Consider the following 123,766-nt stretch of genomic DNA (forward strand, 5'->3'; position numbering starts at 1 on the left):
TTGCAATTTGAAATATGGTCATCAAGTTCTGGAATGTCATTTGCCATCTCCTTGGATTTCAACTGCAGCAGACCTTGATGATGATAATGTCCGAGCCTTTTGTGCCATAAGTCTGTGACATTTTCTTTCATTTGAAAAGCAATTTGCTCCTCCTTCAATGGATTTAGAGCAAAACTTTTTCCTCTCATTTTTACTTTGAAAATGTCTTTGCCATCACTATCTTTAATCAAGCAGCTTTCATTTTCAAACAACACTTTATAACCTCTTTCAATTAATTGCCCAACACTTAACAAATTCTGATCAATTTCAGGGACGTACAACACATCAGAAATTAACTTTGTACCTGAATAGGTTGATATTGCTATTGTTCCTTTTCCTTTCACAGCAATGTAATTGCCATTTCCAACCCGAACTTTTGTTGAGTTTGCATTGTTTAGTTCCCTGAATAAATCTTTGTTATGTGTCATGTGGTTGGTACAACCACTATCAATCAGCCAATTCTCACTTGATTCGATGCTAGAGAAACATGTTGCAACGAATAAGTGATCCTCCTCTTCCTCTTGATCAACAACCTTTGCCTCATCATTATGTTGTTGATTCCTATTTTTACAAATAACAACTTCATGTCCCATTTGATTACACTTGGTACACTTAGCATCAGGTCTTCTCCAACATCTAAAGGGTGGATGGCCTTTCTTTCCACAATGTTGACATGGAGGATAAGATTTTCTTCGATTTACATTCTTTTCTGTCGCATTGGCTGATGTTGATCCCACATTATCCTGCTTGGCTGTTAATGCTCCTTCAAGTGTTGTTTCCTCTCTCATCAATCTTCTCTGTTCTTGTGCCTTCAATGCATTAAGCAATTCTGCCAAAGAAATTTTTGAGAAATCTTTGGTATTCTCCAAAGTAGTGATGGTTGCTTCATATCTTTCGGGTACTGTTACAAGAATTTTTTCAACAATTCTTGAGTCAGAGAATTCTGATCCCAAAAGTCTCACATTGTTTGCAATGTTGAGAAGTTTGTCAGAGTAATCTTGAATCGTCTCAGAATCCTTCATTCTTTGAAGTTCGAATTCCCGGATCAGGTTCAGGACTTGCATGCCTTTAATTCTTTCATCACCTTCATATTCTTTCTTGAGATAATCCCATATCTCCTTTGCTGATTTCAAGGACATGATTCTTGTGAAAATAGTGGTTGAGACAGCAGCAAACAAGCAGGCCTTTGCCTTTGCCTTCTTTGTCTTTTTTTCCTTTTGCATTTTTATTTGTGCCATGGTGGGATTGTTTGGAAGTACAGGAATTTCATAATCTTCTTCCACTGCTTCCCACAAATCCAAAGCTTCCAAATATGCCTCCATACGCACTGCCCAAAGTTGGTAGTTACTTCCGTCGAACACCGTCGGAGCGATGCCGGAGAGACTTGCTTCGGTTTCCATGACGTTAAACTCACACTGATCCCTTAGAATAGGGCTCTAGATACCAATTGTTGTTAATTGAACAAGAAAACAGTTGCAGGAAATGAACAAGACAAAGGAGAAATAACTGCTTTCATTCATATAATTTGTCTAATTAAAAAACAATCAGAACACACACTATGTTTTACATAGTTTGACAATACTAAAAACTTCCAATAACTACCACAATACAACACAATTAATTAAAGAAAACTGAACAGCAGTTACTAAAATAAAATAACCAACACATAATACATAAAAGTCTTCACATCAGCAGTCCTAAGCATGATATTTAACACATATGATGAGGGAAATACTTTGTAAAGAAGTGAGAATAGTATAGAAGTGGAACAAGGTTGCTACCGTTTACCGTACTACCAGAAAATCATTTTCAAACTAATCCTCAAGGTTACTTGTCCTTGAAATAATTAAGGTTACTTTGTTTGTTCGATAAAGAGGAAATACGACAACGGGATCTGCAGGTTCTTACTCCTTTTGTTTTTGTCTTGGTCTTAACATTTTATTATTATTGTACTTGCTAACATCATTTTCTTTTAATTTGATCACATGAGCCAGTAAATTTTTCCTTACCAAATTTTTTGGGAGAAGTGCAGGAGACAATAAAACCAGTGCTTAACTTACATCAAGGTTAGTGATATAGAACCCAGAAAAGGAATAGAAAAACTGAATTGTATTGATACTTGCATCAACTCAACTAGAGAAATAATCAGTGTTACAGAGTAGTTTTAGGGAAACTTAAATGAAAAATATAGCATCTGCACTTTATTTTCAGGATCAGGTATCTGCACAGAGTAGTCACACTCTAACTGAATTGTTTTAAGCTCTTCCAATTTGCGCAAACTGATTTTTCTGCATATCATGTACGACCTCTAGTGTTGAATTGCCAATGCCACAACCACTAGTTATTTGAGATTATTGCCAATTGTGTGTATTCTAATGTTATTTGAGATCATAACTCACCCAACCCCTGCCCCGACTTTCAATAGCAAACTCCTATATGAAGTCTGAAAAGGCTAGGACAGGAGCAACAATAATCCTCCCTTTGAGAAATTCAAAAGCCTCTTGTGCCTTTTGACTCCATTTGAGCCACTCCTCTGTGAGCTCGATTAATGGTTCAGGTATCTTGCCAGAGTCCTGATGATTTTCCTGTAATATATCAGGTTAAAATTGCAAATTCCCACAACTTAAGTATTTTTAGGCACGGGCACACACCTTTATTCGGATCCATTGCCACCTAGGGATATGGTACGTCCCAAATACTCCGCGACCAACTATTGGTTATTTTCTCTCAAAAAAAAAAAAACTATTGGTTATTTAATACATCCAACACCTCTGCTAAGTGCAGTAAATGCATGTCCCAATCTAGACTATACATCGAAGTATCACCAAAGAAGATCAACATAAATATTCTTAATGTGGTTCTTAAAATCTCATTAATTATTGCTTGAAAAGTAGAAGGTGCGTTCATTAACCCAAATGACATTACTAGATACTCATAATGACCCCTTATGTGTTCTAGATGTTGTTTTAGGCTTTGTTTGGGAGTTTGGAGGAGAATGGAGTGAAAGACTTGGGAAAAAAGGAATGAGCAAGTGGAAGAAATAGAGGAAAATGGGAGGGGAGGGTTTTGAGGGGTTAATTTTTCTTCATAATACTAAACCATTCTCATTTGGGGAACTAAAAAATTGTATTGGAGGAGGGTTTTGGGGGGTTTTGGAGGGTGTATATGAATTCTTCAAATTTAATCTATGTTGTTATATTATTTTTAAAATTAAAAATATAGTAATCATATGCATTAATTTATCATTCTCTAAAAAAAATACTCTTTTAAAAATTTTGAAAGATTTCTCCATTTTCCCTCGTATTTTCCACCCCTCAAAGCCTCTCCTTCCCCTTCCCTCCAAACTCGCAAACAAAGTCTTAAGAACAACCTTACTTCTGAGATATACTTGATGATAAATCCAATTTCAGGTCTAGTTAAGAAAAATTTGAGCTCCATACAATTCATCCAATAACTCATCTATCCATGCTCTTAGTGAGCAAGAGTAATGCCTTAGATTGCATCACCTAGAGAGCTGTTTTGAGGCTTACCACCTCCTTTTCCAGAATAGCTACCTTTGCATTCATCTTCTTCGGTGGCATCCATGTTCTTCATGTGCTGATCTGTCCGTCCATCCGTAAACGTGTACTTTCTCTGAATCAAGGAAGATACAGCGGAATGTTTTGAGTGAAAAAGAACATAAGCATTGTTATCCAATATCGCCTTAAAGAGGAAAAAAATGGCCTTATGCAGGTTAGATGTGGTGTCCATTAGCATGAAATCATAGTTAGTTAATGATGTGGAAGTTTTCAAAAATCTTACCACTTGTTAAATGCAAAACCTGATATCAACTATCAAGGAATAAAGCACTAAAATATTTTTTGTATTAGATTTATTTGTTGTTTATGAATTGGCTTTTACTTATAAACATACAGGGAGATGTTGAAACACTGAAGAAGGAATGCTCCCCTCAGCTGATTGAACGCTGTAAAGTAGAGCACAGTGGTTATAAAAGTCATGGTATCTATCTTCTTTGATAACAAGGTGTGATTATAATATATTTTTTTCTCTCAATCTTTCTTATTGCTCTCTGTTCAATTACATTTTGTTTTTTCATGATCATGCTGGCCGTGCAGCTGGTTTGAAGAGTACTTGTTTTGTGGTGTCAATCAATATTATAAGACTATAAGTTCATGAAAGCCTTGGCGCAACGGCAATGTTGTTGCCTTGTGACTCAGAGGTCACAGGTCCAAATCTTAGAAAAGAGTTTATCCGCTTAGGGCTTGTTGAGAGCCTCATGCACAGACCGGTTCTTTTTCTTCAATATACTAGGTCATGTGCAACTTAATTTGGGGTTTATACTATTATAGTTTCATGAAGTGAATACAACCTTTGCATGTATGGTTTAACAATTTATGAATTTTTTTTTTTTTTACTAGGATACAATCCACACTGAATTGTATATGGGCTTTGCAACAAATGCACCCAGAAGATAGTGGAGAGGATGCTATTAATCTAATGTGGAGACTGAGAGAGATGATGCAAACCTCTCATTTAGTTTTTCACTTTCTTCCCTTTTTTATATCCAGCTGATACATCCTTTTTAAATTATTATCATTATTGTTTTTGCTACTGATATTAACAAATTAACATGCCTGTATGTATTCACACATCATCTCAAGGTTATCTATCTATTTATTTATTTTTTAAACAGTAGGCTATCTATCTATAAATCTTTAAAAACTTCTTTCTTAATGATATGTAGCAAAGCTTTAAGTTACACTTTCATTACTCAATTGGGGAAAATAACAGTTGGTCTGTGAACATTTCTTCTTTAGAAATTGCGAACCATATTTTTATGTTACACTGCATCATTAACCCATTCTCCATCATCATTTCTAAGCATGATAGTTTTTACCGCCTTCCATGATAGTCTTAACGCATTCTCCACCATCATCACTCCTTGCATATATTATGCATTGTCCCTAAAAACGAATATTGTAGAATATTGTAAAAAAATTCCCCAAAAAAATATAAAAATTCATATTAAATTCATTTTTTTGGGAGAGATTCTTATAACATTATGATTTTTTCTGCAAAATTTTATTCAAAAATATGAATTCTACATATGAGTTTACTTTAAATGAGAGACCAAAAGTGAAGATGGAAAATTTGAAACTAAAAGTTGAAGGAAAATTTTAGAGGGACTAAAACAAAAAGTTGGTATATTTATAGGGACCAAAAACATATTTAACCCTATATTCTTTTATAAAAATTTAAAATAAACCCCCCCTACATTTTCTATTTTTAAATGACAATGGGACGATGTTGTTTGATACTCAAGCATGTTAATGGTATTGATCTGACTCTAAACCCTAAATCTCATGATCCCTAGTTAGTCTCCCTCTAACAAATTTCTATTTTTGGAGCACACGTTTTATCTTTCTTTCAATGAATCTTCCACTTTCTTTTTAAACATTTACGAAGTCTTTAATTTTTTTCATCAGAATTGTTTTTTAATTTGCAATAATTTTTTTAACAATGTTACTCATTTTATTTGCAAAATTTCAAATCTTAATGAAACCGATAATATAAGTAAGAAAACTTTGTTTCAATGAAGTTTAAATTTGAATATAACAAAAAAACATTCATTTTCCAACTAGATAGCATAATTAGTTTTATTAAAAAAGAGTATGACACTTAAATAAAAACGACATTAAAATAAAAACATAAAATCTCTAGTCAAATGACACTTTAAAAGAAAACAAGGCTCATTTCTCTAACCACACTCTTAAAATTTGCAGTACTGCAGAAATAGGTAGACAGCGGAATCAGACAAATCAGTGCACTACTCTCTTTAAATTCAGAATCGATTTCATGTATGTCGGTGAAAATCGCTTTTGACCACACTAAACACAAGTTGGGTTGGATGATCTTGAACGTGAAGCCAAACAAGCACTTATAGGATTTAGTAAAAATAGATAGATACAGAGGGGGTCATTTAGACTACACTAATTTAAGACTTTTTTTAATAAAAAAAAATGTGGTATAAATAAGGGTAGCCCATGGCCAGATCAGAGAAGTATTAAATTTACGATGATGCTAACAAGTGCCCTATAGACATTATTTAAGCAATCAAAAGTAATTATATTTACATATCAACAATAGCTGGTCTGAGTGCTAATTGGCTCCCTAATATATATTCATGTTTTCAACGATGTATAGAAACATTGCTAGAGATTTGAAGCTAGAAAGGAAGACATTATAAATGTAAAATAATATCCTCTCTATTTGGAGGGATGGGGCATATATATAACAACACTAATATTCATGAAACCATATAGTAAGTGCACTCGGTACATCAATACCCCTAAAAATCAATTGAAGGAAAAAATACAAAATATAAAACCACAAGGGTTTTCTGCACAAACCGCCAGAAGTTAGGTCACACCTAAAGAGTCATCATCACTCCGAAGGAGTCTTCCATTTTTGTTCAATACAAAGATGGCTACATGAATTCCTTAAAATGACCCAACATAATCCTCAATTAGTAAATCAATAATCTACACTCACCACATGAACAAGTCTATATCCCCTGGCTAGCTAAAACTCTGAAAATCAGGAACCATGGCCACATCAGTCCCAATATAAAATATTGGAAAGAGAGGAAAAACTAAACTTGGACGAAAAAGCTACATCTATTCTCAAAGTCACTGCTAATTGATTTTGAATGAAGGAGCCTGTGAAAAACACCAAAATGCCCACGGTATTAAAATTAACTTCTACACTGTTTAACCTACCTATGAGTCCACCATTTCATCTTGCAACTCGATAGGGGCAATCAGCCCTGGAATAGAAAGCATTCTTTGCCGTTCTCTTTCTCTCTGAGCCGCAGCCTCTTCAGCATAGAGATCTTTGTTATCCTGGAGTACAGAAGATGACAAACAAACATCAGATTTTTTTTTGACTGAAAAAACACCAGATTTGCGAAGTATTATGGGAAGCAAAGGAATACAATCAAACAATTTACAAGGTGAACATGAAAGAGCTCAGAAACATCAACTGTAGCAACGAGCTACTAAAATGATCATAAAAACATTCATGTGATTAAATTTATATTTCAATATGTACTGGTCAACATTATAGAAACGCCTGTACAAACTTCTCAATTTCTTGCTTTGGTCGAAAAAGAGAACGTCAATTTAGCACAAGTTGAGTAGCAATATTATATAAATAAAGCATTACCTGAGCTGAAAATTCTTTTGACTGTATCAGGAAATCTCGTATATGGGTTTTAAATGTAGAGAGATCATTTGTAGACTCAAATAGTCCATTAACAAATTGGGTAACCTGCAAATTCATGAAATTAGTCAGTTGTTCTAGCAAGAGGGAAATAAATGTAATCGATTTTCTCTTCAATTACCTCAGCTGTTGTCATGTTCGGAAAAGAAGCACTTAGAAGCTTTATAGTATACTCACGAACAAAAACTGCATTACTTGGGTATGACTGTGGACTTGTAGCAACATCCCAAAGGGGCTCAGTTAGCACACCAGTTTCCAGCTGAAAGGTCAAACCAATTATTTGTGCTCTTTCTTGCTAAATTGAGAAACAAAAAAACAAAACAAAGAATAACTATGACACAGTACCAGACAAAACAAATGCTGAAGCACCAGGACATGTAATTTGAACCCAGGCTTATGAAAAGTATCGGTCAAAACAGCAAATATCTCATTCTCAGTTGTCAAGAAGTATGTCCTGTAGAACTGATTACAGAACTCTGAGCCCTGTTGTAAATAAGACATTCAGTCAAAATATATAAAATGATATATGCAGGAGTGGAAAAAACTTTGTTATGAATGGAAAATAAAATTTATCATTAATAAAATTTATCATTAATAGAAAGACAGAAAGTGCATCAAAGATAAGAAACCCTCAAAAACAGTATGCTTCTTTCAAAACAAAAAGGAATTACAGTATGCAGAAACAAAACCCAAGGTTAGGAGCACAAAAACCACACCTGAAACTTCTTCAGCATCTCCAACAACAGGTTCAGGCCTGTTTCAGCAATATTCCTTTCTGTGTGCCGAAATGCCCACATGATTGAATCCATAACAAGCTTCAATTGCTGAAACAGATGACCAAAAATATCAGACACAGACTACAGAAATTGAAAAATTAGACAAGCAGATGCAGTTAACATCTCATACACGGAAAAACTGAAACACTGTTGATTCATGGAAAAGGAGAAAGCAAGAAACAAAACCTGGCTTGACAAACAGATCAGTGCAGGAAAACAATGAGTAGCTATGGCGCGGAGAAGAGAGAAGAACTTAAGCCGGTGCTCAGGGTAATCTTCAAAGTTTTTTGTAATCATCTATGTAACAGAAAAAAAGAGAAAATATAGTTCAGTTGATATTTTACAGGCTAAATACCCAATAATTATTTGTCATCAAGTTATTAAAAATTACAACTTTGAAATTATGAACTCAGAATATTGACTGTAAATATACATTTCCAGAAAAAACAAAACTAAATGCTAATATCAAAATACATTTAATTTTACATTTTGATTTGTAAATACAAAACCATACAAGACTGATATTATTTTTCAAAACTAAATATTCAAATCAAAGGGAATAGTGGATTCCGAGGTGGATATCAAACGCAAGGGCTACAACCACGTAACAACAACAACAAACAAGGACATTTACAACAAAGCTGAATATCGTACACAATTACCTCTAATGTGCACTGAAAAACGGCTTCAAATATGCGAGGCACATCTTCAATCATTGTAGCTTTATATCTGGAAGTAAGAGGGGGCCAGAGAAAACGAATGAAACATATGAATATCATATAACCCTTAGGAAGTAGCAGAACATAAGCATGTAGAATGCGGATGTCAAAGCAGCATACCAACCAAGGAAATAAATGAACATAAAAAATAAAAAAAGGAGAAAGAAGCATACTTGTTTACTATTGTAGCAAAAAGGGACAAAACCTCAGATTCCCTTGCATCAGGAGCATTCCTAGCATAATCTCCCAGAACAGGATCCATCATTGGTGGCACAAATTGTTTTCCAATCTGTGGTTGATCTTCAGCCTTATCCAAGAATGTCTCGATCAATTTAAGTGTCTCCCTCTTAACCGAACTGCATCGAAAAGAATAAATAAAAAGGGACTGAACATTAATCATATTTTCTAAAAGCAGCTATAATCTCAAATAATCTTACCGTAGAAGTTTCACATAAGATGTTTTAGATGCATAAGGCCCCCCTTCTAAAATACTTTTAGAAATAAGCTCACTGTACATTCTGTTGCAAAACAAAAAAGCTGATTTAGCATATGTCATACCAGAAATGAAGAATCAAATCAAACTACTTATATTGTATCAACTGTTACTAGCATAACTAATGAAAAAACTATCAGTTAACAGAACACACCTGTACACATTCAACATGTCCAAAAAGATCATTGTGATTTGAGGCAGGAAAAATGTCCCTAAAGAAGATGCAACACTTGTATTCGTCTGCAGTTAAGAGGAATTCAAATACAAACTTAACAGCATGAAGTAACAGAACAGCAAAATAAAACAAAAGACCTGGCATTGATTATAATCATAGTTATACATCGAACATAGAAAAACCAACAAAAAAATCAGAGGCTGTGATTGAATAAAGGCAGCTTTCCCTTAGATGTTTGAACAATTAACAATGGGTACCAAGATCACAAGATAGTAGTTTAAACTCCAAACAAGGAGAAGGCATCTCTACTCCTTTTACATGCTTATGACCAACTATGTAAATACAACAAAAGATTTCTAACAAGGAATGACACTGAAAAAAAAAATTCCCGAACAAGTCAACAATGGTAAACTTTGACCGTTCGCATAGCCAACATCAGCAACTGATTTGTCAAAAGCTCTCACTACTGACCATAAAACATTAAATGAAATTTCAAAATTCAAATGGCATCTTAGCATGCAGTGCCACGAAATTACATAAAAAATGAAAACTATACCTGCAATATATTAAGCACAGTCCGTATTACATCTTGATCCTTCAAAAAATCAACATTTTGATGTGCCTGGCCTATAATTTCCATCCATTTCTGCAGGGGGGAAAAAACCAAAGGTGCAGACATTAATTATAATACTTGGTTTCAAGAATTTTTTTACAAAATTCAAATGCATAAAATGAAAGTGATTCAGCAAATGACTTATCAAGCAAGCAAAAGACCTGATTTGGGAGCTCCATCAACCGCTGAAGAAATTCATCTCTCTTCTGTGAATCAGACTCTGCTTGAATCATATGAGCAACCTACAATTTTCAACAATATAACTTACAAGAACAAATATAGGACAAATGAAAAATACATAATTGAATATGAAATTTTTAATTAATGAGTTTAAGACTTCTATAAGGCATACAGATTCGTAGAAGGAGTGTATCTGATGGGGTTCAAGATCTGCAATAGTGATTGGAAGGCCTGATAGAAGTTCAGATACAAATGGCTCGTTTTCGCCAACCTGAAATAGCAATTGTGGGACACAAATTAGTTATTTTTATATGAATTCAAGAGGATAGGAAAAGGGAGGAAATTATGGCCCTTATTACCTGGGTGATCACAAACTTACGCTTGCACTTCTGAACTATTTTCAAAAAAGTGTCACACGCCATATCCTAAAACAAATGAAACAGGATCATATATAGACTTTCAATGCAATATTACAGTACTTGAAGTGTATTTCAGATGATTTCTGAATACTAACACAAAGAACCATGCAGATATTACAAGGTAAATATAGATTAGGATGGTATTCCACCAAACCATATGCTAGACTTCAGTGTTTAGTTTCATCACGTATAATACCCAATTGCCAGAAAAAAGAATTAAAAATTACAGCAAAAAAAAAAAATACTCCCTACGTCCGTAGTTATAGCCAAACCTTGCATATTTCACAAATATTAAAAAAAAAAGTTGGCAGTGTAATTAATGTGTACATTTTGTGTATAACTATTATTAAAGGGAAATGCTAACAAGTGCCCTTCAGAAGTCTAATGAGGAAACTTTATCTTGGGAATTGTACATTCATTATATTGATACTTTAAAATTTGATTTTTGCTTCATTAAACTCATCAATTATTTCCTTTTTTGTCTTCTGTGTATACATGTATTTAATGTAGACTTTTCATATTCCAAGAAAATTTGTAGTATTAATTAGAGCAATGTTTGAAAAAAATAATAACTGCATCTAGTAATTTGAAAGGGAGCTAATATTTAGAGACAATTTTTTTCAATAGGTGCTTAAATTAGAGGCGGAGGGAATACTAAAACAAAATAATTAGATGCTCATTCTTCAGCAGACTTATAAGTTAGCTTATTGAGATGGTAAAATAGGCTACAGTGCTACTATGAAGAATGTGACATATCTTGTCAAAATTTCTATATAGGTACTATTTAAGAAAAATAAGTCTGAACTCAAAAAGCCGTAATGAATAACAAGTCAAAATTCAGGTTAATCATATTCAAATTATGGAAGACAAGAAAATCAACCCAGCTATGGAGAAAATATACAAAGACTGTGTTTGTTATCAAATTTAATGATAAATAATATCATTAGAGGTAATGCACGAGTTGAAAATAAGTGAGCTTCAAAGGATAAAAAACAACCTGAACTCCAGGATGTGTCTCATGCATAAACTCAAACAACTTGTTCACAACAGTTTTAAGAAACTTCCAATGAGCTCTTAAAAATCGGGGATACTGGCCAACAACATACCTATCAAGCGAAGCAACTGGATATTATATCTAAAAAATAGCAATATGAAACAATAAAAAAAATTGCAAATAAAAACACTTCTTACATGATATTACTTGCAATAACTGCTTTGTTATCTTTTCCCTTCGTGATTTCACATAGATTTAATAAATCACGAATTACCATAACCAAAAATCTGTTTTCCTGTCACAAATCAAGGAAGTATAACCATAAATAGGGAAATAAAATACTAAAACTGATAAAACAATGGCATAAAGAGTTACAGAGATAGTTAAAAAATTTAATGAATCAGTTGAGAAAATGATTTACAAAACACATTCATCGCTCCTAGAAAAAACAAAAACAAGCCAATATAAAGCCATGCATGCATAGAGAGATTAGCAATTCATGAAAGAGTAGTTGAGACTCCAATAGAAGTTAAATTGGAGGATGTTGCTGCTAACTAAGACATTATATGACATCCAAGGTATACTCCAATGCCATCAAGATATTATTGAAGTCAACATGGTTGTCTCCAAAATTTACAATAACAAATCTTATAACAGCAGGATACCCAAATAGTGGAAATACCTCAACAGATCAAAAGCTCTACATATTCCTATTAGGAAAAGAGAAACTCAGAGATTTCAGAGAGCATTGTTTGAGTGAAGAAGATGAAAAGATTGATTCTGTTATTATGGACTGAATGCAGTTACAATAGATCTCTGTGATTGCTTATATACAGCAATGCTGAGTCATCAAGTTAGTTACAAGTTGTTAGGACTTGTTTGACTAACTCTAACTAATTCTGTTTTATATCTTTGTATAACTAGACTAGCTTATCTCTAATAACTCCTAATATTGAAAATGACCTGTGCATGTAGGGATATAAAGTCAATCAAGCAATACCATATGGTTTACAGTACCTGCTCTTCTATCATGGAACCAGATATAGATCCAATTGCCCAGCAGAGTGTATTCAAATTGTTCCAGGTCCAATCCTCACCACTGAGTTGTTTACTTAATTTCCTCAGCATCTGCAGATTACACGATTCGAGACGATTTAATAAAGGTGCAACAAATTTATGATAGGTAGCCTTTTGCATCATAACACTCTACACCGAAACAACATATTCGTTCATATAATATTACATTACATTTTTAGGTTATTCACTCCAACATTAGGTCATTAACACCATATTTAAAGAAAGTTGATATTGTGGTTTCATAATTTGACAAATAATAAATCGTCTCATATTTAAACAGTATAAAATTCCCGACAATAATTTTTTTTTGAACAAGCCTCCCAACAATAAATTTAAAACTGATTAAAAAAACACCATATAATGTGATTGTCTTTCCAGCAAAACAAAAGAGCAGTGTTTTCTGGTTCAAATACCTGCTTTTCAGTATCATCATGGTCAAGATGTGCCAAGTAAATAAGAGTCTCCCTCATAATCTGTCAAGTAAACATTGGAATGTTGAGTCTCAAATTTATCGCATTTGAATTTATTGAGAGCAAACAATAAAAGTAGAATATGCAAAAGGGAAGTAATTTTTTGAGATTTTATCTACATAGATATGAATATCAGACACTAAAATCTAGCAGAACTCATATCAATTTATAACCTTATATTGAACAAGAACATCATTGTCCTTCAAGGTTTCACGGACAATATTCCCATTTTCATCTTCAACTATGAGAACCTCTTCGGGTTTAGCCATTCGACAGATCATAAGCATTCTCAACTTTGACATGGGACCAGCATAAAGCTGACGACGTTGAAGAAGCTGAGAACCGTGCCCATCAACCATACCAGGAAGCATTGCCGATACCTGCTTACTCGATTAAGAAAAATACATCAGCAATATTTATACACTGCCACCTTTGTTAGAAATAAGAAAAGAATATATTATACTAGAAGCATACAAGAGATTCTGAGATGAAAATTATATATATGAAACAAAGCCAATTAATTAATTTAGTATAAATATTGGTCGTGGTAAAACCTGTATCTCGCCATGCACTTAATAAATTTGAAAATGGATCCTTCATATAGCATGAAGATATGTGGTAGGAACACCACAGAACATGCTTTAAAATTGATCAAATAAACCAAAAAAACAAAGATCAAGTCAAGGAAAAGCGAGTAAATAAGCAAAACTTAGAGACTAGGATGGTTGTGATCACAGCTAGTCAGATTATTGATTTTACTAATTTAATTAGTCACTTTCACAACCAAGTATTAATTCTTAATCCAATAATAACATGCTAAACAGATAGTGGCATTCTTGTGAACATTAAGGACAAAAGGAGCAGCGTCAAAAAATGAAGCATTCTATTAAGATGCTAGGTCATATCTTGTGAGACAAATGTTTTAATAGGGGGAAAGAGAATTGCCAATTCTTGATTTTAACATTCAGAGAGTCATATCGTAAGTTTCACAGCACCTGAAGTCCCATCAAGTTCGCAGAAGCTGCAGGATTATCCAAACTTCGATGTGGCTCAAACAGCTCCGACACCAAGGAATTCCAGTAGTCCAAACAGACCTATTATTTTCAACAAACCAGATACAGTATCAATCTGACTATTTAGAGCAGGAGAAAGTGGCACCCAAATGCAGTATGCACATACCTTAAAAACTTCAGTATCGTCAACGTATGAAATGCTGATAAGATATTCAAGGCCCAAAAGCAAAGTTGTTATATTCTCTTGAGTGGATTCCAGGATGCGGATGTGAACCTGCATTAATAGAAGGCTATCAGAATATTGTTGCCAGAGAGCAGAACACCCAACAAACAACCCAATAATGCAGGATCTAATATTGAATGAGCCACAAGTATGATATAGTCTATGCAGCTTAAAGGCATCAGCCTCAGCAATGCCACATTCTAACAAAGTTCAATCATGTCATTGGATTATTATACATTCGCGAAATAAAATGAAAGACAACTTTAAAAATCTAACCTTAAAAAATGAGGTGAAGAACAGCGCCAGGTTCTGTATAAATGCCTAAACAGAGGGAAAAACCACGGTAAGACAGATACTTAACAAATAATTAAGCAAATTAAGCATCCTGTTTCAGTAAAAACTTACTTGTTCTTCACTATTGCCATGTGCATATGCCTCAGGGATATTTGTGTTAGGCGGCAGTATGGTCTACATTGAACATTACATTATCACAAAGTATGTCAAAATGCTGAAGCCAAAATAAAATGAATAAAAATAAGAATAAGAATGCAGTGCATGTTACAAAAAGGAGAACGATCCAAACACACCTGCAATTGGCCCATGAATATACCATACATCTTGACATATTGCACATCATAAAAATTCCCAAATTGAAGGGATGCCACCTGCAAACATAAAAGTGAATATAGATATAAAAAAATTCAAGTAAATTATCAGAACTTAAAAGATGGAACATACCTCTGTTAAACATTGCAGCGTAAGATTTCGATATGCTGGAACTGGGAAAAACTTTAGGAGTGTCTCAAGCTGTGGTTTCGACAAAAGTTGTAAGATTTCAGTTAGTGAGTTCATCAACAACAAATTCATTTTGAGCAGAAAAATGAACCTACCAACGGTGATTCAAATATATAACCCAAGGGGATCCATGATAAGAAGGCATGCAATGTAGATAGTGTGGCACGTATCAGCTCAGCCCTTTGGGATGCCGATAGCACATATAAGCATAACTCATGTATGAGTTGAAATTCGCTGTAAACAACCAAGTACAATGCTTAGTGAAATATAGACACTTCGTAGAAAGTAAATGTAAATAGATAACAATAACAATAGCTGAACAAAAAAAATAACCATCCAAGTCATGCATGATAAAGAGAGTTAGACATAAAACTATTACCAAGCTTTTGCACAATAGCTTAGGCTTTCAGGAAAACTATAACAAGGAAGCCTTACAAGAATTCAGATTACATCTTCTGAGTCTTCTAAGGCTTCAAGTACATTACTACTGAGTCTTCTAAGGCTTTAAGTACATTACTATAATGCATCATATGCATGATATCAAAGACACATACAAAGGAGTCAGAGATGTGCAGGAAAAGGAAACTAAATGGTAAAATTTAACAACGGAATTGTGAGCAAAAATATTTGCAGATCATAAACATTAAGTAATAAGTAATTAAGCCAATAAGTAGATACAGGTACAAATCATACAACCAGCATCTCCGTTAGTGCCTGCCGGGGATAAGGCTGTGTGCGTCTACCCTACCAAGACCGCACCCCACCTGGTGGAAGCCTGGTGCAAGTGGCACCATTTTTTAGTGATAATTCCTAGATTAGAAAATGATTTTCCTCTATGTAACTTGCCAAAAATTATTTTTTTACGTAAAATGATCAAGCAATTGCCGATCATCTATAAGAGTATTTGATGTTAATCGCCCCAGTCTAACTTCGAGGCGATAAAAGCAATTACCAAATCACATCGAAAGCCATACTAATACCAACTACAATATATTTTCCAACTCGCTAGTTAAAACCAATTGTTCTAACTAGCCACCTAGATATGCAGTTATCACCACTTGCTAGTATTTCAATCTATAGAGCACATTTGAAGAATCAAAAGCGTACCCAAAAAATTATAGACCATCACATGTTAGGGTTTTAAGAATGCAACCTTATAAATCCATTACTGTACAACAAGTAACTAAAACTCAATCTTTCAGGAAAGAATACATAGACATTGAGCTATCAACAGCTACCTGTTCAATGATTGTTTAAGCTCTTTTATCTTCTGCTGTGTCATTTCTCCTCTTGAAAAATCAAAAACCTCTTCGCTCAAAAGCTGAACAGACATTTTTTAAGTCAATCATTGACGTAAGAAACATAATCTAATGAAAAATGGGATAAACTTACTTTCAATATAGCCATGCAATTCTCACAGATCGTTTCACTAGTTTTAGCCGCTGCGACAAGATCAGGAATAAAGCTTCGCCATCTTGCTGGCCACTCATGCTTCAAAATCTGCTTATAGAAAAGGTATAAAAGATCTTAAGAGGACTGAACTTGTTTATAGAAAAGGAAAGCATAATAATAAATCATTGAACTATAAGTTTCAGGACTACAAAAGCACCAGAACAATCAGTCAAAGTAATGTTAAGAAACTGCGGTGTTTACCTGAACTAATATAATGTTGAGCTTGTTGACATACAACCTTTCCGTTCGAAATGAGGCCTCGTTGCTAGAAAGCTATGCAAGAAAAACCAACAATGAGATCCAGGATGTAGAAAAACTATGAACTTATAGAAGAAAATCTATGTATGCCTGACTAGCACATATAACTGCTTTAACCAAATACAGCTAATACCTGAACAATGATGTCGGAGATGAAATTTTTCATTCCATCTCGCTGCTCAGCAGGTAAGGCATTCCATCTATATTTAATTACGCCTTCAAGAACCTGAGTGAAAGATACAAGCATAGTAAAAAACATGTACTAAGAAAGGTAGCTAATATAATGTTCTAATAAGAAATGAAAAACTTGTTCAACAGTCAATAAGCGTTGTTTCCGAAGGCAAAGGTCCAATAGTAAGTAGGATGCAGAGGTCAAAACTAAGTAATCCATATAAAACAAATACGAATACATAACCAAATGAGTATTGAGTCAACGGGTCTATCCAACAAAGCGATGTGGAAAGAACATTATTGTCGTAAGCCAGCCTCTAAAGGAAATTTCAGCAAAGCAAAAACACAATAACCAAATATCGAGTCAACGGATCTATCCAACAAAGCGATGTGGAAAGAACATTTTTGTCGTAAGCCAGCCTCTAAAGGAAATTTCAGCAAGCAAAAACACAATAACCAAATGAGTATTGAGTCAACGGGTCTATCCAACAAAGCTATGTGGAAAGAACATTTTTGGCGTAAGCCAGCCTCTAAAGGAAATTTCAGCAAGCAAAAGCACAATAACCAAATCAGTATTGAGTCGAAGGGTCTATCCAACAAAGCAATGTGGAAAGAACAATTTTGTCGTAAGCCAGCCTCTAAAGGAAATTTCAGCTAGCATAAGCTATCTTTTCAAGATATTGGACAACGCAGCAGATTCGCGACAGATACTTATCACGCATAATTACAAACTGAAACGCCTATCGTACGTTACTTTTAAGCTTAGAGTAAGCATGTTTTCAAATATAGTGCATTACTAATTGACCAACCTAGCGTGCACATCTTGATCATACAACAAATCAATAACAGCTTTCTCTTTCCACAACGACAAAAATTACTATCGGCATTGACTATGCATGGATATAGGCTTATAGACTATAATTGAAGCCGTAATATTTTGTAGGTAACCGTAAATCCAAAAATCCAACAACTGTTCAGTAAACAACAAACGAACCTGCAATGCAAAAAACTTGGTATTGAGATTTTGAGTGTTCTGCAAAATATGCATGACTTGAAGCCACATATCAGGATTGTTTTGCAAGTCCCGCAAAATCGAATCAGCAGCACTTCTCTGCACACAATCAAAACACACAAAAAAATATTAAAATCCAAACACACAAAAAACAGCAAAACAACCGTAAACAGCATCACATTATCTAAAACGATAACAAGTTAGTTCAATATCACAAGATTAAGAATCAATTATTATCAACAACATTGGAAATCGTGTAGATTGCAGGATAAATAATGAAACTCGTATAATTGAATTAAGTATGATAGCTTATTACACAACGAAGTGTGTGTTTGAAGAATTAAACCCTAAAATGCGTGTAATTCATTGCAGTGTTAGCGACATTGTTGAAGAGAGGGAGAGAATTGTAACTAACCTCTTGCTTAGATCCAGTGCCGTAGAAGGCGGCGACGGTGGCGTCGAGTAACGGAACATCGATCGGAGAGCTCAAATCTCTGAGCTTCTCAGCGGCCATCGGAGAAGAAGAAGAGTGATTAAACCCTAGAACGAGAGTAGAGTGAATGAACAGTGACAAAAACCCTAGACTCGCTCGGAGGAGATTCTAGAGAGAGAAGAGTTCGGGGTTTTTAGTTTTTTTTGTCTTTTTTTTAGTTAAGAATAATAGGTATTTATAGAGGTAAAAAATGAAGAGAAAAAAGGACAGCGTGAAAATGAAGCAGAGTGAGTGAGTTTGAAAGAAGAGGGGGGAACGCTCGCACTCGCACGGAATGAAGAAAAGGAAAACGTAATTGGATTTGATTTGACTTGACGCTACTAAGCTATATATAGGACTTGTACTATGCTTGCTTGTGCTGTGTGTGTAAAGTGTTGTTGTAACTCTGACCAAACTTAAGGGATATGGACCTATATAAATAAGGTGATGATGACTAGGAAAACGGGTTCAACGGAATCCAACTTGTGGAAAGAGAGAGGGACATTTTGGGGCATGTATGTCTTCTTTGAGAAGAAAATGGGTAGAATTGGATTGGTTTGTCAAGTTTGGGGAATCACTTTTTTTTTTAGAGGAAAATAAAAACATATTTAAATGTTTTTTTTTTGGTTACAAACATATTTAAATGTTTAAAGATCATATCGTAAATTTAATTAATTATATTAACACTCTTTTTTTCTAAATGGTTTTATATTTTTTCGAAATGGTTTTAATTTTTATCTAAATCTAACATAGTTAACGTCTTTGATCTCTGAGAATCGTTTGGGAAATCTCGGTCATCTACTAAAAAGGAGAGTGATTGATTATATTTTTTTCTAAATCTAACATAGTTAGCGTCTATGATCTCCGAGAATCGCTCGGGAAATCTCGGTCATCTACTAAAAATGAGAGAGATTGATTGTTTGAGAAAAAATAAATTAATTTCCATAGTCGCCCTCTATAATACTAACTTTTGAATTGGCAACGGAGCATCCGTATCTTTTTGTTGCACGTCAGAGTTATACTTATTTTTCAAATAGTAATCAAATGTCATATGAAGAGTTATGATACCAACTCTGTTGATATTGTGCTGGCAATGCAATAAAATATTTATGAACGTATAGCAAAGTATGATTAACAAATGTGCGAATATGATATCATGTGCACACAGTCGGAAAAATCGATCCCTTGTTTGGGTATGGCTACAATGGTTAAAAAAATACCACCTCATGGCATCATGCTCGCAAATGTCATACAACTCAAACCTGATTGACTCATTTATCTAACACCAATTGGATACCTCCACATGTGGGATTTTTAAATTCAATGTAGATGGATCCACGTTCCAACAACAGACTTGCTACGACATTAAAATGTGTGTTAGAGGTGATCAATGTCATTTTGTAATGGCAAAGACAATTTGAGGTTATATGAATCTTCAAACAGTGTTGCGTCAAGCTTGGGGATTGTATAATACACTCCAGTGGATTTTGGTAACAAGCATCACAAATGTTATTTTTGCATTAGATTGCAAAAAAAGAAAAGAAAAGTGGATGACATTCACTTTGGTAAATCAAATAGTTTAGAATAAAACTCCATTATAAATGATTGAATAGTTATTCTTATAAGCCACAATAATTTGCAGGTCGTGTTCGTTGGGCGACAAGCTGGTACTCATATTTTAGCAAGGATGTCTTTCTATTATGTTTATCACATCGACTTTCATGTGTTCCTCAAATTGTATCATGATTTTGCAGGATAAACATATGAGTTAACTTTGGTTTGGTTAAAAAACAGTAGTTATCGACTTTAATTAATTAGTTAAATTAGTGATTCATTCTTTAACGATCTAGTGATTTGATTAATATCGTTACAGAAAAGTCAAGTGGAAGCGTTATTGGGATTTCATGTAGCCACATTTAATAGCATGGACTTCCACATGTCATTCACATCATCCAACTGCCACACAAATTCCAACAAGCTTCATCATCTTCTATCATTTTCTTCTTCGTCAAACATAATCCAGATTCATACATTGATGAAGAAGCAACAACAATGAAAACTCCACCATAGCTTGCACTTTGGTACTCTCTCCGTTTCAAAATACATGTCCAAGTCAACCACTTCACATATGTCAATGCATAATTTTGATCGTTAATATCTTTAATTATCTAAAGTAAAAAATTATAAAAATTTAATATTTTGAAAATATTTGTCGAGACAAATCAAACAACATCTTACATGCTAATATTTGTATTTATACATTAGTTAAAAAGTATGGTCAAAGTAAGTCAAGTGAATAGCGCACATTGCAAAAATTGGACATGTAATTTGAAACAAGGAGTAGCAAATAACAAATCACAAAATATACATACGATCTACAAATCAATCCATTAATTATGCACCCACAATTCTATCTTCACATACTGACCCCCTTAAGATAAACAACAATCTCAATTTGTGAAACCTTACAGCTTTGCTACACCTCACAATTACCACCACCTCATATCTGTGTTATGGAGGAGAAATAGAAAAGGCGTTGCATTGAAGACAAGACGATTGAAACAGAGAAGGCGAGTTGAAAATACCAAAAACCTTGTTTTTCAACGTGAAAAAAAACTCACTATTTTATGGAAAAAAGACACAAGATCTTATTTTTTATCGTGATAGGACATAATCACTCCTTGTTTTTAACTGACACACATCTTATTTGCGAAATTAAAACACACTTGAGAACACAGTTGTAGTAATTACGAGTGGATCTATCTATCTTCCTTTTTTTAAATCTCAAAACAAATGCAAAAGTGCCGACAACCAAGAAAGAGCAGGAGCAATGACGATGGTGGTGATGAAATCTCCTCCTCCAAATCATCATGGTCAAATATTGTATTTGTTGTTGTCTAAAAAAGTAGGAGAGGTTTTACGACATGGATTGAAGTATGGATGTGGTTTTACGACATGGATTGAAGTATGGATGAGGTTGTTGCATGAATTGACGATTATATCTAAATCGATAAATTTTTGGGGAGGAAGGTGTTGAGAGTTAGGCATCTTTAAAATTATAATTTTTTCTTTAATACTGAATGAAATATACTAATCACCACTTCACCCATACCCTACATTCTCAAGTATCATTTATTTCAATTTTGTCATCTTAATAAATTAGAAAGGTACTATTTACAACGAATACTATGATCACAAACTCATCCCAAATGAATTATGAGCATTACTTAGCGGAAAACACGGGCAATGGAAGTATAAATGAAAAGATCAGCTACAGTTGCATCTGTCTATCGTAATGTTTTGCGAAACTTTTTTTTCTCTTCTTTTTGCAGGATCTAGCATTTTCTATTTACAAGTAGGGAGTTTTGTATCTAGCATTTTTCTATTTACAAGTAGGGAGTTTTGTAAAAGAATTGAAAGCCGATAACCCTTGATATAAGACAATTCGGGAGTTTTGTAAAACAATTATTCCAAATGTTTAAAAGTTTCAAAGGCAAATCCCGAACATCTAAAAACTTTCAGAAACTCTAAAAACAATTCATTCCAAAAGTTTCTTTTTTCAAAGGTTTACAATATAATTATTCCAAAAAATTGCCTTTCATAGGTTGGATATTTTACTACCAAGTAATTTTAGTTTTTTCAACTTGAATGATTACAGGAATATTTTAGGATTTTTAGAAGTTCTGGAGGGTGGTAGATATAGATGAGGGGGCTTCTAGTATTGAAATGAATTAGCTTTTTCAACTTAAATGGAACCCCCGTAGTAAAATGTAACCCCAACAACACAGGTATCAACTGTCAATACTCAATAATATAGGCTAGCTTACAAAGAAAAATCCGAAGTTCAAATTAAAATTTAATCAAGATGGTAACAAGTTGGCACTTGGCACCAGCTCGTCTAAAATATGCGATTAGAATGGGGAGCAAAAAGTAAGTCAAATTACACAATGTATGTAAATTCTACAATTATGGCAACATGAAAAACTGACAAATCTGATAGTCAGATTGTAAGGGCTAAAATATGCTTTCTTTTCCTTTTAAAATTGCATCTCTCTGAACACTAATATTTGATGTTTGTCTACCGTATCGTCCCATTGCCTATGGATGGAACCGTGCAAATGCCAGCTGATGTGGTCAGTGGAATGTCTTTGTAGCATGCCTCTAGCTTCTCATTCGTGTGCAGATCAGCTTGCAATGTCTCCCAAACTTTCTTCTTTGGATTCAAGAGTTCATCTGGATTGCCTTCATACCCCGGGAATGTGATTCTTTCTCCAACAAGAGCAGAACTGGGCGGTTCAACCAACTCAACCTAAAGGTGCACAGCAATAGAAAGGATTAGTACTCATAATACTCTTCCCACATACTTCGATGAGAGAAAGCACTCCAAAGGATAACTAAACAAAATCAAATATAATATAGCAGCAGGTGATGGATATGACCACACATGTGCGCCCGGCGCATGCACTGCCAATATATTGCAATAAACATGCACTCGTAGTAAGCATCTCATTATCCACATTCAGAAGCTAGGGGAAAATCTGGGAGATATTATCAACACTATTTTTGGACAAGTGAAGTTACAAAAATAAATGGCAACCTGATTCTGGGCCCTACTGACCTATATGGAGCTCAATTTAATCTGGGAAACTACTTGTAATCAATCGGGAAGGGGAAGTTCAGTGATTGATTATTTAATGTCTGTTAGATGAACAGGGAACGTTAAAAACTATGAAGAAAATTTTACTATCACTATCAGAGATCTTAATTGTCTTTCAGTCAACCCTAACCACAAGCAAACACACTTCACCTTTAAATCTTAAACAACTACCCACGTGGTCATACTACATCTTTACAATCATAACATTCGGCATACTACTACAGTAGCACCATGGTGTAATTTAAAATGCTAACAAGCTCGATCCAACCCCCTAGTTGTAAGGGAAAATGAATTGTGTTCTTCCTTACCATGGTGTGATCAGCATTGGAAGCAGCAAGAACCATTGCTTGGGATTTGATGCCCCTCATGGTTGCTGGTTTTAGGTTGCAAAGAACACAGACCTTCCGATTCTGAAAAAAGTAATTAGTATTCATTAATCAACAGACAAAACATTAGCATCACAGCTAGTAATTTAAAATAGCATGTAGACATCAGAACCAAACACAAACCTGCATTTCATCAAGTGGTATATACTTGACAAGTCCACTGACAACGGTTCTTGTCTGTTCTTCACCGACATCAATCTCTTCAACATACAGTGAATCTGCATCAGGATGCTTTTCAGCCTTCTTTATGAGACCAACTCGAATATCAAGCCTTGTGATGGTAATTTCTGGTTCAGCAGCAGCCTTGTTTTTGGCTCCACTTGATGATGCTTTTGCTGCTGGTTTTTTCTTCTCAGTTCCATCTGTTGCAAACAACAGCCCTAATCAATATAAGCAACCTTGAAAGTTCATTTATCCGTTGATAGAACTTACTTGAGTCTAAACAAGGGTCCAACCACTCTCATTTAAAGTAATGGATACCAATCAAGCCTAAAGCTGTTAAGCTTGCTACCAACATACACAGATAATGAAGAGTGCAATAACTTCTACATTTTACATTAACAAAAAGACATTATAAACAGTTTCTTTTTCAAGTAAAGTGCAATTTAGGAAATAAAAAAGAAAAACAATGCCATAATACCAACAACCGTCCAGGATTTTGATATCTCAGAACTTCGGAAGATGAATAAATTCTTAAAAGACTAAGCAATCAGCTTTTAACCAAACGAGAAATGCCTATATTGGTTACTATATTAACAACAATTATAGAAGACATTAGAAAATATAATATAAAAACATGCAATGCATTGCGGTTAAAGTGGAGTACTGGAATTATAAAAGGTCCAACCGTTTGTGTCATTTAGCTTATTGTGGAATATAGCCAGTTGTCACATTCTTTGAGGTGAGAGATATTCTTAAAGGCAGTTGCTATATTCTTAAGGAAGCAAAAAAAAGCCGTTAAAAAAAAATACATTTTCCCTTTTTTCGTCAAGATATTCATGTTTTCATGAAAATATAATGATAATACCTTATCATCTGTCTTAGTTGAAGATTTAAAACATAAACTCAAATTAGAAATGGTTGCGATAAACACCTGAAACTTTAGTTTTCTTCAATTGCTCAGCAACATTTTCAGCAGCTTCGGCCTCTGCACGAACAACCCTGTCAGCTTGACTTCCTTCAAACTTCTTCCTGAAGACTTCTACTTCTTCATCTTTCTGGTAAAGGATTTTGAATACATCAATGACTCGAAAGCAAAAACACAACTTCAATCCCTTTAGTAATTTTCAAAGATTGCCACATACCAGCTCCCTGAACAATGGCTTTGGTGTTCCAATTTTATGACCGGCACTTACAAGATCCCAGGGTCTTTTTACTCTATCAACATCTCCTTTATCATCAGAAAGTGAAAGATGCGTGTCCACAGACAAATTTAGTTGCTTGAATACCTTCGTGCCAGAAAACAGAGAAGATCAAAGTCTTGGAATATAATAGGAACCCAAGAATTGAAGTCAAAAGAAAGAACAATTTAATTGAGAAAATAAGAAAGAATAGGAGAGAAAACTCTCCTCCAAGGGTTCCCCCTTGTAGAATTAAGTCACTACTCTATTCACTGAATTTACAAAATACTCAATGATACCCTCTCTAACTCCAAAACCTCCCCTCATTAACTAACAATTTCCCTGCCCAACTCCTCAACTCATAACAAAATCCTCCATTTTCTATATCTTAACAGAATAAGTAATCAAAATACCAACAAAACAGGAATACAAATATGTATGGAAGTTATATTACCTCAAGACTGAAAGATGGCATAAAAGGTTCCAACAAACAAGCAAGAAGATACACAATCCCGGCAGCAGTTTTCATAACAAGGGAGCAGAGAGATTGGTTTTGCTTGTAAAGACGCCAAAACTCAGTTTCCTACAAAGTTTATTGCACAAGTTACACCGCCATTTAACATCAGCATCAATAGTATAAAAATTCGGGGGAAGGGCCAAAAATAGGGAACGTAGCAATTCCAAAGTTACCTGCAAATATGCATTCCCCTCACCAGATATGCTCATTGCAATTTTCAATCCTTGCTTTAGTTTAACCTTTACAGTTTTGCAAAAAGAAATAATATCAGACTGTAGTAATACACATATTCAAAGTAAACAAGTGCATTCTGGTCGATTACAAGCTTGTTTAATTGCAGTTTATACAAATTTTGTTATAAAAAAATTTATTCAAGCAGACAACTTATTATTGTTTTCTATCTTTTTGAACAAAAAATATGACCAGCCTAGTGTTGTTAGTTTTTTTCTTCTCATTTTTTAATGTTTGTTGCCACTCACTTCCACACGAAAGCCGCCACCTGACACTATTCACTGCCACCCTCCACCATTGTCATTACCACCTCCATTATCCTTGCTGACAACCTCAACCCGTGGAAGCCAGTCCCTCCCACCATTGTCATGGCAATCCTAAACTTTCACCATTGCTGCTGAAAATAAGACCCTATATCACTGTCGCAGCCTAATAACCTCCACTGCTCGGCATCTTTCACCCTTGCAGTTTGACACCCTCCACTGTCACTGTCATCTAGAACCCTTTGCTGCCATGCCGCCACCACCATCATCAGCAAGAACGCTCCACTTTCTAAAACATTATCTCAACAAATTTACCACAAGCTTTTTTTTTTTCTCAACATTTAAATTGTTTTCAAACCAACAACAACAACAAGCCTTATCCCACTAAGTTGCATCGGCTACATGGACCAAATTAGAGCATAATGTTCTATCTGTTTTTAAACCAACATTACCAGATATTTTTCTTTCTGTTTTGTTATGAAAGCAAATTTTCAAATTTGTTTAATAAAACAGATTTCAATTTTAAGAAGGAAAAAAAAAAACACAGTCAAACATGTCCTACAGTGCCATGTTATTTCAAAATAGGGATTAGCTACCTTCTCCATTGACTCTATGTATTGCTCCATATATGCAGCAACTTTGTTGGCAAATTTTTTGGTTGGATCATGGGAGTCGCCACTTACATCATCAGGAACAGTGGGAATAATGGAATCATATCCTTGACCTTTACAAGACAAAGTTAGTATGTAAATAGAATGACAAGAAGCAGCAATAAAAGAAACTTTAATAAATACAGGTAATAATGAAGAAAGGAAGAGATATAAATCTTCTGACTTCCCATACAGGACAATTGTTAATCAATAGGTCCAAGATACTCACAGTCATCATGTATGTAATTCCTAATCATTTGTAGCAACTAGCATCTAATCAGCAGATATTTCAAGAGAAAAATTACCAAAGAGCTAAACCAACCTGCAGGTTTGGCAATAAAACTCAAAACTCGGTTGACAAAGTTTCCCAAGTTATTCAGAAGCTCGGTATTTAATTTTGCTTGCAAGTCAGACCATGTAAAAAGTGTATCTGATACCTACAAATGCATATCACATTCAATGTACTCAATAGAGGGAGAGAAAATATAACATTTTAATGTTTCAAGACAAATTTAAATCATATGTTCTAAATAGAATTACCTCAGGCCTATTTGTTAGCAAGTAATATCTCCATACTTCAACCGGAATATTAGTATCTTTTGCATCATTACCAAATACCCCGACGCCTTTACTCTTCGAAAACTTCCCTAGAAATCATTTAAGTAACATTTGAAATTGTCAAATGACAAGCATTACCATTTATTGAATGTTGGGCACGTTTGGTTTCTGAAAACAACTGTTGTCATTTTCTATTACAAAACAGCGGCATTGTTTTCACTTTGTCCTATTTTCCAATATTTCTATAGAAATTAGTGCGGATAAAAAAAAGTTGTTTTAACATGTCTCTTATGCAAGTCTTTGAAAACATGAAAAAAGTGAAAACAAGATGGTGATTTTTGTTATAAAAGAAAAAAGGCAGTTTTAAAGTTAATAGTGAAATATCAGGGGGAAAAAATGCAGTTTTGAAGTTAATAAGTGAATATAAGAAATGAAAAGAGAAGTTAATAAGTGAATATAAGAAATGAAAAGAGAAATTGTTTTCCGAAACAAAGCAAACCTTTAAGCATTTCACACATTACAGATTTCAAACCTTTTCGTTCACATATACTCCCTCCGTCCCTATATATAAACACCCTTTTATTAGAGGCAAAGGGTGTTTATATATAAACACCCTTTTATTAGAGGCAAAGGGTGTTTATATATAGGGACGGAGGGAGGGAGTAAATCACTGTCAAATGTATTACTAACCTGCTTCATAATTCAGGTATTCGGTGACACTGATAGTCTTCATTAAAGTCCAATTTTGACCAGTTCCAAGTAGAGTAGATGGAAACATTACCTGAAGAATAAATTCCATCATTTTCCACTTTATTAAGAATCGAAAAGCTAGTTCTAGTTGCTTTTGTTTTAATAAAACTTCACTGAGCAAATAGCTGCTACACCAAGATTCCTAACACTGAAGAGATCCATTGGCATGACATAATGGCAAAGCAAAAGGTGTCAAACTCAGTAATTAGAAGCCAGGGCATGGGATGAACACCTGTTGATCAGGATTTACAGCATACTTGTGTTTATTTGGGAAAGCTTTTTTCCAGGGGAAATAATTATATCTAAGCTGCTCAAAACAGCTAATACAGACATTTAACATGACAAGCAGGAAAAGCTTCCTAAGTAAATAAACTTCCACGGTTTCAATTTGACACAAATAAAATGTTAAGAATCCCACGTTGAGTGTGATATAGCCTGAAAATGTGATATAAGTGAGGGCTATCTCTCACCTTAAAAGTTTATTTTGTGTTGATTTAGTACCCCTGTACTTGTCTTCACCTATTATTTATAAATCAATTGTTTGATGTTCAGAAGAAAAAGACCCAACCGAAATTCTAAAAGATGAAACACCGAGTATAATGCCAGCGTTGTTGAACATTTATAACAGAGTTCAATATTTTATAGTAATCAAAATATTTGGCTGTTTAGAGTGGAGATCATGTCAAATTTGTTATCACAAGTTTCTAACCCACAATGGACCTTACACAACTCTTTGATATCATTCTAAAATTTCAGTTGGCATAACTCAACCCTACAAAACCGGGTTGTAAAATGAGGTTTGACCCACATATAACTAGTATTAAGGCCATTCCACTATCCAATATTGGACTCTAAACAATAACAAAGGCTGCAGCAAAATAAACAGCATGATAACTTCACAATTGTTGACAGCAATTTGACAGAGTAGAATGGTTGTGGTAATGAAATAAAATGCAACAGTGGCTGAGGAAGGTAGCATGCTAAGAAACTGGCTGGTATAGTGGCAGAACCCAATTGCATACAAAAAAGAGAAAAAAGAATAAAGAAATACTCCCTCCGGTCTCAAATGTAAGAAACTTTTCACTTTTTTGGTTCATTCAATAAATGATGTATGTGGTCTATAATAAAGACCACATACATCATTTATTGAATGAATCTAAAAAGTGAAAAGTTTCTTACATTTGAGACCGGAGGGAGTAGATAGGATGGTGAGAGTATACTATTGTAGTGATGTAGTCCAAAAAATTGAAAATCAACAATGCATAAAATATACAGTACAAAATATTACAGAACCATAGTTATCAATCCCGGATAGCTGCAAAGAGTCATGCGCAAATACTATAACATGATGGCCGTTATCTCAAAGATTAAAGATTCAAAATAAATAATGAATAATAAACTACACACAGAAACACAAAAAATAAAAATAACAAAAATTGAAGACATGTTACAAATTAATAAGCCATGCTTGAAAAATACAGAACAATGAAAACTTGAGTGAACGGAAAGGTTATGAGCACATAATTGAAAAATACAGTACAATAGGTGAGAAAAAGAAGAAAATAATAAGAGTTGCATGCTGCAATATAGGGGAGTGAACGAAGAGGTTATTAGCACATTAGAAATAAAGTGCATGGACGATATTGAACAACTGGAAACCGCTGATCGGTAATGGTGGAAAACACTGTAATGGACGATACAGAACAACTGGAAGTACTGTGTGCAATCATTGGGCTTGAGCTCATGACGGTGTACAAGATGAACAAAAACTTGTTTTAAACATGAATTATGATATAAATAAATGGAGAAATGTTTTGAACTTTCTGAAGCCAAATATGTCAGTGAAATGATAAAAATATAAATAAATTAGGCAGGAAAAGTCAGAAAATGGTTGCAAAATGTTGTTTTAACTTTAACCTCCATGATGCAACAACGACGCAATTATCAAAATATTTATGTAGAAAAAGTAAGAAAATGGGGTTAAATGGGGTTTTAACCTCCAAAATACAATAGCAACATAAAATCTGCTAATGGATGCAATTTTGGTGTCTGACTACAGAACTGGGTCATAAAATTGTTTCAAAAAACAAACTGAAAACAACATCTGAATTTTTTAACTCAGCCAGAGAATCACTATTCAATGAAGTAAATGATAGAAAATAAGATATTGATATGTGCAATCACAAACAACATTCAAGAACATAACAGCATATAAAATAAGATAATGACTTACAGTATGGAATGGCACATTATCCTTTCCCATAAACTGAAACAACTCCACATTCTCAGGGTTTTTCCACCATTTCTCCCAATCACGTGTGTAGCCTGCCGTGATTGATATATATCCAATCGGAGCATCAAACCAAACATAGAACACCTTCCAATTTAAAGAATATAGTTTAAAATTGGTGAATGAAAAACAACCGACATTTTGAAAGACCCAAAGGGAAAACTTACCTTGTCACTGTATTTTTCATGTGGAACAGGAACCCCCCACTTCAGATCTCTGGTAATGCAACGTTTTTTTAATCCCATTTTGAACCATGAATTTGTTGTTTGAATAGCATTCTGACTCCATGATCCCACCACAGACATCTCATTGATGTATTTTTGCAACTTATCTTCCAAAAGAGGGAGCTCAAGAAATAAGTGGTCCGTATCACAAATACGAGGACTATTTCGACAAACCTGTTACATATGCCAAAACATGTCGCCTTAAAACCTCTGTAGACTTCCAAACAACTATAGAATTGTACTTGAATATGAAAAGTAAACAAACATGTCTACTTCACAAAACTTGTCAAAAAAAAAATGTCTACTTCACAAAATGTGATTAAATCTTCATCTTCTTATCTTATATATAAAGTAAATAAATTAATTAAATATATATCGAATCATGTATATTCTGTATATTTTACTATAAATTTGATATAAATTTTTGCTTAAATAATATTAAAATAATTATTGGTTTTTATTTAAATTTGCATTTTTCAAATAAAACTTATCCTTTAAAATAATAAAAAATGCAAGTAGTAAAGAGCAACATGAAACTCAAAGCAACAAAATATTTCAACAAAGGTAATATGTGGGAAGAGAGTACAATGAAACTCAAAGAACAATGAAAAGGGAAAACAAAATTGCAAGGAACAGAGAGTATAATGAAATTCAAAGCAACTAATAGGTGGGAAGGGGGTTTTAGAGGGTAGGGGAGGCTTATTTTTCTTTTTAAAATTAAGCAAACTATAATGTTTCTAAAATGAGTATTTTTCCAATTTTTTTAAATTCCAAAAATATATAGACCTAGCCCTTGGAGATTTTTGGTGAGCCTACCCCAAAAATATATCAGAACTTTTTAAAAATGAGTGGATGAGTTTGGAGATTTTTAAAACACCTCCAAAGCCCTCCTCCAAATTAGGACCTACTCCCCTCTCCTCCAAAGTCCTTTGATCCCTCCCTACTCTCATAACTTCCAAACATAGCCTAAGTTCATCCAAAACAATCACACATACGGCACACAAATGCTTCCAGGGATCTGAATAATGCAGTTAGTTAAGTAATAAAGCAAGAATTTAGGGAAGGGGAGTTTACTACCTTGCACTTGGGAATCTTCAATTCTGTCGGATTTAGAAGGTTGCCACAGTTCTCACACTGATCCCCTCTGGCAGAATCATACTCACACCCTGGAATTGGGCAGGTACCCTCCACAAGTCGATCGGCTAAGAACCTTTTGCATGTATCGCAGTAAAGCTGAAATTTTAAACACGTCTAAGCAAAGCATAAAGACCTTTCCAAAACACTTCATGCATGAAACAACTCAAATTTTCAATTAAATTGGAGAGCACAATGCCAACAATAACCGATAAAATATTTAAATGCACTTCGTCAAGATAAACAAAAGACAAGTGAACACCTGCTGTAATGTGTCCTCAGAGAGCCAATTATTTTCGTGTACTTTTTTGAAAATTGCTTGGCACACTTCAGTTTGCTCAGGGGAAGAAGTGCGTCCAAATTCATCAAAGCTTATATTGAACCAATCGTAGACCTCCTTGTGAATAGCATGGTATCTACAAACACACATAGAAAATATCATCAAACAAATTCTTCTCAAGGAATAACCCAGTGCCAAACAGGTGTAATAATATCCTTGGATCAAAAACACTGAGCTACAAGAAATGGAAACATCTCATATTAGGGGCTGTTTACTTTGTGAGAAACATTTTAGACTTTCATTTTTTATAATATGCTTTCATTTTAACTTGCTAATAAGAAGATGAGAGACTTTTAAAGTGAATCATTGTGATAAAGAGAAGATAAAATACTAACTATAGATGATGCATTTTTGGAACATAGAGAGAATAGTTCTTTCAACATTTTCATTGTTTTCAGAAATATAAGACAATTGTTAACTTAGACGGTCTCTTTTCTCCTTATTGACAAGTAAAAGTAGGCACTGTTTGGATCAACCTCTTATTTGAAGCTTATAAAATAAGCACTTATCATGATAAAGAACAAATGTATAAGCAAGCTTACGTAAGTTATGTGTAGAGCAGAAGATAAAATAATGTTAAGTTGTTTTGTATATGCTATAAACTGTTTTCATAAGCAGTCTTGGAGAATTAGTGAAAATAAGCTAAAAAAACTTATGAAAAAATGACATAAGCTATTTTCATAAGCTATTCTCCTAAACAGTCTCACAAAACTCATGTCAGTAAATAAACTCAAATAAGTCAATCCAAACAGGCTCTAAAACAATTACAAATTTCAGAAATGAAAATAGAAACTAATCAGACCCTTAACAACTCTAGTCCACATCAATGTCATGCCAACATAAAAACGTACACATCATGAAATATAGGCTTGCAACAATTGGAGCCTTCTGACTGGTTAAAATTAGGGTCTAGTGAAACAACATTGTTACATCACCAATGCATAGAGCCGATAAACATAACAAAATAAACAGCGAAAACACGATAACTTCAAAAATTAGATAAATAAATGAATGAATACTTGTCACAAATCTCTTTGGGAGAACAATTCTCTTCCAATGCTTTAGTCTCCGTTGCAGTCCCATACTCATCGGTACCGCAGATGTAAATCGCATTGTAACCCCTAAGACGACAATATCGAGCAAATACATCCGCACTCAACACACCTGATTGTAAAATCAAACCAATACACGTGAATTTCGAAACTATGAACACGAGAAATTAACGAAATAATAATTGAATCGAAGAAATAGATTAACGAATTCAATGTGCGAGTGAAAGAGAAAGAGTAATTACATCCAATGATGTTGCCGAGATGAGGAACGTTGTTGACATAGGGGAGAGCGCTAGTGATGAGGACGTTGCGCTTTCCTTCAACGGGAAGCTTCGGCGCTTTCCGATCTTCCGTCATTTTGGTGAGAGTGATTGAATCTAGGTTCGGTCACCGGCGAGATGAAGAGGCTCCGCCGCAAAAGCAATAGCGAGAGAGAGGGTTAAAAAGAGAGAATGTGAGCGAGGGTATGAACGAGGGTGTGGGTGTGAGTATAGCTTTTGGTTAGACACGCAGCCGCAACGCACTCGGGTAAGATTAGGGTACAAATGCAACACTGTTTTGCGTTTAAGTTTTTCTCTTTTTATTTGTAAGTTTTGCGTTTAAGTTTTTTTTTTTTTTTCCTTAAGGAGTGTTTGTTTCTATTTTATGTGGATGCAGATTGGATCGGTTTTGAGTTAAAAATTAATCTGATTTAAATATAATTTTATAATAAATGGTTATATTTAGTTTTTTTTTTAATCAGGTAGCTTAGTGGCTGGAATTCCCCTTATAAGGTGAATAAGTAGGGTGTTCGGGGTTCGAACCCCGGCCCCTGCATATAATAATGCATTGTCTTACCAACTGAGCTATGCTCACAGGACGGTTATATTTAGTTTTAAATGATTAATTAAAAAATTCAATTCTATCTTATTTTAATATGGTTTGATTTTGATTGGTTTTTTATATTTGGATTATAAATTGTGATTTTTTTTTATTAATATTAACTATGGTCAAGACTGACACTTGTTTTTTTAAAGAAAGACTAATACTATCATGACCATCTTTCTATTTTTATAGGTGAGAAATGATACAATGGTAAGTGAAGGATAAAATTGTAATAAAAAATAACACAAACTATTTTTTATATGTTTTTTTATAAATTCTAATATTTCTAATATTGTTTCTGTTTTAAAAAAAATTTATACGGTAAAATATTTTTTCTATTGTTGTAGATTGTTTCTATTTTAATTAAATTTAATTAAAAAATTAAATTTGTAATTTATTAATACTATAAAACATGACAAAATTATTTGAATGTTAACCAAGGGTATTTTTATCTAAATAGAGTGTAATTGAATGTTGAAAAATAACCAAGGGTATTTTTATCTAAATAGAGTGTAATTGAATGTTAACCAAGGGTATTTTTATCTAAATAGAGTGTAATTGAATGTTCGTTAAGTGTAAGTATAAAAAATCTTATAATTATTATATTGTTTTTTTAAGGAATAATTATTATATTGTTTGTTTGGTACTTATATGTATTTTGTTACGAATATTGAAAATTAATAAAAAAAATCTACATCTACAATATAAACAATTCAAACCCCTTCTATTCTAAAGTACACATGGCAATTTTATAGCATAATATGCAATTAATATTTTTCTAATTAATGCATTTTCTATGTTGTTCTTACACATGAAGCAAATCAAAACGGTTGGATGCACAACCTCAACTAAACATCAAATTTGTTTAAATGCACGGCCCTAGCAATAATCCATTTATAATATGAAATCACCTAAAATTAAGCAAAGTCAAAGGAAACATCAAATTAATTTGATATCAAATCAAATAAATGCAAAATAAAGCCATTCATTTTCAACTCTGGCATTTAAAACAAATACATACAGTTCTCAGATGCAAATTGTTCATTTTCCCTTCCAATCCGTAATTTCAAATATCAAACCAAAATTTACTACTATATAATGTACATGTTATTATTAAATTGATCAGATATTCTGTAGCAGCCTCGCCAACTCTTATACTTTTTTTTTTAGTAATCTCTTTCATTAACTCGGTTAACGAGGGTCTGAATGTTTTTGTTTGCATTGTTTTTTTAGTTTCTTTCCATGTCGTGTCTCATGATAATCACCTATTTTCTTTGGATCTTTTTTGGATCCATGGATTCCTCTTTTGTGTTATTTGGTGATTTTTAATTATGAAAAGCAAGCAAACACCATTAGTTTGGGATTGATTTTTTTCATGACAGAAACCATTAGTTTTTTATTGTTGTGTTCATTATTGTTTAGGTACAATATCCATACGCATATTATTGATTCAACCGATTCTATAACAGGTGTCTGTAGTTTGTGATTGATTCAACTGATTCTTGATTCTGTCAAAATTTGACTAATTCCTTTTGGGAAAAAATAAAAATATTTTTTTTAGAGGAAAAGTTTAATTTTTATAAGAAATTAAGAATGATTTACTAAGACAGTTTTTTTTTCCATGCCATTCGTTGTGGCTACTTTCCTTTGTCGTCGTTAAAAAAAATGAATAACAGTTATTTCACAATTTTTTTACAAAATTGATTTGCAGTCCATCGATATTAAATATCATATACTTCCCTAAAAAAAAAAATCAAATATCATATACTACCTCCGTCTCTAATTATAAGACCCTTTTGAGAAAAAAAATCGTCCCTTTTTACAAGACACATTTGGTATTTCCAAGTACATTAATTATTTCTTTACCAACGTCCCTTATTTATTTTGCATCTTTTTCTTCAATCAACAATAAATATTATGTTGAAAACATAAATTAACTCTCTATTAAGGATAAAATTGTAAAAACAATAGTAATTATATACAAATTTAATATTATTGTTCCAAAAAAAAATATTAGATATTTTCCATTTTTAAAATTTCACTTATTTTAAATATAAAAAATGCTAAATCTTTCCCTTTTCAAAACTGAAACGTTAAACGTTAAAGTTCTGTAAAAAAGAAATACGATAAATGTTACGACATTTTCATCTTTCATTCATATACTATTTTATTTTATATAGACTTTATCTTTTGGTACGTTATATTTAACTCATATTTATTGAAGATAATTTTTTTCTTAAGGATGCATGTTTGATTTTTTTACAATGGGCTAGGATTGTTATTCAGTAATTCTTTGGAATACTACTAGTATGGACACCCGTGCCAAGCACGGGCTAAAATTTCATCATATTTGAGGGAGATAATGTTGTCATGTATCAAGTGTCGGTTAACAAAAATCTTATATGTAAGTCTTAAAGTTTTGGATAAAGATGTGGTGATATCATTTTCACTTGTGTGGTTGCTCTTTCTCCAAATTGTCGATCTACACCAGTGTATGCTCTTCCAGAATTCCAACGGTGGTATCACATCCCGGTTCAATATTGTGGAGGACCGAGAGTGATTCTTGGTAGTGGATCACAAACACGGAGTTACTGACACTTAATAGAGACATGTTAATGTGTCAAGTGTGAGTTAAAATTCCACATTGTAAGCAAGAGTAGATGTGAGCAACATATATGTAATATTACTCATATACATAATGTCTTAAGTCTTTGAAAGAAGATGTGATGTGAATCTCACTTGTGTGACTTCTCTTAGTCTAATGTGATAATACAAACTGATGTAGGCTCCCACGGAAGTTTGAACAGCATGATGATTTGTTTTGTTAGTTTTTGGGTTTATTTGTTTGATTTTTTGTCTAAAAAATTTGTTTTGAATGTTGTTCGTTTCCATGCAAAAAAATGTATTCAACCTCTCTATCATTTCAAATTCCTTCACTTTTGGTATTTCGTGGGATCTTACAATGAAAAAATGTAGATGTGTTATGACGTATTGACAAAATACATGCTTATTAGATATTTTGAGTGGCACTTTTTTAATGACTCTTACGGATAAAACACACTCCTTATTTTTTTTCTCTTATCATTTCTCTCATGTTCAAATTCATTTTTCATCTTTTTTCCTTTTCTAATTTACTTTATCTCTTATCGTGAAAGAATGAAACAAACAACCCTCTTTGAAATCGCTGCCAACCGATATTTTTTTATCATGTGCCTCTGAACTTATGTGGCTATCTCACTATAACACAAACATATGAAGTCTCGCATTCAAGGGAGGGATGTTTATGTGTCATTTGTGAGTTAAACTTCTACATTGGCTGCAATAGTACATATTGAGTAACATATAAGCGAGACGAAAAATATACCTAATGTCTTAAGATTTTAGGCAAAAATGTGATCTTAATCTCACTTGTAGGGTTTCTCTTAGTCCCATGTGATGGTCCAACCCATTGTAGGCTCCCTCAAAACTCCGAACATTACGATGAAATGTTTTTTTAGTTTTTGAATTTTAATTTGCTTAATTTTTTATATCAAATATAAGTTTTTGGATGTCGTTTGCTTTCACGCTTTTTTTTTATCCAACCAATATCATAAATTACCTTTACATTTTGATCTTTGGTTGAATCACCGAATGGAAGAATGCATATGTGTTATGATGAGTAGAAAAAGTACGTGATTATAAGACATTTTAAAATGATGTGCCTTTTTTTTTAACCGAGTTTTTTTTTAACAGAGTTTATTTAGTCTTAAATCTCCAACTCTTTTAACTAACCCATAAAATTATCAGTAATTTACTTTATTTCCAATACTTCCATGGACAAAACACACTATTTTTTTTCATCTATCATTTCTTTCATGTTCAAATTTCTTTTTCATATTCTTTTTTTTCTCATTTCATGAAAGATAGGAACATAAATTTCCCTCTATGAAAACACCATCAATCCATCTTTTTAACCATGTTGTGTCTCCTTTTAAACTTATTTGAATGTCAACAGATCACATATGTATAAAGTCTCACACTTAAAGGATATATGTTTATGTGTCGATTGTGACTTAAAGTTCTACATTGGATGTCAAAGTAGATGTTTAGACACATATAAGTAAGATGACCAATACACCTAGTGGCTTAAGGATTTGGATGATGATGTGATTTCAATCACAATTGTGTGGTTGCTCTTAGCCTAATGTCATTATCCAACTCATTGTAGACTCATATATAACTTTAAATATTATGATGATCTGTTTCATTAGTTTTAGGATGTCAAATGTTTAATTTTTATATTAAATTTAATTTTTTGGTCTTTGGTGGAAACTAATTATTGAAAGACATGAAAGTGTTATGCTCAGTTGACAAAATGCATGTTTATTAAACATTTTTATGATTGATAAAACATGAGAATAATTTGATACGTGAGTCACATATGTATTAAAAAAAAAGGCACAAATTTTGGTCTGCAATGGATGAGATATGTGAGAATGCAAATAAAGGAACCAATAGTTAAGGTTTCAAATTGGAAAGGCAGATGAATATCTTTGTATTGAAATCATTTGATTGTCATTGTTTTTGTTATGAACACAATGATGGACGGTTAATTGGTAGTATACATTTATATTAAATAATTAATAATGATAATTGATTAGAAATATGATATTGTAAAATTTGCATTTAGGGTTAATGTAGTGAATGAGGGCACATTTGAATTTTAAGTCAGCACAAATTTTAGTTTCGTATAAAAACTGAGACCCAATTAGTTGCTAAGAAAAAAAAAGGAATCTTTTAGTTCAAAAAAAAAAATTTGAAAATTTAGTCTCTATCTCTGTCTTCGGATTTTTCATATTTTGGTATAATTGTCCTCTTTTTTACTTATTATTTTCATTGAAGTAATTATACATTTTTTTATTATTATCAAGACATAAATGAATCTTTAATTATTGTGAGTGATCAAAGTTTGGTTGCAGAATCCATTAACAACACTAAGGCGAGCTAAGGGACGTTGGAGGAGGTTTAAGTCAGAGGTTTCATGTTTGATCCCCGAGAATTATCCTTTTGCCCTTTGCTCTAGCAATTTACTAACAACTAATATTTGTCTGTCAAAAAAGGAAAAACAATAGCACAAAAGTGAAATGAACGACAGACTTGACTTGTGGTCATGAATTCGCCATTTCGATTGAGAAAATTCGATTGAAAGGAAATATCTATATTGTGTGCTCTACAAATTCCTTGACGGAGAATAGTAATTGTTAAACAGTGGCAAAAACTTTCAATCTATAATGTGATAAAAAAAATTATAGCAACATGGTAGTTTTTAATTTAGAGAAACGCTTGAGTCAAATAAAAATTAAGTTTATCAACAAACAATTTAGTGATAAGGAAAAGTTTAAGAAATGCTATTAAACCTGTCAAAAAAATAATAAAAAGAAATGTTATTACGACTTAACTACTCTGCTTTATCTAGCATGTAAAACAGGAATTTGGCTCCCTTTTTGTTGTTATTATTTTAAGTTCACCAGCTAAGTTGATTTCAAGAAAATGTTCATCTGGTAAATTATTACATTGATCATACATTCATACCGATGAGAAGTTTACTTATATATATTGGTCTTGTGGTTTCATTCAATTATAAGGAAAACACTTATTTGATCTAAAATTTGAAATACTGACAGTTCAGTTCGGTTAAGATGCTTCATTTAAAAAAATCTGATCTGATTCAATTTCATGCAATTTAAATATGTCCGGTTTTTGGTTGATCCCAGTTATAATTGAAAAATTAAATTATACCAAATTACTAATTTATGACTTCAAGTAGACTAATACATATTTGATGAAAAATTAAAAAGGGTCAACTCATGGCTAATGTGCAAGACAATATCATTTGTAACACAAATTCATGGCTACAACGTAGTTATATCCCGTGATTCTCTATAATGTACTCATCAGACCTTAAAGCCAACAGTTACACTAACCATCTAGAGCATGTCATCCAAAATCTAAAAACAAAGTGATATACATAAACTAAAGTATGCTTACCTATTACAAAAAGTATTATTCAATACACATAGAACTTTAAGATCGCAATGGAGTTAAACTTTGCCTCACTGAGTGAAGATTGATTGGAATAAATTCTTATACATCAGCGAAATTCCTCCCATGTAAGTAAAATAATAAATTAATTCTTGCTTAGGGGTATTTTTGTTGCTATTCCAAAGAACAAAATTTTGTAACAATACAAAGTAATGAGTTTTATGGATCGGCGAGTGCAAAATAGAAAACAAATGCGATGTTCATTGATTTGTGCAAAACTCAAACCTTATTTATAGTGGAAAATTACAAACCGATATTGTTAATCCACATTGCACCACCATATTTTAATAAGTTGATTAACAAATTAAAGGAATAATTGATGGATGGTAGTAAATTAGTTACAATATTTAAAAAAAAAAAATTTGCAAAAATTTTGTTATGCAGTATAGAAATACTTGAGAATGCAATAAAAGAAATAAATGCTGAGATTTTAAAATTGAAAGACTCATTAAAATTATTGATCATCTTATCATTGATTGTTTGTTGATTGGAGTTTTTCATCAATTAAAATGATTTAAAATAAATGTCTTTAACCAACAAATTAACATGAGATGGAGGCAAAAATCATGGACCGTTAAAACTTAAAACCTACTTTATCGAGCAACTATGATTCTTTTTTTGAAGGCTCATTTTTTTTTAGCAACAAATATTTTTTTGAAGGCTCATGTGTCTTTTGACTAATACAAATACTCCCTCCGTTACATTGACCATTTAAAGCATATGAGTAAATTTTAAAATAGATTGAATAGATAAAAATTCCAAGTAGCATTGAAACAGACAAATTAAATAATAAACTCTTCGGCGTCAAGGAAAAAAAAGTAACCAAAAAAATAAAATAATAAACTCTTCCTTTTTTTCCCTCCAAAAATAAAATAGACAAAAAATTTGTCAGAAACTTTCATAATAAAATGAAGGCATATAATTATGGAATAATCTCATTTAAAGAATACACCGTGTTTTTTTAGATAGATGAAATGACAATAGTCATTAGAAACTCAAACACGTATTTGGAGGAGTCAAAGTTTAAACCATGTCACATTATCGCCTAACGATTTCAACATTTTTGCCAGTTGAGTTAAGACATCTACACTATACGGTGGTTTTTTTTATTTGACAAAAGAAATAGAACTTTTTAAAAGAAAAAAAAATCTTGATGTAAAAAAAAACATATGCATACGTGATGCATACATCCTTGAGCAATTAATGATCATTAAAAAAATAAACATGCCATTTTACTTTATAATTTTTGCAAGACAAATGTTTACTACAAAGATTTACCATTGTGAAATTTGCATATACCAAAAAATAAATTTTAAAATAAACTACTAAAAAACTTTTATATTTTGGTGCGTCTAATATGAATCCAATCCAAATGTGAACATTACCATTTCTAATAAATATTTTTACTTCACATATATAAATATATATTAAGGTATGAAATGGTACCTATGTAAGAAACAATTAAAGGGGTAACATCGTTTTTTTTTTTTTATCTTAGAGAAAATGAAAATGGGAGAAGATTTGCATATGATCTTTGGTGCACTATTGTTGAGATTACTAACTAAAAGGATATGCAAAATGTACATATTCTTATTTGTATCTTTTTGTTAAGTCTGATTTGAACGGTTATTTTTCATATAAATTCATTCGTGAATTTTTATTGTCATTTAATCATTCCTTTAATTTAATTATACATTTTATTTGATATATAAGATTTCCATTCCAAGCAATAGAAGTCAAACACATTGATTGATAATTTTTTTTACATTAATAGTTGATTCATATTTAGAAACGACGGAATTGGAACATGTGCATGTTATATTATTCATGTATTGATTTCTTTTACGATAATTAATGATAATGTTTTATGAAAATAGAATCTGAATCGTTGATTTATATATTTATTCCAAAATAACTCCAACAATAATATACTGTTATAGAATGATTAATATTATGTGGAACATAACATTCTTGTAAAAAAAATGCAGAACATAACAAAATTAAGAAAAAAAGAACATATATAAAGATCAAATCAAATCAAATGAATTAAGATCATTATCCTATCAATGTCTAAAAAACCAAATACCATCGACTATGCATTATTAGGCATTGTTTGAGTCAGTCAAGTTCATTCACCTACTAACTGAAAATTATAACAATGAAGTTTGGATGCCAATTTTCTAAGCCAAAAGTTTTACCAAACTTTATCAACATGACCATTTTCGGAAAAAAAGTGTAACTCTTTTTAGAATTACAACACAAGTGGATCGTAAATGGGTATGTTTCACAATAAAATCACTCTTCCTACACAATAAAGACACAATTTTTTGTATTGATATTGTAGAATTATTTTTTTCCTTCATAAAAAAATATCAAAAAAGAGCTTGAAATTAATTCTAACTATAACTTTTAAAAATATAGTCATTGTTATGGCAATGGGTACCCAATGGGTAGGGTACTATAGTACCCTTCCTCATGCCCATGTTTGTAAAAAATGCCCGTACCCGAGCCCGTACCCTCGTGGGTAACAACTTTAGTACCCTTCCCCATACCCTATGGGCACCTGAGTGCCCATACCTGTACCCATTACCCACACTTTAATTATAAAATGACAATAAAAAACATCACAATTGAAATAAAACTATGATACAATTGTTTTTAAAGCAACACATAAAATAGTAGAAATCGTAGTATTTAGCCAAATAAAAAATCATCCAAAATATTCCTCGAAAATCAAAATAAAAACATTCAAAATACATATAAAAAAGTGCATGCTAAAATAAACATCAAATTGATTTAAATCATAAATTTTTAGCCCGTGAGCGTTTATGCTTAAATAGCTAAATAAATTAAGTAATTGTACACCAAAAATAAATAAAAATATTTATTATATTATATAAATATGTATATGCGGGTTGCGGGTCTGGGTAGTATAGTGTCCTTACCTGCACCCATACCCATCTAAATTTGCGGGTAATTACCCGGACCCAAGCCCATACCCATAAAAGCGGGGTTTTACCTACCCATTGTGGGTATTTTTTGCGGGTGTCCATCAGGCCTGGGTCCAATTGTCATCCCTAAATAGAATAGTAAAAAAGTAATAGAATAATGTGATAAGAATTGATTAAATTGATATTTAATAAGAACATCAAAGCATGGTCATAAAAATTGAAATCAATCTTTATGCAATCAAATATCATCAAAGCCTTGATCAATCATTATTAATGCCTAAAAAAATTCAATCTCCTACTGTACAAATTAATTTGTCATTATTTAATACGTAACTTTTTATTTCAAGAAAAAAACTTCCTTTTTTAAAATTTAAATGTGTATAAAATACATATAATATATATACATATATCACTATAAAAACATTATTATTTTTTAACATTGAACACTTTTTTTTATTTTTTTAAAATATTCTTGAAAAATGTGATAGAGTAGGGGATCTCTTATCTAAAAAAATAGCCATTTAAAAAATAATCGGTTAAATGAAATGCTAACTATTGATTGTTATATCATAAATGGGTATGTTTCACAATAAAATCATTCTTCCTACACAACAAAAGCGTAATTTTTTGCATTGATATAGTAGAATTAATTTTTTTCTTCATAAACAAATATCAAAAAAGAGTTTGAAATTAATTCTAACTATATTCTTTTAAATCATTGTCATTTTTTAATGATAGAATAGTAAAAAAGTAATAATAGAATGTGATAAGAATTGATTAAATTGATATTTAATAAGAACATGAAAGCATGGTCATGAAAATTGAAATGAATCTTTATGCAATCAAATATCATCAAAGACTTGATCAATCATCATTAATGCCTAAAAAAGTTCAATTTCTTATTTTACAAATTAATTTGTCTTTATTTAATATGTAACATTTTTATTTCAAGAAAAAAACTTCCCTTTTTAAAATTTAAATGTGTATAAAATAATATATATATATATATATATATATATATATATATATATATATATATGGGATAGGATCAAATGACACCATGGTGTCAAAATTAGTTTGACACCAAATCTCACCCATTCATTACATTTAATCCAAAGGTTAAAAACTATCCATAATATAATTCTCCTACACCAATTTCTCTCTTTATCACCTAATTAAAAAAATCTTTATCATAAATTCTTTATCAATCATTTCCATTTTTTCCCCATTTTTACCACTTATTATTCTTGCTTAGGGTTAAAAAAAATCATACTTACGGTTGATTGGGTCAGTCATCAGCCATCACCACCGATAATTAAATAAATTGTATTAAAAAAGTCACCCATTTAATCAAAACACTAAAATGATTATTTTTCTTTCACCGTTGTTGCTAACTGCCTCTCAAAAAATTGCTGCTAATTAAATTGTTTTACCACTCGTCATGTTTAAGCTTAACTACCTCTCAACAACGGTATGCTTCAATGTCTTCTGTAAAAAAATTAAATTAAAACGTAAAAAGACGAAATGATGGTTGCTACCAATAGTAAAAAGACGAAATGCTGAGTTTATGTAGTCCGTTGATTTCCACACATAATGGACAAATTGGTTTTTTATTTTTTAAAAACTGCACATGTTATTTTATTTATTTTTGGTACAAAAACTGCACATGTTATATTCTTCCTTTTCGTGTCACTCATAACAATGCTCAATAAAAAAAATAAGTAATAAAAAATGACAGAAAAAAAACAATGATTGATAATGAATTTATGACCATAAATGTTTTCCATTTTTTCTTAATAGATGATAGAGGAAGAAATTGGTGTAGGAGAATTATATTAGGGATAATTTTTAACCTTTGGATTAAATGTAATGAATGGATAAGATTTGGTGTCAAACAAATTTTGACACCATGGTGTCATTTGATCCTATATATATATATATATATATATATATATATATATATATATATATATGCGCGTGTGTGTGTATATATCACAATAAAAAATTATTATTTTTTAATATTGAACTGTTTTTTATTTTTAAAAATATTCTTGAAAAATATGATAGAGTAGGGATCTTTTATCTAAAAAAAATGCCATTTAAAAAATAATCAGTGAAATGAAATGCTAACGATTGATTGTTTTATCGTAAATGGGTATGTTTCACAATAAAATCACTCTTCCTACACAATAAAAAAACAATTTTTTGAATTGATATAGTAGAATTATTATTTTTCTTCATAAAAAAATATCAAAAAAGAGCTTGAAATTAATTCTAACTATATTTTTTAGTATAAATATTTTTTCATATAATTACATTTTGTTAAGTTTTTCATCATGATTCATACACTCAACATGGACTACTTTTTATTTATCATTTACCATTCCAACATATTTACTAACACCAGCAAGACAATTTCCCAAAGAACTTAGCGGCAAAATGATCATACACATTATAACGCGAATATCTACGATGGACTCCCAAATTCCTCTAAAAAAATTAATTAAAAAGCATCATGTTAACCAAAATAATTTATATAAATATCTTCCATATTAAGATCGATGCTCTAGTAAAAAGGTAAACATAAAACCAAAACTCAATAATCTTGAATCATCATAAAATAAAAATTAGGTTAAAATGGGAACACAGACAAAGAAATAGAGAATAAAACAAATTTAAGACAAAAATAAAACTACAAAATATTCATTTCCTCGTAAAAAATGTTGTGTGTGGTCATAGATTTTATCAAAAAAATTTGGGCCCAAGAATGGTTTCAAAGAATGGGAGATTGAAGAGGAGAAAAAATGAAAAAGAAAGAGAGCGAGTCAAAAGAGAGAAAATGGGGAGCGGATTAGAGAGGTGAGGGAGACACATACTTGGAATGAATAGAGAGCTCTCTCTCTTTTATTTTGATTTGAAGGAGCACTTGAATAATTTGAAAGAAAAATATAGAAAGAATTCAAAAGAGAAGGAGTAACCTACCCACGATTGTTGCTCAAATAATAAAAATGAGTTGATTGTTCTTTATGTGAGAAAAGATATGCATGATTTGCTTTTAACAACAATCAATGTGCTGATGTGGATTAATGTAAATGTGGTAGAAACCAATCATGATCAACTGTGAGAACAATTGTGTATTTGTGTAAGAGCAATTAATGAGGTTAAGCAAGATTGAGTGACAAGTGTACTTCTCAAAAAAATAAGGCAAATATATATAATAGAGATGTGAATGTGGTTCTATAAAGTAACTTTTTATTATAACATTATAAAGTAATTTTATTTCTAATTTAACTGAAAGAGAATTTTTGAAGGGAAATTTAACTGAATGAGAATTTTTGGAGGGAAATTTAACTGAATGAGAATTCACTAGCATATATTGTAGTAAATCATATTGATTAATAGGCCACATTTTGTATTACTTGCCATATATAAATAACACATTTATTTAAGGAAATACTAATTATAATTATCATTAGCGTTTAAATCTATATAATATAAATTTACCACCTATTCCAAGGCCTCTTCTCTTCTTTTCTTGACAAGTGTCACCATTTTTAAAGGTTTTAAGGTTTCATTCAAAGAGCGACATGTGGCGCTCTAATCTTCTTCTATTCTAATGTTTTATTTATGGAAATGTTATAATTCAATATTTTTTTTTGGAAGACCAATTAAATTGTGTTATTATATGTTATTTTTTTTATGGAAATGTTACAATTCAATATTTTTTTTTGGAAGACCAATGACATTGTATTATTATATTATTTGTATAATCGTGTAATGTAGTGTTTAGTTATCATATTAAGAAATGAAATTTTAACGAGATTGTTTTATATAATATGATATTTCAGTTATAACATGAAAATCTATATTATATAAATTTAATAATAATTTTTCTAATACAAAGTATTATTGTAACATTGATACCCTATCAAATTCTTTGAGTTTTGGCCAATCCATTTTTTTTATGAACTAAAGAAACTGATGAAATAAACTAACTTTTATTCTTATTATTCATGATGGTAATGTAATAATAATATTGAGAGACAATTTTATTATTATATATTTTATAACTAATATCAAGGAGTGTTTTTTTATGAAGTAAATTAAAAAAAAATGAAATTTAACCAGATTGTTTAAAATAATATCATATTTCAATTATAATATATTTTTTGTTTTGGCTGATTGGGAAAAAAAATACGATGCAATGAAACCAAAGTAGAAATGGTAGCATCATGGCTATTGGAGAAGATATTATTTCATTGTGATGTGTATTATTTTATTTGACTGGAAAAAAAAAAGTTTTGGAATTAATTGGGATTGAATGGTATATTATTGAAACGGATCCTTAAACATATTCCTTGCTAATCACCATTAAGATCATATTAAAACATTCTAAAATAAACCTTAGACTTTTTTTTAAGGAAAAATAAACCTTAGACTTGTTTATTTCAATTTGTGTGGTTTATTACACCCCTTTCTTTACGATCCGAGCCGGAAAAAAAAAAAGCAACTTCATATCTATTAATTTTTTTTCAACCTTAGACTTATTTATTTCAATTTGTGTGGTTTATTACACCCCTTTCTTTACGATCCGAGCCAAAAAAAAAAACAACTTTATATCTATTAATTTTTTTTCGGCTACAGTCCTATTGATATCATTCAATCAAAACCAGAAAAAAATTATTATATTTTGCTTAATAGCTAAGACATGAGCTCGAATTTGATTGGTCGAGTTAAGTGTGGTTGTTTTACATAATTGTCCTCTAAAATCTATTATAAATTAGACCTATTAACCAACACTTTCTTCACACCACAACTCCTTCTCTTTCTATTTCATTTCTTTCTCTTTGCGTCCTTTTCTTATCTCTCTACTAAATCGAAATGGCCCAAAGACTGACTTGATCTCTGATATATCCCTTCTAAAGAAAGCTAGAAAATCAGGGTTCAAGCTGTTCGCCTTTGGTTTGTGAGGGATATCAAAAAAGACCAACTTCCGTTCTCCTTGGAAATGATTCTAATGGACAATAATGTTGTTTAACTCAATTTTTTTGTTTATATTTTTATATCCACTTTTCTATTATGTCTTATTTTTTTAGTCTTTTTTTGTTTCAATTTTTTTATTTGCAATTATATTAGATCATTTCTGTTTTTTTATCACTAAAAATGATACCAATCGAATTCGTTTCTGATATCTCCCAATCGCATCAAGAAACTTGGAGTATCGATGGTCGAATCATGGTTGATTTATTTACATTTTTTTTTTGTTTATATTCTTATATCTGCTTTTCTATTATATTTTTTTATCCATTTGTTTTTTTCGTTTATATTCTTATATCTTCATGATTCTTTGCACGTCTTTGATTTATAATTTATTCATTTACTTTTTCATGAAATATAAATATTTATTTTAGTTTGTTTTCTTCATTTATTTTCTATTGGGACTTATTGAGCTTAACTTTATTCTTTTTGTCTTAATGATATAGATATATTAGTCTTAAAAGATTATCCAAAAAAAGAACTGCAACAGTGGGAGAGCTGATCCAAAAAGAACAGGGGGCTTTGTATTAGCGGGCATATACTGGCGGATATACTAGCATATTTGATATTTTCAGTTGGATGTATATATCACAATTAATGTAATTTCTAACTATTGACATAATTTATATATAATCAATGAAATTTGAAATATTACATTTTCCCCAAATTACATCGTTTTGCGAGGCAACTCAGAAAACATCTAAAGCTACTACAACATCATAAAATCAAGAATCATACGGTAGTTTACAAAGTATACTGACAACGGATAACTCGGATTCCAATGTCTTATACTCTCGACAACTCTCCAAGTTCTTTGCATGCAACATAATTTGTGCTATTGGAAATAGCGATTTAATTCCCATTAATTGACTTTCATTCAAATTGATTTGGTGAGATTCAAAAACAAAGAAATTAATTCCCATTCATTTAATTGATTTTTTATATCTTTAAAATGAGGTATTCAACCAACATATATAGTGTGACATAAATGGTAGATATATTGGACTCCTTAATCATTTTGTTTAGGTTTTTTTTTTCATCGGTGCGTATTAAAAACATTTGTTAGAGGAGATGAACCTCTTATATGAATCTTAGTATCTCGAGATGATTAATCTCCGCTGTAGTGCAAGAAAAATATCTTTGATTTGTTAAAAAAAAAATACCTTTGATTTACTCATTAAAAAATATGCGGCATTTAGGTTCAATTTATTCTACCATGATTAATTTTCAAACATGTAATTGCTCTATCTCTTAATCACTCTCATTGTTTTTTTTATCACTCATTATTTGATTGTTTCAACGCCTCGCTTGACGGCGATAGCACCAAGAGTTAGTTGAAAGCATTTACAAACCACTTTTTTTTTTGCTTGATTTTTGTGCGTGCTGGTATGTTATGTGAAACCTTTTAGGTCTTATCTATCTCGAGTAACTCCCTTTTTCCCAATTAAGTCTTATTAAAAATTCAATGTTTTTATAATATGGACTTGGAGCAAGACATGTTTTTGTATTATAATACGAGGGAAATGTAACTCAAACTTCTTTTAAGGAAAGGGAGTGTATCTTTTAACATAAGAGAGGAATGAACTATGGTTCAAGCTTCTCTTAAATGAGGTGAGAATAATTTGCTCTAACAAAATTTGTAGTAAATAGATGATAATATTCACACAATCTAAAAAGAGTTGTTCATCAAAAGAAGATAAACTTTTCTACAATTTAACATTTACAATTTAAAAAGAGTTTTTCGCAAAAAATCTAAAGAGTTGTAGATATTTAAATATGAAAAAATTCATAAATCTGCATAACTTTCATTAGAGGGTTGTTTTTTTTTTTCAAGAGAAAATATCTGAAAATGTGAAACTCCACGAATTGACAAATCAATATTTGAGTAGGCTTGGCCTCTTGGTGTTGTCTTACCAACATGGTATGCAAAAATGACATATAATTGAGTTTAATCACGTAGTAATCTTCAGCAGAAAAACGGGCAACCAAAAAAAGAGTTGTTAAAAGAAAGTGATCTTTTAGCACACTTAACAAATTGTGACTCAATTACTAGCTGAGTTGTTGTTATAGTTGTAGAGAGGATACGATACAGTTATGAAGCTTTGCAATATTGGTCTGAAGGGTTGCATTAATTGGATTTTCTTTGTATATTTTAGGACAAATAAAATTAGATAGTGTTGAAGGGTTTTAGTTGAATGCGAAGGGTTTTAGTTGAATGCATATATTTAATAATACAAGAGAGTGAAGAAGTGAGCAAACATATAAATGAAAATACTGTGGCCGCAATTTTCGTAGATTGAGAGAGCAGACCTTTAGAAGGGAAGATGAAGAAGCTTCCGGAGTAGTAAAACCCCGCCCAATTTTTTGGCGGTGGCCTGAGTTTGAACCGCGGATCTTGCATATATTATGCATTGTCTATACCAACTGAGTTAAGCTCACGAGGACAAACCCCGCCCAGTTTGTTTCAGAGTGTGCTGTTTTAGGTTGTTTATTTATGTTTTTTTTTCTTTTATTATATCCATCTAATGGCTAATATTAAGTGAAGAAGAGAGAAGGAGATAAATTTTGAAGGAGAGGATCCAATTCCCTTTTTCTTGCGTACTTTTTGTGTCTCTCTATTAAATCGAAATGGCCCCGAAGATTGACTTGATCTCTGATATATCCCCTTCTAAAGAAAATTGGACTATCAGGGTTCGAGTAGTTCGCCTTTGGTTTGTGAGGGATATGAAAAAAGGACCAACTTCCTTTCTCCTTAGAAATGGTTCTAATGTCTTTTTTTTTTTAGTCTTTTTTTTTGTTTCTATTTTTTTTAACCGCAATTATATTAGATTATTTCTGATTTTGATCAATAAAAATGATGCCAATCAAATTCGTTTCCGATATCTCCCATTCGCATCAAGAAACTTGGAGTGTCGATGGTCGAATCATGGTTGATTTATTTACATTTTATTTTTTATAATCTAATATTAACTTTTCTATTATATTTATTTGTCCATTTGTTTTTTTTTGTTTTCACGATATTTTTATCCGCATTTAAATTTAATGAGCCGAATCCTGAGAGTTTATGATATCCCTTTTTTAAGTTAGTTATATCACATATGTAATGGTATAAAATGTTTTTCTCCAAACCGTGATCTTTTATGAGATCCATTTTTTTTAAGTAAATTAATTGTATCACATATGTATGGTGTATAATGTTTTTAATATCTATATTAAAATTGCTTTTTTATTTGATAAGGTGATCGAATCAATGCGTCTGTTAGAAGTACACTCATATACAAGTATGAGAAAGAGTTGAGCGAGGACCGTGTCTTCTCCATTGGGAATTTTGGTGTTGCCTCAAATGTGGGATCATATAAGACAACGAGACACCCTCATAAGATTAACTTTCAATATGGTACGAAAATAAAACAGTGCGATTATAAGTTTGTTCCTGCTAGCATCTATGTGATCGGTGACCCTCCCGAAATCTTTCAATCTCAATATGATACGGATTACTTGATTGGTAAGTTGTTTTTTTATGTTTGTTTAACGTTGATTTTTTTAGTGTTTTTTTATTTAGACATGTCACGCTGCTAATTAATATATTATTGTCAAATTTACCCGAAAAAAAATAAATATGAATCAATTTAATGTCATTTCATCGATTTTTTTTTTGTAAATAGCCGATTGTATTTTAACGTTCATATTATGCGAAAAAATATAGGCTTCAAAAATATAGCCGATTGTATTTTCACACCCACAGATAATGCAAACATCATAAGGTTAATGCATGACCTATTGTCAACTCCACAAAACTGTCATATATTGCTTTCCACTATGTATATCTTGATTAATTTGTTCACATTTTCTGTTCTTTAATTGATTAATTTTTCACGTTATCTAGATTAGTGAGCATTCATGACATCATTTTGTAGCAGTTCCTACATCTATTTATTTTCGTGTTAAATAAATAATGGCTTGGGAAATCCTTTACAAATAAGATTATTTTTTTAGTTTGAGTTAAGCTGAAAGAAGCTTTTTTGATTAAGAATTGACACGTAACTTTAATATCATTTTTTCCGTTGCATTGTATATATTCTCTTACTATCATTTTTAGTGTTTATGACAAAGACAGAAGTGAAAATAGGCATGTTTCAAGACATAATGATATATTTTTTTTTGATTTCGCACCGATTTCTGACCCACCAATGGTGGGCGACTAATCCGGATCATGTGTAGAGGCATGCACACTGGCCAAGCGTTGTTCCCCCTGAGAATCGATCCCGGTATTCCCCGGGTACGTCCTTGGAAGTAGCTCTTTGCCACTAGAGCCCAAGCAACTTGGTTATAATGATATGTTTTTTTTTTAAGGTCACAGCATGTTGTAATTGTCACTAATGAGAATTAGAACATATGGCGTGTCATTATGCAACTTTAAAAGGAAAAGCTGCACTTAAAATGCATTAAGAGGTAACATAAAACTTCAAAGTAAAAACATGTCTCCACTGATATATGCTTTGTTAGTGTTGTCTCCACTACACTTTTCTTTGCGTACTCCTTTGTTGTTGTTTTTGAAGCAACACAAGTCAAATACTGCTTAGAATTCTGGGATGACGAGTTTAGCATCAGGGTGCAAATGACATGGACGAGACAAATATTTTTATAAAAGTTTCTTAGACAAATAATTTATCTCAAATGGTTCTGAGATCAGTTATCTCTCTTTTTCTCAAAATGAAAAGCTTATGCAAAGGAAGTGGAGAGAAACTACTCATGTTATTGTTGAAGATGTGAAGAAAAACAATATTTCACTAATAAAAAATAGGGATAAGGGTGATACATTTGAAGAATATTACACATTAATAAATTTATCACATTCCAACCTTGATGACAAGGTTGTTTTCAAGGGGTGTGTTTTTTAGGATATAGTACATGCTGATTAGAGTAGTTTAAGTAGTTAAGAGGAACTTTGTTTAGGATATAGTAAAGAACAAACTAAGAGTTACTAACTCTACGATACCATTCAAAATTTTCCACATTTTTTAGGCTAATATGTTTAAATATAAAGGATTCTCATATAAAGCTAATATTTTTTCTTTCTCTTCAACGTGCACACATATGCATGCAAAGGTGTTAATATTAATTTTGTGACTTTACATTTAATATGAAAATCTGTGTATCAGAGACGATGACTTGAAGAACCTGTGTTTGATTGAAATTGAAATGCTACTTCAGGAAAACGGACGGTCGCTTACTGACTTCAAATCTATGCCCAGGCCAAACGCAACAGACATGCCAACTTTAACAAACAAGCTTATCGTTGATGAGCTAAATTACAACTAAGATTAACTGGAAAAGACACACGCTGATATGCTATTGATGTTGACTGATGAACAAAGATGTGTGCATGACAAGGTCATGGAGTCCGTTGGTTCTGACGACGATGGTTTCTTTTTCTTATATGGTTACGGTGGTACTGGAAAAACCTTTATATGGAAAGCATTGTCGGCGATTGTTAGAACGAAGGGATTAATTGTATTGAATGTTGCATCCATCGGTATAACGGCTCTTCTATTACCAAGTGGAAGAACCGCGCACTCGATGCTGACAGTCCCTATTGAGATTAATGAGGCATCATCGCTTACGATGGAAAAGGATAGTCCTAGGGCAGACCTGGTGCGTGCTGCAAGGTTGATAATTTGGGATGAGGCTCCAATGATGCACCGATGGTGTTTTGAGGCAGTTGACCGATCAATGCGTGATATCATGTCCAAGAATGATCCCCTAAACGAGTTTAGACCTTTTGGTGGAATGACAGTAGTTTTAGGTGGTGATTTCAGGAAAATATTGCATGTTGTCCAAAAAGGAACGAGGCAGGATATTGTTGATGCCCTAATCAATTCATCAAATATATGGGCTTATTGTAATGTGTTGAGGCTTACTCTTAATATGAGATTGGGTGCATCTTCGGTACCTGTAGAGCAGGAAGAAATTGTTAATTTTGGCAAGTGGATACTATCAATTGGAGACGACAACGACGCTTCGGACGAGAATGGTGAAATAAAGGTAGAAATTCCTGAAGATTTGCTCATATCGGACACAACAAATCTGTTGATGTCACTTATAGACTTTGTGTATCCCGATTTGAATGATAACCTTGGTGACCCGCTATTTTTCCAAGAAAGGGGAATACTCGCACCAACGCTTGGTTCAGTTGAGCATGTTAACGAATATATGATGTCACTGATTCCAGGTGAAGAGAAAGAGTATTTAAGCTCTAATTCTGTTTGTCGATCGGGTGAAAATTCTGATGTCCAAAGCGATTGGTTCACAACAGTATTTCTTAATGGTATTAAGAGCTCTGGAATTCCAAATCACCGGTTGAAACTAAGGGTGGGATGTCCAGTTATGCTGATGAGAAACATCGATTAGGCCAATGGACTGTGTAATGGTACGAGGCTGACAGTTACACATCTAGGGAAGAGCACGATAGCTGCTACCGTAATTACAGGAAAAGGGCAGGTACCAGGGTATTAATTCCTATGATGAATCTTATTCCGAGTGATCCAGAACTACCCTTCAAATTTAGGCGCAGGCAATTTCCATTGACGCATTGTTTTGCAATGACAATAAATAAAAGTCAGTGTCAATCTTTATCTCGAGTGGAAGTTTATCTTCCTAAGCCCGTGTTCACACATGGACAACTCTATGTCGCTGTCTCTCAAGTTACTTCTAGAAAATGTTTGAAGCTGCTCATCTTGGATGAAGATAATAATGTTTGGAAGGAGACCACAAATGTTGTGTATCGTGAAGTTCTTCAAAAAGAATGATCGTTGGTTATGTTTTAGAATTTGTTGTTGCTATAATTTAGAAAACTAAAGTTGTGTATTGTTTGGAAGTCGTTTTTTTTTTAATTTCTTTGTAAGGCGTACTGGTCATTACATGACATGCAATTTCTATATAAGCAGGTCCTCCTGCCATTGACTTTTAATTGATGCACTTTTCTGGTATAACAATACGCGAAACTTGTTTTTACATCGTTCTTACCCTAAAATACAATATTTACATTAGACCATTGGTTTTGTAAAAAATAAAAACAAATAACAATCGGCATTTCTGTAGCCCAAACTATATTTATACACACCCGCAAAAAAATTAACGTTTGCATTCACAGTCTAGGTGTATACATCTGACACTGACTATTATATATAAAAAATACAAAAATTTTAGTTTAGTTTTTATGATTAATAAAATACATTATGTCAACAAATAATAATATACAGTACGTCGGCGTATTTTTGCAAAAATATTACATATGCTAAGTTTAACAATGAGTACAAAATTATGTATTGAGACAAAATTCCTAATTGATTTTAAAGAAAACAAATCTTGATGATTAAGGAATTAATGAATTTTGATTAATTTCTTGGTATTTAATTTGTGCTATTGAGTGTTTAACTAAGACAGGAACACAATTTAAATCATACCAAGATACAAGAAATCAAAGGACATAAAAACTTATGAACTCAGTCAGAGTTCAAAAAGTTAAATTGAGTTCAGAAGGTTGGACAGAGTTCAGAAGATTGTTCTTATTAACATCAAGAACAAAGCCTAGAAATTCATGAACAAAATGAAGAATATGCAAGGCGCACGTGACATAAATAAAAGCCCAGTAAAGTACATTGACTTAGATCAATCAAGGAATAAAGGCATTTATTTGATTAAAGTCAAAAGGGGATGTTCAATGTTCATTCAAGACCATGAACATTTGAAGTACAAAAACATTAGGAATATTTCATCAAGAATATCATCGTAGATGTTTTTCCCACTACACTTCATTGATGTTTTACTATTAGGATTTGATTACATCAAATATGAGTCTTATAAATCATTCTATGTGAAACAAAAGGAACATTCTGAAGTCTCTCGAGTTCATAAAGTTCAATCCAGCTACATGCTTTATCTGACATGAACAATACAGTTGGTGAAAAAAAAAGCAACTACAAGTCTGATTCAATAAGGATTCGACACATAAGGGAGTTGGTACAATAAAAGCAAACCAAATCCTCTAAAGCATGAGCATGAAGTGACAGTTCCACTTTTCCCTCTCCTGCACAAGTTCCAAGACCATATCTAGAAAGGCTTCTGTCCAGCAACATTTTGAAGTATGTATGAAAAACATACTCATGGACAAGCCATTAAATTCATGTGATATTCATATGATGAAACTTATAAACACATATGGCATTTATCCATATGAATGCAGGAACAATATCCTGGTGAACACAACAACATTCTGAAGTCTTTTCAGTTCAAAATGTTCACCCAGATTTTCAAGCAATAGTTAGTGGGTCCCAAGACACGTGCAACACAAGACTATTGGTCACACTCCAACGGCTACAAGAGGTCTAGAAACTCTATAAAAGGAGTGGAAGGCTCAGCATTATACGCATTGCTAACAAGCATACAAAAACAACTTATTAAAAGTGTTTAAAAGTTTCATAGCAACTTAATTTCACAAATTAACTCTAAAGATTATTAAAATCTCTAAGACTTTGAATCAAACTTCTTTCTTATCTTTTCAAAGATAGTCTTCCCCCTCCATTCTTCTTCTTTCTCTTGTCTGATTTCATTCAAACTTCCAAATCATTGTAAAAGAAAAGTCTCATCGAACTTTAAGGGTATTAAAGTGTTAGGTTGAGCAGAAAGTTGTAAAGTTTGGTGTGACTTAGCAAACAAGGTTGTAAGTCTGTCGAGGCTTAGAGAGTACATGTTGTAATTGTTCAGGTAAACAAGATTGTAAGGTTTGAGATTTGAGAGAGTATGGGTGTGTTTGGTAAAAATAAGCTATAAGCTAGCTGATAGCTGATAAGCTAGCTGATAGCTGAAAAGCTAGCCTATAGCTGGTGGCTTATAGCTGAAAAGTTAGCTTATTAAAATTAAAAGTGTTTGGTAAAATTAGCCGTTAAAGTGACTGATAAATATAAAATGACGTAAAAGGACTTGCTTGTTTTATTTTTAATATAAATGATATATATAATTTTTATTACTTAACGTATTTCTTTTTAAAGATTTAAATATATTTCAAATTATTTTCATCTCTAAAATGATTTCTTTTTAAAGATTTAAATATATTTCAAATTATTTTCATCTTTAAAATGATAAACGTATATATAAATTTAATTGATATTTTTTATTTAACAAAACATTTTTTTATGAATTTTATTTAACTAAACTTGCTTCACTATTTATTGTAAGTTTTATATAAAATTATTTATTATATGAATTATGAACAAGGTCAAAAAAACAAACAAAAAGTGAACAAGAAAATTTAAAAATAAACCATAATATATGACATGGGTAACGTGGACAGTTTTTTTTTTTTTGAGGGAGGGTAACGTGGACAGTTACCACAAGATTGTGGGTATTTTTTTTATTATAATAAAATAAAATAAAATAAATAAAAGGTTAAAATTGGAAGAAAATATGAAAAGCTACAAGCTAAAAGCTCAAAAACTACTTGAAATAGCTTTTCAAAAAACGCTATAAGCTAGTGGGAAAAGCTTTTTACCAAACACGTCTTATTCTATCAAAATAAGCTCATAAGCTAGTCCAACAAGCTATAAGCTAACTTTTTTGTGTCACCAAACACAGCCTATCTCAAGCATCATAGTGAAAATTATCACAAGATTGTGAGGAGGGGATTAACCCACGTTGGGTGAACCACTATAAATTCTTGTGTGTTCTTCTTCTCTTCCTTATACTTTTACTTACAGTAAACACGACACACACACACAGACACATTTATTTTATATTAAATTAAATTGTTTTTTCACTCATACTTCATAACGTTTTGAAGTTAGTTTTTAACTTAACCATTCCAAGTGTCAACTCGAGAATTACTTTTTTAGTTGCATATTTAATTTTAAAAGGGGACACAATTCAACCCCCCCTCTGACTATTATATCTACTTCAATATGTAATATCTAATATTTGAGACATGTCATTACCTTAATGAGCTCTTGAACCTCATCTCACCTAACCTTTTGTAAAAAAAAATAAAATTGAAACAGTTTCTCTATGATTGATGAAATGAATGATGTAAAAACATTTTAAAAATTAATGTTTCTATGATATGTTTAATATGTTTAGAGAGACTAAAAATATATTTAAAATAAATTGAACTAACCTTCTAATGATTGCCTAATTTATTGTAAAAAAAAAAATTATTGCCTAATTTAGACATCATAATTTATAAATTATTTGTTGCAATATATAATTAATACCTAAGTCCATATATCATACCCCAACTAGCGAAAATCTCATAATTGTTAAACCAGACCCCATGATATGAATTCCAACTTTGGCTACTTCACACTGTGTGTGAGTTTTTATTGACAATCATTATTTGTTTATATACAAAAAATATCAATCATAAAATTAATATTAATTACATTAATATCAATCATATAATTAATAATTAATTACATTCATACTCGGTAAAAAAAACTAATTACGTTCATTTAAATTTAAAAATAATATACAATTACATTGAAAACATTGCATTATAAACCTTTTGTATTTTTATTTTTTTTGACAAAAAACCTTTTATATTTAACACTCAAAAAGTCGAGTATATTTTTTTGGTTACACATCCATTAATGACACCGTACATAGTGAAAATTTTACCCCCACGAAATAGGAACAACAATTAATATTTGTATTTGAAATTTATTTAAATATGTGTGGTCAATCTATGACATGAAATAATTGTTTTATTTTTTTTTAACAAATCAAAATGGAGTATATTGCTCAAAAGCAAAGTGATTCACTCATCACAATATGTGCTAAAAGTGATGAATCACCCAAGGTCTGTTACAATCAAAAGGCACCTAACAAAGATGCCACCACCAAAATAAATAAATAAACTTTACATGACGCCCATACAAAGGAGTTGGTGTCTCCATCAATCGTGAAAACCAAACGAAAATGGTACAAAATTCGAAGAAAGCCATAAAAAGGAATTCAACTTTACTTTTTCAACAATACTGAGAGGATCAATTACCGCATTTTTGAAGACACAATTCTTTTTTTCCTTCCAAATTGCCCAAATACAAGCAAGCCAAATAACCTTAAGATAAAAATGAGATGATCTCGACAAACCCGCCAAATGAATAAACTGAAAGTAATGGTCCGTTACCGAGCTTGGGAAGACGCAAGGAACACCAAGCCAATGACAGACTAAATACCAGACACCAAGCCAAATAATTGTTTAATTCATATAAATCGACAATATAAAACCTTTTAAACATACATTCAATTAAATCACATCGTGATACTACTTTTTTTAAGTTATTTACTAATATATATAGCGAATTATTTACCCGTGCTTGGCACGGGCTCCATACTAGTATCATCTAATCGCAACTAGATCAACTACTATCCAATTTTGGTCAAACTATTAAACCTTGGATAAGCGACTGCACAAATTTAGTATGCGCCTTGCTTTTAATTGCTTTTAATTAGTATGCACAATTATCATGGGTAGTTTATTTTAAGAAGATAAATGTAATGAGTTTCCTAAATACACCGTTTGGTAAATCTAAAACAGTAAGTTTTATAGAAGATTTGTGTGTTACCAACGAGGCAAAGTACACAAGACAAAACACAAAAAATATATACTCTATTGAAAATGATCATCCTACTCTGAAAGCACTCGTCCATGCCATGCTACTTTAACCCACAACAATACCACAAATTGTTGTAACCAAGGAGTGGCAAGAATAAAAATATATTGCAACCTTGTTGAATTAATTTCACAGCTATTTTATTTTAAAGGGAAATGCTAACCGGTGCCCCAGGGACACGGGTTAGGGATGTTAATGGGTACGAATAGTATGATACTTGTCCCCGCTCCGTTGGATAAATATGATACATGTGTTCGCCCCGTACCCTGGTGGGTACCCAATATGCGGGTACCCGTGGGTATTGAGGTATCCATAGGTATTCATGGGTACCCATGGATTTTTGAATTTATTTATATATTTGTACAAATAATAACTTTTTTTAATTACCAGAAAAACTTCAACTTTTAAACATCCATACATAATCCATTCAAAATTTCATAAATCATACATAATCCATAGAAGATTCATGATTCTTACATAATCCATATGATATGTTTTATGATATGAATGAAGTGGAAACGGTAAACTTAATAAGATGAATTAAAAAAACTAAAAATAGAAATAGGTTATTAATGAGGAATCTTAGGTGGGCGGCAAAATTTTGTTCAATAAGCTAGCGACTTTAAGTAATAGGATAAGATATATAAGAATATTTTAGTAATTTACTTAGGGGGGTGTATTGAATTAGGATTTTAAAGGACAATTTTTGCTTAAAAAAGTCTCAAAGATTTTAAAAGACTTCGTAGGATTTTAATGATTTTCATGATTTTAAAAGACTATCAGGAGTTTCAATTTGGATTTCAATGGATTTACATCATAAGATTTTAAAGGATTTTAATGGATTCTATGGATTTATAAGATTTCAAAAGATTTTATGAATTTTTAAGGACTCGTTGAAAAGAAATGATTACAACACACTTTCTATCATGATATTTTCAATACATACTCTTATTTTTTATTTTATTTTTATGAGAGATAGAGAGAAGGGGGAAGAGAGGAGGGAGAGAAAGGAGAAAAGAGAGGAGAGAGAGGGAGAAGAGAGAGAAAGGGAGAGAGAGAGACGAAGAGAGAAGGGAGAGAGAGACGAAGAGAGAAGGGATAGAGAGAAAGAAGGGAGAAAAGAGAGCGAGAAGGGAGGAGAGAGAGAGAGAGATAGAGACGAAGATAGAAGGGAGAGAGAGGATGGAGAAAAGAGAGGAGAGAGAGAAGGGGGAAGAGAGAAGGAAGAAGGGATAAGAAAGAGACAGTAGACTTTTAAAGAAAAACAATCTCAAGAAATCTTATGTCTTCATAAAAGACTTTTTCTTGTTAAAATTTCACTAGAAAATCCCACAAAATCCATCAAAATCTAATTTATTAAACAATCCTTTGAAATTTGAATGATTTTGAATACCATGAGATTTTTTTAAGTGATGAAAAGTCTTGATTGAATACCTCAAGACTTTTTTAAAATGACAAAGAATCTTGATTGAATATCACAAGACTTTTTTTTAAATTGCAAAGAGTCTTGATTGAATACCACAAGACTTTTTCATAATTAAAAAGTCTTTTAAAATCCCTTAGAATCCTAATCCAATACATCCCCCTTAATTTATTATCTGGTATGAGTACCCGTGAGTATGGATACAATCAAATCTGTGTCCGTGTCCATATAATAAAGGGTAGTCAGATACCCGTGGATACCCGTTTAGCCACCCGCTCCGTGCCCGCGACGGATTTTACCCACGGGTACCTGCGGGCATGGGTATTTTGTCACCCCTAGTTAAGGATGGTAAAAAAGAAAATTATATAGTAGTTATTGCATTGAAAACTGTGTAACTAATACTAAAAAAATAAAAATATTTCCTTTTATGATAATAATTTCCTTTTTTGGCTTCCTTAACTAGTGTCCGGGGCACCGGTTAACATGAACCATATTTAAATACTAGTAAACTGCATATAATTTTGCCTTAATGCCACTTTTAAGAAACCCTAAAAATTAACATGTATGTCTTAAAAAAACGCCTCCTTGAGCACCCTCTGAGTTCAAAATTCAGCTACCACAGGTTAGCATCGCCGAATCAACGAGAGGACACGAGCAATGGCCAATAATAGGACTGACAATCCTCGTTAAAATAACAACATTAACAATAGAGACTAGTGAGTTACAAATAATAACGACACCTCACACTATATCATGCGACTTTTTAGTAATTTGTTCTCTTTTCTCGATTTACGGGGACAATGACATGCATGCATTTTGCAAAGTATTCATTACAAGTTGAAGACTTTGCATCACATGCATAACCTCTAAAGCATTGTCGACAACAATAGTCAATAAAAGTATAAACTCCCTCTCGTCTCTTATACACAGACACCACTATTAAAAAAAAAGGAAATGAGATATTTTTTTGAGAAAAAAAAGTGATAGTTATGAATTGACAAACAAATTATTTTTACAGTGCAATGATGTAAAGTTATTAATAAGACTAATTTAACACTGTTTTTAGGAGAATCGAGTTAATGTGATCGTATATTTATTAATCACGAGCATCATGAGGGCCCGATTAAGCACTTATTTTAGTCTATCTTTATCATCTACATTTAGTTGTGCAATATAACTTTTAGGTCTGAGTATAATCACGACATCTTATCAAAATCACCACAAAAAGACCTCCTGACGTGCGAGGGCGAAGACAAGACGCCGAATCAAACACCCTAATCCTTCATGGTTTAACCAAACAACATCTTATCAAAATCACCACAAAAAAACCTCCTGACATGCGAGGGCGAAGACAAGACACCGAATCAAACACCCTAATCCTTCATGGTTTAACCAAACAAGTGAGCTAAGATAAATTTTTCTTCTCACCCATCCCCCCGCCCCCCCGCTCTCTCAAACAATATAAGCGGTGCTTACTTTGCACAAAATCCAACGTGGCAAAAAATGGTTGGATATTCACACATCACACATATTATATTATTTTGTATGTAATAAATGGACTGACTTTGTATTAAGGTCGAAAAACATGGAAATCGACGGAAGCTAGAATCCCAACCGAACCGGAGCTGCCCAAGTTGCCACCCACCACCGAAAATTTGGTACTCATTTACCTATTTCTTCATTCAAAGTTTTCATCTTTCTTTTCAATTTCTCATTTTATTCAACAATCATAGAATATTTTCTTCCTTCTACTCAATTCCCAACCATTGAACGCATATTGCTGAATTTTTGTGCTCGATTTGTAATCCTTATTTTCTCCATTATTGTTGGCGTTTAAGAATAATTTATGCCAATTAATTTTTTTGGGGTTTTCGGGTTCATGTTATTACATCCAATTTTCAAATGAACGTGTAAGACCTAGGTCTTCTTTGGATAAGCAACTTAATTAACCAGTTATAACATAAGCACTTTTTATCATATAATCAGAGACTATTTCTTTAAAAAAAATAAATTATGCTGAAATTGTTTTCATAAGCTACCTTGAAGAGCTTATGAAAATAAGCTTAAAACAGCTTATGACATGTCATAAGCTCTTCCAAACAATCTCACAAGTGTTTATCCAGCATGTAAGCTCAAATAAGTGTATGCTTGGTTCTGCGGTATTCAAAATTGATTTTGAGTGAATTGATTGTGTAAAATTGATTATGGATAAAAGTGAGTTGAATATAAAGTGATTTATGTTTGGATGTATCTGTGTAATAGTGGATTTGACAATAACGTTTAGACTAACATCAATTGTAGAAGCCAAAAGCTACAAATTCTAGCTTCATGTAGAATCAATTCTACGTGATAAAATCAATTCTACAACCTTTAGAATCGCTTGAGTTCTGACCCTCCAAAATCAAAACCAAACATATGCCAAGTCTATCTAAACTTTCTCTTATCATAGATGTATGTTATGGGTTTGAGTTGTCTTGCAATTGGGTTTTCACAAGTTGATTCAAATGGTTTCTGTGGTTTTTGTAGAGCAAAATGATGCGGTTGCAGACATATGCGGGTCTTAGTTTAATTGCCACTTTGGCTATTACATATCATGCATTTAACAGCAGAGGCCAGTTTTATCCGGCAATGGTCTATTTAGCAACTTCCAAGATCAGTTTGGTGCTTCTTCTCAACATGGCTCTAGTCATCATGTGTGTTATGTGGCAGTTAACTAAAAAGGTGTTTCTTGGTTCTCTTCGAGAAGCCGAGGTTGAGAGGCTTAATGAGCAAGCATGGAGGGAGGTTATGGAAATCCTCTTTGCAATTACTATCTTTAGACAGGATTTCTCTATTACATTCCTGGCCATGGTTACGGCACTCTTGTTAATCAAGGCTTTGCATTGGTTGGCTCAGAAGAGAGTAGAGTACATAGAGACTACACCTTCCGTGTCTGTGTTGTCTCAAGTTCGAATCATATCTTTTTTGGGGTTCCTTCTTCTTCTTGATGGCGCTTTTTTGTACAGTTCAGTGAAGCATTTACTAGCAAGCAAGCAGGCTTCGGTTTCGATCTTCTTTTCTTTTGAGTAAGACATACTTATTCCTTTTTTTCCCCTTCTCAAATAGTCAGTGACATTGTTAATTTTACTATGGAAAATTCTCTAACATGATTTCTGGAAGGATGGTAATGCTTTACTCTTAATTCAGTTCTGCTACAAATAGTACATGTTAATATATTAAAAACTTCATTATAGTTGAAAGTTATACGCAGAAAGTTGAGCTTATACACAGTTTCACATGTATAACTGTCTGATTTGATGCTTTCTGTGGTATCCAGAAGTTAAAACATTTTTGTCAATTTAGAACAATTCTCTTTATAATGTTATAGGAGGTTTGGTTTTAATATAGTTTACTCTTCGCTGTTGTTTTGATATAAATATATGTTTCTATCTCAGGTACATGATACTAGCAACAACAACAGTAGCAATTTTTGTAAAATATATTTTCTATGTCAGTGACATGCTTATGGAGGGGCAATGGGAAAAGAAACCAGTCTTCACGTTTTACTTGGAACTTGTTAGGGACTTGCTTCACTTGTCTATGTACATGTGCTTCTTTCTGGCAATTTTCATGTAAGTAATCACCTGTGTCTGAGTATTATTCCCTCGCATGATTTAAACTTCATAGCAGTATGTGCACTATAGAATCCATAGTATATGTTGTTTATTTTGAAAGCATTTCAAATGGTTTTAAAGAGATCAAGTGCCACATTGCTCAGGGTAAAGAGCACTTTGGAGGTTTATAAGCCAAATAGTGCTAATGTCCAAATTTACATGTTTTCAATGACTCATTGAAAGACTTGGTCCTGAATTTTTTGCTAGTAGCCCAGTATGCTTACGTTGTATGAATATTGACAACATATACACATAGGACAGAAATGAAGTTCCCTTAGTACAGCAGGACTAATCAGATTATTTAAGGTCCGAATTAAAAAATAACATATTGGATTCTAAATATTGATTTTTGGTTCAAATTTATAAAAGTTACACTTACATGTTGCAGGTAAGTTCATGGTTGCATTTAAAAAGCCAGTGGCATGCTTTTATGGGTGGTTAGAATAATTTGAGATTTTAATATTCCCTGAATTTTAGACTAAATGCAAGAACATGTAAGGTTTAGTGTTATTTATTCATGGCTAATAGGAATGATACCCTTGAAGATAGGAAAAGAGAATCAGTTCTGTAGGAGCTTCTAATATAATTAGCAGATTATTGTGATAATCTAACTGTCTTTTTTATTTATTGGACATGATACCTGGCTTTGATACGTCTGCTTTGCTCTCAAATATTTTCAACATGATAACTTTATAATTTGATACTTTTTATGCATCTTTCAGTAATACTTCTCTTTTTGAGATGTAAGGGAATTGTTTGGTTCACCTGTTTTTTATGCGTTTTTCTCTATCAATCTGATTAAGTATTCCAGCCTTACGGCTTTTGTCTTTACCTTCTGACTTTAATTTGATTTATCAGAAACTATGGTGTTCCTTTGCACTTAATAAGGGAGCTATACGAGACATTTAGGAACTTCAAAGTTCGTATTTCAGATTACCTACGTTATCGTAAGATCACTTCTAACATGAATGATCGGTTTCCAGATGCAACCCCTGAAGAGCTTAATTCGTGAGTTCTAAGATTAGCATTGCATCTATACTTATTACTTTTGTTTTATGCATTTGAATCAATATTTTTAGATATGGCTATGCAGAAATGACGTAACCTGCATCATCTGTCGTGAAGAGATGACTACTGCAAAGAAGCTTCTATGCGGTCATCTTTTTCATGTTCATTGCCTCCGATCATGGCTAGAGCGGCAGCATACTTGCCCTACCTGCAGAGCACTGGTTGTCCCATCAGAAAATGGAACAACTGCTACGGGGGGACAGCAAAGACCACAGTCAGATGCTCATCGACAAGGTAATAACATGATCAACAACTACTATAGTTAAACATTATTCATTAACATAAAAAACATGACAAACTACTACCTCCGTCCCTAAATATAGGAGCCTTTTGCAAAAATTACGGAGATTAAGAAAGTTGGTTGTAGTATTAAATTTGTATATAATTACTATTGTTTTTACAATTTTATCCTTAAGAGAGAGAGTTAATTTATGTTTTCAACATAATATTTATTTTTGATTGAAGAAAAAGATGCAAAATAAATAAGGGTATGTTGGTAAAGAAATAATTAATGTACTTGGAAATACCAAATGAGTCTTATAATAAGGGACAATTTTTTTTTCTCAAAAGGGTCTTATAATTAGGGACGGAGGTAGTATATTATTTCTAGGATACGGTGCTTTAGAACAAAAAATGAAGAAATATAGTTGGAAGTATGATCCTGACAAACTATTGCACTTTGTATATGCGGTGCACCTTTCCAAACAGTGGCCTGCTATTTTATAAATTTTCTTAATTTCAACCCTACAAAAAAAATGTGAGCTCTTTGTTTTACCACTTGCAAAAAGTTCCCGTTAATTTTTTTTATTCATAATTTCATGTGAAGTACGTAAAAATACTCGTTGTTTAACTTCTGTGTTGAGACTCTTGAGAGTCTCACATTGATTGTGTTATGACCTGAAAAAATGTTTATAAGTGAGCAACATCCCTTCCCTTACAAGTCAATTTTGTAGGATTTAATTAGGCTAAATTCAAATTTTTAGATGATATTAGAGCCTATCCTAGAATCATTAGGCTACCCGTAGTCACTTGGCTCACACTCAAGATGTCCAGTCTTGGTTGTGATGGGGTGTGTTGAGAGTCTCATATTGAATGTGATATGACTTGAAAAAGTATTCATAAGCCGTGGACATCTCTAACCTTACGAGCTGGTTTTGTGGAGTTGAGTTAAGTCTAACCAAATTCTAAAATATTCGTACTTTTTTTGGGGTTCATTCACACAACTTACATGTTTAAATTATTTTTGAATGGGGAAATTTGATTACTTTAATCTGGAATATCACCCAGGGCCAGCGAGAACAAGGCTTGATTATACTTATTATATTTAAGTATTTTCTTATTTTAATACTAACCTCGAAAGAGAACAGGGGAAGGCACTGGAAGCTCAGCTCAAACTGAGGTTGGCGATGGGGTGGCTTGTGATAATTTGAGTCGGCATCAAGCAAGACTTCAAGCTGCAGCAGCAGCAGCTTCAATATATGAGAAGTCTTATGTTTACCCTTCTCCAACTTTTGCATGGTAAGCAATCTATCATGCCAATATGCCTCTTTTCTATGGTTACTGAAAAACTCAATTTCATGCGTCTCTCTCATCATATGAAAAATGGAAAAGGTGGGTTCAAAGTGGATTGTACTGAATGTAAAATGAGATGCTAAGCAAAACTCTTAAATTAATAACGGCGACACGTCTTCTGTTTTTGCTTGAAAACAAATAAGAAAAGTGTCCTTCTGATTACTGCTTGAGGAGGAAAATAGATAGAGCGATTCTATCTAGAATGAGGCTTATTACTTTTAGAATCTGGATTTAAATTGTAGGATAGGATATGTTTCTATGCAGTGAAATGTTTGGTTTATTCGATTGTTGTTCCTAAATTAAGATTGTTTCCTTTCTCTTTAAATGTTAAATCATGAAAACAACCTAACTCTACTTTTTGACGCTTTGTCATGGGAAGAATTGATGAACTGAACCATAAGATTTGTATAGTAAAGATGATACAAGAACTATTCCTTGAATCTAAGATGATCTTTGTTCACGAGGTGTCAGTGATAAGAGTTTGACCTTGTAACTTCAAGAAACAAAGTTTAATCCCCCCGGAAACAGTTGTAAATGGTCATTAATGTAACTTTGATAATAACAACTAATAAAACATCTTTAATCTAAGACTGTTGTCTAATTTCTCAAACTTACAGCTCCCCTGGCTACACTCTTTATCCCCCGGTTCAAAGATCAGTGGTTCAATCATCTAATAATGCTGAGCTTGATGGAGAACAAGTTTCCAGTGAGCAAGCACCAAAGCAGTTTGTGATCCCTGGTGGACCAATGAATGCATCCTCTTCTCCAGTGCAAAGCTTCTATGTTCCACCATCTCAAACACATGCAGCTCACATTACTTATGGAGAGGGATCCCAGCTGGGAGCTCAAACAAAACTCCAGAACGAGGTACAATTGCATTCTTTGTGGCTGTTTACTTTCTAACAACATTTTCTATTTTCACTTTCAATTTTTATTTTGTATATAGGTAGCTGGAATGACATTTGGTTATGGTTTTATCTTTTTAGTTGTGATATAGAGAAGATAGTAGCTAACTAGAGAGAATGCATTTCTAGAAATACTGAAAACGATGTCTTCAAATTTCACTTTCAATGTCTTCAATCTATTTTTAAATGCATTTACAAAAACTTAATGCCTTTTCTAATGTTTATTTATATTAGTAAAAATGAAAGCATAAAACAATAGAAGTAAACGGCCCCACTGTTTTTCAACAAGTGACATGTACTAATATCTTGATGATTAATTTTTTTTATATGTGAAACCAATATCAACTTATGTTATGTTACTGCTACCATCGATCATCTTGTAAACCAATTTGCATATGATCAATGTCTTCTGAGAATGGTTTATTTTGAATGAAGATAAAATTAATTCCTGGTTATATTTTTTCCTACAGAAAACAAATGTTGACAAACGTGTAGTTGAGAACACGTCAGTATCAGATAGCAGAGGCAAACACATTGCTGCCTCTTCATCTGCATCAAGTCACGATGAGAGTCAAGACAGCAAAGCATAATGTTTTTACTTACTTATTGCTATACCATGCAGCAACTGCCTAATGTATATTTACATGAAATGATAGAGTATAATAGATTATGATTATCCGTAACATGTGAAACCATGTAACTTTTTTTGACGGAACCATGTAACTTAATTCTGCCTAAATGTATGCAGCAATTTTTTTTAATAATTCTTCGGCCAGCGCAAGGCATTTACAGGACATTTTAGATGATGCATACTTAAGTTTTTATTTTTTATTTTTTTTTATTTTAAATTTTTGTCATAATTTTAAAGTCAATACAAACACTACTTTATCCATTATATTGTCAATTTTGCAATAAATTGAAAATCGTGTCAACACAACACAATTTTGGCATATGAATTGTCCAGTACATTATCAATTTCTGAAATCACGAATACTCAGTTTTAGAGTTTGTTTAAAAAGCTTTTATTTTGATTTACGATATAAGCACGCTTTAGAACATTTTTTTTCAGCTCTCTATTTATTTGATTATTCCAGTAAAATAATTATATGATTAATATCTTGTCAAAAAAATAGATATCATGTCAGTATTTTTCTCACGTTGCAAAGTTGGATAATAGTTTTTTTTTTTTTTTTTTTTTTTTTTTTTTTTTTTAAGATTAAAACAAAAGCTGTATTTTATATTAAGCATATGCAAATCTTTGTTTATTATTGGTATAATAAAATAATATAGAGATTAGTTTTAAAGATCTTTATATCAAGAATAAGATAATTTTTGTTTGTCAAAATTACTTTAATATTTTTCTCTTTATATCAAGAATAAGCTAATTTTTGTTTGTAAAAATTACTTTAATATTTTTCTCTCATCTACTGACATAATTAAAATTGCTATTTTTATTTTAAAAATGATTTCTCTCTCAAATAATAGCCCAGTGGCTATATACTTACTTACCCTTTAAAAGTGAATAAGTAAGAAATTCGAGGTTAAAACTCCGTCTCCTAGACATTGCAATGCATAGTCCCTATCAATTGAAACACTTTCAACTTTTTTTGGAACAAGTCAAATGAAACACTTTCAACTTATTTTGAATATTGAATAATTTGATGAACTATTACTAGTTAGAATAAATAAATTATATCAATTATTTTATCAAAGTTACTTTTTATTAATAAAAAAAACTTAGAATCAACTTTTACACTCTTTTTTTTTTTTTTTATAAAAATTAGTTTTCTAAAACTTAGTTTGTGCCTTTTTTTTAGACCAATTTTTTTTTTTGAATAATTCTTTTGGATCAACTTGGTATGTACCATTGAGAAATCATTTATATAAACATGTATAGTAAATGAAAGTAAAAACACAGTTAAGTCGAACACAAAAAAATAAAAATAAAATATAGTTACGCTAAAACAAAAAGAAACAGGTGTATAAAAGTAAGAAGTAATAATAGTAGTATTTAGAATTAGGGCTCAACATGCCATGGCATTAAAATCAAAAGCCCATGAGAAAATCCTATAACTAGCAAGCAAACACACGCTTTAACTCTGTTGAAAAACAATTCAAAGAAATCGAAACATGAAGAAAAAAAAAATTGTAACCAAAAAAAGAAACATGAAAATCAAACCGTTCGAAGGTTATGATGTGTTGGTGGTTTCGTTCGCATCGTTGCCGAATTCTTTTTTCGAAACACACTCTCTGTTCTGTCCCTTTCATCTTCAATGGTACGCTTCTGACTTTATCTTGATTTTCAGGTTTTAATTATTGAGTTTTCATAAACCTTACACAATTGGTGCATGTTGCGAATTTTGTTGTTAGGCTAGCCATTCTCTCATTCTTGCTTATTCAACAACATTCAATCTTCTGCTTTAACAACAACAGCCCTATACAATTTCGTAAATCAAAATTTAACAAACCCTATAAATGTTGGGATGCCTAGGTGATTTTAAAGAAATCTACATTTTGTAAATGTTGAGATGCCTCGGTGATTTTACGATCTTGAGTGCAATTCTAGACTAGAATTGTCACTCAAATATGATATATGAGCCCGCTTTTTGAAATTATTATGATGCCTCAATGACCAGAAAAGAATTGACGGATATAATTTGTCCCATTAAACTTTGTAAATGTTGGGATGCCTCCGTGATTTTACGATCTTGAGTGCAATTACGGACTATGAATTGTCACTGAAATATATGAGCCTGAGTTTTGAAATTATTATGATGTCTCGATGACCCGAAAAGAATGGACGGATATAATTTGTCCCATTAAATTTTGTAAATTTTGTCCCATTTGATTCATACCCCAAGTTACACGGTTTAGATATCTTGGGTCCATAGTACAAAATGACGGAGAAATAGAAGCTGATGTACATCATCGTATTCAAGCTGGGTGGTTGAAATGGAGAAGAGCCTCAGGTGTTTTGTGCGATAAGAAAGTACCACTTAAGCTGAAAGGAAAGTTCTATCGGACAGCAGTCAGACCGGCAATGTTGTATGGTACGGAGTGTTGGGCGATTAAGAGCCAACACGAGAGTAAAGTAAGCGTAGCGGAGATGAGGATGTTGCGTTGGATGAGTGGTAAGACTAGACATGATAGGATTAGGAATGACGTCATTAGAGAGAGAGTGGGGGTAGCACCTATAGTAGAAAAGTTGGTAGAAAATAGGCTTAGATGGTTTGGACATGTAGAGAGAAGGCCCGTAGACGCCGTGGTAAGAAGAGTAGATCAAATGGAGGAGAGTCAGGTTAAAAGAGGTAGAGGAAGACCTAAGAAAACTATTAGAGAAACCATTAGAAAAGATTTAGAGGTCAATGAGTTGGATCCAAATATGGTCTTTGATAGAACATTATGGCGGCATTTGATCCATGTAGCCGACCCCACTTAGTGGGATAAGGCGTTGTTGTTGTTGTTGTTGTTGTTGTTGGGATGCCTCGGTGATTTTACGATCTTGAGTGCAATTCTAGACTAGAATTGTCACTCAAATATATGAGCCTGAGTTTTGAAATTATTATGATGCCTCAATGACCCGAAAGGAATTGGTGGATATTATTTGTCCCGTTAAATTTTGTAAATGTTGGGATGCCTCGGTGATTTTAAAGAAAACTACATTTTGTAAATGTTGAGATGCCTCATTGATTATATATGATCTTGAGTGCAATTCTAGACTATGAATTGTCACTCATAGATGATATATGAGCCTGAGTTTTGAAATTATTATTATGCCTCGATGACCCGAAAGGAATTGATGGATATTATTTCTCCCATAAATATTGCAAGTGTTTGAATGCCTCGATGACCCATATGATATTTGAGCCTGAGTTTTGAAATTACTATGATGCCTCGATGACCCGAAAGGAATTGATGGATATTATTTGTCCCATAAATGTTACAAGATGCCTAGAAGACCCTGAAGCAAACATTATGAACACTTTACCCATAATGTAAAGGTTGGATGATGCCTTAAATGTGAAATTGTCATGAATTTTTATTCATTCATAATGCCTCTATGACCCGAAAAGAAATAATGGATATGATTTGTTTCATAAATGTTGCAAGCGTTTGGACGCCTCAATGACCCTAAAGGAAATATTTTGAACACTTTACTCATAGTGTAAAAATCGATGACCCTAATATGAATCTTTATTCATAATATAAGGGATGGATTCGTCATGCTTTTATAACCCTGAATGCAATTCTAGACTATCAATTGCCACTACGAGATGAAATGCAAGATGACTTGATGATCCTAAATGAATCAATGGATATTATATGTTCCATAAATGTTGCAAGTGTGTGGATGCCTCGATGACCCTAAAGGAAACATTAAGAATACTTCACTCACAATGTAAAAGTTGTATGATGCCTTAAATGTGATATTTTTATGAATTTTTATTCGTAATATAAGGGATGGATCCATTGTGTGCTTTTATGACCCTGAATGCAATTCTAAATTGTAAATTGCCACATTGAGATGGAATATAGGATGCCTCATTTGACCCTAAAAGGAACATCATGAACACTGCAATCATAATTTAAAGTTTGATGATGTCTTACATGGGAGGGATATTGATATGAATTTGTATTCATAATATAAAGCTTTGTATTTCATGTTTGTTTCCATGGTAGAATCACACCAAACACACATCTGGGCTGAAGTTTCATTTTAGAACAATTCTCTTTATAATGTTATAGGAGGTTTGGTTTTAATATAGTTTACTCTTCGCTGTTGTTTTGATATAAATATATGTTTCTATCTCAGGTACATGATACTAGCAGCAACAACAGTAGCAATTTTTGTAAAATATATTTTCTATGTCAGTGACATGCTTATGGAGGGGCAACGGGAAAAGAAACCAGTCTTCACGTTTTACTTGGAACTTGTTAGGGACTTGCTTCACTTGTCTATGTATATGTGCTTCTTTCTGGCAATTTTCATGTAAGTAATCACCTGTGTCTGAGTATTATTCCCTCGCATGATTTAAAGTTCATAGCAGTATGTGCACTATAGAATCCATAGTATATGTTGTTTATTTTGAAAGCATTTCAAAAGGTTTTAAAGAGATCAAGTGCCACATTGCTCAGGGTAAAGAGCACTTTGGAGGTTTATAAGCCAAATAGTGCTAATGTCCAAATTTACATGTTTTGACTCATTGAAAGACTTGGTCCTGAATTTTTTGCTAGTAGCCCAATATGCTTACGTTGTATGAATATTGACAACATATACACATAGGACAGAAATGAAGTTCCCTTAGTACAGCAGGACTAATCAGATTATTTAAGGTCCGAATTAAAAAATAACATATTGGATTCTAAATATTGATTTTTGGTTCAAATTTATAAAAGTTACACTTACATGTTGCAGGTAAGTTCATGGTTGCATTTAAAAAGCCAGTGGCATGCTTTTATGGGTGGTTAGAATAATTTGAGATTTTAATATTCCCTGAATTTTAGACTAAATGCAAGAACATGTAAGGTTCTGTGTTATTTATTCATGGCTAATAGGAATGATACCCTTGAAGATAGGAAAAGAGAATCAGTTCTGTAGGAGCTTCTAATATAATTAGCAGATTATTGTGATAATCTAACTGTCTTTTTTATTTATTGGACATGATACCTGGCTTTGATACGTCTGCTTTGCTCTCAAATATTTTCAACATTATTTCAAAAAAAAAAAATATTTTCAACATGATAACTTTATAATTTCATACTTTTTATGCATCTTTCAGTAATACTTCTCTTTTTGAGATGTAAGGGAATTGTTTGGTTAACCTGTTTTTTATGCTTTTTTCTCTATCAATCTGATTAAGTATTCCAGCCTTACGGCTTTTGTCTTTACCTTCTGACTTTAATTTGATTTATCAGAAACTATGGTGTTCCTTTGCACTTAATAAGGGAGCTATACGAGACATTTAGGAACTTCAAAGTTCGTATTTCAGATTACCTACGTTAGCGTAAGATCACTTCTAACATGAATGATCGGTTTCCAGATGCAACCCCTGAAGAGCTTAATTCGTGAGTTCTAAGATTAGCATTGCATCTATACTTATTACTTTTGTTTTATGCATTTGAATCAATATTTTTAGATATGGCTATGCAGAAATGACGTAACCTGTATCATCTGTCGTGAAGAGATGACTACTGCAAAGAAGCTTCTATGCGGTCATCTTTTTCATGTTCATTGCCTCCGATCATGGCTAGAGCGGCAGCATACTTGCCCTACCTGCAGAGCACTGGTTGTCCCATCAGAAAATGGAACAACTGCTACGGGGGGACAGCAAAGACCACAGTCAGATGCTCATCGACAAGGTAATCACATGATCAACAACTACTATAGTTAAACATTATTCATTAACATAAAAAACATGACAAACTACTACCTCCGTCCCTAAATATAGGAGCCTTTTGCAAAAATTACGGAGATTAAGAAAGTTGGTTGTAGTATTAAATTTGTATATAATTACTATTGTTTTTACAATTTTATCCTTAAGAGAGAGAGTTAATTTATGTTTTCAACATAATATTTATTTTTGATTGAAGAAAAAGATGCAAAATAAATAAGGGTATGTTGGTAAAGAAATAATTAATGTACTTGAAAATACCAAAGGGGTCTTATAATAAGGGACAATTTTTTTTTTCTCAAAAGGGTCTTATTTTGAATATGCATAGTCGCTATTTTGAATATTTTTTCCTAGACATTGCAATGCATAGTCGCTATCAATTGAAACACTTTCAACTTTTTTTGGAATAAGTCAAATGAAACACTTTCAACTTATTTTGAATATTGAATAATTTGATAACTATTACTAGTTAGAATAAATAAATTATATCAATTATTTTATCAAAGTTACTTTTTATTAATAAAAAAAAAACTTAGAATCAACTTTTACACTTTTTTTTTTTTTTTTATAAAAATTAGTTTTCTAAAACTTAGTTTGTGCCTTTTTTTTAGACCAATTTTTTTTTTTTAATAATTCTTTTGGATCAACTTGGTTGGTATGTACCATTGAAAAATCATTTATATAAACTAGTATAGTAAATGAAAGTAAAAACACAGTTAAGTCGAACACAAAAAAATAAAAATAAAATATAGTTACGCTAAAACAAAAAGAAACAGGTGTATAAAGTAAGAAGTAATAATAGTAGTATTTAGAATTAGGGCTCAACATGCCAATGGCATTAAAATCAAAAGCCCATGAGAAAATCCTATAAATAGCAAGCAAACACGCTTTAACTCTGTTGAAAAACAATTCAAAGAAATCGAAACATGAAGGAAAAAAAATCACATTCGAAGGTTATGATGTGTTGGTGGTTTCGTTCGTATCGTTGCCGAATTCTTTTTTCGAAACACACTCTGTTCTGTCCCTTTCATCTTCAATGGTACACTTTTGACTTTATCTTGATTTTCAGGTTTTGATTCTTGAGTTTTCATAAACCTTACACAGTTGGTGCATGTTGCCAATTTTGTTGTTAGGCTAGCCATTCTCTCATTCTTGCTTATTCAACAACATTCAATTTTCTGCTTTAACAACAACAGTCCTATACAATTTTGTAAATCAAAATTTAACAAACCCTATAAATGTGTGAAACGCTGCAAGAACATTTTTTTTCCACACTTTATTAGCCTAAATGTTGAAACGGATAGGGTGCCTTGAGGACTTTAAAAAATTCATAATGTAGAGTTGAATGATATCTTTTATGACATGAATTGAATTCTTTACTGTGATTGCCTCTCTGAGTTGAAATCAATTTTGGTAATTTGAAAAGGATGATATAATCCTAAGTAATGGATGGAAACGATGCATGTTACTTTTTCCTCTTTAAATTTTATAAATGTTGGGATGCCTGGGTGATTTTAAAGAAATCTACATTTTGTAAACGTTGAGATGCCTCAGTGATTTTACGATCTTGAGTGCAATTCTAGACTAGAATTGTCACTCAAATATGATATATGAGCCCGCGTTTTGAAATTATTATGATGCCTCAATGACCAGAAAAGAATTGACGGATATAATTTGTCCCATTAAACTTTGTAAATGTTGGGATGCCTCCGTGATTTTACAATCTTGAGTGCAATTATGGACTATGAATTGTCACTCAAATATATGAGCCTGAGTTTTGAAATTATTATGATGCCTCGATGACCCGAAAAGAATGGACGGATATAATTTGTCCCATTAAATTTTGTAAATGTTGGGATGCCTCGGTGATTTTACGATCTTGAGTGCAATTCTAGACTAGAATTGTCACTCAAATATATGAGCCTGAGTTTTGAAATTATTATGATGCCTCAATGACCCGAAATGAATTGGTGGATATTATTTGACTCGTTAAATTTTGTAAATGTTGGGATGCCTCGGTGATTTTAAAAAAAACTACATTTTGTAAATGTTGAGATGCCTCATTGATTATATATGATCTTGAGTGCAATTCTAGACTATGAATTGTCACTCATAGATGATATATAAGCCTGAGTTTTGAAATTATTATAATGCCTCGATGACCCGAAAGGAATTGATGGATATTATCTGTCCCATAAATATTGCAAGTGTTTGGATGCCTCGATGACCCATATGATATTTGAGCCTGAGTTTTGAAATTATTATGATGCCTCGATGACCCGAAAGGAATTGATGGATATTATTTGTCCCATAAATGTTACAAGATGTCCCATAAATTCATAATGTAGAGTTGGATGATATCTTTTATGACATGAATTGAATTCTTTACTGTGGATGGAAACGATGCATATTACTTTTTCCTCCTAAAATTTTATAAATGTTATGCCTAGGTGATTTTAAAGAAATCCACATTTTGTAAATGTTGAGATGCCTCGGTGATTTTACGATCTTGAGTGCAATTCTAGACAAGAATTGTCACTCAAATATGATATATGAGCCCAAGTTTTAAAATTATTATGATGCCTCGATGACCCGAAAAAAATTGACGAATATTATTTGTCCCATTGAATTTTGTAAATGTTGGATGTGATTTTAAAGAAATCTACATTTTGTAAATGTTGGGATGCCTCGGTGATTTTACGATCTTGAGTGCAATTCTAGACTAGAATTGTCACTCAAATATGATATATGAGCCTGAGTTTTGAAATTATTATGATGCCTCGATGACCCGAAAAGAATTGACGCATATTATTTGTCCCATTAAATTTTGTTAATGTTGGGATGCCTCGGTAATTTTATGATCTTGAGTGTAATTCTAGACTATGAATTGTCACTCAGATATGATACATGAGCCTGAGTTTTGAAATTATTATGATGCCTCGATGACCCGAAAGGAATTGGTGGATATTATTTGTCCCATTAAATTTTGTAAATGTTGGGATGCCTAGGTGATTTTATGATCTTGAGTGCAATTCTAGACTATGAATTGTCACTCAAATATGTTATATGAGCCTGAGTTTTGAAAATATTATGATGCCTCGATGACCCGAAAAGAATGGACGGATATAATTTGTCCCATTAAATTTTGTAAATGTTGGGATGCCTCGGTGATTTTACGATCTTGAGTGCAATTCTAGACACTATGAATCGTCACTCGTATATGATATATGAGCCTGAGTTTTGAAATTATTATGATGCCTCAATGACCCGAAAGGAATTGGTGGATATTATTTGTCCCGTTAAATTTTGTAAATGTTGGGATGCCTCGGTGATTTTAAAGAAAACTGCATTTTGTAAATGTTTAGATGCCTCATTGATTATATATGATCTTGAGTGCAATTCTAGACTATGAATTGTCACTCATAGATGATATATGAGCCCGAGTTTTGAAATTATTATAATGCCTCGATGATGCGGAAGGAATTGATGGTTATTATTTGTCCCATAAATTTTGCAAGTATTTGAATGCCTCGATGACCCATATGATATCTGAGCCTGAGTTTTGAAATTATTATGATGCCTCGATGACCCGAAGGAATTGATGGATATTATTTGTCCCATAAATGTTACAAGATGCCTAGAAGACCCTGAAGCAAACATTATGAACACTTTACCCAAAATGTAAAGGTTGGATGATGCCTTAAATGTGAAATTGTTATGAATTTTTATTCATTCATAATGCCTCTATGACCCGAAAAGAAATAATGGATATGATTTGTTTCATAAATGTTGCAAGCGTTTGGACGCCTCAATGACCCTAAAGGAAATATTTTGAACACTTTACTCATAGTGTAAAAATCGATGACCCTAATATGAATCTTTATTCATAATATAAGGGATGGATTCGTCGTGCTTTTATAACCCTGAATGCAATTATAGACTATCAATTGCCACTACGAGATGAAATGCAAGATGCCTTGATGATCCTAAATGAATCAATGGATATTATATGTTCCATAAATGTTGCAAGTGTGTGGATGCCTCGATGACCCTAAAGGAAACATTAAGAATACTTCCCTCACAATGTAAAAGTTGTATGATGCCTTAAATGTGATATTGTTATGAATTTTTATTCGTAATATAAGGGATGGATCCATTGTGTGCTTTTATGACCCTGAATGCAATTCTAAATTGTAAATTGCCACATTGAGATGGAATATAAGATGCCTCATTTGACCCTAAAAGGAACATCATGAACACGACAATCATAATTTAAAGTTTGATGATGTCTTACATGGGAGGGATATTGATATGAATTTGTATTCATAATATAAAGCTTTGTATTTCATGTTTGTTTCCATGGTAGAATCACACATCTGTGCTGAAGTTTCATTTTGTAGCTTCTCATAAAACGTGGCATTGGGACGTGCACCCAGTTGTGGAAAAGTCAATCCAAACATACTAGTATTCATTGTGTTTTTATGGCATCGAGTTCACTTTTAGACTGTGATTTGTCATTGTGTGCTATATGGGATGCCTCATTACTTCTCTGCATTCCTCTTCAGAGGTTATGATGTGTTTAAATAAGACGAAACACACATTGTTCGGTCCTTTCATCTTCTTTAAAACATGCAATTTAAAAAATTTGCAGTTTCATCTTCAATGTAACATTTATACCTTTCTTGCTTTTCAGGTTTTAATTCTTGAATTTTTTAATAGTGGAATTGGTAGTACCAGAATGATTCAGCAAACTTTGATGTTGTATGGAGACCCTTTTGGTACTGATGTTTTGAAAGACAATTTGTTTGTTAGTCAAGGTAATGAAATTTTCACAAATCCTTTTGGTTTTATAATATTTGATGCATGTTGTTAGGCTAGCTATTTTCACAAGAACTTTCAATCTTCTGCTTTATACAAATATAGACAAACCCTTCATATATGAGCCTAAATTTTGAAATGGTTAGGGTGCCTTGACAACCCTAAAGTAGAAATTTTTTGTGTCTGGGAGATGAAATATGAGACTTAATTTTGTGTCTCTCCAGATGCCTCGATGAACTGTAATGAATCAATGGATATTACTTGTTCTATGAATTTTGTAAGTGTTGGGATGTATCGATGACCCTATACAAAACTTCAGTCACACTTAACTCATAATGTAAAGGCTAGATAATGCCTTAAATGTGATATTGGTGTGGATTTTTTTATTCATTACGTAAGGGATGGTACCTGTTGCACTTTTATGACTCTCAATGAAATTCTAAGACTGTACTTTTTGAGCCTACAAGTCGGTCAGCATAGTATGAGGGATACAAGTCGGTCAGCATAGTATGAGGGACTTTATAGTTTAAGTGACTAGCCATCTAGTGTTAGTCTTGAGGGATAAATTATACTCTTAGCTTTTGGAGTCGAGGTATATTTGACAGACTCTATCGAAGGAGTTGATGAAGTTCTTCAAAAGTTCTTCAAAGGCATAAGTGATAATATTCAAAACGTTTTATAGTTATATGTTGCAACAATTTGAAAACCTTGCAATTTGAAGGTATTCTCATTATTCATAGATGATATATGAGCCTGAGTTTTGAAATTATTATAATGTCTCGATGACCCGAAAGGAATTGATGGATATTATTTGTCCCATAAATATTGCAAGTGTTTGGATGCCTCGATGACCCATATGATATTTGAGCCTGAGTTTTGAAATTATTATGATGCCTCGATGACCCGAAAGGAATTGATGGATATTATTTGTCCCATAAATGTTACAAGATGTCCCATAAATTCATAATGTAGAGTTGGATGATATCTTTTATGACATGAATTGAATTCTTTACTGTGGATGGAAACGATGCATATTACTTTTTCCTCCTTAAATTTTATAAATGTTATGCCTAGGTGATTTTAAAGAAATCCACATTTTGTAAATGTTGAGATGCCTCGGTGATTTTACGATCTTGAGTGCAATTCTAGACTAGAATTGTCACTCAAATATGATATATGAGCCCGAGTTTTGAAATTATTATGATGCCTCGATGACCCGAAAAAAATTGACGGATATTATTTGTCCCATTAAATTTTGTAAATGTTGGATGTGATTTTAAAGAAATCTACATTTTGTAAATGTTGGGATGCCTCGGTGATTTTACGATCTTGAGTGCAATTCTAGACTAGAATTGTCACTCAAATATGATATATGAGCCTGAGTTTTGAAATTATTATGATACCTCGATGACCCGAAAAGAATTGACGGATATTATTTGTCCCATTAAATTTTGTTAATGTTGGGATGCCTCGGTAATTTTATGATCTTGAGTGTAATTCTAGACTATGAATTGTCACTCAGATATGATACATGAGCCTGAGTTTTGAAATTATTATGATGCGTCGATGACCCGAAAGGAATTGGTGGATATTATTTGTCCCATTAAATTTTGTAAATGTTGGGATGCCTAGGTGATTTTATGATCTTGAGTGCAATTCTAGACTATGAATTGTCACTCAAATATGTTATATGAGCCTCAGTTTTGAAAATATTATGATGCCTCGATGACCCGAAAAGAATGGACGGATATAATTTGTCCCATTAAAATTATGATGCCTCGATGACCCGAAAAGAATGGACGGATATAATTTGTCCCATTAAATTTTGTAAATGTTGGGATGCCTCGGTGATTTTACGATCTTGAGTGCAATTCTAGACACTATGAATCGTCACTCGTATATGATATATGAGCCTGAGTTTTGAAATTATTATGATGCCTCAATGACCCGAAAGGAATTGGTGGATATTATTTGTCCCGTTAAAATTTGTAAATGTTGGGATGCCTCGGTGATTTTAAAGAAAACAGTATTTTGTAAATGTTGAGATGCCTCATTGATTATATATGATCTTGAGTTGCAATTCTAGACTATGAATTGTCACTCATAGATGATATATGAGCCTGAGTTTTGAAATTATTATGATGCCTCGATGACCCGAAAGGAATTGATGGATATTATTTGTCCCATAAATGTTACAAGATGCCTAGAAGACCCTGAAGCAAACATTATGAACACTTTACCCAAAATGTAAAGGTTGGATGATGCCTTAAATGTGAAATTGTTATGAACTTTTATTCATTCATAATGCCTCTATGACCCGAAAAGAAATAATGGATATGATTTGTTTCATAAATGTTGCAAGCGTTTGGACGCTTCAATGACCCTAAAGGAAATATTTTGGACACTTTACTCATAGTGTAAAAATCGATGACCCTAATATGAATCTTTATTCATAATATAAGGGATGGATTCGTCGTGCTTTTATAACCCTGAATGCAATTATAGACTATCAATTGCCACTACGAGATGAAATGCAAGATGCCTTGATGATCCTAAATGAATCAATGGATATTATATGTTCCATAAATGTTGCAAGTGTGTGGATGCCTCGATGACCCTAAAGGAAACATTAAGAATACTTCCCTCACAATGTAAAAGTTGTATGATGCCTTAAATGTGATATTGTTATGAATTTTTATTCGTAATATAAGGGATGGATCCATTGTGTGCTTTTATGACCCTGAATGCAATTCTAAATTGTAAATTGCCACATTGAGATGGAATATAGGATGCCTCATTTGACCCTAAAAGGAACATCATGAACACGACAATCATAATTTAAAGTTTGATGAAGTCTTACATGGGAGGGATATTGATATGAATTTGTATTCATAATATAAAGCTGTGTATTTCATGTTTGTTTCCATGGTAGAATCACACATCTGTGCTGAAGTTTCATTTTGTAGCTTCTCATAAAACGTGGCATTGGGACGTGCACCCAGTTGTGGAAAAGTCAATCCAAACATACTAGTATTGGTTGTGTTTTTATGGCATCGAGTTCACTTTTAGACTGTGATTTGTCATTGTGTGCTATATGGGATGCCTCATTACTTCTCTGCATTCCTCTTCAGAGGTTATGATGTGTTTAAATAAGATGAAACACACATTGTTCGGTCCTTTCATCTTCTTTAAAACATGCAATTTAAAAAATTTGCAGTTTCACCTTCAATGTAACATTTATACCTTTCTTGCTTTTCATGTTTTAATTCTTGAATTTTTTAATAGTGGAATTGGTAGTACCAGAATGATTCAGCAAACTTTGCTTTTGTATGGAGACCCTTTTGGTACTGATGTTTTGAAAGACAATTTGTTTGTTAGTCAAGGTAATGAAATTTTCACAAATCCTTTTGGTTTTATAATATTTGATGCATGTTGTTAGGCTAGCTATTTTCACAAGAACTTTCAATCTTCTGCTTTATACAAATATAGACAAACCCTTCATATATGAGCGTAAATTTTGAAATGGTTAGGGTGCCTTGACAACCCTAAAGTAGAAATTTTTTGTGTCTGGGAGATGAAATATGAGACTTAATTTTGTGTCTCTCCAGATGCCTCGATGAACTGTAATGAATCAATGGATATTACTTGTTCTATGAATTTTGTAAGTGTTGGGATGTATCGATGACCCTATACAAAACTTCAGTCACACTTAACTCATAATGTAAAGGCTAGATAATGCCTTAAATGTGATATTGGTGTGGATTTTTTATTCATTACGTAAGGGATGGTACCTGTTGCACTTTTATGACTCTCAATGAAATTCTAAGACTGTTCTTTTTGAGCCTACAAGTCGGTCAGCATAGTATGAGGGACTTTATAGTTTAAGTGACTAGCCATCTAGTGTTAGTCTTGAGGGATAAATTATACTCTTAGCTTTTGGAGTCGAGGTATATTTAACAGACTCTATCGAAGGAGTTGATGAAGTTCTTCAAAAGTTCTTCAAAGGCATAAGTGATAATATTCAAAACGTTTTATAGTTATATGTTGCAACAATTTGAAAACCTTGCAATTTGGAGGTATTCTCATTATTCATAGATGATATATGAGCCTGAGTTTTGAAATTATTATAATGTTTCGATGACCCAAAAGGAATTGATGGATATTATTTGTCCCATAAATATTGCAAGTGTTTGGATGCCTCGATGACCAATATGATATTTGAGCCTGAGTTTTGAAATTATTATGATGCCTCGATGATCCAAAAGGAATTGATGGATATTATTTGTCCCATAAATGTTACAAGATGTCCCATAAATTCATAATGTAGAGTTGGATGATATCTTTTATGACATGAATTGAATTCTTTACTGTGATTGCCTCAATGAGTTGAAATCAATTTTGGTAATTTGAAAAGGATGATATAATCCTAAGTAATGGATGGAAACGATGCATATTACTTTTTCCTCCTTAAATTTAATAAATGTTATGCCTAGGTGATTTTAAAGAAATCCACATTTTGTAAATGTTGAGATGCCTCGGTGATTTTACGATCTTGAGTGCAATTCTAGACTAGAATTGTCACTCAAATATGATATATGAGCCTGCATTTTGAAATTGTTATGATGCCTCGATGACCCGAAAAGAATTGACGGATATTATTTGTCCCATTAAATTTTGTAAATGTTGGGATGCCTAGGTGATTTTATGATATTGAGTGCAATTCTAGACTATGAATTGTCGCTCAAATATGTTATATGAGCCTGAGTTTTGAAATTATTATGATGCCTCGATGATCCGTTTTATTTGTCCCATTAAATTTTGTAAATGTTGAGTGTAATTCTAGACACTATGAATCGTCACTCGTATATGATATATGAGCCTGAGTTTTGAAATTATTATGATGCCTCAATGACTCGAAATGAATTGGTGTTATTTGTCCCGTTAAATTTTGTAAATATTGGGATGCCTCGGTGATTTTAAAGAAAACTACATTTTGTAAATGTTGAGATGCCTCATTGATTATATATGATCTTGAGTGCAATTCTAGACTATGAATTGTCACTCATAGATGATATATGAGCCCGAGTTTTGAAATTATTATAATGCCTCGATGACGCGGAAGGAATTGATGGTTTTGTCCCATATATTGCAAGTATTTGGATGCCTCGATGACCCATATGATATTTGAGCCTGAGTTTTGAAATTATTATGATGCCTCGATGACCCGAAAGGAATTGATGGATATTATTTGTCCCATAAATGTTACAAGATGCCTAGAAGACCCTGAAGCAAACATTATGAACACTTTACCCAAAATGTAAAGGTTGGATGATGCCTTAAATGTGAAATTGTTATGAATTTTTATTCATTCATAATGCCTCTATGACCCGAAAAGAAATAATGGATATGATTTGTTTCATAAATGTTGCAAGCGTTTGGACGCCTCAATGACCCTAAAGGAAATATTTTGAACACTTTACTCATAGTGTAAAAATCGATGACCCTAATATGAATCTTTATTCATAATATAAGGGATGGATTCGTCGTGCTTTTATAACCCTGAATGCAATTATAGACTATCAATTGCCACTACCCGATGAAATGCAAGATGCCTTGATGATCCTAAATGAATCAATGGATATTATATGTTCCATAAATGTTGCAAGTGTGTGGATGCCTCGATGACCCTAAAGGAAACATTAAGAATACTTCCCTCACAATGTAAAAGTTGTATGATGCCTTAAATGTGATATTGTTATGAATTTTTATTCGTAATATAAGGGATGGATCCATTGTGTGCTTTTATGACCCTGAATGCAATTCTAAATTGTAAATTGCCACATTGAGATGGAATATATGATTCCTCATTTGACCCTAAAATGAACATCATGAACACGACAATCATAATTTAAAGTTTGATGATGTCTTACATGGGAGGGATATTGATATGAATTTGTATTCATAATATAAAGCTTTGTATTTCATGTTTGTTTCCATGGTAGAATCACACATCTGTGCTGAAGTTTCATTTTGTAGCTTCTCATAAAACGTGGCATTGGGACGTGCACCCAGTTGTGGAAAAGTCAATCCAAACATACTAGTATTCGTTGTGTTTTTATGGCATCGAGTTCACTTTTAGACTGTGATTTGTCATTGTGTGCTATATGGGATGCCTCATTACTTCTATGCATTCCTCTTCAGAGGTTATGATGTGTTTAAATAAGATGAAACACACATTGTTCGGTCCTTTCATCTTCTTTAAAACATGCAATTTAAAAAATTTGCAGTTTCACCTTTTTTTTTTTGAAATGGCAAAATATTATTAACCAACAAGCCCGTGCAAGACGCACTAATAAGCTTGGGTGGAGAAAAAAAAATACAAAGAAGGGGAAATCGGTTGCCATACAAACGTGGCTCGAACAAAAACCCCTTTAAAAAACTACCCAAATTCTACGGAGCAAAAACACAAAAGTAATGAAGCAGATGTATACAAGTGACAGACCACGAGCATACCCCTGCGTCAACACCGAGCAAAAGGAACCAACAAAAGGCACCAAAAACTGCCTCACAAACAACCAGCAGACAAATAACGCACTCCCTCCGCAGACAAACACACCACTCCACTGCTGCCACAAGCACCCAGCGCCGCACCAAACTAGCACAGCCAAGCCACACCACACCACCTTCAACATGGAACAGCCACACCAGCAGTGCCAAAGAAGAAAACTGGACTGAACAGCCAACAGAAACAACTGCCGTCAGAAAACCAGCAGAACTACAAACCACGGTACACAAACTCCTTTGACCAGCTTCCGTACCACCTGCGCAGCAAGAAACAACACACCAGAAACAACACAGGAGCACAAAAAAAAGATCACACCAGCAGCACCAAAAACACAACTAACAAGACAACACCCAAATGGAAACCAACCAACCACCCCTACCTTCTTCCTTCCCTACTAAGGCATAAAATAGGATCCCAACTCCACTCATAAAAAAGACAAACCGGTAATTGCGTCCTACTCAAAAACCACCTCCAAGATACCACTTTAATTTCCTCCACTATCTCCTCCACGAAAATACTTTTATGATTAAAGATGTTATCATTACGGGCTTTCCACAGAACCCAAATTGTTGCGATCCAAACCATCCACCGGCCCTTTTTCACATTCTTATTTCTTTCCCTACCCCCCAACATTCCCAATGGATAAAAAGATTAGGCGGGATAGGAAAAAATTGTTTAACCACGACATAAGATGCCACCAAACCGAAGAAGCCAAAGTACAATGAAGATAAAGATGGAGAGATGTTTCTTCCATCCTAGCGCAATGCACACATAAGATGGACCCGTCCGTAGTAGGCACATTTCGCAACGCAAGATTCACGTTAGTTGGAATACGATCAAGGATGGTCTTCCACACTAACGCCACCACCTTCGAAGGAGCCGGATTTTTCCAAAGAAGCTTGAACACCTTTTTTTCATCCTCCCTCCACCTATTGTCACTCAAAACCAATTCTTCCAATCTAGAATGCGTCGATTTGACCGTGAAAACTCCCGAATCTTCCAAACTCCACCTCCAAACATCCTTCTCCTCCGATCTCACCATCTCCTCCAAGTCCTCCTTGAGGCTTAAAAGAAGCTCCTCCTCCCACATAAAAAGATGCCTCCTCCATGTAAACCTCCACTCCCACCTAGTACCCGAAGGCACCCCCATTTCCCCTACCAATGCCTCCTTTTGATTTGAAACCGAATATAGCCTAGGATACTTTATCCGAAGACACTTCTCTCCTACCCACCTATCATTCCAAAAGCTAGTTGTCAAACCATTCCCTACTTTTCTTTCTACCACCAAGTTAAACCAATCTTGGCTACCAAAACCTCCTAGCTTCACCACATCCTTCCACCTTCAATGTAACATTTATACCTTTCTTGCTTTTCAGGTTTTAATTCTTGAATTTTTTTAATAGTGGAATTGGTAGTACCAGAATGATTTAGCAAACTTTGATTTTGTATGGAGACCCTTTTGGTACTGATGTTTGAAAGACAATTTGTTTGTTAGTCAAGGTAATGAAATTTTCACAAATCCTTATGGTTTTATAATATTTGATGCATGTTGTTAGGCTTTTCACAAGAACTTTCAATCTTCTGCTTTATACAAATATAGACAAACCCTTGACAACCCTAAAGTAGAAATTTTGAAATGGTTAGGGTGCCTTGACAACCTAAAGTAGAAATTTTGTGTCTGGGAGATGAAATATGAGACTTAATTTTGTGTCTCTCTAGATGCCTCGATGAACTGTAATGAATCAATGGATATTACTTGTTCTATGAATTTTGTAAGTGTTGGGGTGTATCGATGACCCTATACAAAACTTCAGTCACACTTAACACATAATGTAAAGGCTAGATAATGCCTTAAATGTGATATTGGTGTGGATTTTTATTCATTACGTAAGGGATGGTACCTGTTGCACTTTTATGACTCTCAATGAAATTCTAAGACTGTTCTTTTTGAGCCTACAAGTCGGTCAGCATAGTATGAGGGACTTTATAGTTTAAGTGACTAGCCATCTAGTGTTAGTCTTGAGGGATAAATTATTTTTTTTTTTTGGTGGAAAAAGAGGGCTAAAAGCCCCAAGCGAAAAAAAACTACAAAGTTACATGAATATTCCTAGGCATACAAGCCCCAGAAATATCATCAAAAAGGAGACTCGAAACCTCACTAGGAGGAGTCTCCATGACATGAATGTCAAAAGAATTTAAAGAGAAGCTAAAATTAGCAAGCCAATCAGCACTTCTATTTCCTTCCCGCCAAGTATGGTTGAATTGCACCTGCCAGTTTAACTTTAAAAGCTCTTGAATACGGCACATCAAGGTGGGTGCTTTGCCATTAATTTTGACGTTCCCTTTGATCATGTCAACCAAAGTTTTTGAATCACTTTCTACTTGAAGGCGATGAAATCCTAGTCTCCAAGCAAGCTGCATTCCCAAGAACATTCCCCACATTTCAGCAGTGAGAGCATCACAAGTGCCTATTTTGCGACAGTACCCTTTAAGCCATCTACCATCTGAATTCCTTAAGAGACCACCACAACCGGCTAGACCCAAAGTATCTTTGTAGGATCCGTCACAGTTAAGTTTAATCCACCCCTCTTCAGGCCTTGTCCAACCAATGAAAATGGTGTCGTAATTGCGAAGGTTCAAAGGATGGTTGGTGTAGTTGTCTATATCTTCCACCATCTTGAAAATAGTGAAGGTAGGATTTGTCGGACGCTGAAAATCATCTTCAAAAATAGCTTTGTTCCTCCACATCCACATGTACCAACACGTGACCATAAAAATTGATGTCCACTTCTTACTTTGAGCGCCAAACAGCTTATGATTAATATTCTTGAAGATCCAGTCCCTGCAATTAAAAGAAAAAAAGTTAGTGATTTGATTTGAAGGTACTAACATATTCCATGTCTGGGTTGCAATGGGGCAATCCCGCAAAACATGAAGAATAGTTTCATTGTCCCTCTGACACCCAGGGCATACAGGAGACACTCCTACACCCCATTTGCTTCTCCGAAAGTTAGTGAGCAAACGCTCATGGGCTGCCATCCACATAAAAGTTTGGATTCTGTGAGGGCCTTTCCAACTCCACAAGGCCTTCCAATCACCCTCTATTGGTTGAACTGTACTACTCTTGAGGGATAAATTATACTCTTAGCTTTTGGAGTCGAGATATATTTGACAAACTCTATCGAAGGAGTTGATGAAGTTCTTCAAAAGTTCTTCAAAGGCATAAGTGATAATATTCAAAACGTTTTATAGTTATATGTTGCAACAATTTGAAAATCTTGCAATTTGGAGGTATTCTCATTATTCATATTTCCTGATTCCAAATTTTGATTGAGAGTTGTTAAGTTCATGCAAAATGTGGTATAGGCATCTCAAAGTCTAAGTATATAAAAGAAATTGAGATACATTTCAAAGGAAGAAAGTAATAAATTGAGTTAATTCTCTATTAAGAAGGGGGGGGGGGGTTTATTTTGTGGATTAGTTGTTTTATGTACAAGAAACGTTGGATTAGTTTGTGCAAGGAAATAAAGTGATTTTGGATAAGATATAATATGAATTTCATGGGTTGAAGTGTAATAAACATTTAGCTTAAACTTGTTTGGTTATAGAATAAATTGATATTAAAGCTTGTAGAATGAATATATTTAATGATGATTAGCAGAGGAGGATCTCATGTACGCCGTGAATAATAGTAAGGCAACAGGATTTGAGACTATAATTCGATAGTTTTGTATATGTTTTGAGATCGACAGAAGTCTTAGCGAATGATTCATTTTCTATATGAGTGCTAGCGGCGAGAATAAGTAGTCTAGTTTTAGAAAAATAAGTTTGGAAAACTTCAAGGTGGAAGTTAAAGAATTCAAACTTGTAATTTATTAACTCTTGATATCTATTCATTGTGTTGAGTGTTGGGTTAGATATTGAAAACTTCATAGACATTTGGAATACAAATGTTAATTTTCTATCATGCTCTTATTACCCTTAATAAAATTCAATTTGAAACTAAACTCGGGATGGCTGCACTTTTATGAACTCAGATGCAATTTTAAGGAATGTAAACCCTCTAAGGTTGAGGGACTCTAAACAAGAGCAATATATTGTATATAGATGCATATTAGTTATATGTGATGAACTTGAGAATTGGAACCCAGTCCAAATGGAAAAGAGATCGTGAAAAGAGCTTGCATGTTAGGACACAATATGATAAGGTGTTTAATTAGAATATTCCTATTACTTAGGCACTCTAATAATTACTTAATCACCTTCTCATATTGGGTCCCAACACTTCAGCTATAAAGTCATGCAGTGTTAATTTGTCAATTTCATTGTATCTTATATGCATGGAGTAGTGTGCCTGTGGATTCCATGAGAATTAGTGACTGTAATTCCCCTTGGCCCTTACCTTTAACTTTATGATAGGAATGATGCATAAGGATGAAATAACTGTTTTATCAATAGTAAATGTGTAGAAACTTTTGTTGATGTAATTATTTTATGATAAAATGTGAGATGCGGAAGCTCTTTGAAAAAACAGTAAATTTAACTTTTGAGTTTAAATACTTTGGTTGTAAACTTGAGATCTATATTTTTGGCTAATGCACCCATTTTGTACTAGGTTCAGTAAGCTGTAATGCACATATTTGAATTAAAAAGTGTTTCAAAAGCTCAGATATGTGGTGGCTCACACGTGTAAAATGTTCACAATCTTAGATTTTGCTGCAGTGGGTGGTAATCATCTTGGTTGATTATTTTTGCAAGAATCATTATGCGTTGGTTTAATTCTACTACTCTCTAACCATTTTTTGTATTCCTTGCTCACACATGTATACAGAATCAAGAGGAGGATTCTTGTTTGTGGCGGTCATGCTAGGACAACATTGGAAGGAAGTTCTCTTTTCTTTTCCTTTCAATTTCAAGTTTAGAAAATGGCACGGAGGAAGAAATTGAATAAACAAACTTAAGGGACCGAACTTTGAAGGATAAATATGCATAAAGTTAAAAAGAAAAGATTTAAGGATCCTATGCACAAAGTTAAAAAGAAAAGATTTAAGGATCCTATGCTATTAAATTTGGTTTTATATATGTACTTTGGTATGTGAGATGTTGTTTGCATGCTGCATAGTGGGGTCTGTGCATGACTTCATTTTCTGTTTGAAATGACTAAATTCAAATATGATGGATAACATGGGAATTTACATGCTTTGTTTTTGTGTTTCAAAGATTTTGTTCTGCTCTGCAAAGTATGTTGGAATGTGATAATTTTGGCTAGAAAAAAATTGTGGCTTAGGGATGAGAATGGCTACAAAAGTCAATATTACTATGCTTGGAAACCTAGTGTGGGAACCACAAACTACTTACTGTCAGGTGAAAGATTTCAGGTTCCATAGTTTGGAACTTCGTTACTAAGGCCAAGATTATTCTCAGAGGATTCCGGTGGGAGTTAGTGATCTTTGATTTTGGTATAATTGATTGGATAAAGTTTATCCCTCTTAGTTGCCAAGTTCCATTGTTGACATCCATGATGTTGAAGTTCACAGTCAAGGATTTGATTGAAGATAATGCGCTCACTCTGCAGTCCTTGCTCCCAATTTTTTCTCTAATGCTATAAAAGATTAGCAAAATGGTATGCAACTATATTTGAATTCTAAAGTCACTGATGTTGTCATTTGGCTGGAAAATGTTAATGGAACCTACACAAATGAAGCTTGAGATGCCAAAATTTCTCATTTGGTTAGCATGCCATGATGATGTCCCCACTTGTGGTCTCTGTCAAATTTGCCGGGAAGAGGAATCATTTCCTTTGCGTGGACGGTTATTGTATTGTTAATTTGTTATTATCTGTATCATTTTTTTTTGAAGTAACGTGTATCATAAGAATGACATTTTTCCAGGAGTTAATTTAGTTTCATTATTTGATTGCATTCTCTATTTTCCCCGGCTATTTATAACCTCATGTATTTGGTATCATATCAGGGAAAGATAAATTGTTCTCACATAAGATTTGGTTATGATCTAAATTTATCAAATAGCTTCCCGTTTGATGAGGCATTTTGGTAGGTAACCATGGGAAATTGTTATTTCAAAATGCAGATTGCAAATGGATACAAACCTTTGCAATACTATTAATGACTTTTTTATTTATTTATTAGAAGGACTTAAATTCGTTTTGTCCTCTAAATATCACGATTGTATGGCTTTAGTCCCGTTTTTTTCTTTTTCGGGTGATTTTAGTCTCTAAACTTTCCCCTTTCCAATTCGGTAATCTCCCGTTATTCCCAAACTTACAATGTATAAGTGTAACTTCTCATTAAAATTAGAATAAAATAATCACATTATATGAAATGGCTACTTAATATCGTCATTTGTCCTCGTGAGCTTAGCTCAGTTGGTAATCAATGCATAATATATGCAAGGTACTGGGTTCAAATCCCAACTATTAAAAAAAAAATACCGTCACTTATATCCTTATTGGCGTCAGAAAGTTTGGTAAGGAGTGTTTGCTAGATTTCACAAAAACGCAATCTAATTAGAATTGTCCCTCTCCTTAGTCCTATACCCATTCTCTATCCAAAAGGTTGATGCCTTTTAAGTTTGAGTAATGATATTTTGACATCCATTTGATGACAACTTTGTTGACAACCTTGTTTTTCTCACTTCTTATTGGTTAAAAACAATGGAGAGAGAAAAAGGAAGAGAGAGGATAACAACATCATGTGAGTATGAGAGAGAAAGTTGTCCAAAAGTTGTCAAAAAGTGGTTGTCAAAATATCATTTCTTTTAGAAAAGAGAAATGATATTTTGACAACCATTTTTCAGAGGAGATTAGTTGTTAAAGAAGATTAGTTGACTATGATCTTGAATTTGGGATTTATTTATTTATTGTGCTCAACAATAAAGCAAGTGAATGTTAAGTGGGTGGCATAGAGGAGAGAGATGGATGGGTGAGTGAGTGAGGTTGAAGATAAAGTGAGAAAAAATATGATGTGGACATACTATAATATGATCAATGTTTCTCTTAGATCTAATGGTTTAAAATAGTTTTTCCATGGTGGGAAACTCTTTCCTTCACTTGTTTCCTCCAACTACCATAATCCTTTTTTTTTGGAACTACCATAATCCTTGTCAAACTCACAAATCCAAACCAATTGCCCTCTCTTATTAGGCTTAAATGCACTTTTGGCCCCCTATGTTTCAAATAGTTGCGATTTTAGCTCCCTAAGAAAAAATGGATATTTTGACCCCCTATGTTTTTGCCCTCTTTTGATTTGTTGATTTTGACCAGTCAACGCCCATGTGTCAGGTCACTTAGCTGAGGTGGAATACATGTGTGTAATTATTATTTAAAAATTAAAAGAAAATTATTTTTGCAATTAAAAAAAATAAAAAAAGGATGGCAAAAATAGAGAAAGCACGTGACCCTATTTCTCTTCTTCTCCAACGGTACTTCCTCTTTCTCAACGATAGGATATTAGGGTTTAAAAACCCCCAAATCATATCACTCTCCATTCCGATCTCCTTCATCAATTCTTCTTCTCTTAATCGAATTTCTGTTTCAATTCGTGTTCATATCCCCCTTTCTTCTCCTGTTTTCGTGAGTTGCATCATCCCTCTCTCTTAATCTTGAGTTTCTACTTGGGTTTTTTTCCAGGAATCCGAAAATGGCTGATTGTTCATCTTCGTCACTGTCTGGTGCGACACAGAAGCAAAGAGGTAACATGGTTTGCTATTGTGGTGTTGATTCACCATTGGTGACTGCTTGGACAGATGAAAACCCAGGGAGGAGATTCTATGGATGTGGGAGATATTTTCAGAGGAGGAAATGCAAGTTTTTTAGGTGGTTTGATCCTGAAGTCCCAGATCAACAGAAGAAAATCATCAGAGGATTGCTGAAGAAAAACGATGCTTTGAGGAAGAAAGAGAGAACTCATGTGAATATCATTGTCATTTTAAGGGTATTGTTGTTGCTAAGTTTTGGCTTCACCTATTCCATCTTCATTGGCTTCACCTACCACTTCAACATCAATTTCATACCTACAGTCAAGTCCATCAACATTTGGTGTTTCTACATAGAAGTCAGCTCTGCTCTCACCCTTGAACTCATTTATAAACCTAATGGTATCTCTATCATTTTCTACCAACTTCAGACCATCCCTGAACTCTTTGCCTGGTGTAACATACCACAACTTGTACCCACCATTTACACCAATTTCTCTCACCGTTTTCTTCAAGTCAATGAGATTAATCTCATCTAGGTCCTAACTCTTATCAGACTCGTACACCTCACCTTTTTTGTAAGCCATCACAGGGTCAGAAATAAAATATCCTTTATGGTGAAATCTAATCTTCAATGAGTGGTCAACAACAACCCTAACACAAATAACAATTACATTTTGATTAAAAAACTGCTAAAAAGACAGTAAAATACATATACATCCATAAATACAGTATTCAATAGCTCCACCAACCATTTGTTATTCATAAATATGTCACATGGATCCAAAATAGTAAAGGTTCCAGAATATTATACAAACAAGACAATAAAATACAAAAAAGACACTTACTTTGAGACATTTGAGACATTGTCAGGAATATTCTCAGGGACCATGTGATTTTTGCTTCCAGAACCTCCATCACCCTTCTTCTTCTGCACGCTAGCATCTTTCTTCGTCTTCTTCGACGGACCTTTGCCAACCCACTTCATCTTCGTAAAAAAACCGAACGAACCTTGCTAATTCTGGAAAACGAACGAGCCTTGCGAAAATAACGACGGAACAGAGCGATTCGAGCAATAAAATGGGTGAAACGGACGGATTTGAGTTGATTTTCAGTTTTCGAAGTGATGAACGATTTTGGGAAGATAGGGGGTTGAAACCCTAGATCTGAGAATGTTAACAATGGAATGGAGGAGGTCACGTGATGTTTCTATATATTCCATCCTTTTTTTATTTTTTTTAATTGCAAAAATAATTTTCTTTTAATTTTTAAATAATAATTACACACATGTATGTCACCTCAGCTAAGTGACTTGACACATGACGTTGACTGGTCAAAATCAGCAAATCAAAAGAGGGCCAAAACATAGGGGGTCAAAATATCCATTTTTTTCCTTATGAAGCTAAAATCGCAACTATTTGAAACATAGGGAGCCAAAAGTGCATTTAAGCCTTTTTATTACTCTAAAAAAGACTCCAATTTAATTTCCTACCTAAAAAAAAGGACTCCAATTTAATTTAATTTTTATTTGAAGTGTTTGTGTATTTTTATTATATATTGCCATATTTTCATCAACCAACAGTTTCAAACTTCAAAGCAGAAATGACGTCTGATCCTGAACAACCCCCACATTCCTCTTTTTCACAGGTTCTCATTTTCTTTGTTCTAGGTTCTCATTTTCTTTGTTCTAGAACAACTTGTTTAACATGTATCCTCAATCTGAACTAGAAAAACTAGTTGAACTGCTTCATTTGGGGTTTAGTGTAGTCATTCATATACTGACAGCTTGACATATACTGAATTTCCATTTTATATTGAGAGTGTCCTCTGGAATAATATAATTCGAATTATCAATTTTTTTTAGGGAATAAGGTGCATGTTTTTTTTTAGGGAATAAGGTCCATGTTTTCTCTTTTGACAAAAAGGTCTAATGGTTACGATTAAAAAAAGAATTATGAGGTCTATCTTAGAAGTTAGACCACCATAATATTTTTTTAACAAGAGACCACTATAATGTTGTTCCATTTTAAACATTAAACATTAAAATTAACAGTTAACGAAAATAGATCTATTTAAGTGACGAAAGCACAATTAAAGGATCTAAACGTAAAAATATTTAGTTATGGGACCAAAATAAAAATCATAAAAACTATATTTTAATAAAACAAATACAGTTTTTTTCTCAACCCACATTAAAATGATTTCCAATCATCACCATTATATTTTATTCTAAGTCCTCATTTTAAGTCTATTGATAAAACAATATTCACATTAATCTTTATAAACAAAAAGTTTCCATATGCAAAGTAAGAATATCTCATATATTAAAATCTGTTTTAAACATCATATATTAAAATCTATCTTATATTAAAAATTGTTTTATCACTATTAAGGGAAATTACATAAACCTTACCAAACTTCTTCTCCTCAAACAAGGAGGATTACTCTAAAAAAAAATGCTTGCGTTGAAGTTGAATACCATTAATACGTGTCTAGATGCTTATCCATGTGGTGGTTACCTCGAACTACCACTCATCAATCTTCATCACAAATCCAAACCAATTGCTCTTTTTTTATTCCTCTAATTAATAATAAATAATGACCCCTATTTAATTTTAATTTTAATTTTATTTTTAACTGTATATTTATATTTATTTATTATATATTGCCACCTTTTATTTTTATTCAACCAACATTTTTTCGAACTTCAAAGCAAAAATGGCGTCTGATCCCGAACAACCCCCACTTTCCTCTTTCTCACAGGTTCACCTCTTCATTCTTTGTTCTACAACAACTTGTTTAACATGTTTCCTCAATTTGAGTTTTATATATCTTGTAGCACTTGCACTCTTTGAATTGGTTGGTTTCTGAGAAAGAAAGAAAAAAAACTGTATTGGGAGGGAATGGAACTGTTGAAATTATGAAAGCTTAAAAGGGGTTGGAATTTTGCTTGAAAACGGTAATGGGTAATCTTAAAAATATGAACTTGTTGCAGCTAAAATGAGCTCAATCAAAACTAGTTGAACCGCTTCATTTGGGGTTTAGTAACTTGGCATATACTGAATTTCCATTTTATGTTGAGAGTGTCCACTGGAATAACATAATTCAAATTATCAATTTTTTTGCATGCCTATTTATCAATGAAATTAGAGATTATGTGTTTAGCTTTTAGCGCCAACACTTCTGATTAAAGATCTGTTTTTTGTCCGACACTGAGACATGTAGTTACATTTAATCACTAGAGACAGCAGAAAACCTGTAAAAACTATAAGAGAAATTATTAAGAAAAAAAACTATAAATTAATGAGCTGGATTGAAATATGATATTTGATTGAAAATTATGGTGTCGTTTGATCCTTGTAGCTGATCTCACTTAGTGAGATAAGACTTTGTTGTATTTTGTGTCTATATGTCGGTATGTCTGTTTCTGTGCTTCATATTTATTTGTTTGGTTTTGTGCTTTGCTCTTTTGGGGAAGAATTGAAACTAGAATAAGCTGAATGATCACAAGTAGATAGACAATATCATTCATGCATCATGTTGTTTTAGTGCTAACTAAACTACTTTGTTGTTATCTTTTGGTATTTATTCACTTTTATAACATTTGAAATACATTGATTTTCATTAGGAAGGAAAGTCATCCACTGAGGTTACAAGTGCAAGGGAGCCTCTGCTTAATGGAATTCATGGCCCTCAAGACTATTCCCTCTCTGCTGCAATTCTTCCGTGAGTGTTATTACCTTTTGACTCCTGTGTTACTTTTTTACTCGTTGCTTGCAAAATTTATCATCCATATTTATTTCTGTTAAAACAAATATATACAATAGATGTTAGCTGCATAAAGAATAAACTTACTAGCTATGGTAGAGGACTATAACTTCTGTTAGTGGTCCTGTGCTGAGGACTTTAATTTCTCAGTGTGGTGTTATGTTGATCATGTTTTCTGGGTGGAGAAACGTGTTAGCCATGAAGGATAGAGGATGGGTGATGTGCTTTGCTTTGTCATGGGGAAGGAATCAATTGTTCTTTGTTTTTACATCACCTATTCATGTCTCTTGGTCTCTGTTTGGTTCATGGAACTTTGTGCCGTGGAAATATTTAACTAGTCATATAGACTAAGATAACCATGTTTGGTTTGTTACTTGATTTCCATGAAATGATAATATTTTGTTCTTCTAAAAACTAATGCGGCGGTGGTGAGGATCAGTAGTAACAATGAATTTGATCCTATCAGTGAGCATTTCATTCCATCATTTTGAAGATATTTAGTTCCAATGGAGTTCAATGTTCCTTTCAATCGTTTTTTTTCCTTCAAGAAATCACTTGGTGCCAGATGCCATATGCCACCTTCAGCTTTTAGCTATCCTGTTGCAACTTAATATCTTATCAAAATGATAAAAGTAGCTTGTGTCGGATGCTGTTGTCGTGGCAAGTGTGAGGTGAGTTAAAAGTCCCACATTGCTTGGTAAAATGGAGGTTGAGCACTTGATAACTAAGAGGACCCATGAACCGAATACCTTAAGGTTTTGTGGTAAGATATGGTGTCCAACTCACTTGTGTGGTTGCTCTTGGCCTAATGTGGATGATCCCTTGGGCTCACCCCATGACCCAACAACTGTATGTTGATTAAATATTTATCTTGTAAAATTTTCCTTCTTTTAGATTTCTTCCTTTTCTTTCTGCTTGACATTGATGAAACAATTTAACAACCAAACTGAAGAAAATTGGCATCATTTCATGTTCAGTATCCATCCTTGATTTTCTGATAGCAAGTCTTTAATTAACTGTGCGATCCTCACTTCTTTAAAAAGAAAATATGTGATACTCTTTCCTAGTGAAAAGACGATGAAATATAAAATAGGAGCTCTGCTTGTAGACTTACCTAAAACATGTTTAAAAAATCTCAGATTTCTCTTCCCAGCTTTTGGTGGTCTACTATTTGGATATGATATTGGTGCCACATCTAGTGCAACAATTTCCATTCAGGTAAACCATTCTACTCTACTTTTGATACCGCTTCAATATTTTCATTTGGTGGTGTAGCACCTGTAATAATTTCCAGAACTTTAGAGATTCCGATTTTTCTGCTGTACTGTTGCTAGTTACATTTTAAATGCCAGAAGTATGATCTCATAGTATATTAGCTTTTCCATGCTTTATTTGTAAGGTGTTCCATATACTTCAATATAATATGACCATGATCATTACTTGTATTAATTCATGCATTGCATTGCATCACCTGAATCCATGTCAGAGGCACCCGGTAACGTAATTTCAGTCTTAACAGTTACATGATCTCTTTGTTGAGTTTTTACGGTGTCTATATTGGTAAGACACTTTTTCCCCCATTAGAAGTTGTGGGTAGATCTCCAAGTGTAAAAGCAGTACAACAGGTCATCTTGGAACATATGATGGAGAAAAGGGATATGAATCCAGTTTTTGTTATGAATGATTTGTTGGGAAACACAACAAATTTCGCTCTCTATGTAATTTCCAGTATCCTGTATTTTCTTATTTGCCATCTCTTATTGGTGTCATTCTTGTTGCTCATTTTAGTCAACACAGAAATGGACATTTGTTCTGGTATTTCCCAACAAATAGTATATGAGCTTGGCCTAAGGAACCATAGCAATAAGTGATGGAACTTGGAAATGGAAATTTGAGAAATGAGAGTTGTGAATTTGTGATAGAGAGAATAACAAGAGTTTCTATTATTGATCAATCCAGAATTAAAGAGTTAACCTTTTCTCGAAGGTTTTTCCCTTTACGCCAGAACTTATTTATTTCTCAAAAATAATCGCCCTATGTACATTTTGTTGTATATCCTTTTCTCCTAACTAATCCCTCAAAACCCCTCCTAACTTCTTGTTGTCTCGTAGTGTGCATTCTCCATATTCTCTTCTCCCTCTCATTATTTCATCCACGACTTTACTAACAGGGTAGTCTTTTTCATTGCGTGATAGAACTGGCTAATGATTGCCTTGTGTTTATTGAAGTAAAATGTACAATGCATTCATATTAGTAGTATAATACATAGAAATGTGGATTTTTATGCTGAGGCCTTTTTGTGTCACTTTGACTGATTATAATGTAACACTAAGCAGTTTCTTTCAAAGCTGTTATTTTGTTGTATGTTTAGTGGTTTGCTCGTGTACTTATAATTTCCCTTATTTGCAGTCACCATCACTAAGTGGAATAACTTGGTATGACTTAGACGCTGTTGAAATTGGACTTCTTGTAAGTTTAAATTAAATTCTTGGTTTGTTCTTTACTTGGTCATATCGTCTTTTTGTCATTCTTATGAATCATTTGTTAATTGTTGCAATTGTATGTTGATCTTGAATATGAGTTCACACATTGATGCTTGATGTCTTTTGCAGACTAGCGGATCATTATATGGTGCCTTAATAGGCTCTGTGTTGGCCTTCAATATTGCTGATTTCTTAGGTAATTTTGCATTTTTATTAGTTATCATTTTAGATATAGTATCCTTCCCAGGTGAAGCTGACATGACAAATTGTATTTTAAGGGAGAAGAAGAGAGCTGCTTGTAGCTGCATTGATGTATCTTGTTGGAGCCCTCATAACAGCATTCGCTCCTAATTTTCCTTTATTGGTGATTGGGAGATTGGTATTTGGCATAGGAATTGGACTGGTATGCTCTTTTTTATGCTGGACTCTTAGTCTTATTGGAATAGGCAACAAACCATGAAATTATTATATGGAAACTGCTGCTGGGAGATCATCTGAGATATTTTATGTGCTCAAGATATAATAAATAATTAGTATAATATGAAATATTTTCTAGATATTCCAACAATTAAGAAGAAACGTTTATTGCTTCATGTGTAAAACAGCAGTTGTAGTATATTTTACAAGAAGAACATATAGTCCTTTGTATTTGTACTTACACATTCTCAACTGATTTTTATCAACGGTCTAGACAATAATAATCATTCCACTGAAACTTTATATCTACGTTGCATGGATACGGGTACAGTACCGGTACCGGGTACGTACAATATATATTTTTGTTTTTGAAGAAGCAAAATAGGGTATGATATTTTTATAAAAACTTAGGTACGAGTACATATACAAAGAAATGTATTTCATAAGTATTAATTTTAACAAAAGAATATACAAGAGTATTTCATAATTTATTACACCCCAAATCAAAATAGACGTAGGAAATAATCAAGAAAAATAAGACAGAAAAAGGATATAAACGTAACAGGAGTCTGATACGGGTACAACATGAGTTTTGGAGAAGCCTTATGTCAACTCTAAGATTTAATGTGATATGACATGCGTGCTTGTAGGCTCCGTTAATGTTGCAATCGAGAATAGTTTCAACAATTTTTTTTGGAAAAATGAGTTATTCTGCATGTATATGTATTGTTAGTTAATGAATATGTGTAGAGATAAGATTTAAATAATGTGTTGTATGTTTTATGTGTTCATTCCATCTCTTTTAGGCAATGCATGCTGCTCCAATGTACATTGCAGAGACAGCTCCAACGCCAATACGTGGACAACTAGTCTCTTTGAAAGAGTTCTTTATAGTAATCGGAATTGTTGTAAGTTCTCGAACTTTTCTGGTTGAACCTTGAATTTTCATGTCTGTTCTATAAATGCAGAAAAGCAATCAAATATTTAATTTTTCCTTCTACTCCTTCATGTAAAGCTTCTTCAATGATAATCTTCTATTATCAAATTACCTTCTGTTCTGAGCTTCCAGGTGTTACTAAAAATGGCCATATGTTGCGTATGTGTGCAGGCCGGGTATGGACTAGGTAGCTTGTTGGTAGACACTGTTGCTGGATGGCGGTATATGTTTGGAATTAGTAGTCCTGTTGCAGTAATAATGGGATTTGGAATGTGGTGGCTTCCAGCTTCTCCAAGGTGGATACTTTTACGTGCTATACAGAAAAAGGGGGATCTTCAGACTTTGAAAGACACTGCAATTCGTAGTTTGTGCCAGCTTCAAGGTCCTACATTTCATGATTCTGCTTCTCAGCAAGTAGATGAGATTATGGCAGAGTTTTCTTATTTAGGTGAAGAAAATGATGTTACCTTAGGGGAAATGTTTCGTGGAAAATGTCGGAAGGCCCTTGTGATAAGTGCAGGATTGGTCTTGTTTCAACAGGTATTGTAATTGCTCAAGTGAAATAGTGATAATTATAAGAGTTTCCAACACTTCAGTATATTTAATACTATAACATGCAAACTGTGACAGATCACGGGGCAACCAAGTGTTCTCTACTACGCCGCATCAATCCTACAGGTGTTATGTTAATTTTAATCAAGGAATAGTATAGCAAATTCGTGTTATCAATTACATATCACCATGGAATGTAATAACACTATTATTATCCAATTAAATTTGGTAGAGTGCAGGATTCTCCTTAGCAGCTGATGCTACCCGGGTCTCTATTCTCCTTGGTGTATTTAAGGTAGATTTCATTTTTATCATATTCTTAATAATTAACATGTGAATTCATGTTATAATATAGTTGTACTATCATAGTTTTGTCAGTTTCGTTAACATCACATGTATGTCAAGGTTTTCTATTATGTACAAAATTAGATTTCACTATGAAGGAATTCTTCAGGGGTAGATTTAGCTTGCCAAGTTATAAATTTAGCTTGCCTTGTTAATAACGCAGTAAGTTATTTAATTTTCCATCTACATGATGTGATCATATCAATGATATTTCCTTCTGTTTTTGTTGTAGTTGATTATGACTGGAGTGGCTGTTGTCGTTGTTGACAGACTTGGAAGGAGACCTTTACTACTTGGCGGAGTTTCAGGAATAGTAAGTTCCTTTCTATCTCCTTTCTATTTCCTGAGAAAGAAACATTTTTAGTTAGTTCTGTGTGCCGCTTCAACTTAGATAATTATATAAGAGGAATAAATGCGACATGAAAATTTCCAGTTGTCGATGAAGTTCAAATTATAAGAACATGTGGTTATTTGTGTGGCAGGTAATCTCATTATTCTTACTGGGTTCGTATTACATATTCTTGGATAATGCAGCAGTTCTTGCTGTAGTTGGTTTGCTGCTCTATGTTGGTTGTTATCAGGTGAAAAAGCTTTTTTTTTTTCTTTTTCTTTTTCCATTCATGTCATGATTTATATTATCTGATATGTTGTTTTCACCTAGATAAGGAATTTCATTTTCTCCACTTTTTATCATAATTCCTACATCCATGCTTACACCATTTAGTGATTTTATTTTTCAGATTTCCTTTGGTCCGATGGGTTGGCTTATGATAGCAGAGATTTTTCCCTTACGCTTGAGAGGCAAAGGACTTAGTATAGCAGTTCTCGTCAATTTTGCGGCAAATGCCCTGGTTACATTTGCCTTTTCCCCACTGAAGGTAACGAAATTGTGAAAAGGAAACCATATATTTTAAAAATCTATCATCTTCAATCACATGATATTTCACAAATATTTAATCTTACAACATCAAATATATTGGCAATATTTGTTCATTTGAATTGGTATTCAATTGAATGTATTGAACATCATTTTAAACTTGCTTTTCAGTGAATCCGTTGACTTCATTGAAATTGTTTGTCTGACTTTGATGTTTTTTCCCTCTACTTTACAGGATTTACTGGGAGCAGGAATTTTGTTTTACATATTTTCTGCAATAGCTGTGGCATCTCTTGTATTCATATACTTCATTGTACCAGAAACCAAGGGGCTTACACTAGAGGAAATTGAAGCAAAATGCCTGTAATCTGTCACCTTGTTACCTCTATAAATGTGTTTATAGTACTCTTTTGTAACTTGTATTGAATCCAATATATCTGTAATGTTATATATAATTAATTATTAATTATAAACATTAAGTAATAATGAATTTAGGTTTACTTGTTTTTGTTGTCTGTTTACTACGGGATTGGATCATGGATCACCTATATGAGAAACAATTTTTCTGTCTCAATTATGTGTATTTCAGCTCTTCATGTTTTCAATCCACACTTATTTTATATTTATTAGCTCTCCAATCCTTCTTTTTCCTTTCCCCTTTGGTCTTGAAAAACCAACTTATAAAGGAAAGTAAAATACACGTTGAAGCTACCATTTCTAACAAAACATTCATATTGTTTAGGATTTGGATTCTCTATTGCAGCATCCTCTAAACTCAAAGATTCACTTATTATACGCAACTTAAAATAACATTTGCTGCAAACCATTAAAGTTCTTTCATGGCTTTATCATATTCCTAACCATTATAATTAGGAACTGTATAATCCAGGATTTTTAGATTCTTGTTGGCTGAATCGGTGGTCATGGAAGTGGCCAAGGCCTATTTAACTAGAAAGTGAAAATGCTTATTGTTCTTTCTTTCTATGTAGGGTAGATTTACATGTAAAGTGGGATGATATATGTATGAAACCTGTCTCCCAACTTTATTAGCTGCCACATAGGATTCAGACTCTTTTGTCTCCTCTCTTTCCCTTGAAAAAAATTCAACTTTTTTACCGTCTTTAAGAAAAAACCAGTTCTATGGTACACAGATTATTGAAGTGTTGTGCTGTGCTAAAATGATAAATGATAAAACTTTTTTTGGAGTATACTGGAACACTATTTTACTTATGCACCATAAAATTAATATTTATAAAATGTTACATAAAAAAAAATGAAAGGGTCTACACATTTTACTCTCTAATTTATAAGTGTAGTTAAACTTTCCACCCAATTTATTAAATTGAGCACTGAACAACTATAGTTTTAAGAGATAAACTGTATTTGTCAAAATTTAAACAAATCACTCTATTTCCCTCCTCTTTTCCTCACCAAAGACTATGCAAGGGGTTGCTTAATTTCTGGCAGCAATCATTTATATCATTTGTTCTATAAATCTTTTTAAAAAATAAATTACCGGTCATTTATTCATAATTAAAAAAGGTAAAAATAAAGCCCCTAGGTAGAAAGTCTAGAAATAGAATTGCAAAGTGCACAGTAGAAGCCAATTTTTTGGTCTTGGGGCCAGTCTCTGTCTGTGACATCCTACAAATACAGACAATAGTCCCTACAGTTCAGAATAGATGAATCTTTTCCGTGTAGAAGCACTTCTTTCTTCATTTGTCTCAACAACAACAAACCATTGCCTACATTTCATGATATTTATTTGTGTCTTTCCTTTCTTTCAATTCAGACACCCATGTTTTGATTTGACTGCCCATGGTATGAGTATGACTAGTAAATCATGAAATAAGAAAAGTTTTTGGTTGCCTGTATTTTGAAGGTGCATGTTAAGGAATCAAGGTCGGGCAAGGTTATGTTATTTTTGGATCTTAAAAAATTTAATTATTTACTTAAAAGTATCATATTCTATAATTTTTAAAACTAAAATTGACAAAATCTTATCCAAAAGTTATATTGTATCAACAAATATTACAACAATTTTCTTTATCATCAACTGAAAAATTAAACATAACCAATTACATTAATTTAGTGAATGATTTTGTATTCTTTTTTTCCGTGAACAAAGAGGGCCAAAGTTCAAAAGGAAAGGAAAAAAACTACAAAATCACGCTAACACCGGTAAACATGCAAGTCTTGGATAAGTCATCAAAGAGAAGATTTTGAAGCTTCCTAAATGGAACCTCAAGAATTTTTACATCATAAGAACTCTGGTTGAGACTAAAACTAGCTAGCCAATCAGTGCATTTGTTTCCTTCACATCAGGTGTGCTTAAAAACAACATGTCACTGTAACTTTGAGAGGTCTTCGATATGACGAACCAAAATAGGGGTATCGCCATTAATCTTACCGGTCTCTGTTACCATATCAATCAAAAACTTAAGAGTCACTTTCCACTATAAGATTTGCATATCCTTACCTTCTTGCCATTTGCATTCTTGTATACATTCCCCACATTTCAACATGAAGGGCGTCATAAGCTCCAATCCTTTGCGTATACCCTTGTAGCCATTTGCCTATCCGAATCTAAAAAAGACCTCCATATCCCGCAATGAAGAATAACATTTATGTAAAATTTAATAAATATTACTAAAATTTTGTTGTGGATTTAATAATGCCTCATATTTAAACAGGGATTAGGCTTCCCGATGTGTTGGGCTGGTACCTAGAGTAAAAAAAAATTATTAAAAAGGTAATTTTTATACTTTTAAAAACAATTTACTTGTAAATTTTTTCATATATGCCCTTAAACTACATGTTAACATTTGTCAATAATGAATTACTTAAACCGGTAGATTTTACCCTTCAAATAACTGGTAGATTTTACTCATCATCTGAATCATCTCATCCAACTTTTCTCACAAGTTATTTAGTAAAAGTTTGATTCCACTCTTAAATGAGTCGTAATAGATTCTTGAGGTATCATGTAGATTCTTTCTACATAATTGATTTTAATTTGAAACTAGAAGTTGGAGCTTTTTTATTTTAAAAATAATTTACACACAAATTTAATGCACAACTCGTTTTTATATGATTCTATTCAACATAAATTACTCTGTCTCCAGTTCAATTTTAACTATAATCAATTTTACAAAGGCAATTTTTGTCATCTAAAAAATCAAACACACTCATTGCATTTTGGAACTACGACGCTATGGGCAAAATTGCGGTGAAAGGTTGGAGCGACATAGAATATACAAATTGAAATTTGCATTAGACGTGAAAAAAGATCCAAACATATTATCAGTGTGGTTATGATTTTTGGGTGATAAAAAGGATTTTAGTTAGAAGTGTGTTGATTATAAAGTGTTTTATTTTTGAATACATAACTCTAAAAATGAATTGAAAAATAAATTTAAGGGTAAAAATCAAACCTTGAGCCAAAGTTGCAAATCTTAGTTTTAAGTTAAGATCAATTATATTTGAAAACATCTAAACATCGCATAGTCAATTTTACATCTCAAAGTCAATTTTATCATCATCAAAATATCACGAAGCATACACTTAATCAAAACAATACAATTCATCCTAGTGTGAGGTGACAGAGGTTGCATTTTGCAGCAGTAGTATAGTTCTCTTGTTTCAATATTAATATTGGATTGAATGTGAAATTGTCAAAATTACGATGACACCATTATTTTGTTAAAACTTCAAAGTATAGTTTTTGCTAAAATTATATGATAGACAATTGTAATTCTATCAAAACGGCCGTGAATTCAATCATGTGCTAAGCAAACACAAGTTTTCCAATGATCTTCTTAAGTTGTTCATTGACAAAATGATGATATTTAAAATAAAAAATGATAAATTCTGGTTCACAAATCATTACCATTCTATCATAAAAGGCACTTGAGTTGCACTTATTCCAAGTGGGGCAATGCCATGCTAGATGAGGTATGGTGGTGTTGTATCTGTGTGAATTTTGAGTTATGAACTGCCATTTAAAGTGGGGAATAGGACACAAACTCAAACCTTACAAAGTGTAGTCTACATTTATGGGTCCCTTCAGCCAAATCAAGTCCAAAGAAAACGTCCTACTCAATTGAATTGTCATAGTCACTCACTCAAGACCAGAAACCAACCACCAGTGCCACTCTTTTATGGCCAATTGTTTTACAAACACTCAAAAGAGATCACTTCATCATCTTCACCATCTCTGCTATGTTATTGACATGATGACAAGCAACTTAATTGAAGCAGCATGAAAGAGACACACAACAAAGCCACTGATATGATATCATATGGCCCATTTATTTGACCAGCACTAGTTGTATGTAAGAAAAGCCAGCAAAACTTTCATAAACAAAAAGAGACAAACTTTATTCAGATGGTGTGTGAAATGAAACAAAAAATAAATCTTCTCAAAAAACACAGTAGAGTGGTAAAAGTTTTCACTCAATTGACTGTGCATGGACAATATAATAGGTTGGCAGAACAAAGTGTATGTCATCTGTCATCACTCCACTAGTTTCCATGCAATAACTCGCTGTGTTTTACGTCATTTACCGATCACAGAAGCACATAGTGGAAAAAAGATCTTCAATACTCAATCAAGTGCTACATAGAAGACTGTGTGACCCATTATACTGACACTTTCCTCAATCACACTTTGTGCAGCTAAAAATAAATAAATTATTGTCCATATAATGTCAAGTTGGGAAGAAACTGCATTTACATTGGATGAAAATGAATCTATTTTGCATAGACAAATCCTAAGAGTGCACATCTGCAACTTGCAGATGCTGAGAAAAAATTATAACCCCTGACTGAGTCAGAAAGTTAAGATAAAAAAACTCTTTCAGATTTGTACGAGAAAATCAGTCAAAGAGTAAAGTGAAGTGAAATAACCTTTTTGATATTTAGACAAATAATTAAACCCATACAAATCAAATTTACAGAGTTACAAGACTAGTAGCAACACTGCAACAGCAAAGAAAGCATTTCCATTCCCATTTTACAAGTCCATAACCTTGATCACTGCTTTGCCTAATACCAGTGCAACATCAACATGCTACCCAAAAAAAAAAAAAGGAAAATCAATTGAAAACAAAAGAAAGGAAAAGGGTGTGTGGAACTAAGACCAAACTGCTAAAAATACAACCCAAACGATAATTAATTTAATTAATCATCCCAAAAATCTTGTATTGCAGAGTTAAGTGCTGATACCAAACATATCCAATCTGCATAGCTTCTTCACCAAGCAAAACATTATGAATTGAAGAACTTCACTAGCATGATTCATCAACAGCTTATAGACAATTAGTTGCTCCACACCAGAGAAAAAAAAACCAGGTGGAAGAAACCCTTTTCCCAATTTGAGCCAATATCATCAAATCAACGCCAAGAAGAAACAGTCAATAGAGGAACATCTTTCCAAGCCAGAGACAAAAAAGCAGGTTGAGATTCCACAAGAGAATACAAAGAACTATAACTATAATTCCACAACAATATCTTAGCTTGACTAATTGCATAATGACTCAAACCCACTGATTCAAAACCACAGCTTTCCATCAAAACCTTCCACTGTTCTTTATCCTCCATCCTCTCCCTCACACCAATCACACCATCAATTCTCCTACCAAGCAAAAGACTCTCCACCTGAAACCTCTCCGGCGAATCCAACGCCATGTTCGGTTCCAAACTCTCAAAAAAAGCAGCAAAATAATTAAAAGCAGTTTCAAATCTTTCAACAAATCCAACCCGAGTCGTCAAACTAGCTTCATATTCACCTAAAGTAACAATCTTAGGATTCAATGATTTCGCCAAACGAAGCGCTTTTTCAACGGAATTCATATTCTCATCCAAAAGATTATACAACTGAAGCATGAAATTAACAGCTAAAGCCTCATTTGGCTGAATACAAAAGCTTGATTCATCAAGAAGCTCAATAGGCGTAAGAATCGGTGTAAACTCAAAATTTAACTCTAGAAGTTTCGCAAACTCAGATAAACGATTACCAGTAGCTGAAATCGATGAAACTGGCGAAGTTCCTAAAGCCATAGCAGGTATACCAGAAATTCTTACACTATTAGGTTTACCAGAAGAACGAGTTGCAAATGCTTGTAACAATGCAGCCCATTGAATCCCTTGAACAATTCCAAAATCAACTATATGAATATTGTTGGATCCTTCTGTTGCTTCAAGAATTGCTTGATTTGCTGTTAAATGTGCGAACTTTGAATATGGGCATGCATCGTTTAAGGCTTTGTAAGAGAGTGTTAACTCTTCCCAAGTAGTTGAAGAAGAATTTGAAGAAGCTATTGAAGATTGTGAGGTGATTTTGTTGGTTAGGGCTTGTGAAAAGTAAAAGGAAACTCTTTGATTAGGGTTTCCGTTTTGTGAAATTGATTTGTTGAGATGGGTTAGGGTTTCAATGGCTTGATTTGGTTTTTGGGTTTCGATGAGGGAAGCGATTTCTGTTAGGGTTTTAAGAAGTGGGTTTGTGGAAGATGAAAACGACGATGTCGTTTCGGTGGTGTTGGTGTCGTTTTTGCGTTGTGGAGTGGGTGGTTGAATTGGGATTTGGAGTGGTACGGTGGCGGGTAAGAGAAGATCCGGTTGTGGTGAGAGTCGGGTCGGGCATGATGAAAACGGGTTGAGATGGAAATCGGAGTGGCTGTCGGCGGCGGACATTAAGGTATCCATCCAGTCATCGGAGTCGAAATCGGAGAAACGGAAGGTGGTTGAGTGAGGGTCGAGTGGTGAAGGAAAGTTGAAAGCGGGATCGGTGTTTTCAGTACCCGACCCGACTTGAAATGGGTCGGTGAAATCGGTAGGTGGAAAAGACAAAGGTGGTAGTGATGAAGAAGAAGATACTGGAATGTTGTTGTTGTTGTGCCATGGATGTAGTGAGACAGAGAGAGGGTTTGTGATACCTAGGATGTTTTGGTGATGATGATGTTGTTGTTGTTGTTGTTCATGTTGTTCTTGTTGTTGTTTTTGGTTGATGACTTGTTGAGCTATTGCCATTAGGTTTCCACTGTCAGCGCACATGTAAGCCATTCCCACCACCTGCAAATTCAAAATATTCAGTTATACAAACAAAAATATCATTTGAGTTGAAGTTTAATTAGATGTATGAGAGAGAGAGAGAGAGAGAGAGAGAGAGAGTAACCTGTTATGGTGATTGATGATGATGGTGTAATAGATTGGTTAGGGTGTGGATGTGTAAAAGTGTGAGTGTGAATGTGAAGTAGAAAAGAGTGAGTAAGGTGAGAGAGTGGGTTTTTGATTGATTGAACCGTTGAAGTGTGTGTGTGATTTGGAGTGGAGAGAAGAGAGGCAAGGAAACACTCACTCACTCGGGAGGGAGAACCTAGAACATTGAACGACTATAAAATGAAAATGTCTTTTAAAATGGGACCATCCTCGTGCTCTTGGTCCCACACCCACTCTCTTACATTTTTTATTTTTTTTAACAAATTCATTCAAAATCAAGCCGCATGTCCGCAACTAACTTGAGTTCGATTCTTCGGTGTAACAATTTTTTTTTTTTTTATGTTTTACTTATTTTTTAACACCAAAGAAATATAAGACGGTGTATCAAAGAACAAATGTGAGTTAGCTAAAGATGGATTATCATCGTTAAAGTGTGAGGGATTGTTTTTGTTTGTCTTTAACTAAGCTCGACATGAGAGTTTTAAAATAATGAATTACATTCAAACAAAGTGCTTCCAAATTCGGTATGTCATTGTCGTTTCATTGAAAATAATCCACCGCTTTCTTTGAGTATAGACAAAATCCTTATTCTCAAATTGGAGATCAAACACCCACAATACAACATAAACACGATGCTTCCTCAACTTACATCGACAATGGAGAGAATCAAAGAGTCTTTACGAGCATAAAACAACCATTGTTACTGCGAATACATATCTCAATCCCAATTTTGTTTCGAGGGAAAGAAAAAGAGGCCTCTATATTACATTTGTACCTGCCTTGGGCTCGTTTCGCCATCTATAAACAACATCTCTCTTTGGTTATTGTTGGACCGTTCTACCCATGACGGGACAACACTCGACCCCCGGTTTACGTTGGCTAACCTTCAAAATTCTAACATGTGGCCTGCGCATTCAAAAATCTAGGAAGGTGTCTCATCAGCATGTTGACAAAGTTTCAAATTTCTACTCTTCCATATACTCTACAAAACAATTGTAAATCACTCAGTTTGGGATACCTGAAAGTGTTGCAACAACACAAATATCACAACCTCTATATTATGGTTTTGTTGAAACACATAACTTATATCAGCCCACATAATAGCATCTTGCCAAACTTGTACTGCATGTGAAAATTCATATATGGAAGTGAAAATATTTAAGGAATTTGAAGGTGTATTTGAATGGACAATTCTTTATTTATGGAAGATGAGAATGAACATGTTCATATGGTTTATGAATTTATTTATTTTTATTAAAAAATATTTTATAAAATAAATTTATTAATAAAATTGCTATTTTCATGTTTTTTTTAATAGAATGATCAACAAAATGATTAACTTGTGCACATTTTAATAGATAAATGACCTAAACAGGACAAAAAAGGATAAAGGACTAATGTGTCACAAATAAATAAGATAAATGACCTTTAGTGTAATTTTGCCTTTTTTTAAGAGGCCGAAAGCAAAATATACTAACAAATCTCCGTTTAAAGCACGATATGTGCTTAAAAGGTACTACATCTGTATGAAATTACGTGTTTCTTACTCTTTTTTTTTTAGTTTTACACTAATATTATGAAATGATTAGTAGTGTTGCTTTTAATGATAAAATATATTTAATTTACTAAAACACTCTTATTAATTATAGTCAGTAGAGTAATTTGATGATTGAAATGTAATAAATAAGGGTATGTTAGTGGAAAAGAATAATAAAACGTTTTATTTGTATTATAAAAGAGACAAATAATATAAAACAAAGAAAAATAGTAAAGAGAACACCTATTATCAATGGTGCAAGTAAGTAAAGAAACTAGCACAAAGCTAAAAAAAACAAATTAACTAGTGATTAACTCCATACGAGCGGATTAAACCACCAAAAGTGAAAGTCAAACAAAAGAGTGTGATTAGAAAGTCCTCAACCACCATGAATGAAGTTGAATGTGTTCAAGAAGTTGGTTCGATGTCAGCTTCTTGTTGCAAAAAAAATTGAGTATTATGCTCTTTTCAAATAATTCAAAGTGAATACTACCTCCGTCCCTAATTACAGGGCTCTTTTAAGAAAAACACGAGAATTAAGAAAGTTGATTCTTGAACTAATTTAGTTGACAATTGTTATTACCCTTTATGAAAGAGAATTAGTGGATGTTTTCATAGAGTATTTATTATATATTGCAGAAAAATATGCAACATAAATAGGGGGTAAAGATCCTCTCCATTTATAACTTTTTCCATTTGTTGCAATTTGGAGAGAGATAGACACAAAAAAATAAGTGGTGGGTCCTATCACTAAGTGGATCCCACCATCATTATTTTTTATGTGTTTATTTCTCTCCAAATTGCAACAAATGGAAAAAGTTATAAATGGAGAGGATCTTGACCTAAATAGGGATATAGTGGTAAAGAAATAATTAATGCATATTAAAATTTGAAAAGGGTCTTATAAAAAGAGACAAAGAAAAAAATACAAAAAGATCTTATAATTAGGGACGATGATAATACTCCCTCCGGTCCTTATTATAAGAAAAAGTTGACTTTTTAGGTTCATTGTGTAAGTGATGTATCTAGTCTATATTTATAACAAGATACATCAATTAATCTATGAACCAAAAAAATCAATTGTTTCTTATAATAAGGACCGGAGGGAGTATCATTTATGAATATATATGACCGCCACCAAATTGCAATGTTTGGTCATGAAAATCATTAATAATGTGCCATCATTGTTAAGAGAAACACTTGCTTGGTCACAAACATAAATATGTGTCATTTAGGCGCACACACATAAAAGGGGAAAATACGAAAAAGAAAGGAATTAAAAAATATATCTTTTTAAAATAATTAAATGATAGATATTTTAATAAGTGTGTGCGTCTAAGTGATTTTGATTTGGTGTTGTGTCCATATAAATATTTCTCCATTGTTAATGATGTGATTTTGGGGTAATTCTTGGGTGGACACTTCATTTGGTCACACACATAAAAAGAAAAAAGTAAAAAATAATAATAATCAATTTTTAAATCATTATACCATGTCTACTTTTTCGTATGTGTGACTAAATAAAGTATCCAAATTCTTGTGTCCATCTAAATATTATTCGTGATTTTGTGTGAAGATTGGCTCAACTACTGCAGCAGCGAAGGGAGGCGGACGCAATGCATGATATTTTGACATGACAGAATAAATATCCAAACGTTGCCGTTGGTATCCCTATCATCACTCTCACGCCACAGTCATCATTCAACATTCATCATTTCCATTTACCATTTCCTTTCTTCTGCCCTGCGTGTGTAATCCACCACTACGCTTTTACTAATCCCACGACACCCTTCAGTCAACTTCCCTATGTTAATTTTTTTTCATAATTACTACTCCCTCCGGTCACTATTATAAGCAAAAGTTAGCTTTTCATTCAATAAATGATGTATTTAGTCAATAATTTAGACCAAATACATCTTTAATTAAATGAACCTAAAAAGTTGATTTTTGTTTATAATAGTGACTGGAGTATACTACTATCACCGTCCAAAAAAAAAAAATCTTTGGGATATTTTTCTCTATACATAATTTTTGTTTAAAATTTATTAGATATGCTTTTGATTCCTTTAAATGTATTTAAATTAATATTACTAATTTGTTTAAAAATAGGATTTTGGTGTATTATTGTAAGAAACACGGTAAATTCATAAAAAAACATTATCCGTATATTTTTGTCATACATAGGAGCTCATAGTTTGGATTACTAATCAATTACAACGTGGGATCCAATTCCGAAGCGGACCAGGATTGTATGATGTAACGCAGTTTCACGAAGTAGACAATCACAACCATTGAAAAACAATCTAACTGTTCAAATTCATACAGTACAATTTCACACGGTTTTAATTTTAACCTTTCATTCTGATTGGACGGTCCGTAACTGCTATTGCGTTAACGCAGTTGCAACGTGGGATCCGGTTCCGGAGTTCATATAATAACTTTAATATATTTTTTTAGCAAAAAAGAATTAAACGTCTCTTTCCAAGTCAATGGCAGTGATTAGACAAGAAATCAAAACCAACCTTACTTTGCTTATCTTAAAAACATCATTGGCCCACCAAATTTACCCGTAACTATCCGCATTTTCCCCTCTAGTTAACGAAGGTCCTCTCTATCTAAAAAAAACAACCCTTTTTGACTTTTAAATTATAGTCGTTTAGTTTATTTTTTCTTAAATGCACTTTTAGACTATGTTTGGTTTGGAGAAGAAAGTTAAAGGAAAGAAAGTGTAGGGATAGATAGTAGAAGGAAAGAAAGGTTGAAGAAAGTGAGATGATTTCTTTAGTTGTTTGGTATAAAAGATATTGAATAAATTGTGAGAGGAAAGAAAGATATGTATATTTGCAAAATGACAATTATAACCTTAAAATGTTTTAGCTAAATGTGTTTATTTCAAATTAATTATGCTATCTACACATTTAAATATATTTTATTAATAAATTTTAATTTACATAACAATTGTTAATTTTTTTTGTTAATGTCCTTTATATTCAAAATATCATGTCAAGTGAAAAAACTTTGGAGCATGATTCAAAAGCATAATTTATCATACCATTGCTTGGTTCAATATAGTAATATTAATAATACAACAAGGGTATTTTTGACATTTATCCAAAAAGTTAGAGTTTCTTCAATGTTTCCGACCAAAGCAGGGTGGAAAGATTTTGAGGGTGGGTCCCACCTCAAACTTTCTTTCTTTAACTTTTTGAAGTGCTTCCAAACTATGGAAAGCCAATCTTTCCACAAACTTTCTTTCCTACTTCAATCTTTCCCTTATCTATCTATGGATCCAAACACAACCTTAGTTTCCATGTCTAGGAAGAATTTTTTTTTTTTTTTTATCTCCTATCTTAAAACTAGATTATTTGGTCCTAAATTTTACATTTTTTTCTTACATTTTCCATACCATTTTGAAGTTGTTTTTTATGACGTGCCTTATTTATTAATGACACCACAAAGCTTATATGTCCACACTGAAAACTTAGGGGGAAAAAAAATGAAATTGAGGAACCAAAATATAGGAGAACCAAAAAAAGCATTTAAGGTTTCTTTTATACTCGAGCATTTATAATTGATTCTTTTTTCTTTTTTTGGTACAAAAGAGGGATAATTGATTCTTATGTCTCTCTCAAATGATGAAGAACAACAACTACCACGATTTTTCTACTAAATAGGATCAACTATTTGAATCAAATTACGTCATAATATTTTATCATAAATCAATAAATCATATTTCGATCAAACTCATTAATCTATTGATAATTTTAAAGTTTATCTTATTGTTTTTCTCAGTCTTTCTCCACCTCTAGTGATCTCACTACCTTCCATTTGTTCTATTATTCTTACTACATAATTTGCATGTTTTCTCTCTACATGTTTAAACCCCCTAAACCTAGTTTCCATCATCTTTTCTATTTTAGGTTTTACCCAAACTATATCTCTAGTATCGTCATTTCTAATCCTATCATGTCTAGTCTTACCACACATCCAATTCAACATCTTCATTTCAGCTATACTTATTTTATTCCCGTGTTGGTTCTTCATAGCTCAAACACTCAATTCCATACAATATTGTCAGGCTTACAACTGTCCGATATTTTTTTTTTCTTTTTCAGTTGTTTTGTATCATGGATCCAAGATATTTAGACTTTGTAATTTGTAGTATGACATGATCTCCAACTTTCACATCTAAGCTAATGCTTCACCTTTGCTAAAATTACATCCAATATAATTTGTCATGCTTTTATTTAGACGAAAGTAGTACACTTATAAAATTTGTCTTCAAGTCTCCAACATCTTATTCAATTCATCCATCGACTCTACAAGCATATATTATTTACAAAAGCATACATATCGGTTCTAGCTCATGGATACATTTCGTAAGTAAATCCAAAACTAAAGTAAAAAGATAATGACATATGTTTGACCCTTAGTGCAATTCTATTGTTATAGAAAAATTGTTGGTGACCGTATCTTGTATCCTCACCCTAGTTGTAACCCCCTCAAACATATCCTTGAAAGCTCGAATATAAGCCATCCTTAAAGAGTGTCTGGGAGCAATCATTAACATTTCCCTACAATAAAATTGGGGACGGGTTAATTTGGATTTGCATGTTTGTTTGAATTTCATCTTTGCAATGTTTGAGATGAAACTGGGGCGCTGTCTACGGTGGGAGACTGTCACAAATCTCTCACCGTGAGCAAGTTTTTCAGACCGTCAGATACAAAGATGTATATGATATTATCATAGATTGTCAGCATTACATTATTTTTCCATTATCTCTTCTCTTTCACACTTGTCTAACCACCAAAAACATAAATCAAAACCAGCAAGAACATACTTAATTACTTATTAAATCTTTTTAAAATAAGAACACTACAAAGTGAAGAACATCACCATCTCTAACAAAGAACACTACTGCAAAAAAAATTAAACAATGAAAAGGGAACAACATAAATGTTTAATCTTTGACGTTGAGAGTAGAAATTAAAGATTTATTCTCAGTAATTTATGTGATAAAGATTCAAGCTTCAATAATTTAAGAAAGCAACAAAAGAAAATAGTGTGATTAAGTTTTCATTTTTTGTGTCAACTACAATAAGAGCTCTCTGCCAAGTCTTTTAATTCATCTCACATCAACCAAATTTTGTGCCGTTTAAGAAAGCTGAGTTGTGTTAAATGTTTTTTGGTGAGTTTCATCATCATCAATCTTGTAATCTCAGTTTACGATGTTCAAAATGATTAATTTCAAAGTTTCCCCATTTCTCATGATTTTTAAATGTTGGAGTCACACGTGTCATCTAATTTTTTCCATATGTGGCGATGCTAAGCTTTTCTATTTTCATGGTGATGATGGAGATATGGTGGGGGTGTAAATTGTAAATGTTCGTGCAATTTTTTTTCACGGGAGCTTGCCTTGAAACTTTCTCAAGATTTGTAAAGGTTGGGGTTACATAATTTGTACCAATACTAGTGTGATTTTTTTCAAATGATGCTAAGCTTTTGGTTTCATGGTAGTGATGGAGATGGTGGGGAGGGAGAGAGAAAAAGTTGGAGGCGTGATGGATATGGTGTGGAGAGAGAGATGTTGATGGTAGTGGTGATGGATATGGTGGAGAGAGAGGTTGGAGGCAGTGCTGAGAATTGTAGAAGAATAATATGGTGTGAAGGGTGTAGGATAATTTCTCATAGGTTGAACAAATCTAAGGTAAAAATTAACTCATGCACCGTAAGCAACTTCCTTCGCTTGCGTGCGGTAGCCTTGGCCTGAAACTGGAGTCACTAATGTTGAAATATCCTAAATTCACGTTATGAGTGCTTAAACTAATGTTGAAATATACCAAATTATTTCATGAGCATTTCTCATCCGTTCCCCGATAAGTGACGAGTTAAAGAAAATGATGAATTCTTTTTGATGATTCAGTCGGAGTCTTTGGTGTCTGAGTCCTTAAATCAAAGTACTTTCCGAGGTGTGATGTTTTGGATGCGCCGAAAAGGCACAATTCAAGTTTTGTCTGGAAAAGCATTCATGAGGCAATATACTGATTGTTATACAAGGCATCAGATGGAATATTGATAGTGGTTATAGTATCTGTATTTTTAATGACATATGGCTTGTGAAGGAGCTTTTAAATCGGCCAAATAAGTTTGGTGAGTATAGTGTGTGATCCACAAATAATTTCTGTTTAAATGTAGTTGATAGAGCAGAGTTAAGAGTGTAAGGAAATTGGTAGATGATTTGGAATTTAACATAGCTCCAAAAGTCCTTAATCGTGCTGGAGAGTATGCTTTTGCTATCATCTTTAGAGTGGGTGAGGGAGTTGGAGATTAAGCACATTGTTTTTTCTTTTGATTCAAAAGTTTTTGTGGGAGATTAGCTTCTTATTGGATGACCGAACGGAATTAAGATCTATTATGTTAAAGGGTCTTGTTATCTTGTGCCCTTAGGGCACAAGTTAAGGAATCCAAAATTAGAAATTTTTCATAGAAAAGAACAAAAGTTTGACTTTGAAAAGTTAAATAAAGTTGAATGCACAACTTTTAAGAGAATTATTTCTATTTTAAATTCTCTAACATATGCCCTTAGGGCACATGTTAACATTGGCCTATGTTAAACTGTCGTAGTGGTTTATTTTCTTTTTATAGTAATTCTTATGTCGAATTTTTTACGAGATAAACTAATCTGGTTGCTTAAAATCTTGTTGAGGTGGTGTCATGTCATATTATTAGTTCTCAGTGCTGTTTCGACATACCTCTTGTATTGATCATTTGATTTTCAATGAAATGAAATAGAATTCTCTTACCATTTTTTTGTTGAGATTATTCACAAAATTATAGTTATTTTTTAATAAAAAAATTATAAAAAATATAGATATTGAAATTTACTATTTGATTTTGATTCATCTATAACTAATGTGTTAACTAGGGATTCTTATGTAGAATATTTCAACCACATAGGTTCATATCGAGTAGTGCGAATGGTTTAGTGAAATTAAGTTTGGTAGAACCAAATTTTTTTATTTGTTAGGGCAATACTTTTTTTCTTTTCAATTTTTTGTATTATTTTAAAATATTTTAAAATTATATATGAAGCATAGAAGAAAACATCAATATCAATATGAAAGACAATATTCAAATAAGGGGTGGCAATTTGACTCACCAATCCACCACCATCTACTCATTTAACAAATATATATTTTAAAAATCAGTAAACAAATACATTAATGAAATTCGTATACATTAATAGATAGATTTGATGGATATCCATCAATTGAAAATATAATAATGGATGGATTAGATGAATTGGATCAATTTTTTTAAAAGTTTTTTTTTTTTTGGATTGTTAATGAGTTAATGGATTATGTTGAACCATCTATTATCGTCTAAACATAAATTCATCCATTTTACCACCCTTAATCCAAATGAACATTAATTTCACCGGGTTATATCATGTTTTTAGAGGACCGGGTTGAATATAATATTTGAAAAAATGTACCCAAAATAGAACGATAAGAAAGAAAAAAAAGGGTCTTGCTAACAAGTGCCCTAAGGGCATTGTTTAAGGAACCCCAAAAAAAGAAACTATGTCTTGAAAATACAAGTCAAACACTTTTTAAAGTCATAACCGTACAATTTTCAATGCAAAAATTGCTACTTTTAGATGCTTAAACAATGCCCTCTTAGGGCACTTGTTAGCATTTTCCAAAAAAAAAATGGACTTACGTAATCAAACTCCACCGTGTTTGTTTTGATTTGTTTGAAGTATTTGGACATTAATTTTACTTACACCGGTCTCTTTCACACATTATGGAATCTTAGGGTTTGTTTGGATGACCAAAGAAAGGATAAGGAAAAAAAGTAAGAGGAAAGATTGTTAAAGGAATGAAAGTGAGTAGAAAGTTTGTGGAAAGTGAGATGATTTTATGGTTGTTTGGTATGAGTGAAAGTGAAAAGAAAGGGAGAGGAAAGAATGATATGTATTTAAAAAATGACATTACTACCCTTATATTTTAAAATTGAAAATAGAATAAGAAAGAAGATCAAATTATGAAAAAAAAAATCACATACATACAAGGGATTACAAATTATGTACGCAATACGCAACAGACCCAATAAAAACATTATGTTTTTTTTTTAGAAGTAAAAAACATTATGTTGAAAAAATTAAATTAAATTATGATGTAAACAATAATGTGCACAATCCAAAGCAAAGACGTAAAGGTCTTTTGCTATGATGAAAAGCTTTTTTCCATTTTCTTTGCAATTTTGGGCGGAAGGTATTTTGATGTGGGGCCCATAAAAAAGCAATCTTTCCTTCCCCCTTCTTATTAGAAGCACGGTTTTCAAAAACCTTTCTTTCCTAAGGAGTATCCTTCCTTAGACAATCAGTGGAAATAAACATACCATTAGGGTATGTTTGGTTTGGAGAAGAAAGTTAAAGGAAAGAAAGTGAAAGGATAGATGGTATAAGGAAAGAAAGGTAGAAGAAAGTGAGATGATTGTTTTGGTTGTTTGGTATAAAAGAAAGTGAATAGATTGTTAGAGGAAAGAAAGATATGTATATTTGCAAAATGACAATCATAACCTTAAAATGTTTTAGGTATGTGTTTGTTTTAAATTAATTATACTATCTACACATTTAAACATATTTTACTAATAAATATTAATTTACATATAATATTTGTTAATTTTTTATCAATCTTTTTTTTTTCAAAACATCACGCCAAGAGAAAAAAGAGCATGTTTCAAAATCATAACTTGCTTGCTTACCCACTTGTTGAAGTTGAACACATTAATATTAATAAATTATAGAGGGTATTTTTGACTTTTTACAAAAAGTTGGTGCTTCTTTGTGTTTTCCATCCAAAGAAAGGAGGAAAGTTTTTGAGAGTGGGTCCCACCTCAAACTTTCTTTCCTCTTCTTTTTTAAGTGCTGTCAAACTGTGGAAAGACAATCTTTCCACAAACTTTCTTTCCATTCACCTCTCTTTCCTTTATCTTTCTCTCGATCCAAACACAGCCTTACTTTCTTTGATTATTTAAAAATCACAGTTCCTTAACCTTCGCTAAAAATAAAACTGTTCCCTTCTTCTTTTTCGGATGGTAACAAGAAAATGACCCATTAGTGAAAGAAAATTATGGATGTGGTAAAGGAATTGACAACTAGACTTTAGCTCTTGACCGATTCTCTCATTCTCAAAGGCTTTGGAATACAAACAAAATGCAACATATGGCCGTATAAGACACATTGTGAATGCATATATTTCTTTTTTCCTTTCATATTTGTGTCTAATCCTAATGTGACAGTTTTGCTATTATTTGCATATATAATTTCGACTTGGTTTTGTCCACACATATGAAGTTGAAAATAACCAATATTTCCCTACCACCATTCACTGATTGGTACAAGCAGAAGGCTCCATCATGGCAATATTGGTAAGCCTAGATTTACTAATTTTACACCAGGATTTACACCAGGAAATCATTGTCAATCAATCGTATATGTAAATTTAAAAGAAGATATGGAGTTAATTATTTTTAATGATATGTCTAATTGACGGCATAAATATTTTTTTACACTCGTTGCATATATATCAGATCCTCTTACTTTACTTACCTCTCAGCTGAACTCTAAATTATTAGAGCCCCTTCGTTTAGAAATCGGAGGTTAACAAAAACAATACTCCGAGTAGTTATTTGGCTACCAACTCCACTTATGTTAGTAGATGTGTCTTTATTATGGCCATCATATGGTAAGTTAGTAGCCGAGACTATATTACAACAAAAGGTGGGGATTTGAGCCCCTTATATTGTGTGTCAATGGAAATTTGGTTGGGAGAAAAAAAGCATATCTTATAGTTTAATATTTTTTTTTACCGGTGCTTGTAAATTAGTTTTTTTTTTTTTTACCATGTTATAAGCATCATTGTTTAGTGGTGACTATTCTTCATTGAAGAACGGTTGGATAAGAGTTCTTTTCTCCCAACCAAATTTTCTTCACCAACACAAAAGATAAATTATTTCTTCCCAACCAAAATTTCTGCATATGTAAGAGTGAGAAATTAAACTTTTAACTATTTATTCAAAATATTATATGTATCATATTTTGTCGGGTATTTTATTTGTATCGATGTATTTAAGATTCATAATACTTGGGGATTTTAACTATTCTGGAGACAATGCTTTAGATGCATTGCATGCAGTATATATCTCTTGTTGGGAAAATAGTGTTGGATGATGGTGGTTGATAAAGAAAGTCTTTGATTTAGAGTCTTGTCGGCAAGATATATGGTGTTGAGGGAGGTCGGTTGAAGGAGGGTGGTCGGGATGGGTCGTTTTGGTGGAGGGAGTTGGTTCGTATTCGCGGTAGGGCAGGTTTTGAGGCAATGAATTGGTTTGAGGATAGTTTACGGTGTCGGATAGGTAATGGTGTTAATTTTTTTTTTTTTGGACGGACAGGTGGTTAGGAGAGGTGCCGTTGCCAAATAGGTTTTGTCGCCTGTTTGATTTAGTTGATAATCAGCAGGTAACGATAGTCGAGATGTTTGCTTTAGGTTGGGTGAGGAAAAGTGAGGCTTGGAAATGGAGACGAAGGTTGTTAGCGTGAGAGGAGGAGCTGCTAGGGGAGTGTAGGACTTCACTTCTCACTGTGTCTTTGCAAGATAATTTAGAGGATAGCTGAGTGTGGTCTCCTAAGCCAGGCGATGGGTATATTATTTGTGGTGCTTACCGTTCACTTACTAGTAGGGTCTCTAATCAATATTCAGCAGTCTCAGCTCTTATTTGACATAAATATGTTCCTTTGAGGTGACTGTGTTTGCATGGCTGCTTTTTCGAAATAGATTGCCCACAAAAGACAACTTATTTCGTAGAGGCATTACTCCTCCAAGTTCTCAGTCTTCTATTGGTGGTTGTAGTGATTTAGAAACCGCGAATCACTTATTCTTGGAGTGTTGCTTCTTTGGTTCGTCATGTCATCTTGTTTGAAAGTGGGTTGGTTTTTCTTCTGTTGATCCTTATGTTATTATGATCAATTTATATAGTTTTGTAATTTAATAGGTTTCTCTAATGCTAGGTGTTCCATTATGCTTTTGTTTTGGTTTGCTAGCACTTAGGTTATTTGGATGGAATAAAACACCATGATCTTTATGAAAAAAGAAAGCTTGATTCTACAACTTCCAGAGAATGTTAAGTTGCTCTCTTTTCGTTGTCTAAGGCTAATTTTGCTTTGTCAAACTATAGTTGGTGGCTAAGTCCCTTGTTGTATTTGAGCATCGGCTAATCTTATTAGTTTCATATGTTTTTTTTTTTTGTGACTGTGTTGTATTGTAGGGATGAGAATAGGCCAGACCAACCTATAGGGGCCTACGGTCTTGCCTACAACAAACCATGTTTTTTTTCTTCTTAAATAGAGAAGACCTAGGCTTTTTTAGAAGTCTATTTAGCTTAAAAGGGCAAGCTACATACCATTCAATAAACCTCTTAAGCCTATTAGACCAGCTTATTTAAGTAAAAATGTTTTTTTTGTTGAAAGAATGAATAAAATTATTTATTATTATATTATATTTTGTACTTTGAATTAAAATATAAATTTGTTAACTTATTCAGTAATTTAAGCTTATTAGTATACATTAATTTTTCGCATATATAAATGTATTATTATAAACTAGAATTGAAATATAATACAATATATAGTCAAATTCCCTAAAAACTCATGTTGATTATCAAAAGAGAATTTAATCTAATTGATCTATTAGTTTGTTAGTCTATTTAAATTTATATACAATTACTTATTTAAAGATGTTCATATGATATTGACTTTTAAACAGGCTAGCAGACCGTATCAGACTTTCAGAAGGTCAAACTCATGTCTAAAAAATAAGCATATGATAGGCCACAG

At 32.8% G+C, this 123,766-nt stretch overlaps 5 protein-coding genes, 2 long non-coding RNA genes and 1 pseudogene across 9 annotated transcripts; 5 read left to right on the plus strand and 3 right to left on the minus strand.

Annotated features, from left to right (window-relative positions):
* Positions 1–1,778: 1,778 nt before the first annotated feature.
* On the plus strand, positions 1,779–4,728 carry LOC146931548 (uncharacterized). Its single transcript, XR_015006751.1, has 4 exons — positions 1,779–1,939; positions 2,034–2,105; positions 3,954–4,062; positions 4,458–4,728. It is a non-coding gene; the product is annotated as an uncharacterized LOC146931548 (long non-coding RNA).
* A 1,559-nt stretch (positions 4,729–6,287) lies between these two features.
* Positions 6,288–18,956, minus strand: XPO1A (exportin 1A). The gene is made up of 33 exons (XM_085703023.1): positions 18,576–18,956; positions 18,143–18,259; positions 17,111–17,203; positions 16,921–16,992; positions 16,660–16,767; positions 16,506–16,588; positions 15,363–15,501; positions 15,211–15,279; positions 15,060–15,137; positions 14,878–14,940; positions 14,749–14,793; positions 14,416–14,523; positions 14,232–14,330; positions 13,410–13,616; positions 13,180–13,239; positions 12,707–12,817; positions 11,887–11,984; positions 11,693–11,801; positions 10,636–10,701; positions 10,449–10,547; positions 10,258–10,338; positions 10,040–10,129; positions 9,463–9,548; positions 9,253–9,333; positions 8,989–9,171; positions 8,759–8,825; positions 8,283–8,393; positions 8,037–8,144; positions 7,666–7,803; positions 7,442–7,579; positions 7,264–7,368; positions 6,819–6,941; positions 6,288–6,629 (listed from the first exon to the last, which is right to left on the minus strand). The coding sequence occupies exons 1-32, from the start codon at positions 18,672–18,674 to the stop codon at positions 6,819–6,821; spliced, it is 3,234 nt and encodes a 1,077-aa protein (XP_085559149.1). The 5' UTR covers positions 18,675–18,956; the 3' UTR covers positions 6,288–6,629.
* Positions 18,957–22,421: 3,465 nt separating this feature from the next.
* LOC146931550 (putative methionine--tRNA ligase) lies at positions 22,422–33,579 on the minus strand. Its single transcript, XM_085703029.1, has 17 exons — positions 33,267–33,579; positions 32,992–33,136; positions 31,895–32,048; positions 31,576–31,731; positions 30,442–30,672; positions 30,218–30,361; positions 27,925–28,015; positions 27,217–27,323; positions 26,999–27,113; positions 26,623–26,750; positions 25,706–25,771; positions 25,470–25,598; positions 24,980–25,123; positions 24,769–24,892; positions 23,799–24,037; positions 23,598–23,699; positions 22,422–22,941 (listed from the first exon to the last, which is right to left on the minus strand). Exons 1-17 carry the CDS (start codon positions 33,379–33,381, stop codon positions 22,711–22,713), a joined length of 2,421 nt encoding a protein of 806 aa, XP_085559155.1. The 5' UTR covers positions 33,382–33,579; the 3' UTR covers positions 22,422–22,710.
* A 29,052-nt stretch (positions 33,580–62,631) lies between these two features.
* LOC146931551 (ERAD-associated E3 ubiquitin-protein ligase HRD1B-like) lies at positions 62,632–69,008 on the plus strand. The gene is made up of 8 exons (XM_085703043.1): positions 62,632–62,704; positions 63,573–64,111; positions 64,481–64,657; positions 65,558–65,707; positions 65,793–66,001; positions 67,135–67,285; positions 67,957–68,206; positions 68,715–69,008. Exons 2-8 carry the CDS (start codon positions 63,579–63,581, stop codon positions 68,832–68,834), a joined length of 1,590 nt encoding a protein of 529 aa, XP_085559169.1. The 5' UTR covers positions 62,632–62,704; positions 63,573–63,578; the 3' UTR covers positions 68,835–69,008.
* Positions 69,009–70,289: 1,281 nt separating this feature from the next.
* LOC146931552 (ERAD-associated E3 ubiquitin-protein ligase HRD1A-like) lies at positions 70,290–76,872 on the plus strand (annotated as a pseudogene). The gene is made up of 5 exons (XR_015006756.1): positions 70,290–70,520; positions 73,058–73,234; positions 74,161–74,310; positions 74,396–74,604; positions 75,706–76,872. The product of XR_015006756.1 is annotated as an ERAD-associated E3 ubiquitin-protein ligase HRD1A-like (transcript).
* A 5,520-nt stretch (positions 76,873–82,392) lies between these two features.
* LOC146931553 (uncharacterized) lies at positions 82,393–92,017 on the plus strand. Of its 2 annotated transcripts, XR_015006757.1 has the most exons (3): positions 82,393–82,837; positions 90,635–90,747; positions 90,851–92,017. It is a non-coding gene; the product is annotated as an uncharacterized LOC146931553 (long non-coding RNA). The 2 variants fall into 2 exon arrangements; XR_015006758.1 differs by lacking the exon at positions 90,635–90,747.
* A 4,406-nt stretch (positions 92,018–96,423) lies between these two features.
* On the plus strand, positions 96,424–103,685 carry LOC146931554 (Major facilitator superfamily protein). Its single transcript, XM_085703054.1, has 14 exons — positions 96,424–96,495; positions 97,361–97,458; positions 98,640–98,718; positions 99,910–99,969; positions 100,113–100,179; positions 100,262–100,386; positions 101,207–101,308; positions 101,509–101,877; positions 101,968–102,015; positions 102,122–102,184; positions 102,467–102,547; positions 102,717–102,815; positions 102,975–103,112; positions 103,347–103,685. Exons 1-14 carry the CDS (start codon positions 96,451–96,453, stop codon positions 103,476–103,478), a joined length of 1,506 nt encoding a protein of 501 aa, XP_085559180.1. The 5' UTR covers positions 96,424–96,450; the 3' UTR covers positions 103,479–103,685.
* Positions 103,686–108,005: 4,320 nt separating this feature from the next.
* On the minus strand, positions 108,006–110,496 carry LOC146931555 (GRAS family transcription factor). The gene is made up of 2 exons (XM_085703055.1): positions 110,286–110,496; positions 108,006–110,182 (listed from the first exon to the last, which is right to left on the minus strand). Exon 2 carries the CDS (start codon positions 110,171–110,173, stop codon positions 108,506–108,508), a length of 1,668 nt encoding a protein of 555 aa, XP_085559181.1. The 5' UTR covers positions 110,174–110,182; positions 110,286–110,496; the 3' UTR covers positions 108,006–108,505.
* Between the last annotated feature and the right edge of the window lie 13,270 nt (positions 110,497–123,766).

Source organism: Medicago sativa, chromosome 4 (assembly GCF_051527215.1).
Source record: "Medicago sativa cultivar Bolivia chromosome 4, Bolivia_mono, whole genome shotgun sequence".
In the NCBI taxonomy this organism is placed as follows: Eukaryota; Viridiplantae; Streptophyta; class Magnoliopsida; order Fabales; family Fabaceae; genus Medicago; species Medicago sativa.

Coding starts and splice junctions, on each gene's coding strand:
- XPO1A (XM_085703023.1), bottom strand. CDS start 18,674: ATGGCCGCTGAGAAGCTCAGAGATTTGAGCTCTCCGATCGATGTTCCG. Junction 14,331..14,415: donor ACGATACTGAAGTTTTTAAG/GTATGTGCATAC, acceptor TGAAAATAATAG/GTCTGTTTGGACTACTGGAA. Junction 9,549..10,039: donor CTGTGCTTAATATATTGCAG/GTATAGTTTTCA, acceptor TCTTAACTGCAG/ACGAATACAAGTGTTGCATC.
- LOC146931550 (XM_085703029.1), bottom strand. CDS start 33,381: ATGACGGAAGATCGGAAAGCGCCGAAGCTTCCCGTTGAAGGAAAGCGC. Junction 25,772..26,622: donor ACATAGAGTCAATGGAGAAG/GTAGCTAATCCC, acceptor AAAACTGTAAAG/GTTAAACTAAAGCAAGGATT. Junction 22,942..23,597: donor CCAATGCTGATCACACCATG/GTAAGGAAGAAC, acceptor GTGCACCTTTAG/GTTGAGTTGGTTGAACCGCC.
- LOC146931551 (XM_085703043.1), top strand. CDS start 63,579: ATGATGCGGTTGCAGACATATGCGGGTCTTAGTTTAATTGCCACTTTG. Junction 64,112..64,480: donor TCGATCTTCTTTTCTTTTGA/GTAAGACATACT, acceptor TTTCTATCTCAG/GTACATGATACTAGCAACAA. Junction 65,708..65,792: donor ACCCCTGAAGAGCTTAATTC/GTGAGTTCTAAG, acceptor ATGGCTATGCAG/AAATGACGTAACCTGCATCA.
- LOC146931554 (XM_085703054.1), top strand. CDS start 96,451: ATGGCGTCTGATCCCGAACAACCCCCACTTTCCTCTTTCTCACAG. Junction 102,816..102,974: donor TCTATGTTGGTTGTTATCAG/GTGAAAAAGCTT, acceptor TTTATTTTTCAG/ATTTCCTTTGGTCCGATGGG. Junction 103,113..103,346: donor TTGCCTTTTCCCCACTGAAG/GTAACGAAATTG, acceptor TCTACTTTACAG/GATTTACTGGGAGCAGGAAT.
- LOC146931555 (XM_085703055.1), bottom strand. CDS start 110,173: ATGGCTTACATGTGCGCTGACAGTGGAAACCTAATGGCAATAGCTCAA.